The following is a 143,229-nucleotide window of genomic DNA, read 5'->3' as shown; positions in this document are numbered from 1 at the left end:
AAAACAAATACAGTATATCTTTGTAGAAAGAGAGAAAAGGCCAGAGGTTTCTTAACTGTTAAGTAATGGGTTGATGTTTTACTCACCTGTGCTACCTTGCTCATAAGTGCTTTACCAATCCCCTTCCCTGAAAGACAGACACCACGTGTTACTTAAGATTTCCAGCACATACAGTACAGACATGCTTTCTTCACATTGTGGCTGATTTCTTTCCAGGCTATTTTCACAAATTATATTTTGTCCATAGCAACACGTACATTTCTGAGACAGTGTACTGTACCTCTGAACTCAGGCATCACGTACAAGTCCTCCATATAAATGGCTCTGCCCATCCATGAGCTGTAGGAATAGAAGTAAAGTGCATAGCCTATCTTCGTATGGCCTGAAAGCAAAAAGATAAAAGTGTGAGAAATCAGTGCACCAGATGATGTTTGCATTACTTTCTGTGTCGTTGTTTGCACTATATCATGGTATTTGACATGGGATTGGATTTCTCTGGAAGCATGGATACCACATTAAGCCAGAAATTCAGCTTAGCTCCCAGCCATTAGCGCAACAATGCTGTTTAGCTCCCGGCCATTATTCATACTCTTTCATAAAAAAGTCTGAATTCTTGTTGACCCCTACCCACCCCCAGGTCAATGTGTAATTCTCTGTGTATTCGTCATCAGCAGCTACTAATATTACATTACATGTTGTCATTTGACCCATTGTTGATACAAAGATATTGACGTGCAGCTTTAAAAAGGTATTTGGAACATATGCTGTGCTGCAGAAGGAATTCAGTTCATTCTTGTTGTTCGTCTTGCTATAACTTGTTCATTGCTGCTATCAGCTAGATTTCAGGATGGTAACCACAAGCTGGCATCACAGATTCTTCATTTCTTCATCAGTTCTGTGTGGTTATTAGGCTAATTATAGGTGCCACGGTAATCAGTATGCTGTCAGGCAAATATACGTTGGTGGAAAAGCTGTTTGGCTATAAGTGTGCTCGGTTATCAGAGTCATAGGATATCCAGGGCTAGTCATTTAAAACACAAAGACATAGGCAGCCACTCCTCAGTATGGAGTCAGATATCTGAGGCCAGTGGAGAGTGGACAGTGGTGACTGTATGGAAAAAGGGCTGTGTCATGGAAGAAAAAGGCCCAGCTGGGCAGCAGAGCGTATGTTAATGTTCTCATTACTATATTCTAAGGAAAAACAGTGTGTTATCCTTGTTATGTAAGGTAAGGAGAGAGGACACATCAGCAGGATGCCATTACATTAGGTAACAGAGCTAATAAATATGGGCTGATGAACCTGGTGACTGATGACGAAGTGTAAAATGCAGCTGCTCTGAGGGATGTGTTGCATCATTGCCCATAAACCGTTATAATATGGAAACACTGGGAATCAATCAACATTTCTTTAATTTCTTACACCTGTGCTTAGTCTAACTCAGCATCTCAAGAATAGTAGATACGCAAATTAGCTTAAAGATGCTCTAATTAATATATGCATAGTGAGAACTGATCAAATGACTGCATGTACTGTGAAACAGCCCACTCATAGTGACAAACCCACAGAGGCTGACTCTCAACTCTCAGTGCATCTTTCATAAGCCACTGTACACTACCTGTTCTGCACCAAACAGCAAAGAAAAATAGCAACAATTGGTGGAAACAGGGGAACATTTATCTGCTAAAGAACCAGATATTTCCCTCAGTAATTGGTGGAGACCAAAAACAGAGCTAAAAGAGAGTTTACACTGAGAAAACAGGTTTAAATTCAGTATAGTGCAGGCCTAGAAGAAGGACATGAAGAAAGACCCCTTCACATAGATAAATATGTAACAGCAAGAAATTTGTGAGTGTGTGACTTTTTGCCTCACAGTGAAAAACACTTCAAAAGCTGTCCAGTCTAGTCATGTTTTGATGTTTAAGGGAGTGCTGAAACAAGATCTTCCAGCAACCTTTGTATTGCCCTAAGTGCCACTACTGAGCAAATTGCTCCTTTAAGAACTACTAGTACATTACATCTGTCTCTCCTCTTGATTTCATAATAACAAACTAATCTCCAAGTAGTAAGTCCACAATCCACATTTATCCTTGTGAGCTAGGCCTTCTATTAAGCCAGTGTTCGGGTTAGGAACAAGACAAGATATTAGTATTTCCATCTGGAAAACAGTTTGAAAGAATAATTTTAGATCTATGGTTTAACTACATGTGGCACTTTAAGCATTGGCTAAAGGCCTTTTAATTTAAAATGTTATATTTGATTACAGAAACTGAAAGGTTAATCAGCTGAATTGCACAGTAGAGAAAAAATGCTGTTGCACTGCAATTTATTTCCGGGCTGACACGTTGAAGAGATTGTCATACTACTGGTACACAGTCCAAACAGTGAGGTCACAACACGTGTTTTACTTACACACATAGGTAGTAAAACTGCCTGTTGTTACATCACTAACCAGAGAGGCCTGAATGACAACATGCTTGATAAAGTATCACAGGAGCTGATTTCTATCTTCTAATGTGGTTTTAAGACAGAGATTCTTGGTCTTGAGAGGATCTTGGTAGTTTTTATGAAAAATACAAATGCGTACAACTCTATCACTCACACATACACACGACTGCCTGCTAGTTTCACACTTGGAAGTGAAATAAACAGTGTTAATGACGGTTTCTCACCTTCTTTGGTTTTGTGCTGTTCTGGCACCTCAGCGATGATCCCGTGGAAGAACGGGTTCTTGGAGAAGCCGTCCTGCTCCAAATCTGCACATAAAATACAAACACGCTGTTAAGTTACAGTTACTGTTAGGTGGAATGATCCCTTCCAGGTAATTATATTATTGTAATACTATTACTGATGCACATTTTAACCACTTTATATACTGTTGAATGGCTAAATATATTGATGATGTGTTTTTTTTCAAAATTCTAAATACAATATTTCCTTCTGAAATATGGTGGACAACAAGAAGTCCATGAGATTGTGTTATATAATCAAAAGCTCCATTACAGCTACTTAATGGGCCTTGTTATGAGACTGTATACTTCTTCCAAGTCAAGAATAAACCCTCTGTCTCTCTAGGAATATTGCATCATTATATCAGTTGGATTTCATCTTATTTTTCATGAAGGTCAAACACAAAACGTGGTCAAGGCACAGAACTGCACACTTAATAAATGTATTTAATATACTTAATACAGTACCTCTCTGTGTGATTTTCACATGGTCTGCAATTTTCTCATATTCAGCCAATTCCTGTGAACACATTAAAATAACATCAGTTTGCATTAACTGTCCACATCACAACTGCAACATCACAATCCCTTAACCTTAAAATGTCAGTTGTTATCACTCTATTAGCCTGTGACCCCTGTGGCACTGCTGGCAGCTGCGCACACATGTGCGCTCCAATAAAACGGCAGTAAATCCAATAATATCTCCATGATAATAAAAGCAGCATCATGTACATTAAGTGCTGACGTAACCCTGTGAGTCATAGGCTGCTGTGTCTTTCCCAGTTATATACAGCTGCACTTGCACGCGCGCACATGTCGTCTCACCACAATCATGCGCGCGATGTCCTTGCAGTCCTCCACGTTGGCCGCGCGGATCGAGTACTCCATTGTCGTGGTGGGTCTGATGGTGTGATGCTCACAGTGTGGCGGTTCTCCGGTGGGATCTGGACGGATGTAACGTGAAGGAAACAGGACTGGGAGGACTGCAGCTGTACCGGCAGACTCAACCTCACCAAATCAGACTGAGAAATGAGCTGAGAGCGCCCTCCTGCAGGCAGGAGGTGACCATGGGTGGACTACTGTATGTGCATTAAAGGGGACCTATTATGCTAATTTACAGTTCTACATTTTTATTGTGGGACAACCCTAAATTAGCCTTACATGAGCCACAGTCTAAAATAAATCCTTATTTAACTTATAATGGTCGTTTTGCAGCTCGGTGGATCATCTTCTGTCTGAAACAAGCTTTTTTTTAGCTCCTGTCTCTTTAAGGCCCCCCCTTCTCTCAAAGCTTACTTTCTTCTAATTGGCCAACTTCAGGAAACATGCTGAGGGGCAGCACCCAGTGAACACTGCTTCTTCCTCTTGCTGGTGTGCTCTAATGGCATATGACAGCAGTAAGAGGAAAATAGCAATATGAGATGTTGAATTTGATGAATTATCTTTATCAGACCACAGACGAGATAAGAATTAGGTTGTTAAAAACAATGGATGCCGCCAAAGCGTTGTGTTTCTGGTAGGCTCTATATTCAGTCTATGCAAGAGACCTACGCTCTTGTGAGCATTTATATGTGTGCAGGCGTTGCTCTGCCAATAACACCGCCTAAACGCTGGTTGGTGGTGGAGATTTTATGCCACTGTGTGACACCCAGAAGTCAAATCTGGGCTACTGTATAAAACATGTCGGACTCCATAGAGTTTAGATATAAACGTCTCATTCTGAGGTAACAAACACATAGTAATTCTTATTATAATAATATTATATTCTATTTCTGCCGATAGATCCTCCTGAATCTTACACACTGGACCTTAATTGATCTTTAAAGCATTAGTTACTAGAGTAAAATATAACTTATTATATTATATTATTATATAATTAATTAAGTAACTAATTTATTTTTTGGGTTGTTTTAGATATTCTATCATGTTGTGGCTTGTTTTTTTTTTTTCTGTGAAGAGAGCCAGGGATGAATTCATTCATGTGCTCTTTTTCTAGTGGAAAAATCCACTAATTTGAAATTTGGCTGAACCAGATAATCCCTGACACAAGACCTTATGCCTTAGGTACAGTTATGTTTAGGGTTTTTTTTTTAACTATTTGTCCTACAAACTAATGAATACTCTAATGGTCTAAAGATAGTGCCTAGAGGATGACTTTAAATACTGTTGGCCAGAAATGAACTGACGTGTTGGGCCACTTTCCGATCAAAGTTCCCCCTGCTGTTGACCCTTGATCTTTCACCCAGGACTGCCATTTGGGGACATTTTCTTATTTGTATATATCTAATAGACGGATCCCCATGACATTCAGTGAGCACATTTATACTCCCCACTGGATTAACCTTTTCCATTTGAAACACTCCATGTGCTTATTTCCAGTGCCACCCTCAGGCTCAAATGTTTTACTTTGCACACAAAATAAGTAGACTAATAAATTTTTTGAATTAGCTGAGACTACTCACACCAACCCTTTGATTTATTAAACTCCTTTTAATTTTTTTTCCCCTTTTCTTTAGGATAATCTTTTCCCAAATAAGAAGAGCAAAATCATTCTATTTTCTTTCTTCCATCTGCTCCATCCAAGTTTTTTGTGGGCATGTAATAAACATTGCAGCCTCTAGGGGGCCCTAGCAAGGTGCAGTTCAAGTAAAAGCTCTGTGGGATCAGCAGCCAAAATATTGCACATCCTCCACTGCCAAGGCATAAATACTTTGTTCTCATTAGTCCAACTTTTAAGTGGAGCTGCTAAAGATTTAAACAGCTACACCATTTAGCATAATTTCAAACTGCACACAGACATATAATGGACAGTTTTAAACTAAAATGTAGGCAAAAAGTATCTATTTAACACTGAGTTTGAGTTATTACTTCTAAAGACAAGCTGAAGATGAATTTTTATTCATAATGAAGCTAACACACACTGTCCTCTGTGTGGGTTATTGTGTGTGGGTGGAGGCCTGTTTCCTCTTACTCTTCTTCCAAAAATCACCAACACTAAATAAAGCAGAATTTCACAGAAGGTGTCAGACCTGGGGAGGTTATATTTAGTTAAAACTGCCTGTGATGACGCACAGTGTGGACATGTCATCAGACTGTGAACTTCAGCGCCAGAAATAAGAATGATCTCATGAATTTACAGTGTTTCACACAGGGATAACGGCAAGTCACCAGCACCCAGAGCGCTAAGTTTAAGGAACTGAGAATGGCTTTGAGAGAAGTAATGCACCGCAAACGTAATGATCACATGAATGAATGAAGTAATGAAAATTACATTTTTCTAGTTAGAGTTGGTATGACTTTCCTCGTGTTAAATTAATTTCCCCAAATCAACAGGCAAGTTTGTCAGATTGAAAAATGACATTTTCTCATAAAAAGAGGGGCTGTGCAATCAAAATTCCTCATTCATGACCTCATTCTCTGATACCAGCTGCTAAATGGTGAGCTTAAGCAGGCATGTCAGTAAACTTATACCCCACCCACCACCTTAAGGGCAAAGGTAACACTCCCAAGCCCCTCCCAGTGTCATTTTACATACAGTCATTCTCAGTGCCGTTTGTCTGTTTCACCACAACACTGATGGAGAAAGCACGAGTATAAACACCATATGAGGACAATGATGTTTGACATATGATCAATGATCAGTCTTGTGACACTCATAGTTAGGCAGCCAGCCAAACAAATACAGAAAATGAAAAAATAAATAAATAAAATAAATTAAAATAGAACAAAATTAGTACTAGAATAGTACTAATAAGTTGATATGCAACAAAGGTTCCCAGCTGGTATTGAACTGGGGATGTTATTAGATAAAATGCATCTTACACCACAAAGCCAGTGAAACAGCCTAAAAAATATCAGTCTTTTAACTCTTAACTCTTTTAACAGTGTTTTTGAGACCCATATTGTGAAGCTGAGGCAGTGACGCACGTCCTCAAGCCAAACCTTTGTGCTTACGCAAAAACAAAAGCCTTCAGGATTTGCATTTTCCATTCGCAGTGTTTCCATAGAATACAAAGCAAATATATGATCTACAACAGCGTTTATGGACTACTTCATGACGTATTTTCATCGCTGTATCTCTTCACAGAGCCAAGCACCGCAAGTTAATCTTTGAATGAACGTCTGGTTAAAGAATAGTGTAATGATTCTAAGTGAAACCAGATGACACAAAAAAAAGCTGGTTTAGTTATGTGTGAAGTCTGGTTTAAACTAATAACTGATGAAAGATTCAGCAGTCAAATGTCTGGGAGGAGGTTACTGGCAATCCCCACATGAAGTATTTAAAGTGTACTTCTACAAGTTTAGTGTTTAGAATTTTCAACAACATACTTATAACTATGTGTACCTCACTGCCTTTGCTTATTTATATGTTGATTCTATACACACAGTGTAATTAGACCAATGTGGTTGCTCGGAGTTAAAAATACATTTATGAGAGATTTGTCACAGTACATGGCATTCTGCAGACTGGAGGGTGGGGAGGAAATGAGCAGAGAAAGGGGGATTTTAGCCAGCTCTCTCCTGAAAAAAATAACACTGCCTGTGTGTCTATTAATAGCCCCAGCAAGACGGTGTGGCTCTTTAAGGCTGACTAATGGCTCCTTTCATACGACGCAAGCAGAAAAACCAGAGCATTGCCACCGTTTTCATCAGCAGGCGCTGCTGATGACGTGCGTTAGACACCCCTAACGGTTTTCACAGACGCACTTGAGGACTCACAGGCAGCTAGAAGCAGAAACATTGTAGACAATATTAGTCAGTATTGTGAGTAAGACAGAGTGGGGCCACTCACTGGGATATGAATGTCTGACAAATACTACAAAAACCCTGAGAAAATGATGGTTGGTGATTTTGGTGTCCATACGTATTTAGAGATTGGTTTTTGATGCAGAAGTAGTATTTTAACAGAAATGAGATTATCCTGTGGTCTGTGGGGTACTGTTGTTACTGGAAACAGTATGTGAGTCTCCTGAACGAGGGTGCCTGATGGTGAAAGACCGGAAACACCTCATGACCCCAAGTTACATCACTGATGATTTACCCAATTGTATTACATATATCTCAAAATCATAAAAAAAAAAAACATTTTAAGGGGGGGTCTCCTGAAGTCTTGTAGTTGAATGTTCTTGATGAAGACTTTTTAAAAACACATCTTAACTTCTTCAGGATGCAGTCTGAAACGGTATATGATATGGTGACATCATATATCTGACAAATATGTACTGTAGTATGGTATTCCACTCGCCATAATTGGCATCATTTATTTATGTAGATTTGCTGGCTCGAAGGTGCCCTCTCTCAGAAGCAGTGAGATACATGGATAAATGCCACTGGCAGTTCACAAGGTGTGCCCGAGGTGTTTCCAAGTGCAGCGGTGTGTGCAAATATTGTTTATTAATGCCAATTAATGTGCTAAACTGTTCAAATAATGGCATAATGCTGGTATAATGGTAGTGTGCTGTGTGTGAGCTGCCTGTAGCGAGCCAACTGTATTACTGACCGGTACATATTCTGCTCCTGTTCAGATAATAAATGGCAACATAAAAAAGACAAAAGCACCTCCTTTCATCATTCTCCACACAACGCAGAGTCGAACGGTAACTCGGACCAGACAGTTACAGTGAAGTGTAACTGAGTGTGGTTACACTAGCATAGTTCTCAAGTAACCAAAAGTTGTGCCAAGTTATTTATTCTACCCTAACTAATACTGAGAGGTAAGGAATTTTTACATCAAAAAAATTAGCATCATAACACACCATTTTTCCAGAGCTGATAGTCGTGTTTTCCTCTCATCTCTGTTGAGAGTTACACATGCACAGCACTGATTGGGCAAGAGGTGCGGCTTGGGTCCTGACAAGAGGTGCTAATTGTTGGATTTTGTTATCTTCAGCGAGTTTCCCCTTGTTTTCAGTCTCTATGTTATGCTAAGCTAACTGGTTTCTGCCTGTAGATGTCCACACAGACAGGAGAGTGGTATTAATTTTCTTATGTAACGCTTGGAAACGTCTAACTATTCCTCTATTATTGCAGTGGAGGTGACCTAATCTTTTTTTCTTTTTCTTGGTCAAAGTCTTTTCTTAAAATAAACAGAATATGTATAACATAGTGTGTGAAAGAAACATTTTCCCTTTTTACTTCCCCTCTCCCACCCACAAGACCCGGAACAGTTCAGCGAGACAATAAGAAAGGCAGATGAAGTGATACATGACCTATATAAGTCAGTAGTGTTCTTCTGCATAGAAAACTACAGAATGAGATCATATTTGCCATGAAAATCATGCACTGTATATATCTCCAAATTTGGTGATTTTAAATTTTTCAGATAGACTTTTGAGTTGAGGATTAGGTGTTCCTTTGAGAAAGTTATCCAACCTCTTAAACACACACAATTTAAAGACCTATAGGATTTCACAGGACATCAACAACATTGTCATTTGTCACTTCCGGACATGATATTGTTGTTGTGAACAGTATTATGTCTATGATGCAGCGCTAGAGGAGTAAAGCCAAGGTCTTGTCATTTCTTTTCGGCACAAATGAATAGACTACTTATAACATAAGACTGACATTATTCACGCCTCAGAAGTAATATAAAAGATGGCAGTCTGTGTGCCAACTTTAGCAGGCCAATTTACAGACCTTACTTTACAGCCAAGTTCTGTAGCGTCATTAAAACAACCCAAGATGGTGTTGTAACAGAAAGGTACACATTTAAACCTGCATTTTTAAAGGTCATTTAACATTTAGAAGTTTAGTTTTAGTTTAGACACCCACAAATCTAGAAAAACAAGCATGCAATCTGGTGACATTAAAAGAAAATGGTGCTTTTTTTTTATCCTTTAAGTCAAAATAAATCTTATATTATTCAGTTTTTGGACAATTTGACCTGGCTTCATTTGATTTTGGCAAACTATTGTTTCTCTGACTGTTTGAGAAAGTTGTCCCAGTACACTGCTATAGGGATTGAGTAGAATCACATACTGGATAATGTCAGCTCCTTCAGTGCCTGGACAGGAAGCCACCTCCTCTTCCTGTTTAGTCTAGATTCTGATTGGTCCCTGGGCTCGAGAGCATTTCTACAACAAAGCAGTCAACGCCACATTTATCAATTTCTAAAAAAAAGAGCTAAAAGAGGCTTAAAGGACGTCAGTGGAAGGGACTGAAATACAGTCAAAACAAAAGAGGTTTCGGCGCTGACACCTTCCTCCCTCCCTCCTTCAGCTTCCATAAACTCCATTTTTGGACATTATTTTGCTTTCAAAATAAGTGCCCTCCATAATTAGCTACTTCACCTCATTAGTGTGTGTCTGTACATGAATACAAAGCACAGCAAAGCATTGTGATAAGAGCTATTCAAGTGGCTCAATGCCTACTATTCTGCTTATCATGAATAGCTCACTCTGGGAATACAGTGGTCACAAGGGAAAACATTAAAGTCTAATTTTTGATTTATTCTAGGATGTTACATAATAGGTTGGCATAAGGTTTCCTGCTGTAAATGGCTCTAAAATTCTAAAAAGAAAAAATGAAAACATTAAAACTTGAAAATAAGGAATTCCCCCAGACAAACCCTTCCTCCCATCTGGTCTTCTGATGTTATACTTCAACCCAAACAGTTATCTCAGTCAGACAAAGGGGGGGAGGAAATTAGCTCATCAGCAGACTGACACAATCCTCATGTAAAGATAACTAGAGGAGAGAAAAGCAGACGCAGTGTCATTCCCTCTGCTCCACATGGGCCCATTAACATGCCTTATTAGGACATCAGCAGCCGGCTATGTGTAGAGGCAGTCAGGCAGATGTTGCTTTTTGTTTGCGGTGTTTTATTGGTCGGCCTGCCTCTCATAACTTCCCTCAGACGGTCTGAGTCATGTGATTCCCGTGAAGGTCAGGTCACTTGCCCACTTGCTCACCATGGGACTTTGACTTAGTGGGACGCGCAGTAGAAGATTAAACAATAACAGCTGCAGTACGTTTTCGGTAAAGATAAATAGACAACTAGCGTTCCTGTAAGGAAATACCAGAAGTTCCATAATCTGGCACAGCTCAATGTTAGTGTCCAGGCTCCAGGTTCACTTTCAGTAAACTACTGGCAAACATCCCATTTGTGCTTCTAATCTGGGATAAATTACCGCCATTCACTCACAACTCAAACAAAAAAGGTGTTATTAACAGACCTCATATTTCTATTCCACTGATAACCTCTCAATGAACCCTCCAGCTTCCTTTTTTTTTATCCCCAGGTCTGTGCATTGCAATAAGGGACAATTCCCATCCTGTTTTAGCCTTAAGGGCAGGTCAAAGCTGAGGTCAGTCTAGTTTACACACAACACAGATTTACGCGTAAACCTGTTGCTACTGCAAACACGCATTACTTTTAAGTCGTTTTAAAGCGTATGAATACTCCTACGAGCCTTAGGGCTACTGTGAAAATGTTAAGCTGTCTTGCATATTTGCACACAGGTGAGCATGCAGATTGGCCTTTCCTGATATAAACCATGTTAAACTTTGAAACATTAACTAAATACATCCCAGTTTGTTTGTTGTTGCTGATATCAGAAGGTAAAAGGAAGTAAAACTTGAGCCAAACTGTTCCCAAACAATAGAAATAGAAACCAGTCTGCAGCCGTGCTAGCGCCTCTCTGAGGCTGTATTTTAAGCACAGCTGAGCTGAATGCTAACGTTGGCACGGTAACACGCTTATTGCAACAATGTCCTCATGTTCACCATCGTTGTTTAGCGTACTAGCACTAATGCGGTATTCATATGGGATGGATGCTAATAGTGGCAGTCAAACCACAAAAAAGCCACTTCTTGCTACCAAGAAATTAAGATGTGTTTAACACTTTATTTACTGATTTAAAAACTACTAGAAAACACAAACGAACACCGACCTCGCATTGAAAAACTGTGTGGCTTCCCAATTCCTTATTTTCCACCGCTGTCCAACTGTGACTTCCCTATGTGAGGTACGTTACTGAGTATTTACACTCACCACACACATATAGGACACATCAAAATTGGCTACAACAGTATGGCTACAGAGTGAAATTTGGGTTCAGTTTAATAATTACTCAATTGCTGCACAGGCACTTCTGTATTATTAAGTCCTTCGTTGGATATGCAACCTTTATACTGGATGTTGTGATAATGATATAAAGGAAATGTCAGGGAATCATCACAGTCATTGAGATTCATTCTCTGGGGATCAGGAATGTCATCTAAAAACAAAGGAAATAGAACAATTCACTTCAAGTCATTTGCATCTGATTGATTGTAAATGTTGTATGATGATATTTTATTATCTAAGCACAGGTCATAAAAAAAGAACACAGACATTTTTAATCACCTGCGGTTTCTGCGGTGTTTACCTTGTCAACACCCTATGTTCACAGACTGCAAACAGTAAACAAACAAATGGCTATTAGCTCCACATATTCCTGTATTTCCACAAAACCAGTAGCCTGTGACATGCACGTAGCGTATCTAAACTCCAAACACACAGCGGCACATACTGTGGAAACATCCTGAGGAAATCGCCTCCCTCTTAAAGCTTTACTGTAACGATGCATCAAAGCTTGGGCAGTAGCCAAAACATGGGATGCGTGACCTTAAGTAGGTTTTTAAGTACCAATAAAGCCAAGATGTAAAACCTCTCCGACTATGGATTCACAATTTATCATGAGTACTTCCAAATGTAGCAGCCACACAGTTTGATGCTTTCTCCCTCTTTAGTAATTTCCTCAGATTCGATTCCTTTGAAATCAGACGAATAACAGGAAAACCTGACTCTTAGGCCAGCAGACACAATGAACTCCCACCGATCACTTGTCCTTTGAGTAACTGAGCCATTTCCTTCTGTGAAACCAGAGGCCTGTAGTACTTGTTCGGGAAGGTGTAACCAGGGAGTGCAGAAAGAAAGTTGTAGATTTACATGATTGAATTCGGTCGCTTTCACTAGAAGAACAGCTATTGTTACTTGAGTGACTCAAACATATATGCAAATAAACGGTGACATTAATTGTTCGCACTCACTCTCTTACTGTTTCACATGAATATAATCATCTCTCATTGTCTGAATTCTTCATAACACCAGTTATGTCCTATTTCTGAGAATGATAATGAATATAAACGTGTGATCCCAACAATTATGTACAAGTGTGTGAGTTAGGTAACCCATTAACTTACTGGAACATCAGCATTGTCATTGTTTTTTGCCGTACTTTGCCATGAAAAAGCAAAGTCATGCTTCCAATCCAAACATGTAACAGCTCAAGATTGACAGATGGATTTATGCAACACACCTCTGCTGCGTTTACAAAACCTGAAGTGTATGTATGGCACCTTAACACATTTGTCAGACGGGACACTTGTCATACCATACATGAACAAAAAAAAAAGAACCCCTCGTATCATGTTCTTCTATTGTAGTAAATATTTGAGAACAGTGAAGAGCAACCCATAAATCTACAGTTACCATTCCTGTTTTTATATCTCCACGCCTCATCCAACTTCCCTTTACAGGTAGGTGCTCTGCTGGAACATACTGCAATGGGTATGTGTGGTATTCAAGTAAATAATAACAAGAAACTGGTGTGACAAGAAAAGATGAGATTGGCAAATAGACACTGCAGTGAGAATCAGACATGTTGTTAACTCTCTTTAAATTAATATAATAAATAGAATAATGGTTTTTATTATTATATTTATGATCGGGTCAATGTGTTTCACTTATATGTTGCATGGTTGACCATAGAAACTGACCTAAATCTGACTGTAGCTTTATTTCATCATTCATTTTCTCTTTCTCTTGAGTCAAGTATTTTTCCATGTTTTCCATGGACACAAGAACGAATAACACAAGTGTCCTGGCCAAGATAAGCAGCAATAACAATGAGTTACAGACAAACAACTAAGACAAGATATGCCACAAGATCAGAGTTTAACAGAAAACATTTTAATATATATATATATATATATATATATATATATATATATATATAATTAAAAAAATATTGGGACAATTATATAAAAGATTTTATCGAGAAACAACTGACACTTTAAAACAACCCAATAACCATCTAACCATAAAAACTACGCACGACTAATAACTTAATGAGGCTGCCTCTAAAACTGTTGAACAATGATTTATTTCTATTTGCATTTTAATACGTGGGAACATATATAATAAGTCTAATATTAATTTGTTCAGTAGTATTATAACAAGACTAAGGGTCTATGCTCGCAGCTCTGTGAGGGTATACTTAGACACAGTGGTGCTTACTTACGCTAAATGCTAACACATTCATAATGACAATGCAAATATTCTAATGTTTAGCAAGTATGATGTTAATAGTATTTATAATTATATAATGTTCATCTTGGTTTACTTAGCACTAAACATGAACTAGCCTATAATGGGAATGTTTGCTTAGGTATGTTGTTGATAAACCAAAAACAAAATGAATAAAATTGGACGGACATATCAAATGTTTGACCTGATGACAGCGCTAAATAAGAAGTTAAAAGATAATGAAAGTAACTACAATTTGTTTCATTGGGAACGTGATTGTCTTTACTAAATTTATAGCTAAATTAAATAGTAATTTTTCAAGTCAGGTTTCACTAAAAGCTTATTGTGGCGCTAGAGAGAAGGTTAGGGGATCACCAAAGTCTGGGGGTTTCATCCACTGGGGACCAAGCATGGTTTTGTCCCAATCCATCCAATTATTGATGAGATATTTCAATCTGGACCAGTTGGTGGACCGACCAGCCAACAGACCAACGCTGCCACACGCACTTGCAGCGTAGCTAGAGGTGATTGACAGTTCCAGTTATTATCATATGAGGGTAAAGGTTCATGACATTCCTTTTATAGCACTGGCTGAAATGGTGCCAGGGACAGATTGTAATGTGCCTTTTGCTTCAATAAGACTCGGAGATAGCAAACTGGAACGCTGCCTTCATTCTTGACAAGCCTAGCTAGCGTAGATATACATCAGTAAATGCCAGTGACATTTGATTTAGAGCAGTTTAGAAAAAGGGAACTGAGCATAAAACATTTCTACCATGAATGGATGGCAGCTCAAGTAGTCTAATTTTACTTCCTACATTTTCTGTATTTGTATACACTGTATGAAAACCAGAACAGAGGTCACAACCCTGTGAATAAGATGGCAACTGTTCTAAGAAATAACGTGTACCAGATAACTCAATAAACCTACTTCTTGGAAAAGTGGTGTTAGGATTCTCTGGTTTATAAGAAACATAATAACCTCCAGGTTAGTGAGAATGAAAAGCTAATCTCATCCACAAAAGTTTCAGGTACGCTCTGTGATTTTGTCCTCGAAATCCCCAAATTCCCCCCCAGCTCAACTGTGAACTGTGTTGACTTTGACCATTCAAGGAGCTGTTTTGTCAAGAAGTGTTGCAATGTGCTTTCTTGAACCGGCCATTTTCCTTCACACTGACTTGTAATAACCTCCTGAGAGGGTTGTAAACTTGTTGGTTTCACTCACAAGTAACAGTCAAGACATTTAAATTAACGCTTGCCAATTAGTTTCTGAACAACTGGGTGTGTCTGTAATAGCGCCACACCCACTGATGATGATGTCTTGTGGCTAATTGTGGAGTTTAAGAAAAGGCTTTGCTCCATATCTGAGGGACTGATTTAATGATTTACACAGCTGAAAATTCTTTTGTACCAGGAATGCTACTGTTGTTGCTGTGCACCCCTGTCTGTCTGTCTGTCTGTCTGTCTGTCTGTCTGTGTCTCTCTCTCTCTCTCACCCCAACTGGTCGAGGCAGACGACCATCCATCCTAGGTTTCTGCCTCTTAAAAGGCAGTTTTTCCTTGCCCCTGTCGCCAAGTGCTTGCTCATGGTGGTACTGTTGGGTCTCTGGAAATAATGGTAAAAGGAGTTCGGTCTAGACCTGCTCTATTTGAAAAGTGTCCCGAGACTTCTGTTATGAATTGGCGCTATACAAATAAAATTTAATTGAATTGAATATGATCCAGAGTAATAGAGTCTACAGCTATGCTAGCAGTTCTGTGTGGCTGTAGTTTGGTACAGCGTTGCATTGAGCTAAATCAATTTGGTTACATTTAATCTAGATGGGAACATTGTTATCTTTTCCTATTGGCATAATTATAAAGACATTTTACTGAAAAAGCAAAATATCAACCATGTGGTGGAACAATAAGCAAATATAGGATTAAGGATTACCAAAGTCATCAGAATATATTGTCTGGAAAACCACAAATACCTGTACGAGGTTTGGTGCAAATCCATTAAGTAGATTTTGATATTTCACTGAATAATTCGGTAGCTGTCGAGATATTTTAACATCATGGTGATGCTAGAGGAAAAGTCACCAAAGTTATTAGGATTCATCCTCTGGGCACCATGAAGGTCTGTCCAGAAATTCAAGGCAATCCATCCAGTAGTTGGTGACTGACTTTTCCTTCATATTTTAGTATTTTTTGAGCACTAAACAACCAGATAGAGCTGGAAAGACAAGGTAGCCTACATTGCTGATTGATTTTAATAAACTGAATGTTTTAAGTGGGATTAAACATGTAAAGTGTCCAACACTCTTCCCCTCTCTGAACAGTGCTTTGACCGCCCAATCAAGTGGGGCAATTAAAGACCTCATTCTCTGTTTGCTCTCAGTGAATGGTTCTCTCACTGGGCTCACCAAATAGACTATACATCCAGTGAAACATGCCTCAACAAGAACTGCAGCTGCACTCCTGCCTATGCGACGCTTTGGATGCTGACTCTGTTTTTGTTGCCCGTTGTGAGATATGTAGGGAGGGTGGGTGCCTGTCTGAGATGGTCCATTATGTCACCGGTGCCCCAAGAATAGTTCCAGTGTGCCCCGCTAGGCCATGAGGCGAGTGTGACGTTCAGAACTTAACTGTTATTGGGCCAAACCCAGAAGAAACAGGGGCCCTACTGTTTCGCCACGTCAGGCACACCCAGCCACACACACGCACACACACACACACACACACACACACACACACACACACACACACACACACACACACACACACACACACATACAGATGCACAGACGCATACACACATGGAACCGTTTAAAGTTTTCCTTCTGCCACTGTTCAAAATGCCCCCAGAATAAACACTTGAAGCAGATCTGAACCAGTGAAGCCAGTGATCCCCATTAGAGACGGGCTGTGACGCAATGTGATGGTAATGAAAGGTAGTGGGTTTCAGATGTTTCCTCAGCCTGTTATTGTACTTATAGAAAGTAATGTGAAACTTTCAGTCGGTAGAGCATAGTGTCATGGGCTTGAGAAATAATGACCACTAATATATCCTTATAAATTGCTTACATTTTAAACATACATGTAAAAATACATGGGAAAAAAAGAACAATTTTGATAATGTTTTATGTTATTTAGAAATAAAAAAAAGCCAACAAATCAACAAAACCAGACATTTTTAAAATGTCAACTTAACAGCCATTTTTTAATAGTTGAAAAGTTAAAGTTACTTAATAATTGATTGATAATAAAAGTAGTTGTTTGTTGCACCTTTACTCTGAATAAAAACAGTATATTCATTGCCTTACCCAGTTACTATGAATGTTTGTTAGATGAGATTTTACCAGTGTTTATATTTACAGGATAAATTGCTGTTTTGCCACTTTTGGTTTATGAAAGGCGATATTTTATACAAATGTATCCTTTTTTTAAATGTATTTTAAGATGCAAATTTGAACACCCTTACAAGTAGTGGATTACTGGTAGGCCAGACTTAAAAATGTGCTGTCAAACATAGTTCAAACCCTACATGTTACTTCATTTTAAATTCTAGTGAAGTTTCAAAAAAATACCAAATATGTCAGGTCGAATTATTTGTTAAATTACATGAACATCTAGAGTATTTCCATTTTAAGGAACCATAAAAAAACTGTTTTTGAGTTTGAATGTTTCACTCAGTGCAAACATCAGTCTATCATACTGTCACACAGTGTGACATGAGATGACTTTAACTACCCTAAAGCTACTTAAAGAGGCATAAACTGAAAAAAAAACAAAAACTAGGGATAGGGAGTTTAATGTGTATGTAAATATGGACATAAGCAAGGTATATAAAGCCATAAAAGACACCAATACCAGTAAAAGACTAAATATTGGTCAGTTGTTATCCATGCTGCCATGTACTGTAAATCCCTCCTGTATTGTAAATTATAATCTCCCCCCTCCTCACCACCCCCACAGGTCCTCCCTCCGCGCGCACCAACCAGCCTCCTCACCGCTCAGACGCAACCGCTCGTCCACGTGTGACGAGCTCGCGCCTACGCGGTTTTTAAAACGGTCCTTCCCACGGGCTGTCTGATTCACTCACCTCACACACACAGAGAGCAAAGAGAGCATGATTCAGTCTGCGCATAACTAACTAAACTGTCTCCGGCGCTCTTCGGTCGTTCATGTGCGCACGAGGAACTCTGAGCTCACGGGGGAGAGAAGGAAAAAAAAAAAACCTGGAAGAGTTGGTGGACGTCGGTCGGTTCATTTAAAAGATAAATTGACAGTCAAACGGGGTTTTGTAGGAAGGAGCGGGATAGCAGACCTCCACCTGGACAGTGTGTTTAAAAAAAGGATCACGGGACGGTTCACCTGAGGCGCACGAGGACATCGTTTGCATGAAACTGTGGCCAGGTAAGACTTAATTTAGGAAAAGTAGAAATTTAAATAATAAAACCTAACATATAATGACAGTTAATAAAAGACATCATACTTTAAGACTCGTTGCGAACATGCACTTAGAAATATAACTGGGTTTTGACAGTGTGGCCGTTGTTTTCACCCCAAATAGTGGAGGACGCTTCGGGGCTCGCCGAACCACACTCTAAAATCTTACGATTTAATGTAAACTTGCCAATTCCTCAGAGTACATGTGGCTTCGCATATTTAAGAGTTGTTGAAGTAATAACCAGGCTATGTTGGTTTATTCGGCATAAAAAGAAGCAGAACATAAAAAGTGTTAAAATGGTATGCCTTTGCTCCATCAACTGCTTTTTAGGTCAAGCAAACCAAACTCCTTACATGCAAGTTTCATCTAAATAAGTTATGCCTTATGGGGTGAATCCTGATGTAAAAAACTGACCCTTAATGTAACCTCTTAGACATTTTTCGTTACTGTATTTATATTTTTGCTACATAACTAGGATTAAGTGTCTCCATATGATTGGCAGAATAAGTGTTTAAGGTAAATTTATAAGCAGAAATGTTATGTCCACTTCCAAAGGCTCCTTACAACAACAGGATTTGGATGTGACAGCTCTTTGCACATTTAGGAAACATTAAGGATAGTTGTCTATTCAGATCACAAGAAGTTACTTGCACATGAGGTCTTACCTGGATCCATATTTGGATTATTTGTTTGATTATTGTGCGAAGGCTGCGCAGGGACAGGGAAACCCAATATTGTACAGTAGAATCCCAAATGCAAAATAGTGAGCTATTTCTGTGTGTGTTTTTAAGTGAAAGTTGTGTGTCTGCCAGTACTTGTACATGTTTGTAACCCACACGTGTAACCGTATGTGTGCATGTCCTGGGTCGGCCCAGACTCTAGGTTAAACTTGCATCCCTTCTGTGATGTGACACACTCTCAAAAGCATGCCATTGTTTGTTGGAGAAATATTTAGGAGGGGAATGCAAAGCTGTTTCCTGCACATGGGGGTAGACTAACAATGGCCACTACCTTGGAACAGTCGGTGGCAGTCTCTCTGCAACTCACTTCTGAGGACGGAGCTAGGATGTTGAAAGAATGGCCAAGAAAAGAGAAAGGGGAAAAAATAAAGTGTAACACAATGGAGAACAGGCAGTTCTTAGGGTTTGTAGGATGGGAGACAATGGGAGGCCAGATATGGCGGTTACATAAGATTTTAAGCAAGCAAGGTCACAGAAGTCCTCCAGTAACTATGGCGATATGAGTGTTTGTAATAATTGGCATTGGGTTGAATTTAAAGAAGGCTACGTACCTGTGATTACCTTTTTGTGTCACTTGTGTGTGTGTTACAGTAACCGTCCATTTTTTTGGCATGTTTCCAGTTCATAAGGGTGTTTTGTATGTCTCACAAGGGCTCACTGCTGTGAGGACAAAGCCCAAGTCAAACCTGACTGTAAATATTTAATGTCTGTCTGTGGTGAATGATCTTCCTCACTGAATGCGTCACATTTGTAACTGATCCTGTTTGGTGGCCTTTGTTGTTTCACACTGCGGTACAAGTTGTGCTGACTGCATGTTTTTTTTTCCTCATCACTGAGATGGCAGCATGAGATTGCACAAAAAAACAAATCAAGAGTTGCTTCATACCTACACCAGTGTCAGAACAATCATTTACATACATGTACCCTTTCCCTTTACCTTATTTAACTCTGAACTAAGCTTAAGCATCTGTTTTGCTCAATTATTCATGCTTTTAAAATGGATCTGCTAACGACACTGTCTTTATCTCCTCAATTTCAGATAAAAGCAGTGGATGCAACTACGCTCCATTCTTAGAAAAAAGGTGGAAAAGTGGGAGAGGCTCTGAAGAGGACCAGTTGACCACCGGCAGATACACCTCAGCTCAAACATCCTCCAAACCAAGCCCGAAACGCACCATGTCCCTCAGCACTTTTCACCTCATGCAGACCCTTAAGAACTCTCCCGCCGCGCTACGTCGCCGCTTTCGCCGCGACCGCACAGAGTCTTTGTCCCACGGTGACCCCCTCTTCAAGGTCCACTACCTGGGCACGGAGAAAATCTTCTCTCTGGATCGAGAGCAGGCTCAGGACGCCATTAGCCATTTGCTAGAAGGTATCGCCAACGGGAAGAAGCCGAGCAAAGATCACGCCCTGGTGGTGCGACCAAGATACGTCGAGGTCAAGGAACTGAGTACGGGTCGGCAGCTCACTAAGACGTACCTGCAGGACATTGCGTACTGTGCCGCGGATGCCAACCGGCCCAATGTGTTCCTGTACATCTGCAAACATCACGGGCAGCAGCTGCAGTGTCGGGTGTTCTGGTGCAGCCGGGCAGAGCGGGCTCGAGACATGACTGCCTGTCTGGCACATTCTTTCCAGCAAGCGCTGAGCGACTGGCAGCAGGACGGCTCGGCCACGTTGCAGCAAGGAGAGATGAAGGGGAAACGAGTAGAGGAGTCGTCCAACTCTCCCGCCAACACGAAAAGCTCCACGCTGCCTGCCAGTCTGGGAAAAGGTGAGGCGACAATGCTGCTTTATGAAGGCAGAGAGCAGTAACTACAGAAGTCATACGGCTGCAGGGGTGGCAGCTGCTATGCTAAGCTAGGCTAGTTACCGTTTAGCCGCACTAGTTAATCTGGTGTTACTTTTTTCCTCCATCATGGTTAGATTTACTGCCTTATTTATGTGGTACAATTAACCCAGTTGCTAAGACATTGGAGAATTTGTCACGTACAGGAAACACTAAATTATCTTTAGCTGAGGATATCATCCTCGCTAGCCTGAACTTAAAGGAGTGCAGTCACTGCAGTTTGGGTTTCAACGGTTTTCTAGTTCTTGCAAATTTCACATTTAGTTTTGTTCCCCAAAGAGTACACATTTCTCTGTCAAGATAAGTTTACATTTTTAACAGAATGTTGTCTTGGCTCCATTTTGATCAAATGAAGTGCCCTTTAATGGTTAACGATTAATGAGCCATTTCCCTGGTTCATTGTCCTTATCACACTCTCCTCTCTTGCTTTCCAAGCTGTTCAGAAAGATAAGATTTCAGTGAAAGTAATGAAAACCAAGTGCAGATGTAGGTAGTAGTAAATGAATAGCTGCAATAGGACACTTTAGAGTCAAGGTTGACAAACTATTGGGGCTGGTTGGATGTTCATAATTAACATTTAAACACCAGTGTTCACTTTTCATTTGCAGCTGCCAAGCTTACATCACTGACTCACTGTCTTTTTTTTTTCTTTTCAGTTCGCTGGAAGAAGAGGGGCTCAGTGTCTCGCAGCCCCCTCAGGGCCATCAGCAGAAGAGGATCTGCCTCTGACAGCTGGAACTGAACCCCAGCTTTCAACCCTTCAAACATGGGACCACATTAACCTGATGACAACCTCAAGGATGTCAGCACTGATGGGAGGAGGAGGAGGAGGAGGAGGGAGGGAGGGGGAGTGATTACAAGACAGAAGGATGGGACAAAGGGGATAATCCGGGAAGGGGGAAAGTCCATATTTGGACTCTGCTTGTGAGTGGATGCCGTAATCAGTGAGCAAGGGCATGGACTTGAAGGTTTTTGACGCAGCAAAGTTTGTCCGTTAACGTCTGCAAGAGTGGCGTCCAATGTGGCACAAAATGCTGTTAACGGCCGCCTTTGTTCACCTGTCGTCAGCTACGTGAGGACTTGTGACTGGCCGCGAGCCATTTGCAGACCGGACTGGTTCATTTCCATTGCTGTTTTATTTGTTTTAAGTTGTCTACTTGATACTCAACCACCAAAGAGTTTGGACTGCTGGAAAAGAGACTAACAGACAATGACACCAGCCGTTGGCCAAATGATCAACAGACGACAACAAAAACTGGAAAAAGACAACGAGAGCTTTTTTTAAAAAATTTCCTTGAAGACTGACTTTTATTTAACTGACGTATGTGACAGGTCATGATGTTTTAATGTATCTTATTTTAACCCTGTGGCACTAGCAAGCTTATATCTCATCTTTTTTTAAAGTGGATGGCGGAAACAACGCTTTTAACCTACATTGCAAGAGTTTTGAGAGATTACATAGGTGTCAGGTTGTCAAACAAACGTTAAGCAAAATTGATTATAGTCTGTGATGCAGGTCGTATGTTCTGAGCACTTAAAAGGTGTAAAATTTGACACCTGAACGCATCACAATCTAAATTCACATTGTTGTATCATTTCTTACATTTTAAGAGGTTAGTAGCTTTCATGAATCGTAGGACAGGCCCCAGCACCTACATTATAAATGGTGGAGGGGTGGGAGAACCTGCAGGGTCAACAAAATCCTTCACTCTGGCACCACAGCAGCATCCTGCATAAAGAAAACAACAAAAAAGAAAAAAAACCAAAAAACAGATCCTAACTGTCCACTGCAAGTACCTATTTGCATTTACGTGGAAAAACACTCGGCCATGACTTGCAGGGCTTGTTTGTGTCCGATCACTGGGAACGTTGTGTTCCCGTGTCGAGCCTCCGTGTGGAATGCGCGGCCATGCACCTGCATTCCAATAGGCCGAAATTCGAGACAGAGAATCTTCTTAAAAGCCCCCCCCTCCGGAATTCTTCGCCATGCCCGTCCATGACTTTGCATAGTGAGCTGCCTCGTCAGTCGATGCTACAATGTGCGTTTTAACTCTGAGCCCGTGACTTGTTCACATTTACCAAAGCCATAAAAGGTGCCTAACTACTTCAGTTACAGTGACGCTTACAGGCTTTGATATGTGCAGTATTGCATAACACGCTCTCATGATGGTGATTTCTGTCTTAAGGTTTACAAATGAGAGACTTGATGATTAGTGGTACACCTTAAGGCTACCATTCAATTGTCATTTTGTGTTTCCTGACCAAAACTAAGCTAGAAATGATGCCTTTTTTTTTGTTAAACAGGAAAGGTGTTTTTTGACTGATGTGCCACTGGGTTTTTAATTTTAACGTTTTGTACTCGTGGTGTATCTATTTTTTTAAAGCTACAAATGGCGCAGCCCCAATCTCAGGGGTCAAAGTGCCCGCTTTAATGCGTATTTAATCAATGTACTGTTATGTCATTGTACATATTTAATTAAATATGTATTTTATGAAATATTAAAACCTTTTATACAACATTTTTTGTTTGTCTATACATGTTGTTCTCACACTGCTGTAACTTTCAAGAATACAAATATTTAACCAGCTTTAACTCCTACTGCTTTGACCCTGATGAATGATCCCGTTTTCAGGCTTGAACGCTCAACTTTTAAAATGTTATATTTGGCCTGAAGAAAACAGAATTCCTGTCGTTAACTGTGTGTGTGTGTGTGAGAGAGAGAGAGATTGAATGGTTTGGGGGGTGGCAGGGCAAGACATTCGGAGAGGTCCTGGGATGTTTAATCTCAGTCATGTGACTCATTTCCCAGGGTTATTTCTCCACATTTTCAAGAACTCTCATACATGTGACTACCCTCTAACTGTCGTAAAAATGCAAATACAGCTCCAAGGGGACAGCCTTGAAAGAAATGGGTTCGTACAGGTTACATAAACACAAAAATCAGTAAACACAAATTACCTAAATAGTCTTTCTGATGAGATTTTACACATTTGAACCAATTTGCTGTCCTTTTTTTTTTTTTTTTTAATTCAAGAAGTCAGTAAAAGTGCACTGAGAACATCTCAACTTGATGTGGATCACATACAATCACAGTCACTCCTCTCCAGATGAATCCTGCTGACTGCTGGTCACCCCGGAGCTCTCTCTGTGTCGCTGTAACTCCAGTAGGGACTTCACATGAAGACGCCTCAGAGGCTTCACCTCCTCTACCACTGAAAGGAGAGGAGATCGAAAAAAACAATTCACTGACACCTTAAAATTCAAAGTGAGCTAAGAGTGAAGTGGAAGAAAGGCCGCATGTCTGACCCCTTTTTGTAATGTAGCTAAACAGCACCACCTGCTGGCCCTCAATAATAGCTTCAAATCAAATGATGCACTGTCTTTGCAACGTTCCGTGGGACAAAATCTCAAAGTAGCAGTCTGTGACGCTGCTCTCCAAGATGTCCTACCTTTGTCATAGTGCAACTCGTCCCGGTTCCCGTAGACCACATACACCTCCAGGAAGTTGAGGAGGGCCCCTGTGACGAGGAAGCAGTCAGTGAGTGGAAGGCTTTTGATGTAACGCATGTCCAGGGCGAAAGGGTTGGAGGGAGAGGGAACGGTGCACAGGCACACCAGCTCACTCACGATGTCCCATATACGAACACCTGAAAGAAAAACACAAAACTGTGATAAAAGTGTGTAGAAGTCTAGCAGTTATAACCTGGAGCTTTTTCCACAAACCTAATCCACACCATACAGTAGTCTCTAAGAATGTCAGACTCGAGCATCTGCATCTCGTTTAGTTCATGGAAAATTGTGTAATTATTGAATCTGTGCAGTGAAACAATAACTTTCTCCTGTTTGGATTCCTCACATTGTTTCCATACCTCGTGTCTGCCAGTCTGCGATGGACTTGAGCTTCATGGGCGTGTCTTTGACCATCGAATCGGTGCCTCCGATGTTAACCAGGCGCTCGTGATTGGAGCGTATCCAGGCGTAGGGCCGTCCCGTACTTGACGTAGCCAGCCAGTAAAAACAGAGTGCAGTTCACCTCCTGTCGAGGGACAGAGTGGAGGTTGAGGACTGCGAGTTAATGCCTGAAATTCAAAGAGTCTGGCCGAAGCACTTACAGGCACTGCTATCTCTCTTTCGCTGGGGGAGGCTGGGAGAAGGTGCTCCTCGCTGCTGGGCTCCCTGGGGACACAGAAAGAGGTCAATCAATGTGTTTGTGGCTAAAGTCTGCATTTCAAGATCAAGTCTGTCCTCCTGTATGAGTTTATGATACGAGTTTGAAAAAGGCTGTTGGAGGGTTAAACAATTACATCTGCACCTGGGAGCAGTAAAATGCTTTGTTAAGGCCTAATTTGTAGTATTTACTTAAACCTTAATTTAATACCAATGCCTCTATATGACCTACATAAGCACATTGAAGATTGGCTGTTTCTATATAATTATTCTTAATGCCTGCAACCAGGTCAGATTTCCCCTTGAAATCAATGAAACAAGGCGGTGGAAACACTACCGCTTTTGTCCACAGGGGTCGCCAGAATGAACAAAAATAATGAAAATTCCTTATTGCTACTTTAACAAGGAGCGTGTACCAGTGCGTCCCATTGAAACAAATGTAAAGAACCAAGCATTTTCTGCATGACCAAATACTTAAAGAATGACTCGATCATTACAGTAAAAGTTCTGCCGATCACCTCATTAATTTTCCGCACAATAGCGACATCTTCCTTCAAAGGGGAACCATTCTGTACAGTACTAACAGGAAGTGAGGCACCAGTGGATGTCAGTCAAGATGCTACTATATAGGCCTGCTGCCCAATTAAAGATTTTAAAACATCACAATTATGAGCAAATTTTAAAAATGTCACAAACATCAAGAGCTTCCCCCTGAAACAAAACACATATGTTACCATTTGCAGACACACAAAGTAAGTGGCATCAATCACCTGGTGGGCTGTGGCTGCGTCTTGGTGTGTGTGTGCAACTCGGGGTCTCGTGGGCCCGGAGGCTCCCCGGGCAGGGGTGAGCTGCTCCGGCTGTCCACGCTGGGTGAGCTGCTGCTGGGGGACACATTGCTGCTGTTACAGCTGCTGGTGGAGGAGTAGGTGGAGGCCCTGGAGACAACAAAACCTGGGGAACGCCACCCCTGCAGAACAGGCAAACAGGTTCAAGGGAACAGGGTAATTCCTGCAGTCACTGACGATGATGATGATGAGATGATAAATACATGAGGAAATATGCAAGTCAGTCAGTCAAACCGAGCAGCAGTTTGTGCCAAGAATTATAGTCCATAAAGTTAAGGATTATCTCTATTTTTTACCACACTCTTTTTTGGTAAATAAGTAGCTTTTATTTAATTTATCTAGCTTCTTAAATGTAAGCTGTGTGTGTCCTGAGATCTCTACAGAAACTAACCAGATCCTCATTAACAACCGTCAGCAGCAACTCCTCTTTCCCTCTTAGCCAAGGCTGGAAGTATTTAAATCCCTGCAACAGAAACAAGATCATTTGCAAGAAATAGTTTGACCATGTGTTGTTGTTTTTTGGGGGGTTTTTTGCATGTGCATTCACTAACCTGTAGTGATCCGAGTAGAGCCAGGTCACTTAGAAAGTGCTGCAGCTTCCTCCTCTGCTCCCTCTCTCTCTTCTGGTCAAAAGGGAGACAATATTCACGTTAAAGGCAAGACACAAATAAGCATTTAAAAAAAGATTCCTCAAGTCAATCAAATTAAACATCCCCAGGAGCCCCATCAGCCCCCTCCCCAGTCTAGTATCCTAGCAACACGTGCAACGCCTCCTCGCAGCATCCTGCATCTCTAACGACAATAAAGACTTCGTTTACATTAGGCCTAAAGGATGCAAAATGGGGGGACATGAAGATTGTAAATCGTGACAGTGCATGCAAAAAATATGCATCAGGCCGACTCCCCTCTAACATAATCTCCCGATTCCGAGTCAGAATCCAGCAGCTGATATAAAGGAGCACATTATGAAGGAAACAACTCACACTGCTCATCTTGGGACCAAATCGCAGACAGCGTCGTCTCCTTCACGGCCGATCATGACATACTAACACTAAAAGCTTACATTATGCTGTTTCACTCTTTCATTTCTCCTGCAGACAGACGGACCGAGGCTCTGGGGTTTTGTTCTCCTCGGGTGTTGTCTTGTCTTTTGTGCAGCATGAAGTCAGTTTGGTAATGGGAGTGTGTTAGCTCCCTAGCGGTCATGTTGGCAACTACATTTTTAAAGCTCCAAACAACTGCGAAGATAGTACAGTAAAGTTTCACTCTGTTGAGGCAGTGCAGCAAAAATTCCCCTGACCACATAACTTAAATGTGAAAATATTAACATGAGAAAGTTAAATGTTGTATGGCTTACAGCTTTCTGAAATAAGCACCTTTATTTTTGGCCTTTGAGTCAATATATCTAACTAATATAAAATACTTGAGGCAGGGAAATAGTGCTATTCTCAGGACAGAAAACACATTTTATGAATACAATAAGAAAGTTAAGGAACATCTATTCCCAAACAACTACATATACATGTAAGAAATCTGGCCCTAAATATTGACAAACTATATATAGTATCAGTTTTTTTTTTACACCTTTGTACATACTAAAAAAAAAAATAAATTTCTCTAAAATGCTTTTTATATCTCTTTGCCTAAGTTGTAACTTGTGGATGTCAGTCAGTTAGCCTTAACATGCCTGCAGCTTGGCTAATACATAATCTCTGCTGTGATAAACCCCCTTTAAAGGCTACAACTCATACACAAAACAGATTTTAAGATACTTGTAAAGACACTGAAGCGAATGTGTTAAATTCATCCATGGTAGGAGAAGAATATATATATTTTTTTAGCAGCTTTCTCTTGAATGAGCGTTTCTCATCCATAATTTAATACAAATCCCCAACATCAGACAAACTTTACAGCAGTGTCTTCATTTGACAAAAATAATCACTTTATTCAGTGAGAGTCAGGAACTCAAAGTGGGATGTGGGAATCAACAGATTAACATAATGTGCAAAAAGAGCATTCATCAACAGTGCAGTAAAGGATCAGATCTTTAAAAACATTGTCATGTTAGGTCCTAGGATTGGCTGTCTTCACAGAAGACAAAAGACGGTTCAGAACTAGAAGGTCTTGGAGGCGAAGTGAACGAAGAAGGTCCTGATCTCTTTGGGTGAGATGGTCACAGTGAAAGCTTCATTCCCACAACTCCAACACCTTTCCTTGTCTGAGATAAAGAAAGCAAAAAAAACAAAAAACAGGAATGAGGAAACTAGTATTTTCATAAAATGTACATATTAATGCCAGCAACAAGTCTCACTTGTTTCTAAGTTATCTGCAGTCTTCCACTTCCATCTCTGCAGACCGGTGATATCCCATGTTCCTGTGAGAGAACGCTCCTTCAGCGCTTTTACTTCTCCAATGCCCTGCAGAACATCCTGTTCACATAGGAAATCCATTGAAAAAGAAAACATTTTGTAAATTCTATTTTAAAATTATGATAATGCAAGGCTTTCCTCTTACAACACTGTGACATTAATATGTAGGAACCTTCAAGTTTATGGTGACTGGCTTTGAAAGCTCCGGGTCTTCCCCCTCCTCGAAGAGATGCATGATCCTTAACAGGACCCGATCGTAGTCTGGCTCCGAGTGCAAATCCTTACCTAGAAACATTATAGAAAAAACACGCCTAACATTAGTTTTCTGATGGCTTTGCCTAAGAAAAATTCAAATGGGAGTTTTATGCACTCATGTGTCTTACAGCTGACCTGAGTGAACGTGGCTGAGGTGAACATCGTGATCAGAGCTGTAGTTCCATCCAGGGATACTGAGGCTGAGCAGGTGGAGGTTGGGCGGGAGAACGACTGAACGCACAGGAGAACCTCCCCTGGGTTCCTTCTCCTGCCAAGGCCTCTCTTAAAGTACAAGAGATGTGGGAGTTCAGTCAGCCAACAAAATATAATGTCTGAGGGCTTTAAAATGCAACATTAGTGCTGAAAAGCAGTGAAAGAACCAGGGACTCATACTGTTACGCCTGTTTATTCTGTATTTTCCTCCGGTGAGCGAGTATTATATTGTCTCGTCTCACTGCTTTTTTTTGTATGTGATTGATATGACTGAATGTTATGTTACATTTTCTGTAATAGCCTATTTCCGAGCCATGAATTCTACCGTATTTCCAGCCAGAGGGGCATGTCTCTTTCAATTGCCTATCCCAAGGTTTCTATTACTTCTTTTTTCTTTCATTTCAAACTTGACATTTAACTCATAAAAGAGAGTGATGTCCTTGAACAAGTAAATACATTTCTAAAAATCCTCTGTAGTTGACCCCAAGTACTCACCTGTGGGAGAAGAGTTTTTTGCAGAGATTTAAGTATAAGGTATTACATTATTCCCGTGTCGCCCAGGTTTACCCATTACAATTGTAATATGACACCTTTTCAACTTTTTGCAAACCCTTTTTAAAAAAAAAAAAAAAAATTGTAATTGTAAATAAAATAGAGTTTTTGATGTCATGCAGTCCCTCCTCCAATAAATAAGCACTCACGAGGTTGGTCTATGGGCATGACGACAGGTCTGTGCTGCAGCTCTATTGCCTCCCTCTGGTAGAGCTTGGAGGTGGCACTGACGGAGCCCAGCGTCATCCACAGGGTGGGCCTTACCACCGAGCTGTCGTTGAGCGTCAGGTTGTAGCCGAGGTTCCAGGCTAAGTTGTTCCAAAGACGGCGATGGAGCATGACCTGGAGGGAAACACGCGGGATGTTAACATGTTTCTAAATGGGAGGGGTTTCATCTTTATAGGTTTCCTTTGTTGGTTGTACCTCTAGTTGTCCGTTGGCTTGGCTGGACACACCGTGAGCTCTGTCGCTGACCAGCAGCAGTCTGCTGAGGTCATCCTCAATGTAGGCTGTCCGAACCATGGGGAAGTAGTTCTGCAAAATGTATATATAGATTATTCTACATATTCAAATATTTTGTTCTAAATCTCAAGAGCCCAGTTTACTGAAGGCCTTACTCTGGCTAAAGTGTTATTAGTGAACTTCCTGTATGTCCTCTCCATCATCTGATAGCCATTGTCATCTGTGAAAAGGGTCCTGTTGTTCTTCAAGGAGGAGCTGGTTCTGAGGACGACCTCTGTGTTGAGACGAAGGGGGCCCAGCGAATAGGTCTGCTCCAGCCTGTGACACCGCGCTTTGCTCCCAAAGCATTCTGGGACACGTGTGGTGATGGAGTAGGCATAATCCTTATCACTTTCCTCTCTAGAAAGTGTTACAATGAGAGCGAATGTCACTATTAATAAGAATTAGTGGAAAAAAAAACATTGGAACAAAACCATGAGAGATGCAAGGGACAATTTTACCCACCTGTAGAAGTGCTGCCTGACCTCCGTCACAATCTTCCCAGGGATAATCTCCATATCCACAGCCTTGTAGGCCCGGACAGCCGAAGCGTTAGCGCTGAAGATGTAGTTATCAGAGATGGGCCCCGCTTTTACGTCTCCATTTGCGTGGTACTCCCAGAAATCCTGAGTCATCCTCACTCTCCTTTTTTCTGGACTGCGAAAGATGACAGAGAGGTAAAAAGTTAGAGAGTTACGCTAACATAGGAAAAAAGTGGGTGATAGACAACTAGGGCTTTCAACTAATATGTTAGTACAATATCATGTTCTTTAAATTAGTATGGTGTCTAAACAGGAGGAATGAGTGGGAGAACGTGTGCATCGTCAACAGGAATGTAAACAACGCTTAAACTACTCCCTATGTGTAGTACTACTTAAGATTATCTGCGTGGGCTGTGAGAAATCGGAACTCGACTTGTCACAGCCCAATCTGTTTAAGAGGCTGAACATCTTACAGATAAGTGATACTGTGCAGTAGGTTCGTATCCTGGTCAAACATCAGCTTGTAACATTCATTCAGAACAGGCAGAAGCCTCCTCCCGGTTTTCAACGAGTCCCGGACGTTTCGTCTCTCAAACAGAACCCCTTTGGCTACGTAAGTCCAGCCGCACTTAAACCTCCCAGAGCACTGCTTCTCCGAGAACTTAATCCGGTATTTCCTGTGCTGAAGGCCTCCAAGTTCCACCATGATGAAAAGATCATAGGTCGCATTGGACTCTGCAGACCTCTGGATCTGTGACAGACAAAGGAAACTTATTATCATTATTATAATAAATTATATCAGGGTATATTATAGAGATATGTTTCTGGAATGCAAAAACAAAGTAATCTACAGGAGAAGGAACATTTATAAATGCTTATTTGTCACTATAAAACAGATATTAAACTGTTCATTTATTATAAAAGTGACTTTTTGTGTCGCTCTAACTGCATTTTCTTGACAAGAAACACATAGTACTCATACGAATGAAATGTTGCCGTCCGTTTTCATTAAAAAAACAACAATAACAATACTACCTGTGCAGGCACAGGCTTTCCATCATCATCAAAGACGGCTGCGGTGGGGGAGGTTACAGTGACGTTGATGATAGTGGTCGTGTTCCATGCTAACGGGTTGTAAACGATGACATGTTGCTCCAAAGCCTGATGAACACCTAGCATGAGCAGATTAAGGACTCATTTATTTAAATAGTGGCCCAAACGTTTAAGAAAACCCCTTGTTGACTGATATTCAAGTGTTAGCAGTCGGCTCAAATCACAAATGATTCTAAAAGCTCATTTTTAGTTCTTTTGTGCATTAATTACTGTTTAGAGTTGCTGTTTAAAGGAAATACTTGCTTCCTTTCAGAGAACACACTTTTTCTGTGGTAGTGGCTGCCGAGGATGCTGGGCAAGTCGAGGTTGTGGGGCAGCAGGAAGAGTGCGGCCAGGAGCTCCTCCACTCCCATCATGGCCTGCATGAGGTGCTGCAAGTACATATCTGCCACCTTGGGAGACTCTGTGCCAGTGATGCCATCATGATGCTGGACCTAAGAACACCAGTCAATAATACTTTGTGCCTAAATCAAACTAAAATTGAATGCTCTCTAATTCACTTTATCGTGTATTTCACCATCAACATACATTATTAGCTCTATTTGTTGTTAAAGCAGTCATATATATTCTGACAAATTACCTCTGAGACCGCCCAACGAAGCGCCCTCAGTTTGTCTAGAGCCCAGTCTTTAGCTACAGGTCCGTCTGGGAAGCTGATTCGGTACCGGGTGAAAAGAGTCTCCGCTGCATGCAGCTGGGAGCTGGCCCGCCGTGCCACTCCTTTCAGAACATTTCTGGAGGCGTAAAATCCCGTCCATGCCTGGTGCGGTTCTAGGAAAACAAAACAGCCACAGAAGATGACATCAAGGACACTGTACCTCATTTTCTTCCTTTCATGTCAAGCAGGTGATTCTTTATATTGTGTTTTAAGGTGCAGACTCTAACCGGTGGAATATGGTAGAAAATCTTCACTCTCGCGGAGCTCCCAGACAAGATTTGATTGGTAGATGGCTTTAAAGTATTCACCGAGAGTGGCATACTGGACTGTCACTCCAAACTCTTTGCTGTTCTGGTTGATGTACTTCATTAGAGGATCCATGTTGTTGAACTGGACAGATGAGTTGTAGAACTGTTTGTCACAGCCCTGGAACACAAAGGGATTTTTAGTCACATGTTCACAAAGAAGGGAGTATATTGAAGGACAATAATGTTAAAAACTGATGCTTTTCAGCCATCAAACAACAAGGATCACATGTTTCTATTTACTCACCCATGGCCAAAGCACATGGTTCGTCCTAAACCACGCAGCCCTTTGTTTGATGTTGTCCACCATAGTCTTGGCGTAGGCGTGCACTGTCTCCTTAGTGACGGGCAGGCTCATGTTGGGGTAAACGCCGTCTTTAGGGGGATCGGGGAACAAGGCAACTCCATTCCAATAGAAACCGGAGCTGAGACGCAAGAATGAGTTTGCTTTTAATGAAAAATCCTGTCTATTCGATAATACTAATTTAATGAATATGGATATGGAACGGAGGTAAAAATTAAATGTTTAGGTCAAGACTTCAAGGCACTTCCCAATTTTCAGTATGTGCTAATTTGTTACAGAAACAGTGAAAATAAATCAGTAAAGAAACATGGACTACCTGTTGGAGAATGGAAGGTATGATGGGGTGCAATAGCTAAACTGGTCCATAGTGTGAGTGAAGATCTGCTGCTTCTCTTTTAGAGAGGGAGAACCTCTCCATACAAACTGTAGTTTCTGTACCAAAATAACGCACAAACAACATGCAGTGACTTTTTTGTACCTTTTTAAGATTAGATTCAATGATGCTGTATGAGAACAGCTCCAAAAGAAATATGTTCTTTAGGATCGAGGCTTCAACAAACACCTTGTTTTTCTGCATGGTGTCTTTGAGGTCATAGTCAATGCGAGAGATGAGGTGGCCGTTGAACCCAGCCAGGGCAAAGAGGACCGGCGTGGTGGCCGAGGCTCCAAATGGATCCACGTGCCAGGAAAACTGAGGACGCACCCCGAACGTCTCGTAGAGGAAACCGTGTCCCTCTGAAACAGCACAGGAACAAAAGGCTCCCACATATTCTCTCAAACTGATATGTACAGGGGCAGGAAATGTGTAGTACTACCTGTCATTTGTAATATCTCATCGTCTAGATCCGTTACAGCCTCGTCGTGCATCACCTGGCCCCCGATGATGAACTCGAGTCGACCCTCTTTTACAAGCTGTCGCACCTAGAAAGCAAAAAATGTATTAACTGTGTATTTAAAGGGTCACTCCAACAAATTTACATACAAAGATCAGCTTACTTGTAATGAGAAGAACTACTCAGCCTGTAAAAACAGGGACTAAAATCAGGATATCCCGACCTCTACTGCATTGATTCTGACCACACGTTTATCTTGCACGTGATTTATTGCGACTATCTCCTGTCAGTACAGATTATTGACCCATCATGTGTCCTTACCTGTCTCTTATGGGAGTCTGTGGCCACAGTATCCCACCACAGTCGAAAGAACTCCTGCTCCACAGCGATGAACCTGCGGTCTTCGGCCTTTGACAGCTCCTCGGTCACACTGGTGTACACATTGGCTGCATAGGCGTGCATACTCTCCTGTGGAAAATACACACTCATATTCAGTATGTGACATAAAAAATATACAAAATTCATAAACAGCATATGGGTTAACAGTGGTTTAATGAAAGGAAACTGTTAAACAGCAGGCTGCACAATGTATGCTTGTCAAGTTTACCACCTCATTAGGAAGATGGGGACAGAAACCTACCTGAATAGTGTACACCCAGCCAACATCCATGTGACTGTGAGGGATTACAAATGTTTGAATTGGCTCGTTTTCGCCTGTCACTCCATCTGAGCAACAGCGACAAAGAAAAAACACCAAAACTGATAAAAATCTCATCTTTCTTTAGCCCTCTCAAACCTTCCTCCCCTGGACTTCCTTATTATTGTTGTGCTGCAGCATGTGACTCTGACGACTCGCATATGGTCACTACGGAAGCCCAGGGAAAAAAAAAAAACTAGCTTGACTTAGCTAGAAAGTTAAAACCGTGGTTTTGGTTGAATGTAGAGACAGTGGTTAAAGTGGGGGGATGTTTATTTCATTCATAAAAGAGGACTGGATTGGAAAGACGAGTTTAAAAATGAATGCACACTGAGGGAGAATAACACCTGGAGGTGGCAGTAAAGCTGCAGTAAATCCGAAAGACGAAGAAGAAGTTTACACCGGAACCAGTCATTGTGTACATTTGGAGGTGAGGGTGTTACATCCGATGCAACATTAGACACATTTTAAAATGTCCAAAAACAGGAGAATCGTTTTGGTATTTGGAGGTTTTGTAACGGCGGTCGCTGCTGCGTTTTACCCCATATTTGTCTACCCGCTCACACATAAAAGCGAGTACAGTAAGTGTCTCACAGCTTCCTTTAACTGTAAGTTACACAACCAGACAGTTCACAGTGTTTTAGTTTAATGTCATTTATGTTGCTGTGTGTCCATATCTGAGCACTGTGCTGTTTATTTCTTGTTACAAACCTCAATGTACCTTGGCGACGTTAACGAGCCTGAAGCTACTTTTGGCTTGTTATGCTAATGGTTATTAATGTTTATCTTTTAACGTTGTAGCTCATTTTATGGCACTTTCTCAGTCTTGTCTCATTAATGTAACTTTGTGAGAGTTTAATCTTAACTAAAACATTTAACCAAAGCTTTTTATGATAGCAAAAGAGTGGGAAAAAAAATGATTACATAAACTAATACATGTGGCTAACGTTGGATATATGGTGTTATCGCGATAAAACAAAATCGTGATCATCGTAGATCAGGATAATCATCAATATCCTCACATGACTTGACTCTAAAAAGCTGTCTATCTCGCCAGCAGACAGCCCTATATTTGATTTCCTGATTAGGGGGGGTTTCTAACTGCACACCCACAGGTTTCCTTTCCACTTTTCCAAAACCGTAAACAGGTAGTTAAAACCATCTAAGACAAAGATGGAGCGATGCCAGGAAAATTCATTTTGCTAAATAGTTGTAGTACAGCCACTCCACTTATTGGACAGTCCTTTCAGTCTGAGCCGTTTCTGGCCAGCACAGATGGAAAGCTACAGCCGGGACATACAGTAGATAAATAAACTTCTTCCAGTGTTACTGACAGACAAAAGTGTTAAAGTCCTGGTTATGACATTGATTGTGACCATTAACTTCTTCTTCCTAATGCTGTACCTTTCTCTCTTTGCTAGGAGAAGTCCAAAAGATGAACCGGACAGGAATCAACCAGGCAGACGTTCAACCTGTGGGTAAGTTGGTACGATGTATGTACAATGTATGTTCGATGTATTAGCCTATACAAATACCCTGATGAAGGCTGTGTAAACTGAAACACCTCAATCAGTCAGAATGTAATGGACTTTCATTAATGGAATATTAATATAATTTACAAAGGCCCCTCACATATGTTGTTTGGTTTACAGCAGATATAGGGAGTTTACATTATAAGTCAATCAATTTTGAGAGTTGTACCTTTCCAATGTACCTAATAACTTAACAGAATTTAAACTTGTAGGCACCCACGTTGTTATTTTATCGTGAGCCAAACTCATCTAGTACTTCAAGTGTGGTACATGTTATTCAAAACGGGTTTGGTAAGAGCAGGGACTACTCCGTTATGTGTATTTACAGTACCTTAGTGGTGTAATATACATGCTGACAGTTTTTTATTTTTTATTTTTTGTGTAAAGGTGTGAAGATATGGTCTGATCCATTTAAGCCTGCAGGAAAATGATGACCAGTGACAGCTAACCCCTTCACTAATCCCAGACACTGATGCTGATGAAGACTTAAAATAGAGAGTGCTGTGTGTGTGTGTGTGTGTGTGTGTGTGTGTGTGTGTGTGTGTGTGAATGCTTTCCAGAATGAGGTTGTTGAATAAATATGAATAAAATGTAAAGCCCTTATAACTAAAAACATGCTTCTTTTGACTTTCTACCACAGTTTCACTCATTTCCAAATTTCTCTTTTCCCCCCACAAGAGGGCACTCCGTACCTGTCTGCTGATCAAAAAAAAAGCACTGGACTGTCTAATGTTTTGTTTGTGCATCTTAGATATTTTGGAAAAACTTTTGTATTTCCAAAAGCCTTGCTCTGGTATGTGGCCTGTAGGAAATTATAATAAAATACAGTGGTTTGTTTACCCATCTTATTCACAAGAATCTCTTTTGACATTTTATTTTGATTTAGTTGGTATGAGAGTCATAAAAACGGTTCAGCAGATGAGGGACAATGTCCAGTAATGTGCGGTATCATCTTCCAAAATGGAAATAGTAGAGTTATTCCAGGACACATCACTCTGTATTATCATTTCCCTGTCACAGACACAGGGTTTAATTGTTGCTTGGCTGTTTAAATGGCATGTGACTCTAGCTGTGTTTTGCCCATAGGCTGAAAGGACGGGGCAGAGCTCCATGGTCGTCTTGTTCAAAATCCTATTCGATGTGATCCAGACTCCCTTTACGAGTCCATGGGTGCTGTAAAAGCAGGGAATTCCAAAACTACAATTTTTCCCCTGTACTTTTGTGGTTTCCTGACATTGACCAGCATCCCCTTTCATAGTTAGGTCCATCAAAGTCCTTTTGGAGGAAAGATAGATTAAGAAAGAACTAAAGCATGTGTTTATGGTCCTTCAGAGATGGTGCATTTTAAAAGTTGCCCTTAAATCTTTCACAGTCCCTGATGTAGCCTGTACTTTCTGACTTTTAGGACCGTTCGCGAGGCCCGCTGCCAGCAAAACCGACTGCACGGGCCAGCAACGGCCACTCTCCTTCTCAACCCCCCAATCAACAAGCCCCATTGTTTATGAGAGGTTGTTATTGTTGGGCTGCATTCAGAAACAAGAGAAAACTCAAGAGCCCGGCTGTGCGGAGGCATCCAAAGTAAAGAGAGCAAGGGGTGAGGGGGTGGTTGAGGAAAAAACGAAAAGCAGAAATTCCTCTCATTCCCCGCTGGTGTTTTCCAGATTCCTCAAGCGACAGCTTCTCGGCTGTGCGAGTGAAGTAAGCAACCAGAGGGGAAATTGAAGAGAACTGCGAGAGGAAGAGAACCACATTCTTGAGGGGACGCGTCACCTACATACAGAATAGAAAGACACTCAATCTCTGTTACTTTGCCTGGCAAAGCATGTAACAGGTTGTGCAGCATGGTCTTCAGCTTTTTAGTCTTGCCTCTCCATGAATCACTGTTTGAATCACGGTGACACCATGACAGTTAATTTCAGACATTCCTCCTTCTTTTCTGTAGCAGGCCTGAAGTCTGTACCAGGTTTTTATATTCTGTGTTGTCTAGTCCTCTTCATGCGACCCTTGTCCCATTCAGCTGAATACGTAGATAGACACCCATCACTATAAAACATTCAATAGGGTCACTATAAACCAACATGAACTCAACAATGTCGCCTCGGCAGCACTTTTACTACCCCGCTGTTAACCCATCACACAAATCTCCCCCAGCTATTGAGGAGGGGTTTTTTTTCGGAGAGTGGTGGCACATCGTCGATCTCAGCTGCTTGTTAGGCGTGTGTTCAAAAGCAGCAGATAATTGGCCAGGGTTTCTAACTAATTGCCATGGGAACAAGGGTTGACAGACAGGTCACGGGGTTGGAGAAACAGCAGAGAGCATTCGGGGAAGGGGTGGGATGTGAAATACGAACGGAGCAAACGCCTCGCTCATATTATGTCAAGTGTGGTAAACAGAAACAGAAAATAACAAGTGAACAAAAAGAAGAACTTTGGAGAGCGCTGAAGAGCTTCTTGATGACAGAACTGTTGAAGTGTTTCTTGTTCTTCTTGTTTATTTGCTAGTACACAATTAATGAGGCACATGCTCACATGCAAACAATGCGGTTGTTTCATTTTTTTTAGTTTGTAACACATTGCCCTGTTCAAGATAAAAGCCAGTATTCCTGATTGACGTACAGCGTTTATGACATTGGTGATTCAAAGCAATCAAAAGCAACATAAACTTCAAATACAGTCCACAGTAGAAGTCATATGTAGCAGGGGAAAAAAAGGGGATGCAACATCAATAAGTTAAATTATAATAACCAACAAATACAACATAGAAAAAAAAACACATCCAGATGTTTTCCATCAGATTATGCAATACATCTACGAGAGAATACAGATGTGTCAACATAACGGAAGAGCAAAAGTTGAAACTAAATTCTGTTTGTTGGTACACAACATGGTCCAGCTTAAAACATCAGCAACATCAGGAGTGTATGAAAGATTTAGTCCAAAGACAGAAAGACAGGCCGAACAATTAATACATTTTTAAAGGAAATAATAGTTTCAGCTCTATTAAGACAATGTAGACGGCTACAACTAACAACCATCATGTGTAGTCTTGAGTCTAGATTTCCCCCGAAGTCAGTGAATTAACAAAATACAAATAGCTGTATCTTTACGAAATTGTGCTCTGGAATCTCTTTTTACAGAGAGTATTATAAATATAGAAAAGAAATAGCCTAAAGAAAGGGGATGAAGTGACAGTGTACAACGTCTATATTGCTGATCAATGTCATAGGGCAGTAATTAAACCTGTATTCAGTTTATGAAAGCATTTATTGCCCACTAAAGGAGCACTCTACCAATTTAGCATTACCCTTCTATAACACTGCCGGACTCACGATGGACACTCTTTAAAAAAAAGGGTCAAAATCAATAACCCCAGAACCAGAGATATCATCTTTTCATCCCAAACATTCTTCTTCTTTGTCAGAACCTTGGCTCCTACATTACCCACAATGCAACTTGACTGTGTGGATTCAGGCGTTCTTGTAGCGGCTGATGTAGCCCTCGAGCACTGATGAGGAACGGGCTACAGACGTCTGCTGAACTCGCGTCTTTCTAACTCTGCAACCCCCGGATTGTTTGTTCAGACTCGTAGTCTTCATCCGCAACTGACGCTGACTCACATTACATCACTTGAGGCAATGTATCAGAGTTATACAGCATTTTTTCACATATACAGTAGGGGCTGCCCAACACCTGTAAACAGACTTTGGAGTGTAAAATCAGTGGAGGACACAATTGATGCACTTTATTTGTAGTTTCTTTGGACTACACACGGTAAATACAATGGTCTGTATTCTGTGTTTGACTGATGCAGTACAATCACATGCATGCGAATCCCTGAAGCAATGACTACATTCCACCAAAGATGTCGCCAATATCGTGGATAAAAACAAAATTCAGCTCACAAGTGCAAACACTTGGTTAAACAAGAATCTGCATTACACATCTCAAACACGCTGCTTAGCCTTGTAAAACAACGTACCAGAGCTCCGTCCGCATTCTTGGGTCAGCAGGCGCACGGCTGTGGAAACAGATAGTATAAGTCTGAAGCAATGTCTAGGAAAAAAGGCACCGGCCAGGCTCGCAGCAGGCAGGCGAGGCAAACTGCCCCAGTGACAGTGTGGTCTGGAGCGAGCTAGAGTTACATTTAGTGCGCAAGTGTGTGTGTGTGTGTGTGTGTGTGTGTGTGTGTGTGTGTGTGTGTGTGTGCGCGCATGTGTCATTCAGGAAAGAAAGTTCAGCTAAGAGGAACCCAGTATCCCCTGGAGACTAAACTGTGGTTGTGGAACTTACTGGAACTCCAAACATCGTGTGTGTGCTTTTGTATTATGTTCATATTTGCCCAAAGCAGGACCACAAATAGATAATTATGGTTTGTTTTAGGTTGCATCTGTGTTGCCCAGTCGTGAAGGCATTGCAGTTCATTGCTGCGGTGTGTCATTTCTTAGCTGAAGCCGTGTGCATAGAGAGCCAATGGTAAAGGGCAGATGATGCAATGATGGTTTGTCTGCTCTCTCCCTCTTGTTGGCTGATGTAATTTAGACTCTTACCGGAACCTTCAGTTACATATAAACAGGCTGTACAGCTATCTGGCCACCCAGCAATGCACGTGTGAAAACATGTTATGCGGTTTTTCTTTTGCCTTTGAAAGTCTGTTTTTAGCTGAGCTCATTATAAACACTCATCTAGTAATTAAGAGTTGACATTCTTAACATAGTAATTTTCACGATATTTAGAATAGTAATTAGCAACCATTCTTGTTTTGGGATTTAAATGACACGATGGTGCTGAGTAACACGCTTTTTAGCCATGCTAGAAACACAGCAAGACATGGCTCTGAGGATGTCGGCCAAACCCCCTTTGGTCCAGACTGAAATATCTCAGAAACTACTGGATGGATTGCCACAAAATGTATTAAGGCTACAGCTTCCGCCTGCCCCCGGCACACGGCTCCAAAGGTTGGTGATTTGAGTGACATTTCAGTTTATATTAACATTCTTTCCTCCAGCGCCACCATCGGGTTGACCTATGTGGTTTTGTAGTGAAATATCTCTAATTATTGGATGGCATGAGCTGTGGTGATCCCTTAACTTTTCATCTACCACAATCATCACTTTCATCAAAAGTAATGACAATCCCATCAGTCTCAGTACTATACTTAACTTTACGTTTGGTGCTCATTGGCCGTAGACTATTAATCTTGATTTACCACGTTTTGCTGAGATCACTTGTCAATTAGACCATAAATCAAAGAGAACCAATGGAAAACATGAATGTTGGGAGGACTACAATCACTCTTTTTCATCCCTTTTCCAACTTCTTCTTCCTGCAGAATACATGGGCCAGTAGAAAAAGCTTTAATTATATACAGTAAATAATAATAAAAGGATCCTACAGAAAAATACAAAACACAATAAAGGAACACCAAGTGGTCCCTTCTGTATTTATGGCTGCGCTCAATGGGACCTTCTTTCTTCACGGCTCTTCAGGCAGCCAGTGAATGTGATTAAACAACACCTCTGAATGAGGTGAGTAGGAAATTCTCAAATGTGCCTTGCAGAGTGCCAAAAGCCTGTCGCTTGGCTCAGGTCCACATATGGATCTGTAGAGGAAATGTTTAAGCAATTAGTTTAAGGTTGGAAAAAAGTTATTATTTCCTCCATCTTTTTTTTTTTTTTTGTCAATGGGGAGGAAAATCTTTGTTATGGACAAACCTCATCATCCAGACCATCTTTTCCTCTGTTAACGTGTTGTCCCATGTTCCACTGATTCTATGGAACCTAAAAACCACAAGTACATTTAACTCAGGACTGTTTGATTAACCTACAAAACCACACACACGCATGCACGCACACTGATTGAAATATTATCGTCACCCGTTCTAAACACACGCTGCTCTCTGAGGTTCTGCCGTCAATCATATTATATAGCAGGTTTCCGTTTTACAGTCCCATTATAATCTTAAAAATTTCTTATGCACTAAAATAGCAGGGCGACTGTTGATGTAGGCAAGGTTACTGACAAAGAGGGCCAGAGCTGTAAGCAATCATGCTGCTCTTCCAAACCTCTCGGAAAGGCTAAGAAAAGAGGAGAGTCGAAAGTGAGGGAGAGTGATTTATAAGGCACCTTAATACTTGACACGTTCATTCGTGAAAATAAGTATGCGGCCTATCAAAGCCATCGCTTACATTAAAAAACCATGGAAAGCTCTTTTAAACAGCTTTTTTATACTCGGTGGGCCAGTTTTCATTCATATTTCCTGGCACAGCGTTTCACTCCCCCTCTGTATGAGAGACTATATCAAAAATAAACAGTTTAACCCCAAGACAGCATTTAAAAATGATATTGGAGTGAACAATACAGAAGGTATGCAATTTCACAGAGCTGTTTAACAGCAGCTAATGCAATAAAGACTGATAAAAATGTGCAATATTATGATCTAATATGACATACTGAGTCTTGTTTTAGTTGGACTCAATGTACTAGTGGGCTGAATGATTCACAGTGTTGAAAATACTCACAATACCCTGCTATTTTCATGCAGCTAGATGAACTGTATCCTGTTATTAGTGGTTTACACACAGAGAAAATCAATTCAGTAAGTCAAACCTATATCCTATGGAATACCAGCAGCTGTATAGAATGAAATAGTTTCAGTGGATATTAAGCGTCCACAGTGGTGCGTGATGAGTCATATTTGGTGTGTATTTTCATTTTAGTGTAAATGGCGTGTGGGTCAGCAGACATGGTGTGCCTCTGTGTTCCTCGTGGGTTTTCATTAGGGCCTTGTGGATGACAACAGAATATATGACTTGGCTCGGGACGGGAATTCTGGGAAAGTCATGGAATTTTGGACGCCTCGACGGAACACAGGCTGTCCGCTCTTGGCCCGTTCACCAGTGAAGAGGAGGAGGAGGAGGAGGAGGAGGAGGAGGAATCTTGCTGCAGTGTGTGTTTGTGTATGTGTCTTTGTGGTGGTGGTGGGGCTTCAGGACATCCTCAGGGAGCTGACCCAGAACAATGACAGGTTTACAGCACAGCACTAGGCAGGCGGGCGCACATGTGGCTAAAATCAAACAGAGACCAGGATCGCTCTGAGCGCTAGAGCAGATTTGACACAACCGGATCGTCCAAATGATTAGTAAGGCTGGTAATCTATATTTCTGCCTAAGCAGGGAATCTACTGTATCTGTTCAATGCATTTACCTTCCTCACGTCATCAAAAAAATCTTCGGGCTCTTAAGAAGAAAATCTATGAGGAATGACTTAGTCTCTTGTATTTTGGAATAGCTACCTTTTTAATTTTTTTTCCAATGAATAAAGGTGAATAAAGCAGCACAAGGTGAAACAAAATATTAAGACTTGCTACCACTGCATAAGACTTGGACCTGTTTCAAATGACTTGAGACTCGTCTTGAATTAATTAAGATGTGATTGGACTTGATAAGGACCTGGGACTTGACTCGACTTCTCTCAAATGACTTGAGATTTGACTTGAAGTAGTCTCAATTTACTTGTGGTTTGACATAAACTTGGCATAAAAAATGGCATGACTTGTGACTTGGACTTGTTTCGAATGACCTGTGACTTAACATGGACTCCAATGAATTGGACATGTCTTTAAGATTTGAGACTTGACTTGAGAATTGCCCTCACAAGATTTGAGACTTGACTTGAATGACTTGACTTCTCCCAATATGACTTGAGATTTGACATGAACTTGTCCTTAAGGACATAACTTGAGACTTGCTATGGCATGACTTGTGACTTGGACTTGTAGCAAATGACTTATATTTTGACTTACCTTTCGAATGACCTTTGACTTGACATTGACTCAAATTAAATGTGACGTGAACTGGGCCTCTCTTTAGGGACTTGATACCCGAACTGAGGCTCACCATTACAAGCTTTGACACCTGACTTGGACTTGTAGCAAATGACTTATATTTTGACTTAGACTTGTCCTCAAAAGACTTTGATTTCTTGTTAGGTTTTTCAAAATATCCAAGCTGCTGACGACAGTGTCATAAATTTGAAGTAAAGTGGAAGATTGTGGAAATTGTATTATCGTTTCCTTTTGTAGCTTTAAAGCCTTGGAAAGGATTCTCTTTCCACAACTGCTCAAGAACTTCATTATTTCCTACATTTGTTCGCCTCGGCTGTACGTGCAATGGAGGGTCAAAAATAAACCTTGGTCATGTCATGTGCATAACCCTAAACCTAACCACAGGATTAAATAGCGCCCATATGCACTGATGTCAGTAGGAAATTTGCAAAAACGATTGAATTGCATGCATAAACCTCATCCTCATATTCTGTCCAAAGGGTATACTTCTGCTATTTAATGCCATCCACACAAGAAAGCCACCCCGAGATGAAAGCAGAATCATATCCCACCTGAGCTACAAATGATCTCTCCCTTTGGGCTATGAGCTTACTTTGTGGTCTCCCTTTTTTTCCTGCTCACTGCTCTCCTCATCCATCCATTCCTCTGTCACTGCTCCATTCAGAGAGAGAGAGAGAGAGAGAGAGAGAGAGAGAGAGAGAGAGAGAGAGAGGGAGAGAGAGAGAGAACAAACCACATGTTTCAGGGAGGAATCCTGAACGGGCAGCATCCCAGACCAAAGTACCTCCAGCTCTCCTGCCCCCTGGCATCACTTAGCTCTACCCTGTCATTAAGGACAGGGTTGGATGATTTGTGTTGGAACGCAGCCCTTTGTTCGAGTAGGATGGGTGCAGAGGGAGAAAGACAGGGAGCGAGGGGGATTGAGGAATGATGTCATCTCAGGTCGGCGCTGGAAGTGGTCCGGGGCCTGTGGTGGCAGGAATGGTGTTGCCTTTGGGCTTTAGTGCAGGAAAAGGCGGATAGCGATGGCATGATGTGGAATATGGTGAACAAGAGCGTGTGTAATTTGGTATGTGTATATCTGACGTGTATCTGGATGAGTAAATATGTGTCTTTTTTTGTTTTGTTTTGTACTGTGGGTATGCACGCGGATGCACAAAACTTTATGTGTGTGGGTTTGCTAGGCATGTGGTTGGAAAAGTATAGGCTGTTTTATGTTGCGTTCGCTCTTTGTTTCAGTGTTTCTTTAGTGGGTGGATGGTTGAATGAATCATTTGGACAGAGGCTGAGGTATCAGAAAGAGCGGTTTGGCTTAAGGGTGTGGGGGTGTGGGGGGTTTGGGGGGGGGAGAGAGACAAGAAAGAAGGAAAACCAACTTGTACTTGTGGTTTCTGGATTCCTAATGCACACTACTGCATAGTGATGTCTGTCTCCCTCCCGCTACCTACAGTATGTAGTATGGGACATATCACATACACCACAGACAGCAAAGACTGAAAGTAATTATCCAAAGCATTTCTGTTCAAGTATAGTGCTGCTGAGGCTGTTTTGTTTTACTTTATTTTAAAGGATCATTTTGGTTTATAACAAGTTGGGTCTTATTTTCATAGTTTTGGCCATTTTTCCTGTCCATCATAATAACATTTTACTCCCGGAGTTAATTGCTAATATCTGAGAATGCAGCAGCATCGCTATAAAGAAATTAGACAGGGCAAGACACACAATCAGATAAGGCTTTGCAAAAGTTTGTCTAAACATTAAGCTAAAAAGTAAAAGTATTACCCAAACTGTGTGTTGTAAGCTCCCATAACAATTGACAGACTTCCTGGTTTAACTAGTTTATTAAGGATGTTTCAGGTGTGCTCACTTTCTGTTTTGCCTCCAAATAAAGTGGTTTACATCATCTGGCTAACCTGTCTGATCATCTGTGTGGTCAAAATAAAAGTAACGAAAATAAGCCTCAAATTGTAATAAACTGAAATGTCCTTTGGTGTCCTTTTGGTGACACCTGATCTAAGTACAGTCGAAAAAGGTGAATGTATGTGAAACACCTCCTCACATTATTAACATACACTTCATATTAAGTCACAATCACTTGACTTTAGACTTGACAAAACCAAAAAATACCAGCAACTTGACTACACCTGGACTTTCTGACATGAAATGACTTGATATCCTCCCCAAGCCAAAATACTGAAAAATGAAGTTGTGTAAAAAAGACGAGCCCCAACAACTGATGTAGTTTGAACCAGTGTGAAAGCAGACAATGGCAAACTTGTATTGGATTTGACTTAAGACATATCTAACTAAGAACCTGAATTGGTCATAGCCAAGACTGGAGATTTTCAAAACAACGACTTTGTCCACGTCTGCGTCTTGTAGAGCAGCTGTTTCCAACCTGCAGTCACAAGATGACAAATGGGTAAGAATATTATTAAAATGTTACATTATGCAATATATGCAGTATATTATACCAAACCCTCTCACAGTTGCTCATTATTTAGGAGTCAGAAGCATAAAAGTACCACCATATAAACACTGTAACTACCACTAAGAACCACTACATAAAGTACTAGGAGGAGTTATAAGATGAGGATAAACTTGCTATTGTATACATAAATGTATAAAACATCTACTTTCTATTTACAGTTTTAACCTTATATGAATTTCACACTTACATCTTATCTTTCCCCTGCAGAACATTTGCGTGTCTGTGTTTGTTATGCCTGCTGTTACAGTCTGCTTTTACACTGAAAACCCACGTGACTTCTGCAAAAAAGATGATGCATCTTTTGACTCTCTGCCATGTTTTAGTGCAAGCAATCAGATTAACCGTAAATGGGCCGCAGTCAAGTGAACGTGATGGGCAGCTCCACAGATCTTCAGTGGCTTCGAGATGAAACACGTCCGTTCTCTAAAGTACGAGAACACTTAATCGACCGCATACTCCTCATTCTCAGTTACATCAAACCACGACTTATACTACATTTTGAACATCTAACTTTACTTTGATCCAAATATTTGTTAAGCCAGTAGTGATACATATATATGCACACTTCACATATTAACACATTCATTCAAATGCAAAGTGCAAAGGAAATGGACTTGCTGTGCACTCCCAATGTTATTCCACATATTTATTGCACCTTTTATTGTCTCTGCCTCCAATAATATTTAGATGGAAGGGGACTGATAGGAGCAGACTTCCAATAACAGAGATTAAGTGCTCTTGGGGTGATTGTGCAGCGTTTTTTGAGGAGAGAGGCGTCTGCCTAAGTAAACTCAGCCCAACACTGAGGAATTGCGCTCTGGAACGTGGTGGTGTAACCGGAGCGTGGGTTTTGGAATAGCCCAAGGGAACTGGGCTCAGTTTTCCAAAAGCCTCTATCTCCTGCGATATGTAGTGTGATTTGAGGAGAGGCGAGGGTTTTGTGTGTGTGTGTGTGTGTGTGTGTGTGTGTGTGTGTGTGTGTGTGTGTGTGTGTGTGTGTGTGTGTGTGTAACAGGGGAAGTGGATGGAGGGCTTACAGAACGGCTAAGTCAGGAAAACAAGTCTCAGGAAACCCTATACCTCACTCTGGCACAGACACAGACGTTCTTTCTTTCTCTTCCTCTGTCTCACTCTCTCTGTCTGTCTCTCTCTCTGTCTTGCTGTATCTCTCTCTCTCTCTCCCTTCCCTCTCCGCCTGCCTGTTCTGGAGAAAAGAGGAGTGAAAGCAACAGCGGTCAGAGCAACAATCTCATGCTTCCTTTGCTGACTTTTGGTGCTTATTTGAATTCATTTTCAAGAGAAAACAAAATAATGAAGGCACAAGCTGAGACAATTGTGAAGATATAACGTTATAATATGACAATTAAATTACTTGAAAATTGACGGAAAACACAAGTTATAAATTACAACAGCCAAAAGGTCATTCAGTTCCCTAATGAAATAAAAAAAAAGCACTATTAAGTTCCCTTTAAAAACTGAGAGAATCATCCCTCTCAGTTCAATTAAACGATGCTTTGTATGTCCTCAGACCACACATTTATATCACATTAGCTATCTTTTTCTTTCTTTTTCTCACCCCCTCTCTGCATCACGAGCACTCACACACTCCTTTATCTTATCCCTTTTCCACTATCCCTAAAGCCCTTGTCTGTCCCTGTCACCCGCTTTCCGTTTTCAAAAAACACTTTCCACTACCCTTCCACTCTTTTCTCTATCCTTTCTCCCTATTCTTGCCCTGAACTCTCTGTCTCCCCCCCCCATCTCTTTCCACATCTCTGGACCCCTTGCTGCACCTCCCACAACAAACACACCTACTTATAACACACCCCAGCCATCTTTTTTCTTCTACCTTTCCATTTGTATGCTGCCATCTTTTGTCTCGGGTCTCTCACCGACACCTCATTCTCCCTGTCTTTCTCTCTCTGTTTTCCCCCATCTATCATTATCAGCCTCTGTTTCCGTGTCTCCGCCTTATCAGCTTGTCCTCTCTCTGCTCTCCCCCACAGTTCTTCCCTCTGTCTTCCTCTCTTCTCGTCTTGCTCCATCCTTCCCTTTTCCAGCTCTCTCTGTGTCCTCGGTGTGCCTGCGGGGGCAGCGAGTGGTCAGGCCTGCCTGCAGGCATCAACAGCACAGGGCCACTGCCTCGGGCTGTGTGTGTATATGTGTGTGTGTGTGTGTGTGTGTGTGTGTGTGTGTGTGTGTGTGTGTGTGTGTGTGTGTGTGTGCTAGGCGGATTGGCACAGTGCCCAGACCCACCTCCTGTGGTGAAACTCACTCCTTTTCTTCTTAGCAGTCTGGACTGCTGCCCAGACTGACCCTCACAAACACAAACACACACACACACACACACACACACACACACACACACACACACACACACACACAGATAAAGCATGTAAACACATCCACAGATAGCCTGACTGGCACACAGATGTGAGGCATAAATACACACAGTAATACACACACGCAGATAAGTCTCATAAATATCCAGAGCAGAAAACCACGGCTTCTACATCTCATGCAACTGGCCTCTGAACAGTATATACATGCTTTTAGATATGTTATATGTGTAGATAGGCATTGTGCCTACAGTGTGTTTGTGCGTGTGTGTTTGAGAGTTTCCTTGGCAGCCAGTGTATGTATGCATGTCACACACAATGGGCCCAACTTCCACCAACTCTTATTCTACAAATTGATGTGTATATCATTCAATTTAGGATGTTTGCATTAGATTAAATTGTACTCACAAAAAACGGTTCTCCTTTACAATAAAGGAAGTTTCCACCCTCAAATAAATAACATCCGTCAGTGCTGCTGAGTGGTTTCCAGGTGTTACTTTCCGATTAAGTACCTGTTTTGACCTCTTTTTCATTCTTGACCACAGAAGCAACAGTTGAGAAAACAATCTCACCACAAGGGTTATGTATTTTTTTTTCTTTTATTTGAAGGGAGGGTAGTCTGTCTGTGCAGCGGGGATCTTTTTTATTTTGTTCTTCCCTTGTGAGGTTTATTGTAAAATAATATAATAAAGATCAAATGTTGCATCAACAATATTGCATCTCTGTGAAAATTAGGCCATAATACAGTATCGTGCAAGTTCAGCATCACATTTATTTAGCTGCTCTTTATTAAAAAATAGAGTGGCTGCAATACCATTTTGTTATGTTTTTCATAAATGTATTATTTTGGGAGATCACAAGGAAGGAATTGCTGCTTAAGTCAAAGGAAGTGCCTAAAGAATAATATTAATGCTGGAAGGGCTTGCTTTTTTTATAAAATGAAATATTCAGCACCCCCTTACCATAACAATAATTTTCATACAGTCCCTTGTTTTCCTACCAAACTTGGTTGTAACTAAACTAGACATATTGAGACATCTGTGGAAATCAGTAGTTTACACCACCAAACTGCAACAACTGGCCCTTAATGTAAATGTTTTTGACAACTGTCTGAGAGAGAATTTTGCTTTTAAAATCCACATAAAATGTACATGAACTGGTATAGAAATGACTGAACTGGAGGAGCAGTTGGTGTTTTATCAGTCCTTTGGCACATCTTGCACAGCTGTGTCACTCTTTCCATGTCATGGTCAACTAGCGTGTGGCTGCTGGCCTCTTTACTTTCATATCTGCTCCGTGAGCCCTTTGAGCCAGACTCTAAAATGTGAAAAGCTGTGTTATTTATTCTAGCTGTCTGTTGCGGTCTTGGTGTCGCTTTCTTGAGGTCTTTTTTTTTCCTTGTGTCCCCATCTTTTCTCTCTTAATGACTCCCTACTCATTTATACCTCCTTAGAGTAATAGATACAGGAGTAATAGATAGATAGAAAGATAAATAGAAATATTGAGAGCTACCACAATTTGTCCCAGATCCTTTCCCCAGATGTAATGCAAACGAAGGCCAGCGCCAGGCCAATAGCAACCCCGGCCGCTTGTTCCCTGACACTTGGATGCCAGCTCCTCTGTGGTTTCAGCCAATGAGCTCACCCCTATTGAAAATAACAGCAGTGACATCACTGTTTTGGCCCATCACAGCTCCCACCCAGTCAGGAGTCAGAGGTAACCCGCAGTGAAGGCAGGAAGAGGCTAAAAATGAACGGAAAAGAAAAAGAGAAAGGGGGAAAAGACGAGAAGATGTTTTTTATTTAAAGGTAATAAGGTTGGTTTATAGGCAGAAGAAAGGGAAGGAGAGGGTGAGGCCGGATTGAGTACAGACAACGGGGACACATATACACGTATATAAATAGATACACATTTTTCTGTTGGCTTCCATCTTCGTCTACCAACATTTAACCTCTGCTGTAGCGGTTTTGTTTTAGCCCGTTTTTTTCTTATCCTTTTATACTGCCTCTCTTTCTCCCGCTTTTTTTTTTTTTTTTAACCTCGAGGTCATCAGCTGATGTACCAGCTGCTGTTCACGACACTGCCTCACACTGATCTCTCGACCTTTCAACTTTGACCTCTGTAAGAAATACCCCCCACACTCATTTTCAATTGAATGGCCAGTAAGCCGCATTCAAACCTCCTGACACATTTATGAGGACATAAGAACGCGTGCGCATGAGTAAAGATGTCTAACAAGCTTCTGTTTCTGCCCTGTGCACACATGGTAATAAAAGCAACATTTACAAAAACATTAAAACTTCCAAAATTGCAAATAAAAGATGGGGATAGAATTGTGAAAGGATAAAGAGGGACATGAAACCAGTTTTAAATTTGGGACCCTACAGAGTGGGAGACTCATGTTTTTGACAAAATTGTCCGGTTTATAAGCAATCTTAGGAATATAACAGCCGACACATTTACTTTTGTGAAGAGCATGAATTTGTTTATGTAATTGTTGCTGTTGACCAGTATGAACTGAAAACCGTCTGGCCAATGGCTGAGAAGAAGCTACTGTGTACAAAATGATATCATCTGCATAAAAATGAATGAATTAGAAGGTTTTATGGGGGAACATATTTGTAATGTATAGAGAGAACAGCAGAAGCCCTAGAAGAGACCCCTAAGGAATTATTTTTTTCATGTTAATGATCAACAAATATGAGGCTATCCCCCAGGAAGAACTAGAGCATCAGTCATTTCACCAAGTGCTCCAGAATGACATCTGTTTACGTTCAAGTGATAAAGCCCTTCAGCAGTCGTAGTAATTATGACGGTAGCAAAGGAGGAACTCAGGTGACATTATTATAGAGTGACAAAGTTCACATAGGGAGGATGTCAGGCTGGATGGATGGGTCAACAAAAACAGTGGCTTTCCAGCATTTCAAACCAGTAGGCCACATCGTTTTGTTTTGTTTAGTTTTTTTGTTAAAAGACCAGTATGTAGGATTTAGTTGCATCTAGAGGTTTCAGACTGCAACCAAGAAACTAGAGTGGAAAACCCCTACCCAGTGTGTGGTTTTTCCATTCTGGTCTACTGTAGAAACATGACGGTGCAACATGGTTGACTCCGTCGAAGAGGACCTGCTCCCTTTGGAGATAAAAATCGTCTCATTCTCAGGTAACGAATACTTTAGAATATTCCATTTATACCAATAGAACCTCCTATGTTACACGCTGGACCTTTAAAGCATGATCACAATAATTCCCTAACCTTAACCTTAATCTTATTACTGTTACCATCACAACAAAGCTCTTCTTATGTTAGCAAAGTAGTCATTTTAACCCAAACCACAATGCTTCTCGCCTTATGATCATGTCGTGATTCGTAACGGTTGTAATGGCGATAGGGGCATCTTCTGTATGTCATTCTGTAGGGCTTGGACCAAATGCGTTTAGCGGCGTAATTTGGATTTCTTGACAAATCAAGCTTTAGATCTGAGAGTAAAGGTAGTTCCTAAACCAGCAAACCTCAGTGTCATCAAGACGAAATGAGCTAAATATGTGAAGGAAATGTGCATGATTAACTGTGTCAAATGCTTTAAGGCTAGCACGGTATAGTTTCATCAACAGCTGAGATGATACCATTTAGTACTACTGTGGCAGGAGAGATACTAGTAGTGCAACACTCGTAACTTTTATCACAGTGGTTTCTGGGTAATAACTAGAATCGTATTAAATCACATTGTCTCGCCTCGTTGGGAAGACAGGGACAATATTTGGTCTTGGTAAAGCTTGGTAATGAGGATTTTTCCAAGACGTCCACCATCGTAATTTGAATCGCCAGCCCTGCGGTCATAACCTCACTTCATTAACCTTGAGAGGGTTAATGTCACCCTTTCCTCCCAGTGATGTCATGTTCGGTGATGGGGCTCAGAAGGGGGGGGTGCCTCAGGATGTGTGTGTGTGTGTGTGTGTGTGTGTGTGTGTGTGGACGGTAGAAGGGAGGAGGAAGACAAGGGGGATCCTATTTGTTTGTTTTGCCCTCCAGACGTGTCCAAGAGCAGATTAAGGGATTTAGCTCAAGGGGGGAGGTGGGGGCTGGCACAGGAGGGACTTAAAAAACTCCTCACCCATTTACATTTTACATTTACACACTGAGGAGGTCAAAGAAATCAAGAAGCTTTCTTTTGTTTCAGATCAAATCGACGGCAGTGAGAGATAGATGGACGGGTGGATCATTTCGACAAAATGAAACGGAAGAAGAAAGTTATGTTTTGACACCGTGATACCTCTTCCAGCCGTCTGATCTTCTCTTGTTTTAGTGCTAATCCCAACTTTAAGTACCAACAGAATTAGGGACCCCAAATCTTGTAGCTTTGCCAGGTCTTGCACGCAATGGCTTTCTTAGAGAACAGGAGCTTCTCTGTTAGTGAGTAGAAACTGCAGTGCTCTATAGTATACACAAATAGGTTAATTGTTATATTTATTGTGGCATGATTTGAAATTGTAATGCAATTAGGTTCCTTTTTTGAGTCAAAAAAAACATTTTTTTTTTAAATTCTCAAAATGTTTTATATTTAACTTTTAGGTACTTAACAATTCTACTCAACCTCCTCTCAAAGGGCGATAATGTAATTTTTACTCCACTACATTTATCTGACAGCTACAGTTATCTTTTCATGTATAAAATAGGTTGCACTTTAATAGATTAAACCCCCCAATAAAGTATTAATAGCTCCACCTTGACCAGCTTATAATAGAAAATATATACAAATATAACACTCTGAAAGGAACCATTCTGCATAAAGACTACTTCTGTTTTTGATAATTAACGTACATTTTTCCAATATTTATATACTTTAAATTTAAAGTAAAATTTTAATAATTTTTCACCACTCAAAATAGATTATTATATAATTTTTAAAATAACTGATTTCTTGTATGAAATTGAATTTTTTTTTTAGAAAAAATGCCCATTACAATTTCATTACAACTATCGACTAAACTTAACCTTCTGATTAATCAACCAATCGTTTCAGCTCTAAGAGGTAAAGTCGCTTCTCTTTTTTTTTCTTAACCGCATTTGGAAGTGAACACCCACCACAACCACCACCTCCACCTAACACCAGCCTGCCACGCGCGTGTGTGTGTATATGTAATTTTGGTGGGGTTAAGAGGAAAAGAGGTGGGATTGGGGTGGGGTTGAGGTTGGGGTTGGGGGGGGATGAGTTGGGGGGTGTGCAAACTGCAAACAAACGAATGAACGCCAAGCTCAAATCCAACCGCAGGTCGCCGAGGCTGGGCCCGGGGCCTACCGTGGTGTGGCTCTTTTGTAATGTATATCAAGTTCACCAAGGGCCTTTTCATCTGACAGGCTATTGTTAAGGGAGGCTAGCCGGCGTTCTACTCCCCTCTTAACCCCACCCACCCGACACGGGAGCAGGTTGGCTTGCAATTGTTTTATGGAAATGCACGCGGGCCAGGCCGGGTGTCTGCCAGGCGAGGACGGAGGGGAGGGGGGGATTCTGTGTCTGTGTATGTGTGTGTGTGTGTGTGTGTGTGTGTGTGTGTGTGTGTGTGTGTGTAGGTGGGTGGGTTTGCGGGGGCGGTGGGGTGGTGGATGTGACGCCGACCCCTTCGAACGCCCCTGACCCTGAGCAGATGGCGAGGCAGGGTCTCTCCGCTGAGCCAGAATTAATAGCGTGTGCCATGTCACATTGTCTGAGACGGGCCTGCTGAAAACTCCCCACACCTAACCCCTCCCCCCGCTCTCCACTTCTATCCTGATTTTTGCACCCCTCTCCCTCCCCCCTCCCCATCTCTCTCCCTTACCCACCTTTATTCTATCGCTCCTTCACCATTCCTCTCTGCTTCTTCGCTTATTTTCTCGCCCCCCCCTCTCCTCTTCCTCTGGGTCTTTTTTACCTTCCATACATCACATCGCTTGTCTCTTCCTACTCCCCCTTCCTCTGATCCCCCACCACAATCTCCTCCAGCTTCCTCACAGAGTGCTTACTCTTCCAGGCACTCGTTTGCTCATTCATTCACTCATTCACTCCTTCATTTATTCACGTGTGCCTCATTCATCCCTCTTCTTAACAGACACTCATTCACAGGTTTGCCCACTCGCCGAGCCTTTATTGGAGGACAATTAAGGCACCTGCGTTTCTAAAGCTCCCCTGCTGAATGCCTGCCACCCCATTTCCTCACCCGTCTGTTCACACTACTACTACCGTTCACTCGCTCACTTGTTCTCGTATCCGGGCCCTCGCTCACTCGCTCATGTACAGAGTTGCTGGCTCAGCCCAATCATGTCAATGTCACTCAGTCACGCCGCATAAATGCAGATAAATCTGAAAACGGGTCTTTTTTTCATCCGTTTTGGTCTTCCAAGACCACAGAAAGCTTTTCACAAATGCTGCCCAAAGTGGATGAATTTGAAAATCCTAGTCTCACATTGCAGTGTGGACTGGGAGTTTTTGTCAAGTGCTGATTTATGATTGTCATGATGCATTTTTTGAGAGTCTTGACTTTCGGGTGCACATGCTCGCAAAACATTTCTTTAAAATCGATGAAAAGCCACTTGGCGGAAATGGTGCAAAAGTGCAGGTGCAGGCTCAAGTAGCCCGCATGTGGCCAAAAATGGGATTTGCAAATTCAATGTGGACTGCGAACTTTAATAAAAACAAATCATCACTTTTGACAAGTAAACCCAAACAGTAAGTTAAAACTTTGTCTCCATTTATTAGGATATTGCCTAAACACATTTTCTCCTCCCTCCAAATTTTTGCAACATTATTTTTTTACTGGTTGACAAAATATTCTTATCAAAAGGTCCAATTTTGATTGAAGAATTTTCTGAAGCTTTCACTGACATCTTCAGTGTACAGAGTTTGCTCGGTTGTCATGGTTACGGTGGTGCAAACTATTGTTTTCATGGTCAACTTTCGTGCTCAGCATTCTTTGGCTTGGTTTAGTTTAGTTCATAAAACATAGCAGGTATGAAAGATTTGAACCCATTCAGTCATACTGTATAAATAAGTACATAAATAAATAAATCATTTTAGTTGAAAGAGAAGGAAAAGAAAAATGGGTCAAATATGGATGCCAAAGAAAACCTCATCAATAAGCAAAATGGTTTGCCAGTCACCTGAGTGTCTGCAAAACATTTTAAAGAGATGAATAAATAAATAACAGGAGTAAGAGTCTGAATTCTGTGAGGCTGTATTTGAGCTAAATGCTTAACGCCAACAATCACAATGCTAACAAGCTGATGTTTAGCAGGTGTAATTTTTAACCATCTTAGTTTAGCATGTTATTAGCACCATGAGCACAGCAGCCGAGGCTGATGGGAATGTCATTCATTTTGCAGGTTTTGGTCGTAAGCTCATGTATTAGACAGACCAAAGTTATTACAATTCATCCTGGGGGGAACATGAACGTCTGTCCCACATTTCATGCCAATCCATCCAGTTGTTGAGGTATTTCGCGCTGGGCCAAAATGGTGGACCGACTGACGCTGCCATCCATAGAGCCATGAGCGTGGATGTCCACTATCTAATCTGTGGGTGTGGATCCATCACAAATATTTGCTGGGCCTCCCTCTCTCTCCCTCTTTCTCTCCTGGAGCGGCAGGGTGGCTGCCAAGAATGGGACAGAGGGTCAGGGGTATGTTCCCCCCCCCGGTACCTCCCCCCCACCTTCATCCTAATCACCAGTCCTCCTTCCTGCCCACTGCGCCCCCCGCCGACCCCCGCCTCCTTTGCTTCTATCGGCCTCCAGACAGGCAGCCTGGGAGATGAAGAAGGAGGGGAGGAGGGCGTAGAGGGTCACGGCCTCAGCGGTGCAGTCACTTGGCCAGAGAGTGTGTGTGTGTATGCGTCTGTGTGTGCTCAATGTGTGGGCGTGTGTGTGTGTGTACTGTATCACCTCTTCCCCTTTGCGTGTGTCAGAGAGAATTTTTCTTATTTTTGCGGACAAGACAGGCGCTGCAAAATATTTGTTAGTGTGTGTAAATATATTTGTGTGTGTGTGTGTGTGTGTGCGCGCATGAAGAGAAAGAGCGAGTGTGTGGGCGTTAAAGAACCGAAGGTCAAGGTTTTAGAGGTTCACTTGGCTGAGGCTTGTTCCCTCCAAACCCCCACCAGCCAAATATGCTGCGGTTAACAAAGTGAAGCTGTCTATCTAAACACTATCTCCTAAACAATTGCAATAGCAGCCCAGAATTTATTAAAAAAAACAGTATAAATATACAATATATCATGTTTTACAAGTTCATGAGTGCCCGAGGTGCAGGAAAAATGAGACAAAACTTAGAGGAATATCAGTTTAATTGTTGCAGGAGAAATTATTCTTTTTCATTTCACTGAAACAATTGATCGAAGATGTCCTCAAGACACAAAAAATTTATTTCTTTGGGTCTGGCTTGAGCTGACCAAAGTACTTTGTACCCACTAATAACTGTCCATCAATCTTTTTGTCATGATATAATACAGCCCGTCACTCGTTCTTGTTAAAAAAACATTAACATTCTGTATTGTAACATTATCAGGCTGCTTCTGCTATGAGCCTTCACCAAGCTTTGGCTTTAGAGGTCTTAACTGACAGGGGCGGCAGGCCAAGCTAAACGAGTTATGCTCTTAGTTTACTGGATGTGAATATCCCAGGAGGGTTTTCACAAAGTGGAGAGCTTTACTTTTGTTGGAAGGTTCCATTGTTATGACATTTTGACCCTGTTCCTGATTAGTCTCTTAAGGGTTTGAATTTTGGAAAAGTTTTTGCTCTTTTTTTTTCTTGGGACAAGACCTCTCTAAAAAAACACTGGCCCCCGGCCTAGCCAACCGCGATACCGAATCTTTCGGCTCAGGAGATGATGTTTCAACCACATCCTGACAACAAACAAAATATCTTGTGTTGAGGTTAGAAGATTCTTGCAGCCTATACTTCTTATAGCTTCCATAAATCAGGCTTTGGATTCGTGCACGTGCGGAAAGGGGTCGAGAGGAGACTTTGTTTGGGGCTGCATGCATCGAGTCAGATTTTCCGAGGTGGAACGTAGATGTCACTCAGGGTAACACGCGTCCAATGAAGCACTCCAGAAGTGAAAGTGACTGGATGCATCAGAGCTGAGTCATAAAAGAATGCACCCGTGGAGTGAAAAATACAAAGACAAATCAACTCAGATTTCCTCTTTGCGTGTTTTGCGGCTCTTTTGTATGGCTGTCACTTGTCTGATGTTTTTGAGACGATTCTTCGAACCCCCTGCAACAGCTCACTGACATTTAAAATAATGAATCTTCATCATTTGAGCTTTTGCGACTATTTATTAAAATCACTGATTCATCCGGGCTGGGTTCGATGAGTGTATTGTGCATTACAACATCTTGTCGAGAAAAAAAAAAAAAAAGAACAGTCATGTTTTTGAGTTCCCGTGCCTGTCTTCTCTTTACTGAACAGCCACACTTGAGAAACAAGGATTTATGCTCAATACACTTCTTAAGGGAGTCTCAGGGGTAGTTGCTGCAGGACTGGAGAGCATTACCTCACTTATGTTCTCCCATCTGGACGGAGAATTGGAACCAGCAACCTTTCAAGAAGCCTGTTTGGCTGTTATTGTTGGTTCCTAATGCTCATAATTCCTAATAGAGCCAGTGACCAGCCATGTTTTTTCAGGACGAGGTTTTTGAAGGAATAGCTTTCTTATTTGCTTTCTTTATGAGAGTAAGACGAGAAAATCCACATCAATATCATGTTTGTGCATTAATCACAGAGCTGGAGACAGGAAATGGTTAGCCTTGCTTACCATAAAGGCTGGAAACAGGAGGAAACAGTTAGCTAAAAAAAATATGCAAGCACATAAAACCTCTAGAGCTCACAGTTTAATACATTTTATGTCTCGGCTTAATTTACTACACAAATAGTAATTTAAGGATCCAGTGTGTAACAATTGGGAGGATCTATTGGCAGAAATTGAATATTACATTCTGTATGTTTTCATTTATGTATAATTGGCTGAATATAAGAATTGTTGGTCGCCTTCCATGGAGGCCGCCATGTTGAACCGCCATACAGGCGTTTGTCACGGTATTGGATTTCTCCAGAATCACCTACCCCACCTTTAACACAATCTAACACGCACAAGTGTATTATCAATCTTCTCTTCTGACTCTTAGCAAGAAAGCAAGAAAATAAGCATATTTCTCAAAATGTGTAACTGTTCCTTAACGCTCAGACATGACTCACTTCCAGGGAAGAAAGCCAGTCTCCGCAAAAATGTTGAACTATTCCTTAAGATTGGAACAAACGTTGCTTTATAAAGTATCCATTCCATACGAATAAAGTTTTAAGATCTTCTTATGTCTGAGTAACCAGGCTGATGAGAGTATTTGTACATCCATGGAGGTGAGTCAAATAAAACATGTACAAATATCACTGCACTATGATGAGGAATCAAATTCATTTTTCATGTAGAGTAATTACAGTAATGTCTTAATAAATATATACATTTTAAAGCTTAATAAATATGATAGTTATGTTATAAAACAAAAGAGAGCACTGATGAAAGTAGTAGTATAATTTAAAGGATAATGCTAAAGACCTCCTTATGTACCTTCAGTGTTCTACAGATCTTCTCTTCCAGTAAAATGTGATTATACAATGTGTTTCATATAAAGAAAATCAAAATATATGGCTGGATGCCGTCAAATGTGGGATTTAACTTCATTTAAGCCCACTGGCAAAAAATCCCCAATGTCACATGTTTTTCGAGGGACAGATTGCGAGCATAAATAAAGGCAACAAGCTGCTTTTATACTATCCATCATATAATGCATTCGACATATTTTTCGAAGCTCATGATCAACTCTGCTTTTTTAATCAAAGCACAATACCCCGAGGCAAACGCTGATTCAAAAAGATGGCGACAAGAAACAGAGCCAAGTCAGCTCAGACCGGTGCTCATATAACTTTTTATGAAAACACTTCCCTCTGGTGAAAACGAGAATGAAATCTGCGGTGCACAATCCCCAGCAGGATGATCGCAAAAAAGGGGCCATGGCTTCAGAGCTAACGTCTCTCCCGGGGTTAACAAGGAGGAAACATGCTGGTTTTTGGTTTTTGCATCTATCTGTGCTTGTTGTTTCTGCTGATAACCATCTCACTAATGGATTTATGGGTCCTTCTGATCGTGTCATGCATGTGAAAGCGCATAATCTAGCCCTGGAACCACAATATGAAAGGCTGTAAACTATACACACTGTGGGTTGATTGCTCTTGATTATAAATTGGGGGTGTTATCTGTTATCAGGCCAACTGAACAGATCATACAGGTTTTCTTTAAAGCCATAAACGGTCTGATTCTGTTAATAAAGGTAGTCTCTACAAAGCCACTGTGGTATAAGTCAGTCATATCATATTGCTTAGTTTCCGATGTCATATTCAGGCTATGTCAGAGTTGCCACATGGCGTGCCTGTGCAGTTTTCTATATGTTTGGCAGCTTCAACTCACCGTGAACCGCACAGGTCCAGGAAAGGGGAAACGTCTCCTTCCTCATGCCTCTGATTCACCTCTTTTAAAAGAGTAGGCTTGCAAAACAGGCGCTTCAGTTCCCTTGACAGTCTGCAAACTTATCACTCTGTAATTTTTTTCCCCCCTCTGTTCTGCCCTGTGATGTCTTTGGGAACTAATTGTAATGGCAGTCATGTGATAACAGTGGGAGGCTTTGAAAAAGAGGGCGAGAGGGGACCCGTTGTCCTCTCCATTCGTCAAACCGTCTGCCCTCGTCCACCCCTGGGTTTTCCCGTGTGGCTGGGGGAGCAAGACAGATGGACATAACGGGCGGATGGACAGACAGGGACGCCCTTCCCTCTGCTGTGAACTCAGACTCACACGAGCCAGACTTGATTCATTCCTGACTTTTAATCTTGTGATGTTCACTGAGGGAATATGATATTATCAAGTTGCTCTGGCTGCTGTTCGTTTTTGAAACGTTGTTTGCTGCAGGAAACGCATGAAGGAGTTGCATCAGGTGCCAAAATCGGATTTCCTGTCTCTGCCTGGCACCCGGCCGATCCTCCGGGTCCACGTTATGTGGCACGTCTGTCTGCTCACCAGTCTAACATTTGACCCAGTGTCTCTCAACCCACCTTTCTCTGTCTGTCACTGGTTTTCACTTTGACTGTGCTTTGGTGTGTCAGTTCATTTCAGGAAGTTTCACCACCCTCTGGCTGTATCAAATGACTTTGAGTCAAAGAGCTGCTAATCAGGAAACTCAAACTGCACTTCCTTAATTGGCTGGCTTTCTCCCTCGTTCTGTTTTCACTCCTCAAATCTGCAGATAAAAATCATTTCCCCTTCTTTATTTTTGTAATAAGTAGCTAGTAGTGCTTCAGCTGTAGCGGGATTAGCTGGATGTGAAAATTGCCTGACCCCGCAGAACAAAACTTTTTAATTTCACAATTTCAGCTTAGCACTCAAAAGAAAAAGGAATTATGAGACTCGACTGTCAATCTGTGCAACACCACTCGCAAAGTTGCTTCATTCTGTGACCCTTTTAACTTTCTATGAACCAATGCCGGTGTCAGATGACAAATACATTCGACACACATTTGGTAACAGTACGTAGGCCAAATCTATACACAGATAACACATACGGGGTGATTATACTAGTGAGTGGTGTTTCCACATGGGGAAAAGAATCGTTGTATCTCAATCTCTCTCTCCTCCTGAGCCACGAGCTTAAGCAGTCAAGTGAGTGGATTTATAGACCTGAGGCTTATGGCTTAGTCACGATTGCTTGAATTGGCTCCGTCTCAATTAAAATAAATGGTTTTTACTCCTAATGAGAGAATGGGACATTGGGGGAAGATTGAGACGTTTGTGGAAGCTCAAATAAAAACGCTGAAATTTTGCTTTTTGTCTGGTCAATTTTTTTTTTTGCTTTTTAACTGAGAATAATCATGTGTTTCCAGATGCAAGACATGTGGAAATGACAGGGAGAACCTGGAGGAAACCTTAAATCATACGTAGTCTTTAAAGCGTGTTGTGTGTTTTACAACAGCCAACAAAGGTCAAAGTTCAAACACCTCTAAATATAAAGTTAGCATACCCGCAAAAAAAAGGCCTCTTCTCCTTTCCTAATCCTAAAAAACTCTTGCACTTGTGTAGTCACTTTTTTTTTTCTTCTTTTTTTTTTTTTTTTTACTGTGTTCAGCTGTAAAACATTTGAGGAAACTTTATGCTTCCCCATTCAACTCTGAGTGTAACTGGAGGTTCTCCGCCGACTATAAAAAAGAGAGGGAAAGGAAAAATGGTTGAGGGCAGGATGAGGTCCTCGTCTCTGTGTCTTCATAGTGCGGGCCGCGGGCCAGGCACACTCTCATGCAAAACCTCATCCCTACACTCTTTTCTCTCCCCTTTTTTTCCCCTTCCTCTTTCTTTCTGGCAGAACAGTGAAGCTCCATAAAAATGAATTATACAGCTGAAAAATCTGAAATGTGTAGATTTCTACAGTGTACACTGGGGGAGATCGCATCTGCTACTTTATACAGAGAAAGTATCTGCTTTGTTAGTTGCTTAAAGGAGCAGTTTGCTATTTTGTGAAGTACGGTAATGGGCTTCCTCACTGAGAGTTAAAGGACCAGTGTGTAAGATTTTTGTGGCATCTCGAAGTGTAGCTGCAGATTACAGCGCCCTCGCCTCACCCTCCCTTTCCAAGAAAGTGGAAGAAAATAGGGTGGCTGCAAAAATTATATTTGATTTCTGCCAACCAGTTAGCTTAGCTTAGCATAAAGAGTGAAAACAGGTGGAAACAGCTAGCATGGTGCCGTCCAAAGGTAACAAAATCCACCTGCCAGCATTGCTAAAGCTCTAAAAAAAATAAAAAATTTTAAGCATTTGTTAAATCGGCACAAAAAAACAAATCGTAAGAAAAAAGGTCAATTTGCCATTTCTGCTCTCATATAACTCTCAGAAAGAAAGCGAATGAGCGTATTTTCCAAAATGTTACACACTTTAACCAGTCGTGCCCACATATTTAGAAGAAAACAACTAAGCTTGTAGTTTAAAATATTCAATGCATTTAAACATGGTGGTAGCTCTGCCAACTATTCATTTTGTCTTGTTTTTCATTCAGCCAACACAGGCACTTTTTCCATACAAAACAGCCGCAGGCATCTCACACACTATCTAACAAACGAGAGCATTGACTTGCCATGAGTGTGGTCTCAAAAGCCTTCACTTTAATCTTTGAAGTTGGAAAAACTCCCACTAGAAGTCGCTTGTAAGGTGAACAAAGACGCCAAACATATTTAAATGAAGGCTGTAGAGACACAAACACACAGACCTACATGAAGGTTTACGACCTTCTGACCCCTCCCAGATAAACAAGAATGACCTGATCCGTTTGCGGTGGGCATGCTATGCAATCTGGCTGGAGGAGAAACTGAGGCAGTCGCAAAACAGAAAAAAGGCTAATAAATCCCATGCCACATTTCCAAGCATGATCATCCTAAATAATAGCCTCCCTTGTACTTAGACTGAGGTTTGGGCTGTGAGGAGGGTGGTCATGGGGCTCCCCAATGTGATGGCAATGCACTAATCTGCCTTGTATGGCCCATTCACACCATTGTTTCCACATTCTAACCAGGAGCTGCAATGTTACCCAAAGGAATTAAAAATTTGGTCCACAGATAGGTACTCAGCTGATTAATTCCTCCTCTTATTTAAAAGTCAGTGTGTCCTTTCAGCCTCATCGCACCCCCCCCTTTCCCCCTCCCTTTCCCCCTTGTCTACTGTATTAAAAATAAAAAAGATATTTTGTCTGTAATTACATGCAGCTGTTAATGCTGAATACAGCAGAGACGCCATGAGGAGACAGGATGCACACTTCAAAATCTAAGTGAGCCTGGGAAAACCGACGGTTTTCTCACCACTAGCTCCCCCGACCCCCGACCCCCACCCCCAAAACCAATCGGTACTGTAATTTATTACCCGGTAAACACGTGGGAATAGTATTTCAGCGCCACAAGATAAACAACTACTCCACTTCACGCACATCTCGCGAGAGTGGACGCTCCCTCTGTGCTCGCCTATTGTGAGAGTTTTCCAACTCTCGCGTGATCTTCGAAGTTTCCCACGCCTGTTGTTGTGGCGTCTGCCCTTTTCGCTCACTCTCTCTCTCTCTCCCTCTCTCTCTCTCTCTCTCTCTCTCTCTCTGTGTTGCTGCTACCCGCCGCCTCCCCTTTTTCTCTCTGTCTTCCTCACCCACCCCCTTTCTCTCCGTCTCCCTCGTCCCTTCACCTCCAGTCTGCTTCTGGTGTCTCGGCGGATTGTTGGGCTGTGGGAGAGAAAGGATATCGCGAGTATTGGAGTTTTGGTGAGAGTTTGTGGAAGATGGCGCCTGTTGTGACAGGGTGAGTCTGAGATTCGGGGCTGGTGGTGGGTGAGCGGAGTTGGGGAGAATACAAGTTATTACCATGAAACAGCGTAATGTTAATCCATGTGCTTGTAGCCTGGGAACACTGCAGGGTTTCTGCGACTGGTTTAAGAGCTAAAACTCATTTCTTTGTCTCAGTGTGTTTGCGTGCGAGTGTTTTTTTTTTTTGCTCTTCTTTGCCCAGTTACTTGCCTGAGCTGACTGTTGCTGCAGTGTTTTTGCGAGCTAGCCCCACAGCTAAGCGATACTTCACCCTCGGTGGTCTTTTTTTTTTTTTTTTTTTTTTCCCAGACAACGGCGAGCTGTTCGCTAGCAGGCTAGCCAGCGAGCTAAACACAACCAGTGAGGCATGGGTTTTCAAAACAATTTAACGTTGGTGTGCCCGTCTCATTTCCCTCGCCTCCCCCGACTGAAAGCATTTGTATAATCCTCCTTGCTCCTGCGATTTGTTTTCGTAAACGTGCTCCCCATATAGCCGGGACCAGCACGTTTACGACTTGGACTCACGACTTAAACACAACTAGCTGTCCGATAATGGACGCGAGCTAGCGATATCTGACTGAAACACGTTGCGGCTTTGTGAGCAAGGCATCCTTGTTGGCAGTGTTTTTAATTTTTTTTTTTTTTTTATAATGTGGACTGCATTTGTTGACGCCGTGAGAGAGTTTTTCGCTTTTGCTGTGAGAATATTTAAGCGTAGAGCTGCCACATGCAGTGACTAGCGTGTACTTTTGTGACTTCAGACCCCCTTTAAGTAGACGACAGCGCTGGGAAATAGTATTTACTACTTACACAGCGATCTGCATCTAAACTCTGTAAGAGGATTGCTAATGAAATCCCCCCCCTCCCCTCCTCCTCCTCCTCATCCTCCTCATCCTCCTCTTCTTCTTCATCCTAACGCTGGGTATCCATAGATGTGGAGTGCATCTTTTGGGGGGCAACATTTACCAATAAACACCCACAGCCATGTGTCCTTAACCCTATCATCTCTGAAAAATGATCCATATCTTTCAGTGAGCCTGAGCATTTGTTTAGTTCATTATTTGTTTATGATAAAAGTGGCGTTTTCCTCATTATTCTCCCCCCCCATGAGCTCTAACTATTAGATAACCAGCTGCTTAAACACCAATTCTTGGACTACTTTTTCTTAATTTCACATTTAATGTTTTTGTTTAATCTCTTAGGTGGTTAAGTTTTCCAAATTGAAAAGGGTCCATTAGGCTTAGTGTACGTTCAGTAATTGCTACTAGATAATACATCTGTGATTAGTATGTCAGTCAAGGCTTTTTAATGGGGAAATTGTCTTATGTTAACATTTTCAAACTGCCCATTCAATTGATAGTTGGAGAATGTCAGGGATGCATTTCCTCGTAAAGCAGAGCAGCGCTGCCTTGTTTAGTTCAAAGTAATAAACACAACCATATTATTCAACATAAATGGGCTGTAGCTTGTGTTTTAAATGAGCCGATTGCATTTATGGCTTTTGTCACTGTGGAGTAAACCCTGATTAAAATTATTTGCCTGCACATTAGCTAGACACAAACCCATTTTTTTTGCTCTCTTGAGGCTATAATCCCCACAGACAGCTCAGTGGGTGACAGACATTTGCTGGGCTTGTTGGAGGTGTGTGTATGTTGGTAGGAGAAGGGGAGGTGGTGGGTTGGAGGGGGGTGGTTTTGCTGTGCATGTTCATTTGGGGCTTTCCAGCAGACCTGAACTGATTTCAGTTGGGGGGGGTTGTAGGGGGAGTGGGCAGAAGGAAGGAGGGGGCAAGCTAGAGGGCAGGCGGGTCAGGTCTGGGTGGCTGGCCACCTGTCCAGATGATATCTCCAGATTCGCGTGTGTTTGGCTGTGTTTTTCTGCGAGTGGGAGAGGGGGTGGGTGTGTGAGAGGAAGGTGGGGTGGGTATGTGCTTAGGCGAGAGGTTTAACAGAAAATTAAAGTGCCATAAGGGGGTCTCTTTAGCTGACGGCAGGCCATGTTCACAGTAACGGTTGGAGGCATCTCAGAGCCTGACCACAGCCCTGTTGCCCCCCTGTACTGAATGGTTCTGGCTTTACACAGGGAGGGGCTCTACAACCATGGGCTTGTTAATGGTATTATGACTCTCTTGTAATAGTATTACAGAGAGGCTGTGGTTTTATGTTACCGTCTGAATTAAATGTTTGAGCTTATACTGACTTCACTGTCAATAAAGTTGTAAGTTTATGAATTTCTATTTTTTTCGTAATAATAATAGTAATTAAGTTTGCTGCCTGGAATCTTTATTTATTAACAAACAACAGAAGATCATTAAGTGTGTGTTCTGTGTCCGAACAGCGTTCTCACACTCGCGTTTGATACTGGATGTGTATGTTTGCAAATGGCAGTTACTAATTAATCTGACAATTCATAATAAACTTTTATAATGTACTGTGTTTTAGTGCATATAACATTAATTTCAATGTACAACCCCTGTAAAGAGCTAGAGCTTTGTACACACACGTTTCTAGTATCAAACACTCACTTGTGTAGGCTTCAGAGATGGCTGTGAAGAGATTGTAGCTTCCCTCTTCGCAGAGAAGGGGATCTGTGGTTAGATTTAATTCATATTCACTTGCAGTTCATTTCCATGGCAGATCTTGAAGTGGTGTTTGCTTAGGTTTCCTTGCAATGTGTCATGTTCCTTAGATCACACAAGGAATATCTTTTTAACCTAAACATACACTACAGCAATGCACAGTGAGTAGAGCACCGTGCTGTATTACTAGGGCTACAACCAAAAATTATTTTTCATCTGACAGTTTCTCAATTGATGAGTCATATCGACTGTTAAAAAGCTCAAGGTGACGTATTCAGAGAGCTTGTTTTGTGTAACCAAAGCCCAAAATCTAAAGATATTCCATTTACAGTGAGAGAGAATGTAAGAATCTGGTACTACAAAGATGTGTCTGAAACAATTCATCAATTATCAGAATATCACAATTTTCTGACTTTCAACTGACTAATCCTTTCAGCTCTAGATCACAACTGTTGAAATACTCTTGTGTGCGTGTGATGCACACTTGTGAATGAAACCCCAAAATGTTCCAACCCCGCCACAGCCTGGTTTTACTGAAAACATTGTATGTTGCCACAATAACATAAATTGGCAAAAAAAAAAAAACAAACCCTCCAGATCACCCTCCTGCATGTAGGTGAGAGGCAGAAAAAACAAAAACGACAGCGTTGCTTTCGTAAGTTTTCCTCTTCTCTGCCAGAGAAACTGATGAACTGATAGCTGAAAGAGCAGCACTGTTCACCTGCGATGATAAAAGCATGAATCACTTATTTCAACACTGCTCTGCCTTTGCTGTGCCCCTGGGGGACGGGATTCCATTTAGCTCACCCCCCCAATCCCTCTGCCAAAAGAAAAAAAAAAAGAACGATAGAGTCTTTCAGGCCAAAAGCCAAGCGTCTCTGTGCTGGTGTAATGATACCAGTGAGCCTTTCTTTGAGGCGCAAACCTTGTGTTCTTGTATTTATTAGCATGGACGAACGAGCGTGTGGTTTGAGCTGCGACTGTGTTGAAGGTGATCAAAATGTGTGTGTGTTCGGAAGAGAGAGAGAGCGAGTGTACCTAGACATTAAAGTTGATGTGTGTGTGTGTGCGCGTGCGGTCGTGCTCGTGCATCCATTCCCCTGGGTCCTCTCCTCTTCCCTGCTTCCCTTTATGAAAGGAGAGGTTCAGAGAGAGCAGCAGATGTCGAAGCGCTGACCTTTATGGTGGCAAAGGCTCGGGCTAGAGTTAAAAGGCACCCCCCCCACACCCCTCAAAGCAGCAGCCCCATGTCCACCCGCATACACACACACACACACACACACACACACACACACACACACACACACACACACACACACACCCCGCTACCTTAGCTGCAGCACTGATGGATAGGTTAACGACAGAGATGATACAAGCTACCTGATCTGTGCGTCACCTCAGTATCCTGCAGCCTCCAAAGCTTTCCTATATCCACCCAGAGCCGTGAAAATCTTCAAAGTGTGTGTGTGTGTGTGTGTGTGAGAGAGAGAGGTGGGGGGGGATACAAGCCAAGGGGGAGCTGTACAAAAGTCGTAGGCAAAGCACCAAAGCAAGTGTGCCACCGCCAGACATCTTTAGGGGGATTTATTCTCATGCTTACAGTAGCCTATTGTTTTGGAAGTTCATGCATATCCATTACTTCACATGATTGAAATATCCCCCGAAGCCTATAGTTTCATTCAGGGTTCAGATTCAACTTGTTTGGTCGAGCGATGATGGGCCCTCTTAAAGCACCACACGCCCTAGTTGACTCAGTGTCTTCATTCTCTTGTTTCCCTATTCAGCCTGTTTGTGTCTGTCTGTCTCAGGGGAACAACCACAGGAGACACCCAAGGGGATAGAAATGCACATTTTTGCGTAATTTGGCTTGGGTCGGTGCCAGCTTGGCACTCCTCGTTCTTGGTCCGCAGCCATGTGCTAGTGTGCACAAACCAGATATACCATCATAGTATGCCCTTGTACTTTTACTTCCCTCCTGCTTATTTATAGCAAGCGGTTCCCTTTTATTGATGATTAATTTGAGTGACCTTTTTGGGGGCTTGCATTACCTAATTTCCCCAAGCCAAGGGCCCGATAAAGGGGATCGGATTTCTCATACAAAAGCCACTACAAGGGGGCATTTATTTACTTGTGCAAGACTTGGAATGTATTAGTCTGAGCTCATACTTTTTTTTTCTCTGATTCTTCCAAATAATCTTGCTGCCGTTTGCTTCGGCGAGGATGGGACGGAACATTCTGATGTAAATCTGAAGCCAGTGTGGTTTTGAAAACAGCCCTGGCGTCATGTTTGATAGAGGCCCAAGTCCGTCTTGGTGTTGTTGTTGGCGTCGGCTTCACTGCTTAGCTAAGACGGGAGAGACAGAGAGCTAACACGAGGCGAATGCGACAGGCGGTGGAAGCGCGTACCTATCCGCTGACTCGCGTTCGCCGTCCTCTTCCAAGAGAGTTTCCTCAGCCTCAGCATTCGCCCTTTCCCTGCCCCTGTTCCTTTTGCTGTTTGTAGCAATTACAGCTTCACCAAGGGAATGGTGGTTTCTACTGTGTCAGCAGTTTTTGCCCTCGCTGTCCCTCCACATTCAGGATGTTTCATTCAGAAAACATGGACCGATTCCCCCTGTCGGACTCCTGTTTGCTTTCATTCAGCTTCAGTGAGCCAGGTCTTACCTACTTCCTATGTTGGGGCAGCTGAAATTGAGAGGAAAAAATATGAATGCTATTGACATTTGGGTGTTTGTTCCTCTCTTTTGTTTTTCTTCATGTTCATTTTCTCCCTTGGGGTGACATAAGATGGTCTATATTTTGAAGTCTGAGGACTTATGGCAGACCTTTGATATATTGTATAAGACTAGAATATGCTGCACTAAGCTTCCAGGAGAATTCACTAGAGAGCCAGACTTATTTTCTCATTGTGTTGGCCCAGATAGTTGCCTTGTTATTCCCAGCTGTGGTCGTGGGGGCTCAGAAGCATTGTTCAAGGGTCTTGCCACTGTCAGATCGTTCTGTCTGTACTCAGACGACAACACTAGGCCGGTTCTTCATTCCTCCAGAGGAAGGTTACAAATATACACAGGATCTCCCGTGTTGGGAAACCCCCTAACGAAGCCACCTCCCATGGCTGTAAGCAACTGCCACTATTACTGTATTAGATAAGAAGGGAGTGGCAAGCTGTAAGCCAGCCTGTAGTAAACCTCCCTGAAAGAAATGCTGCTGTAGCCTTTAGTCTGTCAGTGGCATCATGTACAGGCCGTTGCCACAGAGCAGTATCTCACTCTCATCCTCTTTAGGTAAATGGATCGTAACTGATGAAAACATTGCTTTGCTGCTGATTGATCCTCACAAGCCTTTGAATTGGCATTTTTACGGAGCTGTTGTATTGACTTTGCTAGGACTAAGCACATCAGTGCAGGTATAGGAATAAGACTTTTAGTGGGACCATGTCAAATAGATTTTATATCAGGCAGATTCTGTGTAATATTTATCTTTTCATGCAAGCAATTTAGCTCATTTTGGAGCAAAGTTGTAACATTATGCTGCAAACCTGGCATGCACAGATATATGCTGATGTATCTGCACATGCAAATGTCAATGATTTCTGCAAGCCAGCCTCCAGACACCACTGCTGGTGTTTGCCCAGGCAAGCGATGGCAGCCCAAGGGAAACGAGCTGCCCTGCATCAACCCCGCTGCAAGTGAGAGGTGTTGAGATTGGGCACGAAGTGCGAAAAAAGGAGTTTTCAAGTGTCAGGGTAGTGTTCAAGGGAAAGAACAAAGAGAGTTGGGTTCTGATTCCAGGAAAGGCACACTGTTATCTCCAAATGTTTCTTTGCATTGTCTGGTTGTTTAACTAAGGCTGCCGGAGAGTTTTACAGAAGAATCCGCCTGGTGGCATTCCTGTGGCCGATGACGTCAGGAGGTTTTGGCCTTTGCTTAGAATCACAATGAAGTAATAGACATGTGTGTCATTTTGTGGAACAGTCTATTGATTGTGGTTGAGGAAACAATGCTTTTTTTTTTTTTCTTTCCTTGAAGAGAGGTTTGTTCATGTTGCGGTTGATCATCTTGCACTTGTGGCTGCAGTTTGATGTTCTGTACCGTTACCATCAGTTTGGAAGCACTGCTGAGGAATGTACGTGAGGTTTCACATGAGCTCATAGGAAACTAACTTGTTGGTTTATCCTGAAAAGTCACCAGCAGAAGTTTCTCTATTTATCACCCTACTGGATTTATCAAAATTGGACCTCAAATATTCTGACCTCAACTCCAACTCGCCAAAGTGTCTGGTAGACAAATGAACCCGGCTGTGCCATAATTGACCAGCATTTAATTCACCTCCCTGCATGAGAATCATATTCTCTAGTTTCTTGACAAATTACCGTTTGTGCACGGATACCGTGTCTTGTCTCACACATTGTTAACGTCAGAGCGGTCTATTTTGGAAAGATAGCATGTTTTGAAGAGGAACAAGGAGCAGGAACAACAGCCCCTTTCCCCATCATGACAACACTGAAACCAGACAAGCCGTCCTGAGTCGTTGCTTAACTGCACATGAACACGCGAATGTGCCGTGGTCTCTACATTTGGTTTGGTTTGCTGAGGATCATCTCACAGCATGTGGGCTAAAGGTCATCTCTCTCTCTCTCTCTCTCTCTCTCTCTCTCTCTCTCTCTCTCTCTCTCTCTCTCTCTCTCTCTCTCTCTCTCTCTGCCAGGAATTCTATTTTTTTTCTCCTTTTGCAGCGCAGTCGATCCTTTGGGCGGTTTTGAGGCAAGGGCAGGGCAAGGCAGTGGTTAGTTGGCCTGAACTGATAGATGTCCAGAAAGGCAGTCCCGTTTCTTTTCATTCAAGGCATGTACAGTCGATAGATGCAGTCACGTTGTTGTAGAGCTGAGTAGCCTTTCGATTCGTCGATTGGCAGCTATTTTGATAACAGATCTCTCATTTCAATTATTTTTCTGGTTGCATCTTCTCCAATTGTGAGGATCTTTTCTTTCTTTTCTTCCCATTATGGGACATTTTATAGACTAATCCATTCATTTGTAGATTGATTCATAAGCAATGAAAATGGTTAGTTGCAGCATTGATGCCTTTTTAGAGTTGATATTCAGTCTATTTATGATACCCAGGCAGGTACATAACATTTTTATCATACAATTTCCTTGGCAAAATGTATTTACATAGTCTGTGTAGTTGCTGTAAACTCTGCGGTGTTACTGGATATGTTCGCTGTGCAGATTGAATCTGTAATGTAGCCACAAGGTCAGCTCACTGGTTATAGTATGAAGTCATTTTCCCACTTTGTAAAACCCAAATACATATTTAGTATTCAACTGGCTGCATGATACGAAGCACCTGGGTGCTCAGGTTGTCACCGGCTTCAGTGAGGAATGCTGTCACTTTAATCAAGACAAAAATACAAGAACTGTTCTGTGCACTGTGATCAATGCCTGGTGGGAAAAAAAATTAGAATGAAATTCAGTAAGGAGGCAACAGGGTGGCATAGTTAGTAGGAACAACAAGGAGAGCTGTGATGACCAACATCTGCCCTGCTGAAACACTGAAAGCCCACCAGCCAACCAGTTTAGCAGACTTTTAACATTTAAGAGCATCAAAGAAATGTCTGTCTTTTTTTTTTCTTTGAATACCAGAGTTAGCTGCATGAGATTCAGGTATCGTATTAGTCTGACACGGACTGCATCTATTTAGGGATGCACAATAATAATAATAATTTATATTATTATGAATTATCCCGATAATTGAATCATAGCTGATAAATTATTGGTCCACTACAATAATACTAATAGAATTCTTATGCAAAAGTATTGATAGGCTTTACGTTGTGTTAAAGGCAAAGTATGTTTGTGTGTATGTTTTTTGACGAACCTTACTAGAAAAAATAAATGAACATTTGAAGAGCCAGAACTGTTGTCTGCTAGGGAATATTGAATCATTCATCTTTGCTGATTACATCTCAGCTGTTGTTACCATCAGGTGTTTTTTATATTACAAAAATATCTTCAATATCGGCCATGAGAAGCAGGTAATTATCTAAAAAAAATCTAATACAGTTCAACAAGGATTCTATTGTTTTGCAAACTAAGAACTCTCACCTTGTGTGTGAACCAGTCTCCGTGTACCCTCCACTGCAAGCAGCAATGCATGTGAAAGTCACTGAGCTTTGCAAGGCAAAGGTGCACCAATGCTTGCCACCAAAAAAATAGAATAAATAAATTAAATCAATGACGGTTGACACTTTGACTTGTGGTTGGCACTGCGTTTCAGCAGCACAAGCTTGCGCACGGGCTAAAGGCCTCAAGTTTGATCCTCGCAGCAGCCATTGTGGTTATCATATCCTTTACCAGAACCACTACCTGCTCCGTCATCGATGGCTGGTCTGCACAAGAGCACGAGCTACAATAGTGCTGCTGCGGTCGATCTCGACGACTCGCAATCCTTCCCCCCCGGGTTCCCTCTTCCAGCAGTGAGTCATCAGCTCAGCAGAGAGTGAGAAGGGGGGAAAGGGGAGCGGGAAAGGACGGTTCATTCAGGGTTCAAGGCTCCCTCGCCCCGTCCCCTCTCTCCTCTCTCCTCTCTCCTGACAGTTTCCCCCAAGCACATGAGCCGTCTCAACCCTAAACCTCAGCCGTTCTATGTGGGTCTTTGGCTACAGTCACACTTGTCACTTCAGTGCAGGTTTTTTTTTTATTATGAATGTCTAATTTTGTGAGATCACATTGCTGCGTGTCTTTGCACTTGGCCTGAAAATTTCTGTTCTGCGTCTCCTGTGGCTGTGTTTACTTAAAACAGCCCACATGACTTTGTCTTGTTCTTCCCATCTTTTTTATATGGCTAATATGAGTGAGCAGACATGCAATCAGTGAGCTGTCGGGGACTTGGTGGTTCAAGATGTTTGTCTTTTCCACCAGGTACTTTTTGTTTGATTTGTCCTAAAACTAAATACTGTTGTAGTTGGATTGTGACCTGATTATATACACTTTTAGTCTAAAACAAACTCATCACTATTTTTTTTTTAGTGTGGACAGACACGTTTTAACTGCACCTTCACAAGATCGGACAGTAAAACTCAAATCGAATGTAAGTGGCTATGTAATGTAAGTTTATAGCCTTTAAAAGAGAGACTGCAAGTGTAGAAGCCATTTTTTAAATTCAAACATCTGTGAAGGGCTTTTGTTTTCTACACAATGGCAGCAATATTTTGACTTTTATTAAATACTACATCAGAACAGGACATTTAAAGAGGTTGGTTACTTGTGGGTAAAGAAAGGCAAATAAACAAAAAATAAATGGAGCATTTCCAGGGCTGACTCAGAGTTTTGTCAGTAAAATCGGATTTGGCTATTCAGTACAAAGATTCAAAGATGCGTTCCCTTTTTATTTAGTTCAGCGTCACACTAAACTTGTGTATTTGCCTATGTTTTTTAACCTACCTCACACTTTAATGCCCCTCTTCGTCATCTGTGAGGTGAAAACAGATTGTCAGAGAAAGTAAAAGTGTGCGTCCTTCTAATACTTCAGTCATAAAATCCCAGCGCACCACAGAGCGTCCCTCCTGCCGGGCTGCTGATTTAGCTGAAGAGTCAGTCGCAGTGTACGGCTGTAGAAGAATTTGTATCGTCTGGTTCAAAAGTGGTTTAGCTAACTGTACTGATGACTGGATCAGAGACCGTTGGAGCTGTTGCTCTGTATACATTGACGCCTCTAAAAAAAAAAAAAAACTGCAAAAGTTTGACTGACAAAATGGAAGTTGACTTTTTTTTAGAGGCTGCCCTAGAATTTTCACTAACACATAAGCCGCACTCGCACATATTTTTGCTATCTGAAGAGGTTCCTTTACTGTCCATATTTCTAACTTGTCTGAGGTGTGATAATGCAGTGCTGCACAGCCCTTTACTCTTGTGTTTCCTCTATCATCTGTCTGCCCGAACAGACAGCAACAAGCCTACTCATGAATTCTAGCCTGAAAATGCACCTCTACCAAACCTCTCCAGCCATATCTGTTTAATTTCTTTATTCACGGCCCAGAGCGCGAGCTCTATCAGACCTGGGTGAATTGATTTAATGTTTTGTTCGGTAATACCATGTTCTCTATTGAATTTTTGAAATTGAGGCGAATCAGTTCTGCAATGACCCTCTTTGTAGATCCACTGCGACTGGTCAGACGTGTCAGACTATCTCGATTTAGGACACATGTTATCTGAGGACTGAATGGAGCCAGGTGGCAGGCAGTATAGAGAAAACAGAGTCAGAGCTGCGGGATTCACAAAGGAGACTTCATTAAAGATAGAACAAGCATCAAGGGAGCCTGTGTGTCTGTGTGTATGTGTGTGTGAGTCCAGGTTGGCTCCACAGCACACACTGGAAATTTCATTACTTTGTGTTCAGGACATATTGTATGTGCACAAGTAATGGAGTATGTACTTGCTCAGTATGTTCCAGCCTCTGCGCCAGATTTACACTCGTTAATGTGTACAGTTGGTGTGCAAGTGAGTGTACTTCTAGATGTCTTATTGATTGTGTGCCAGGCCAAGACGAGTTTTAAAAAGTCTGTCCAGAGAGCTCCATATGGAGCATTGATGTCGGAGAAGTGCGGTCAAGAGGGGGAGAGATGGAGGGAAGGAAAATGAAGGGAGGGAGGGAGAGAGGGAGGGAGAGAGAGGGAGAGAAAGAGACAGAACGAGGAAGCCTTTTCTTTGGCTTTTCTGCCTCTGTCATTAAGCTCTCCATGTCAAAGACAGATGGAGCTGGTGCCTTGTGTGTATGTGTATGTGTATGTGTATGGAAGCACTTGCAAGTGCAGACTGATGTGACCCACCCAACACACACACACACACACACACCTACACACACACACACACACACACACACACTCACCATTGAGCCCTGCCCTTGATTCTGCCTCCAGTGGGGCGTCTCAGGGCAACTAGCAGACCTCTGCCATCTGCAGTCAGTCAGCCTTGAGGGTCGGACAGCTCATCAATAGTCGGTAACTCAGTCAGCTCAAGTTCTCTCGGTTTCTATCTGCTTGTGCAACATTAAACTTTTATTTCTTATGATAGTTAATTTTCTGTTCTTTTTTGTGATTCTGATCAACCCTTTCTTTTGTTTCACACTGTCCCACTCTCATTGCAGGTTTTCATGTTGGAAACCAGTGCAGATTAATGTGGAAGTAGAAAGTCTTATTATACACTTGGAGCCATGTTTGACTCATTTTTGGTCTGTGGTTTGCCACGCCCACCTCAAATGAGGAAATTTGAATGTTACTTCACAATGGGAAGAGGGGCCATGCAAAGTCATGTATGACAATAGTAAAGATGTAGCTTAATTCCAGTTTTGCTATAGATTAGGTTTAAAAGACATACTCCAGTGGAGTCACTGAGGATCTTTGCTTAATGTTGAGCAAAACTCAGAAAAGCATATAATTAGTACTAGGCACAAGAAAGGGAATGGACTCCCCCTAGAATTCAAGGCAAACATGATAAATAAGAATTAGTCATGTAGCCACAATCATGCAGTTTGCTTTAAATTCCCTTTCATGTGGACAGTATTATGCCTACCTACCCACACATTATAGATTAAGAAATTCCACCTCTTTAACTGGTTTTCCTCTGTTTCTTTGCTCAGTTGTGGACGCTCCATAGCAAGTTTGCTAACAGGCAAGATGGTGAGAATATTTGTAGTGACTAGTTTGCCCTCACCACTCCTAGCTGGCTACTGTGACTGTTGGCATGCACAGCGGCACATGCCAGGCAGCGGTGCCAAGCATAGAGCGAGCCTCCAGCTCGAGCCACGTCTGTCTCCGTTGTCTTGGTCACTGTCTAGAAGACATTCTGTCCACTCCTCTTCCCCCTGTGTTAGTCTCTCTCATTGTGAAACTCTTTGAAACACTCGTCCAGGGTTGACTCAGGATACAGGTTTAGTGCCCAAACTTGGCCCCCCTTTCACTGTGACAGTTTTTTCTCAATGATTAAATACGTGCTTGAAGGATACGTGCGTAATACCCTCGCTGCAGGCCACACACAGCATGGCACGGTGCTGCTGAGGAAGCGAGTGTAAAGGAACTAGGAACTGCATAACAGTGTGTGTTGGGGCTGTGACATCAGTATGCAGGTATTTTTTTTTTTCCACTAGGCTGCCAGGGCAAATGTAGCCAGCGGGCTCAAATTTCCAAATTTCTCTCAGTCCCCTCCGCACAAACACATTCACTTGCTTGGTGAGACATGTTATTTCCACCCATTTTTACTCTGTTCGGTCTTGAAAGTTTTGAAAACGCGTCATACACGCAGGTAACCTTGACAAGGAGCACAGTGTCTCAATCGCAGCCTTTTCTTGTCTCTCAAATAGTGTTGATTTTTGGCAGGCCTTGACTAAGTAAAGCTCGCAAGCATAAGTTGGTACTCCTCAGAAATCTTTTATAAGCCAGATAACAGGTTAGCCAGGAAACTCCAGCCCATAATTTTGCTCTACCTATTGTGTCTGTGAACATCAATACGCTTGTTGACAGGTGTCAGTTTATGTACGCTGTACAATAAGTGGTTGTCAGCTTCCTCCTCGCACACATCAGCATAAAGACCTCCTGCACCTGCCTGGATGAATGCACCACTTGCTAGACTGCTATCTTTGTTTATAAAAGAAAAATCCTTGCAGTTGCAGATTTATGCTTTAGAAAAAAAAATAAAAAAGATATTTTAACACCTACTCCTGAGTTCTGGGAGTAAATGTGGCTTGAACACTTGTGTCTGTAGTACGCAGATTGGGCCAACACATGTCGTTTAGGTTGAAGTCCTGTTGTCCTACAGTCAATCATTAGGTAACATTGTAATTACAAAAACATTGTTCAATTGTTTCTATACAGCCAAACTCATCCATGCTCCCCTTGACTTACTGCCCATGTTTTTATTGTCTTTAACCTTTGCTTTAGCTGTATTATTCCAGTGTGACAACCGTAATTTGCCATTGAAATGAAGTTTTTCCTTGTAACTCTGTGTATTTCACCTTTTTTTCAGCTGTGGTTAGGGCAGGCTATATATTTGGTGTCACCGAGACGGCCCATGGCTATGGAGGCCAGTGGAAGCTGTGAGGGAGCATGGTGTTGATAATGAGGTGTACAGCCACTCCGAGGAGTTGTGATATCTGCTATCAGCCCTCAGGCTGGGAAACCAGACACCTTTTTATAGGCCTAATCCCTCTTCCCATCCCTCCTCTTTCCCTCACACGGCTGTTTGTGTGCACTGTCCTGGAGCTGTGTGTGTGTGTGTGTGTCTGTCTGTGTGTGTGTGTGTGTCTGTGTGTCTGTAAGTGTAAGTGTATATGTGTAAATGCAAATCCATATACACGGTCAGATATGTGGTCTCATATTCACACAGGGCCTGTGTCAGAGTGAAGTTGACATACCCTGGTGTCTAAGTGTGACCGACGTGTGAAAATCGATTTAATTGGGTGCAGATTGAACCTTACACTCAGGAAACGTAGCACAGTTTATTCTTGATGTTATTTTACACTTATAGAAATACATTTTAAGCAAAGTATGTACGGCATTTAATCTGAAGCGATGATGAAGATATCTGTCGACAATTTCTTGTAATAACAACCCCTTTTTAATTTAACTGAAAATATGGTTTAACACAAGAATAGTGTGGATTATTGTTGTAATATCTAAATCATAACAAGTGCTTCCTGTTGACAGAATAGGCAGATGGAGCCGTGTGCATCTGCTTAGTAACTCGTACACATTTGAATTACTTCTCCATTAAATAAATCAAGGTTCCACACTGGTTGGAGTGCAGAAATAGGCCCAGTTGTTATTTTCTGTGAGTCACATAAAGTGGAAAAAGACTTTAACATCAGCTCTGTTCAAGGGCGAACCCAGTTTTGTATTAGTAATCTGTTTCAGGCCACAACCACATGCATGAACACACTGCCTGCCAGTTGACCTCAGAGGTCACGCCATAACCCTTGACCTTGAGCATATGAATGATGGCGTCTGGCGTCTGTGGGCTGTGTTTTGGTCCCTCGGGAAGCCCAAGTCTACAAAGGATAGATATGTGTGCGTTTGTCCTATCTGAAATGTAGACAAAACATGAAAGTGCTCAGCCAGATGTGTCATCTATTATCATTTTCACAATGATTAACCAATGCTGCCTACATTTATTTGAAAATGATTTTTTGCAGGGAAAATGTTTTCTGAATATGTCCGGTTAGCTGTTTTGGTATTACTCGACAGGCAAAATGAGAAGTTTTTGATTCTTGACAACTCAGTGACTTGCATAGATTGCCATCTAGCTCTGACAAGCATTTCCTTTAATCTCTCTTATATATTTTGTAATCTAATATGAGGAGCATATATCGTTGCTGCTGAGGCACAGGAGCATTTCGCAAACAGTCTTTACGGTAGAACTAACGCCCAGGGTGTTCAGTGGAAGTCTCACGTTCTTAAGTAACACAGAAAAGCTTGGTCACTGCGCATTAGTTCAGATAAGAGCATTCTGAAGTAAATTTAAATGTGATCTGTGATGCAGATTAATTAGGTTCTACTGTGATCCATCAGTCTCACCTTTTAAGAACAATGATTTGCATCCACCACACACATTCATTACATTCATTAAACGAGTGAACTTGAGTTAAGAACAAGATATCCAGATATGCACCAGCTGATGTTTCAGTCAGAGGAGGAGCTTGTGCGCCTTTTTGTCAACTTTGCTGCTAAAAATGGCAACATGGCCTGTAGTTTCTATGCTTAGGTTGTCAGTGGTGTTGCAGTGTCTCAATTTCCTAATTTCCTGTGTAAAGTCTTCTAGTTCCCTTGAAGAGGATGGTTTTGTATACTGCGTGGTGTATTTTTGGAGAGATGAGTTTAGGGATGTCGCAGCACCAACACATGGTGGCTCCAAAGCTTTGTCACATTCCCAGTTATGGGTGACATCCACCTCCTCAGAAATATAGAAAACATGTCGGGACTGTGGGGCATATGACGACAAAAAAAAGTGTTATCAATCATTGTTTTGTTTGTGGTGCGACACATACAGACAGAGAAAACAGAACCGAATACAGAAATGCTGCAAAGTAGCACAGGCGACAACGGAAACTGTTTCCAAGTGAGAAGAGTGATAAACACAGCAAGGAGCCGCTTGTTGTCCCACCAACTTTACCTGACATGCAGAGTAATTGCTTCTCAAAGCTGATTTGTCTGATAGCATTAATCCGGCCATGTTGTTGCATCCCTACTATACATGTGTTGCCCCAGAAAAGTTGGTTAAGCACAGAACACTTGCTCTAGTTTGATTTATTAGAGAAACATAGGATGCATGCCTGAGCAACAGAGCAAAAAACTGAATGCGTGTTTGTGCACTTTTGCATAAGCGCACGCGTCTTTTCACACATGTCTGCGAACAGTGTCAGGGTGTGTATTTCAGTCTCTTCTGAGCCTTCGGGTGTTGATGTGTGTTGTTTTCCCTCAGCACTGTTTGGACTGTCAGTCACAGCTGTCAAACACATCCCCCTGCATGAACGGCAGGCTGGGTTCACACTCTCTCAATCAACCCCCTGTTGCGTGTGCATGTGTTGACGTGTGTAACGCGCGTTTGTGTGTTAGCATGTGGAGGTGGGTGGTCGATGCTCTATTCATAGCAACTGCCATCCTTCTCTGTCACCAGTGCCTCATATGTCATACTACCTGTCAGAGAACGATGAGAGCACCCCACGAGTTTACCCTCCGTTCTCCATCCAGAGGTTAATTTGATTTTAATACTATTCATTCGATGTATCAATGCATTGTATGTTTAACTAGAAGAGACTTCTGAAAAGGGAAGGTACAATTTTAGAGAGGCAACGACAGGTTAAACGTAAACCGGTTTCAGTTAAACGTAAACCGGTTTCAGTTAAACTTTCATTCATAAGGTATGTATATGTGTATATATACTGAGCATCTTTTGCACTAATCAAGATTAAGAATATATGGGAATTTATTAAGAATACACACACAATTGCATAAATAAATAAGAGCAAGATGTGCCAAGCTGCATTAAAAAGTAGTGGATATTGCAGTGGGAACAGTTTTTGTAAGTCCTCTTTTTGGCCAAAGGTGCTCTGAAGCGACTGCCTGATGGGAGTAGCTGGGAGGAGTGGTGAAGGGTTAGTGATGAGTCTGCCTTTCTTTTTTACAGCATGACTGTGAAGGTTGGAGAGTTGCATGTGATGCTGCTGGTGCTTTTGGTTGCACGCTTGGTGATTCTTTTTTTCTTGCTTTTTCTCTGTGAAGAAGTATCAGGATTAAATGACTCTTCCTCATCACTTTGATGTATTTCTTGGAGAATGTTTTTTTGTAATCCTGAAAAACTGAAGATACAAATCTTCCCCTTGCATTTACTGCAAGAACTCCCTCCTGATTTCTAGATGAGTGGATGACAGCGTCTTACAGTCAGCCGGCCTCTGGTCCAGATTTGAGGAAATGTATTTTTTTTTGCTAAGAGATGCTCACTATGACTTCAGTGTTTGTGGTTGCATGTGTGTTCTATGAAAGAGGCTTGGGGGGAGGTTCGGTATGGGGTTTCACTTTGTGTCTTCAACTCATAGGTGCTGTTGGTTAGAGGTGTTGGGTTTTAATAAGCTACCACAAAGATATGGTCTGTCACCCTCTCCATGCTCTTGTGTTTGGCTTCTGAGAAATTGAAGTGTCAACCTGATGTCAGTCTCTATTTGTGGACATCTCTGTGTGAATCTCTAAAGCAGCCAAAGTGATAGAAAATGTATTTTGGGAATAAAGTAGGCAAAATGAATAATAAACAAAATATTATATTTATTATATAAATAAGTTCCTGTCGTAACATTTTAATGCCCATATACTTCCAATAACATTACAGGCATTTTTATATTTCCCTCAGAATATTGTTGTTGGCAGGACGGAGGAGCTTTTTTATCAATTTTCCCATGGCTCTCAGGCTACAGTTTTGTTCCAAACAGCATCGACAACAATTTGGTTGGCGAAAGCAATCCATCACCGTAAAAGAGAAAGCTGACAATATCGCTTTGCAAAGTTGCATCAGGATGGAAAATCTCAGGCTGTAAACTTTGACGCTATGAAGGATGTTCCCTTCACTGTCTCAGATTAATGTGTGCGTTCAGGCAAACAAACAGGTGACAAGACGGGAGTGAGCGTGTGTGTGTTACTTCCACGTTCTACTTCTCTGATTTTTCTGTGTCTGAAAACTTTCAACCAATAGCTGTGGTTCTGTTAGGACCCCCATTCTGTCAGTCACAAGCCAGTCAAGCCAGCAGACGAAGCAAAGCAAGGTGCTTCTGCCAGCCGTAGTCCATGAAATTAAATGGAAAAGAAATGCAGTTACAGTTAAAATACTTTTTTTTTTTTCCTGCATCTGCCTGGTTACATTTAGTCTGACTTTGTTTTAAAGGAACGGGATATGGTAATACGGCTGTCTTAGTGTGTTTTATATCACTAAGAATTAAGTTGTATTGTAGTTACACATTAAGGAGGGGATAAAAAAAAAATCCAAAGAAGTCAATCTAGTTGCGGCTGTACATCCTCAGAATGCAAACATTTGTCCTGTTTTACCAAACTTCATGTCCTCAAAACAGTTTGTATTATACAGACTTAGGATCCAAGTGCTGGTATTTTGGATTTACAGACACAGGCTCGACACAGCAGCACTCCTCTGTAAGCCACCTCGGTGACATCACTCTCACATCTCAGTGAAAGCCCAGAGTCAGGACATCCTCTTCCCACTGCTCACCCCTACTGTAACTGCAACAACCGCGCGTCCCATCTCACACCAGTTCACTGGCCTTGGCACACGTACCCATCAGTAACCGTGCCAGGGTAAGCTACCAGCAGTTTAACAGGCCTATCAGGTTCCTAACAGGATATTTAAAAGGCCCCGTTTCAGGGTTCATAAACCGACCTGGAAGGGATAAGGAAAGTATGGGAAATTAGTCTGATAGTTTACAAGTCTTGTAAGGGCAGAGGGACACAATAGAGGTTTGGATGAGTGTTTAGTTGTTAATGCCACTCTTGTGTTATTTGGAGGCAGTTATGTTTGTAACAATTTGTTCTATGTCTTTATGTGAGGTTGGGGTTTCTCTCCACCTTTTGAAACTGATGAATGAGACCTTCGGCGAGCTTAATGCACGTGCATCTGTTCATACTTTCCTGCTGGAATAACCCCTTTCGCCTTCTGTGTATTGTAGTCAGTCCTATCCTGTTGCTTGATTTCTCACCACTGCAGTTTGGCCGCAGTGTTTGTCACTCTCCATTGTATCCAGTTGAATCAGTGAGAGTAAGCAGGAGGTGAGGAGGAGGAGGGAAGGGAGAGTAGTGATAACGGATGGAGGAGGGCAAATCAGACGGAACTCTTCTAACAGTTTCCTTTTCCTCCATTGACGTGTGTGTGTGTGTGTGTGTGTGTGTGTGATGTGTGTGTGTGTGTGTGTGTGTGTGTGTGTGTGTGTGTGTGTGTGTGTGTGTGTGTGTGTGTGTGTGTGTGTTTCACAATAGGGATGGAATTAAGAAATATACATTATGGAACAAAAAAAGAATAATTAAAGTGTTGTAACACATTAGAGTAAACCTTATTAGCGGTAAAAATTATTTGAAAGTGTTGCACAGAAATACAAAACATGTTAATCCGGGACAAGTACCGTGTTTGTAAGGGCTCATCTTACCTTCGTGTTCGCCTGCAGGCTCTGACGCATTTTGATACTGTATGATGATGGTCTGAGCTTTTGTGCAACTTATGACATTTTAAATCAATCATCAGAATTCTGGACTTGAACTTTGTTGAACTTTGCCATTGTGCATGCTATTTCAGAGAGTCAAGCCTACCTGAAAGAAACTGCACATGCAGCACCCAGTGCGTCTTTCTTTTGTCTTTGCAACTCTACCTTTTGCGGTTTCCTGTGTTTGGTCTTCTTTGTCTTGTTGGTGTTTGTGCCTCGAGTGAGCGTGTTAAAGTGAGCTCATGGAGGTGATACAGAACGGTGGTTTTTCACAGAACTTGCAAGCCCAACTCTGCATCTGACCGCCTTTTTTTTTTGTCTCTCTTTTTACACATCACTTCTTCCCAGTAAAACCGGCCTCACTGTCCGCAAGCTTTTCATAGAACTCCATTAAAGTACTTGAAGATGTACTGTAGAACATGAAAGCATACACTCTCACAAAACCCACCCCTTATGCATCTTAATGGCTTTTTGCTTTGATTTTTTTTTTGTGATGGATGTTTCGAAATGTTAAAAAACAGCAAGTAAATGCAGCCGTGACTGATTGATGTTTCTTGTGCCCTGCTCCCCAATTTCACCTTCCTCTCCTCTCCTCTCCTCTCCTCTCCTCTCCGTATATCCACCTCTAAGTCCTCGCACATCATCTGTTCGTAGGTCCCATTCTCCCAACACGCCATCCTCTTCTTCTTGCCTCGCCTTTAATCTCACCCCACACTTCTTTCCCCGCAGTATCCTTTCCTCCATCGCTCCCTGTTTGCAGCCGAGGGGGTGAGGTTTAGAAGGGGGGGGGGGGGCAGAGAACAGAGCCGTCTGGAATCCATTAGCCAGTTGAGGCATCAGTGTTTCTCTGTGGGAACCTTATTGATTGCCCTCCTTTATAATTATTCCACCTCCACTCCCTCCTTCTGGCTCTTGCACCAATCATGCTTTCAGTTTCTCTCGCTTTCTCCTGCCTTCTTATACCCTCTTTGCCTCTTTTTTTCCCTTGCTTCTTTTTTCTTTTTTGCGATTTTCATCCCTCTCTTTGCGTTTGCGTGCTCGTTTTTTTCCTTCAGTTTCACACTGTGCCTGCATGCCAACCCCCTAACCAACTGAGTGACACACAATCTGTGTGTTTATTGATGCCATGTAAGATGTATCGACATACTTATCAGCAGCGTGCAAAGCTACCACATCCGACACAAGGAAAAAATCTGACTCACTCACACTCTGTGTCCCTCTTGTAGAGACACACACACACACACACACACACACACACACACACAAGCCACACACAGCCACACACACACACACAGCCACACAAACAGCCACACACACCCCTCTTAACAGTCACCTCCATGTGCTGTGTTCATGTACCTCCTCTTTATGACAGCCATGTGCTTTAAACTCTATGTTGTTGTATTGCCATAATAGACAGATGTTAATTGTTGAAAACCTTAACCATAACCTTCTGAACTACTCCTGGGCGATATACTGGTACAGCGGTTTTTATTTCCCGTACAATATGAATTTTCATATACCACAGTACTGTTTCATAGCTGAAATAACTGCTGTCACTTTGTCTCATGCAGTAGAACTTTTGAGAAATATCTCCTTGAATATTTGGGTATTTTATACAACTATTTTAAGGTATTTTGTTTTTAGAAGAAAGCAATGTTATATCTTTTTTATTATACCACCAGATACACATGTTTGGTCACACCGCTCAGCACTGCTCTGTACAGTACATTGCTGTAAAAATGAATGCACTGAGAACGCTTGCATACATTCATAATCTGAAAGAAAACCAACAGAAATGTAATTATAATTTAAAACGTTACTACAAAGCTATGTGCATTATAGTGATGTTGAAGAACGTGTCGCCTATGAGTGAGTATGGTCACATATCTGCTGTGATGTACTTTCCTACAGTTTATCGTTGCAGCGAGAGGCTGATTGAACGCTGTGGGGACTTTCACCCCAGGGTTTTAACAAGCTCTGGTACTACACATTTAGATAATGCAAATGAGAATGTTTAATGAGGGTAGGAATCTTTGGGAATAACTCGATACAATTAACAGCTGCAACGATTACTCGATTTAGCATTCTTGATCACTTTTTAAGGAATGCCGAACATCTGCTGCTTCTCTCAAATGTGAGGATTTGATGCCTTTCTTTGTCAAACATGATGGCGAATTGACATTTGAAGATGTCACTTTGATCCGTTGGAAATGATAATGGGCATTTTTCATTATTTTCCAGCATTGTATCGACAGAGCTATTAATCAAAAAAATAATCAGCAGATATGCAAATAATTGTATGTTACAGCCCTAGGTCGATTTGATTCTGGTTCTCGGTTCCACGATTCAATTCAGGAATGATTCTCAATTCAGTTGATAGAAAACGGTGCACTATTTTCTGTCACTCTGTGTACCTTTTTTATAAAACAAGTAAGAATACTGGTTTCAGAACCGTTTATTAATCATTTTTGTTCCCTAATACAACATAACTGACAGTGAAGGTGACTGCTCTTGATATAGATGAATAATTTGGAGTCATGTTAAAGTCTTCTGTCTGTATGAGTGAGAGTAATGAAATCAAAGTGCAGTTCACTGAGCGCCAACACTGACTAAATGACTTGTTGGCTCTCATTTTTGTGTGGATGATGCTGGCTGTTGGCTGTAACCGGCCTAAACGTGTCAATAACTGACACACTGCCAGTAATTTCCAGGGAGAACCTTTGAATCTAACCTCTGCACATGCCAAGCCAGACTGTAATTAGACTGTATGAGACTAATAAGACTGTAATTATTTAGTTCATAGTGCATACTGAAACAAGGGGCCTTGTGCTAAATGACAGTTCATGCCAAACTATTAACACCCCCTTGGTGATGTTTATTTTTTCGAGTCTTTTTACTTTTCGTTCTTCTGTACACTCAGGCTCATGCATTAAGGGCTGTTGTCTCCTCTTAGTTTTTAATTAGAGATGTTCCCATAACGTTTTTTTCCTTTTCGATACCTGAACTTTACCAATCCAATGTTCATAAAGAAAAAATGTATTTATATATACAATATAATTCTCTTTTTTTAACAAGCTAAACCCTTCAGTCAGAGCAGGGCGGGTCACGACTTTGCTATCCTTGGGGAAAAAAAAAAAAAAAAGAACCAAGAACTGCAGGAAAGTACCATGTTCCTATTGTGGGGCTAATCATTTCCGTAGCATTGAATTGGTGCACAGACGCGCACTTTAGGCAGATTCCAGACAAATTTACGATACTAGTATTGGTATCTGAACAACTCTATTTTTAATATATATATTTTTTTAAATTTTTTAAGTGGCTATGAAAGAGTTTCAATTTAACATTGATGCCTCTATATGACCAACATAGGCACACGAGACCATCAGCGTGAAGATTGGCTATTTCTGTATAGTTATTCTTAATGCCTGCTACCACATTTAACAAAACGTGTCAATGAATGGTGTTAGAAATGCTTCTCTACAGAGTCCACCAGAATTCACACAAATGAAAGTTTCTTGTTACCGCTTTATAATGTCTAGTTTAGATAGTTTGCATATTAATGAAGCTAAGAAATTGTTTTAACCTTAAACATGTTTTTTTTTAAAAAGGAGAAGAATAAAATAAAGATAAAGCCAGTCTGTACTGCGTGTAACAGGTTACCCACATCACTGCTTGATCAACACAAAAAAAAAGAAGTTGACTAGAAAAATGTTGTCAGCTGTAATATTTTGAAAGTTTACTGGCTTTTTCTCTGCATGTGGTGTTTTCAGTGGTTTTCTTGCTACATGCAATCACAGCTTGCTGATATATCAGGAATCCATCAGGGGGAAGTTTACATTAAGCCAGCTGCCCACTTTTAGGACAAAACCTTTACAGTGAGTGGCGGAATATGATGCTGATGCAATAGTGGAAATGAATGATAAATTAACAGCAGTATCATGAAGATGTGAAGCTAAAAAGGGACCCAATGAAGACATCATGCAAATTTATATATGCTTGAAAAGCGAAGCGAGCTGTTAAGAATGTGTCATCCTCCCAGTTTTGGATTTACAGAGCACCCATTGCCTTTCCTTTAGATTAAAGAGTGTTTTGGGGGTGTGGGGCGGGATTCGTTGCACTGCAAACACTTAAACTGTCAAATATGTTGATTTAAATACTTAGCGGAAAGTTAAACTGCATTTCCTGTGTGTCATGTGGGGTAGTTGTACACCATGGACAGGGAGGGAGTAGACAGAAAACAGAATGACTGACTGGTTTCCGCAATGTGTGTTTGGGCAGGGGCAAAAAACATTTAATACATAAAAAATGGAGTTTGCAACACTGCTGGTGTTTTGTATACCAGGAATTCAGGGTGAACTGATAAGATAGATTTAAATTCTGAAATTAAAACATCTACTACAAAGACTTGCTCGGTTATTTTTGAATGTCACATTTTCATTATTAAGCTAATTTATAACTGCATAGTATAGTATTTTCCCTTCAAATAATAGCTCTTTTTCACAGCAGCTATTTTGACATGAAATAGTAGGGTAAACACGGATGTTACCAATGACACTAATTAAGTTTCCAGTGAGTCAACGTGCATAATAGCTGCACCCTGACGCTGTCTGACCTGAATGGAACAGGGCCTATTAAACAGGGCTTCATTAGTATCATTGGTAACACCTATGTTTACCCTACTATTTCATGTTAAAATGGCTGCTGTGAAAAAGGTTTGTTGTGTCCTGTCAGTATTGTTTTGTAATGTTCTTTTCGGTTGTTGGACAAAGAGGGAATCAGGAGGAAAAAGTTAGGCTTTTTGTTGTGTTCAGTTTAGCATCTTAGCACAATGCCCTCTGCTTTTAATAATTGTTGTCAGATGTATTTCATTTTGAATATTTTGGGAGCACATCACTATGAATTTGCACAAAAGTTACAATTAATCCTCTTTTTTTACTACTTTCCATTTGTAGAGCACTATGATGGCATAAAATGAGTGCAGAACATCATATGTTAGAACGCATTTACCCTACTGTGCCCCAGCGGTGTCTGGTTTTAAAAAACTTTGCATGTCGCCTTTTAGAGCAAATTAAATCAGCTACTATTAGTTCTATACGTAGAACTAGAAGCAGCTTCAGGAAATGATCATGTTCAACTTCTACAATTCAGATCAGCGCACATAAAGCCTGAAAGCTGTTATTGGTTTGTTACATTTTTATAAGTGTTCTACATTTAATGGATTTAGTGCCATATAGTCAAACAATGAGGTCTGTATCACAACTACCACATCTATTAGACGTGTAAGGTTGTAGGTTGTAAAAACCTAGATAACCAAGATAAATATGTCTAGTCATCCTTTGAGCACCGTGTTAAGCCTCAAGCCATCCACGCCTTGTTGTTGGGTTTCATGCGGTGGTGGCCATCTAGGAATTTTAGGTTTGTTTTATTCTGAAATATGATAGTAATAGTAACTATAATGATTAACAAAATCTGAAACAAGAAGGTTTTTTTTTGCTGTTGATACATAACTTGTTTTGACATGTCATAGACAGGAATTAGTTTGAATAAAGTCCAGTATCTGTACACCTGCTTTAACCTGCCTGCTGCCATAAAGACACAAAAAAAATACACCAACACGTCCTTTCATTTGCCTTTGTTTGAGCACAGTGCTGCTACACACTGTCAAGGCCACAGTGACAAGTGTGTGTGTAGGTGCACTATTGTGTAATGCAGTGTTTACTCTGCGTGTGTGTTTGTGGTTGATTGCTAGCCCACTCATTTTTTCTTCTCACTTTGTGTCTTTGCAGGAAGTTCGGGGAGCGCCCTCAGCCACTGCGCCTAACACGGTGAGTGCACATATACACACAAGTAGTGGTATTTGTATGATCACCCGTGTGTACACTGTACACATTCTTGTGAATACAGTAATTCAATAGCAACACGGCTCCCACCTCGAAAGTAAATGAGATTTAGATTTTTGAGAATCCTTCATAAGCAGTTGAGTATAAGGGAGATAAAAAACTACAAACTCCTGCATGCTTTGGAATCTAAAAACCTGTGATTGCCAGTTGCAATCAGCAGAATCTGACAGAGATTAGGATTTTTCTACCTGTATGCAAGGTGCTGTGTAAAGTGGTCACACGTCAAAGATTTCTGCTTAAATTCACGAAACACATGCGAATACCCGCGGTTATCAGAAAACAAACAGATTCATAGAACCGGGCTTTGAAGAGCTGGTGGTGATTTCCCGACATAGTACTTCAGAATAAGTTAGAAATGAATCTGCAATGACCACAGAATAAATGTAGTGCCAATTGACTGCATGTTGTTGCCACAACAACAACAACAACAACAACAGCAGGATGTTAAAATCATAGCATGTGTAGTTTTACTGTGTACTGCTGGCCTGATCGTACATACTTCCACCATTGGACAGCTGTTATCTGTTGACCCCTGCTGTATTACATAATTTTTGTTCTGCTATTGATTGTCTATTAGTTAAATCTCTAGTTTTTTTTCACTCTCAGGTCTTCTGGGACATGTTTCAATATGCCTGTGTCCATGTCTCGCAGTTGTTTGTAGCAAAACAAGCCAGAAGAGCAATAATTCACCTTTTCCAAGCACTTGCAGTTTAAACGTGCACTCTGTATGCACTGCACTGCACCGTGCACTGCATTCAGCATAGCTTTGACTAGCTGCAAGTTTTTGATTATTCTATTCCTCTCATGTTTGTTCCAAGTCATTTGGAGCAACATTTTGGGTGAACACATAATGTTGATGGATGTTGTGGTTTGCTTCTGGAGGTTTATGTGTGTTGCAGTGTAAATGCATGTGCGTGTATACGCACTTGTTTGCTTGTTGGGGTTTCTCTTTGTAACTAGCGCCGGGCCATGGGTTTTCCTCTGTGTTTGTGTGTGCTCGTGCTCGTTTCTTTGCGCGTGGCGCTCAGCGGGGGAAAATGAGGGGTTTGCATATTGGCTGGAACAGCCGAGCATGGTTTTGGAAAAAGGGGGCCCAGCACCTTTTGATGTGTCCCCCCTCTTCATTCATGTGCTGCCAGTCCGCTGGCTTGCACTGGCCCCTCCATTTGTCTGATGGTTTTGATGGCCAGAAATATGACTGACACAAAACACTCTTTACCCAGCAGCCGAAAGGCTTACAACACAACTCCTTTAGTGTGTGTGTGTGTGTGTGTGTGTGTGTGTGTGTGTGTGTGTGTGTGTGTGTGTGTGTGTGTGTGTGTGTGTGTGTGTGTGTGTGTGTGTGTGTGTGTGTGTGTGTGTGTGTGTGTGTGTGTGTGTGTGTGTGTGTGTGTCACGGTGTCGTATTCTTTGTATTTGTCTCTTTGTATCTGTCTTGGTGTCCTCATGTCTGCACGGTCACTTGTCCCCCTCTTCTTCTTCTCAGCAACAACAGTCCCATGATTTTTTTGTCAGGCAGCAGCAGAGACAGCTAAAATAATGCACCATCCTGCAGGGGCTTTTTAGGGCAGCTAAAGCTCTCCGGGTCCTGCAGGGCCGCCCTGTCAGGAAGGCTACTCGACTGGAAATACAATACACGACACACATTGACTGGAAATGAGCGCACACACACACACACACACACACACACACACACACACACACACACACACACACACACACACACACATCTTAGATTCAGACAGATACACACAAACAGACACAACACATGAACATACAGGCTTGGATAAGCTGCCTCCTCTGTTAGGGGAGCCGCCCCTTCAAGGGCTTATTCTCCCAAACAACAGAGAAGGGCCAGCTCTGCAGAATCCATCGCCTCAGATGGAAACGCTCAATAGAAAGCGTTTTTTAGTTATCTACCGGTACTTCTTTCTCAAAAAAGCCTAATTTCGGACTAAAATAAAACTCTGATGACCACTTATTTGGTCCAGGCTACTTTTTGGTGGTGTGCACTGAACTTTAAAATCTTTTTGTACTTCATCATTTTGCATTTTTTGCATCTTATTGAGGCGTGAGTGCTTGATTTACATGTGAATTTCCTGCCTCACCGTTTCAAAATCAGCTTAATCAGCCATTCAGCTTTCACTGTACATAAATTATTACATTTTCCCCCTTATTTGCTATTGACACATTTTTGTCACCGTGACAAAACGCACTGCTCTTTCTTTTCTTGCCGTTTTTAGCTCGTAAAACATCAGAGTTGAGATCTAGTGCAAGTTATTGTAAGATCCTGTTGTTTTAGGCAATTTCCTATTGGTATTTTAGAGGCTCACAAGGGCCTTCTGGAGGTCAGACATCAAACATGGAGCAGTCACTTCGCCTAGATTCACAAATGTAGAATAGATTTTAAAAGGAGGGTGTGAAGCCTGAACTGGCTGATTGTTCATGTCCTAACCCGAGCCTGACACTACGGATGTGTGTAATCTACCTTTTGTGATTCACAAGGGCGCACACTAATTGCAGTCTGATCATCTTAATTGAGCTATTTCACAGTGCATGTGTTTATTAGTGTGCGTGCGCGTGCGTATGTATGTATGTGTGTGTGTGTGTGTGTGTACACAGGGGGTCTTGTGACAGCCCCGCTCTGCTGTAGACGCTGCGACAGATGCCTGTCTGCTCTGCTGCATCTGTAGCCTGGCTTAACCTAGCCCCTCCTCTCTCTCACTCACTCACTCACACACACACACACACACACACACACACACACACACACACGCGCGCCCCGACACCCCGTAGTGCCTGCTGTTGAATATGTGTCTCTTTTTGTAAATCTGTCTGGCACATTTTTGTCTCACTTGTCGCGCATTTCCCTTTTTGTTTCTTCCCTTCCTCATTCCATACATCTGCCACCTCCTCTTCCTCTCTTTTACTCACATTTTGATGAATGCCCCTTAGCACACTTTCTTGACCTAAAAAAAAAAAAAAAAAAACAAAAAATTAAACCTGCCACTTTGATGAACTTCCCCTGTTGGTTTGCTTCTCGTCCACCACTTTGTGTGACACTTGCTCTGTGTGCTTATTTGCTGCTGTGTTGGTTTAGCTCCTCTTCACTTTTATTTACTTGCATATGTAACCCGCATAACTTCGGGTGGGTCTTGTTAGTTCGCATAAGCCGTATGCATCACAAAGCCGGGTTGCAGTAGCTGCTAAACTGCCAGCCTTGCAGATAAAAGTAGGTTTTTGTGTTTCTGGTTAAATGCATGGCTGTATTGTCACTTGTTGTCTTTTGTTGCATGCTACCTTTTTATATTATATTTTTTTGTTTTTTGCTTTTGTGTGTCTTTCAGTTAAGATTGAAATGCCCATTACCCTCACTTCCTGTCTCTGAAATCTGATGAAATAGGGCATTGATTTTGCACTATTTCGTAGATAAATTTGTATTTGTGTGTTAATAAATCCTACCCTTTATGTTTGTTTATGCATGTTTGTGATTCTTAAATGACTTTACTAGAATTACAAACTTTACTCTCTATTTTTTTAATGTCATTTTGTGTGTCTGCACGCCACCCTTGCATAGGAAGTCAAGCTGTGCACTGGTCACTGTCTCTTTCACTTCTGCTTCCTTTCAGCTCTCAGGAAGAGACCTAATCTCTATCTCTTGTGCGTTGTGTGTTTCAGTTTGTGTAAGAGTGATTACTCAGACGTCCCTTTATCCCCTTCAGCGTCAGTGATCCCTACAGTTGTCGTGAGTTTTAGTCTACGTATTTTCCCCTCCTGTACCGGAGGTCACTACAGTGTGTTACATCACAGTCTTGTCTTTACAGATATCCGCAATTAAGTCATCAGTTACAGGCAGCTTCTTGAGTAACAGTCGGCTCATCTTTCTGTTACTGTCACTTCATCTCATAAACTCTTGTGGCCTAAAATGATTCGAAAGATTTTTTGACCTTGTTGCTCATTGCTGGATCCGTTTCCTGTTTCAATTCTGTATTCTATTACTGTCCTTAATGACTTTTTACTAGCCAGTTACAACTCAGCATATGAAGTATAAAGTACTATTAAGTGACGGTGTTGGGTGCCTGTCACATCTATACAAGATACTTATTGGTGAATGGGCAAAAACACATGACGTATTTTTCTATAAGCTGTTGTGTTCTGAAAAGCCTAAGTCATTTTGACAATTTTATTTGACTTTATTTGCACACTCATCTGCATTTTATACATTGGGTGTGTCATTACCATTAATTGCTATTTAAGCGTTTATTATCCCCCTCTTTTGCATATGCTTTTAATCTCTTGAAGTCTTGATATCACACTGAATTTCCCCCATGTCTCAGTTTTTTCCCTGCTTATGACATTGTCATTTTGGTCCTCAGAGCTGACGTGTTAAAAGTAGGAAAAATAGGCAGTGTGAGTGTTTGAGCAACTTTGACAAGACTGCAGCTCTTGTGGGGTGTTCCCAGTCTGCAGTGGTCAGTACCTATCAAAAGTGGTCCAAGGAAGGACGATCGAACAGACGAGCTACTGTAGCTCAAACTGCTGAAAAAGTTAATGCTGGCTCTGATAGAAAGGTGTCAGAAAAAACAGTGCATCGCAGTTTTGTTGGGTGTTTTGTTTGTTGCTTGGTAGCCGGAGACCAGCCGGGGTGCTCAGGTGCCCATAATGTTATGGCTGATTGGTGCATATACATATATGTGTATGGCTGTGCATTTGCAAGAATTTAGCAATACGATCACGACACAGGTGTTGCAATTCAATATATTGTGTTAAATATAGTATACTGTAAGCAAGGAAAACTGTCATGGAACAAACACCACCATATGCAAAAAGTCCTTTTTTATAGAGAATATCCCTGTAACATACATCATCATAGCCCTCAATTTAGGTTTACAACACTTAATTGATACACAGAAATCAATAGTGCTTTTGATATAATCGATACAATATAATACAAAATGTCTTGATACAATATTTTGTGATATTTTCTAATAACCCTACATTTTGTGTACTTTTTTCCAGTGTTTAATTGTGGTTGTACTACTACACCACTGGGTTTATATTATTCATCTGATCCCAGGATATTCAGTTTCAATTGATTGTTGCCACCTGTGAGGGAATCTCTGCTATCTATTCAGGGGTTATTTAGGGGTAGCTGTGAGGTGGATAGCAGTGTTTAAGAGGGCACTGCTAATGACAGTACATTAAGAACGACCGTGAGTGAAAGCTTAATCTCATAGTGAAGCATTTCTGTCTTGACGGGGGGAATGGTCTCTCCCAAACTTTTACCCACAGTGGTCTGGAATGGTTTGGTGAGCTGTGAAACAGTGTTAACCACAAGCCAGGGCTGTCGCACGAAGCCTACCCAACACTGGTGTGCGATTCTGGTGTCATAAAATAACTACGCTGCAATGTTTTTGAATATTCACTCACAGTCTTGGATAAAAGATGACATTTATCATAGAGCCGGAGGTCTGTGGCTGATTCAGCCTTAAGCTTTTTGTGGGGGGAATTGATTAACAAGGTAATAATTGGTGTTTGAAAGGTGGCGTTTAAATGGGAATATTAATATGTCGCTTGTTGTCTGATCCTTATATTTAGGAATCCAGAAGTAAAAATTGACATTCTTACTTAAAAATAACTGCATCAAGGTGCCCTCGTGGATAAGTTATGCAACCACAGTGTCCCTACTTTAATTCTGGCCCAGGACATTTGTTACATGTTGTCCCTCCCCCATGTTTCTTGTCTGTATCTCAACTGTTGATATCTATTAAATGCAAAATGTCATAGTTGCTGATTCATTTCCTGTCAATCAGCTTATCAGTTCTACTGAATATGTATGCATACAGTGTATAAAAAGCGTGCCTGTGTACAGTTTAATCTCTGATGTCATGCTTATATTATCAGGGGTGTCCAGTGCCATGCAGGGCTGACATCAGCAGGTTTGGACCGCGTGTTCTCCATATAATCAATCAGACCTGCTCAGGAGCCTTCCCCCGGGGGTTGTTGTGTCAGTTATATATCGTTGTCCTAAGCTCCAGATGTGGGTTATGTCATTTAATGCAAACATATAAAAAAGAAGCTACTTTAGCACGTCCATGCAGATTAGTCAGAACTGTTTGAATCAAACCACAGCTTTTAAATCAGTTTGGCTCGAATTGTCTGCACCGTTTTTTTTTTCCTGGCTCGATTTAGGAAAAGGAAATAATTTCCTCCATGTGGCGTGTAAATGGTATCAGATTGCATCGGATCAGTTAAACAGCGTCAAATGTTTGGAATTCTAGGATTGTACCTCCATCATTTTCGGTTATACTCGCTGGCGATTAGTAATTTAGAAAATACTGAATAAACAACGGCGCGCAATTTTGTGTTGCTGTGAGACTCAAATTGCAGCCGTGTTCCAGAAAAATAATTGTCTCATCACACAGTGAAGTGAGAAAGTGAAACATTTCCCAGTCCATTATGAAATGGATAAACCCTCTCAGCCTCCTCCTCCTGCTGTACCACCCCCCCCCCACACACACACACACACACACACACACACACACATGAGGGGCCCCTTGCTTTTCATAACAAAGGCCCTGTCTAACCCAAGCGTGTGGTCCAGTGTTGCGTGGCAGAGTGGAAAGCTTGTGTGTGTGCGTGTGTGTGTCTGAGTGGGAAGCCCTCTGAGCAACCCGGCGTGTCAGGTGTCACTGACGTCTGTGCATGTGCGCTGATTGGGTCAGGGTGTGTTAATGTCCGTGCGTGTGTGATGCGTCTTAATTGTGCATCTAAGCCCTCGATCTTCGACCCCTCCTCGCTTTTTCAGTCCGGCGAAAGCGCCACCGCTCTCTTCCAAAATATTAAAGTAATTTTTCAGCTTGTTTGTGTAAAGGAGGTGTGGGGAGGGTTTGGCGCAGTTGACAGAAGTAATTGGAGCACGGACCTTGCAACATTTTGACACGGAATGAGGAATCTTTGCTGGTGAGCTCAGCTCCGTTGTTTTTGTTTTTTCAGCTCTGGTGTTTTCTTTCTTTTTTTCCCCTTTCCTCCCTCCCTCCCTCAACCCCTACTCTTCCCTCTTCCTCATTCCCCCCCCCATCTCCCTTCTCTTCTCCTCCGTATTCCTTTCCCTTGCACCTCACTGTCCCTCTGAGCCGGTCATTAACGGTTCAGCCCACCACCACCTCAAATGGACCCAGCTGGGGGAGAACATAGCTTTTTGGCTAGCTAGGACTGTGCAGGCTCTGAGGCTTCCCAGAGGTCATTGAGAGTGCGCTGTATGCATGTTTCTGTACATTCTTAAGGTTCATTTTATTTATCCGTCTACCCCCCCCATACACACACACACACACACACACACACACACACACACACACACACACGGCGACCCTCGAGGCTCCCTCTGCTTTAGATTTACGTTTCAACACACCCAGTATCACTTCACCTCTTCTCCTGGATCACAAAATGGCCTGTTAATGAAGAAATGTTTCTCTCTTTTTTTCCCTTCTGTCTCCCTCTTTTCATCTTGCAGAGAAGCGATGAGGAATTACCTGAAGGAGCGAGGTGACCAAACTGTCATGATCCTGCACGCAAAAGTTGCACAGAAATCCTATGGCAATGAGAAAAGGTGAGAGAAATAGAAACAGCAGCTTCTTCTCCTAGTATAACTCATCTATCAAGATTTCCTCAGGTCTAATCATTGGAAGTTGTTGGATTTGAGAAAATAAATAACAAAATGCACCCAATTTGTATCAGTATGTCAGATGTCTCTGGATCTATTTCCAGTGTAGGATTAACACTTCAACACCAGTAGAAGTGATTTCTTTGTCAGAGGAATCATTTTTGGAAATTCGTGTATTTGCTTTCTTGCTGAAAGATCGACAGCACTCTCATTTCTGTTTGATAAAGCCAGCTCGCCTAGCTCTCTGAAGGTAACAAAATCTGTTTTCTAACCTCTAAAGGTCACTAATTAACATATATCAGTTTGTTTGGTTTTTGTTAATATTTCATCCTTTGTTTAATCTGAACAAAAACTGAAATGGAAAAATCCCAAGTAGTTTGAAGGGGGCCACACTATTGTTTTTGTCTGGGAGCAGTCTAGCGACTTACCCCAATTTCCAGTCTTTATGCTAAGCTAAGTTAATCGGTGGCTGCTGAAATGTCAGACTATTCCTTTTTTAGGAATTTGTCTGACTGCAATTTTGATTCCTTGATTTAATCTTCTTTCCAAATTAGAAGTAAACAGTGTGGATGTGTCAACCTTTTTTAGGATCAATGTTTAAAAAGCCTTTACACACACTGACCTTTTGTTCAGTACACTGATTGCAAAGGGAGTTAATAGCATAATGTAGAAACACAAACTTGGCCTCGTCTTCTAACCCTTTGAAACGCGGACCCCCTTCCATGCAAGGGTTTACGGACGGGTAACGTATGTCACTCGAGGGGGATCTCAGACTAAAGAGTGAGTGAAAAACGCACATTCCAGCCTTTTCCCCTCTGTGCAGCGTTGGCACATCGACCCTCACGACCTCCTGTATCAAATGAGGTCAGAGGAGGAAATGAGCGGCGACCTCCTGTTTGAGGCCGCGTTCAGGTGAAGGCGGAAGGAAAAGGGAGGGAGGGAGGGAGGGAGGGAGTTAGGAGTGATGGGAATAGGGGAGATAAAAGGCTCCTGGGGGAATGTAGTGGTGAAACCAGGGAGCATTTAGGTTTAAGGGTTCAAGGACGAGAGCATACAGGTCTGAGGTTCACAGGCCAACTAAAGCTGTCTTGCTTTGTTGTAATTTCCAAGTGCAGCGTGATGACTGGCTGTCGCAACCCCTACTCGGTTTTTTTTCTCCCTCTCTTGAACTCTGCAACTTCTTTTCTTCCTCAAACCCTTCCTGTAACTCTGCCTCTTACCTTTCCACCTCTAACTCTCAAACTTTTTATAGCTCCCCCCCAACTCTTCTGCCCTTCTGCTCTTGCTCATTATGCAACTCTCTTCAGCGCTCCATCCTCCGCCTGTTTTCTTGGCCCGAGCTGCCAGCGCTGCTTGCGATCTCATCAGGCGTATATATCTCTTGGTAAATCAGCCCGTCGCAGGCCAACTCCGAGACACCACGGGAGAGTTGGAGGAGAAAAGACGGAGGAGAAGAGGGGTTGAGACTGAGACGAATACCTCAGATAAACTGTAGCTGTCTTGTCCAGTTAAAGTGACACCTAGTGAGGCAGTGAGAGGAAGCATTCAAACACTGACGGTGCCAATGCTGGGCTTAAATGTAGGTGCTCAGTTTAAAACCACACCATCATCCAGCTGGATCACAAGCAAGTGTCTGAATGAGTCTGCTTAAGTAGTGTCAAGGGGATTTCTGCTGTATTACAGTCACAATCACTATATTCACTTCACACATACAAAGTCAGGTTTCTTCCCCTGTGTGCACGTCAGGGTTTCAACATCCTTTCACTTGCAAAACCCCACGGCGTTCATGATGCTGTGTGGCACCTCTGATTGCTCCTGCCCCGTATCATACGTAACAAGGGGAGCCCAAGAAAAGTGGGCGCGTGGAGAATGCAAATGTGCCATCTCCCTCTTTCTAGCTGCCTCTTTCTGTCTGCGCTTTTTATAGGAGGTGAAAGTAGACAAACACCCACTGAGTCAGACACAGTGTTGCGAAATAGGTCGCTTTCCAGTTCCACACTGACTCACATGAATTTATTTGAAGTGTGCTGCTTTAGTGATGACTTGATTTCACATTTTGATAAGGCTAAAGTTAACTTTATTTTTATTTTTTTAAAGGAGTACAGTACATGACATTGAAAAGTATTTCAAGTATGGAATCCTGAAATGGGAGGGAAAAGTGACCTTTTTCTTGAAATTCTGGTTTATATTCATTTCAACAGTCAGTTTCATGCTGGACTGCTCGTGTTAACATCTGCTAGATGAGGCTCAACAGCTTGAGGAAGGAGTGTTTAGTTCAATTGTACATAGCAGTATGTTGATAAGTTTGTCTTGTTGAAGCTTAGTGCAGGTCTGCCCTCTCCTGGTGGAAATTAAGAGATGCACATTGTCCAGTTTATAGATTAAAAAAGGTGTTAACACTTGTTCTTAATTAGTCACTGACAGTCTAAATGTCTGCCTGTGTCCTTGAAATGTGCTTTTCAGAAATATTATTTCTCTGTGGATATATTAGACTTTTTTTTAGTACAAATAATGTAAAAGCTGAACTTAAAGCCACCAAACCTTGTGACCTTTTTTCTCCTACATCCAGGGAAGTGGATTAAAAACATACTTTTACATATTTACAGTAACAGGCTGCAATATTAGTTACAGCAAAAAGGCTCACAAACATATCTTGTGGCTCATACTTTAAGCATCTGATCACGTAAAACAACTTACGTGTATATAATAATAATAATCTTTCGGATAGTTCTGTGGGATTTGAGTCCAAAAATTCCTAAATCTTTGCACACATGTCCAGGTTCTTCTGCCCTCCTCCCTGCGTTTACCTGATGGGCAGCGGTTGGAAGAAAAAGAAGGAACAGATGGAGCGAGACGGCTGCTCCGAGCAGGAGTCGCAACCTTGTGCCTTCATTGGCATCGGCAACAGCGACCAAGAAATGCAACAGCTTAACTTAGAGGGAAAGGTACAACACACACACACACACACACACACACACACACACACACACACACACACACACACACACACAGTGTCACTGGCTACACACCTTCCCTCCTGGCTCCTTGGAGTAATAACACAGTCTTGGGTGCATTTGAAGGTTAATAATTCCATGTGACGAAGATGTAACAGAATGATGTGAAACGATCTAATTTGTCCTGCTTTTTCTCTTCCTATACCCACTCCTTCCTCTGCCCTCCCCACCTAGAATTATTGCACAGCCAAAACCTTGTACATATCCGACTCTGACAAGAGAAAGCACTTCATGTTGTCCGTCAAGATGTTCTACGGCAACAGCGCAGACATCGGTGTCTTCCTCAGTAAGAGGATCAAAGTCATCTCCAAGCCCTCCAAAAAGAAGCAGTCCCTCAAAAACGCTGACTGTAAGTTTGTGTGTGTGTGACTGTTTTTTTTTTTGTCTGTTATTTGTGCCTCGGATACTTTTGCTCCTAAACTCTTTGTTGATAGCTGATGCAATTAAACATTTGGCCCAACTGTTTACTTTCTGGGTACATCAATGTTTAACTGTAAAATACTTTTTTCGGCTGAGATGGATTTGACAAAAAAATCAATGCACAGGAGGTGTAAAGAGAGATAACGTGTCAGTGAGGGACACCATTCATTTAACAGACTAAAACACACCATCATAATTTTCTACTCACTCGTTTAAGCATAAGACTGAAATGGTTATGTTAATGTTAAGCTAATGTTATGGTAAGAATACTGCTTTTCTTTATCAAGGATGGCGTCTGTCTCTTTTTGAGACAGGCCTGGCCTAAATGGCAACACAAGGCTGATACACATACCAACACAGAGACTGTAACCTAAAGGAATAAGAAAAGGGAAAGAACAAAGGATAAAAAGAGGGAAAAATAGAAAAGAAGGCAGTTAAAAGGTATAAAAGCACACTTTTTTAAGTCTTTTAAATGTTCTATAGTTGGGTTTTTTATATTATAATTATAATATAATTGTGTTTTATTGTTATGTATTTTATTTAACTTCTTTACTCTAATTGATTTTACTATACAGTTAATGCACATTTTCTTTTTATTATTTTCCTACATTAAGCACAGCTTTTGTTTTGAAAGGTGCTAAAACATTAATCATATCCTTACTATTTACTATAACCACTAGAGGGCAGCGTAGCTTCATCTAAGAATCCAGCAAGCCAGTTATGTCACATGTAGCACACCTGTGGTGTACACATCACCTCCTCTGCAAAGATCTGTCACTCTGTTAACACAGCTGACCTGTGAGCAGCATGTCGGTGTATGGCTCATTATGTAACCTGCCGCTGTCTGCGCTCCCGTTTGTCCACAGTGTGCATCGCATCAGGGACCAAGGTGGCACTGTTCAACCGGCTGCGCTCCCAAACAGTCAGCACGCGCTATCTACACGTGGAGGGCGGCAACTTTCACGCCAGCTCCCAGCAGTGGGGCGCCTTTTACATCCACCTGTGTAAGCCACCGCTCAGCCTGAGCCGCCGCTGCAACACAACACATATAATGAATTTAGAAAAGGCTTCAAGCTACACAGAAGTTCAGCATGAGTAAAGTGAGGGATGCGGTTTGACAGCTTTCACTTTATCTTCATGTCTCTCTCTCTGTTCGCCGTAAATATAACCCACGCGGTATTATAGTAATGACACAGCTGATTCATCACTGACAATGAAAGTGATTGATTGCTTGAATGTGGGGTTTTGTGTGCATAGAAAAAAATATCGAGGCTTGTGGGCGGTTCGCCCACACTGCTGACTTCTCCTTTTCTTCCTTTCCCTGCGTCGTGTGTTTCCAGTGGACGACGAGGAGTCAGAAGGAGAAGAGTTCACTGTGAGAGACGGTTACATCCACTACGGCCAGACAGTCAAGCTGGTTTGCTCTGTCACCGGCATGGCCCTGCCCAGACTGGTAAAAAGAAATGCATCATCGGAGATTAGAGAGTAATAGAAACTAATGATCCCAGTGGGGGGAAACTTGATTCATTACAGCTGCAGCTGATATTGAAATAAATGATAATAGCACCAGAATCGGAATTATTTAAAGGAATCATTTGGCAACTTTGTCACGGAAAATCAGAATTGGATAGTGTTTATGTTTTCCTTAACTTAAAGGAATACAGTACTATTTCTTGGTGTGGCATGGTAGGTGGATCGTAATGCTTTAGGGCACAGCCAATCTAACTGTTTCCCCCGTTTCCAGGATTTAGGCTTAGCTAAGCATCTCCTATCTCCTAGCTCCTTAATAGACAGATATGTCAGCCTTCCTCTTCTAGGCAGGAAAGCGTTTTTCACACTATTCCTTTAACATCAGGTAACATACAGACCTTGTTTGTCATACGTTTTCCTGACAAAGTGTGTTTTTGTCAAGCTTACCTTTCTAGTCATAGTTATTTGTGATGTCTTTTTGCCTTCCTTCTGTCCGTGCATCTGTCTTTACTGCCTTTCTTCCACCCTCATCTTCCCCGCAGACTCCCTTCCAAATAACGTGACTTTTCTGCTTCCTTTCTTTAATTTATTCCTTGTTTGCTTTTTCCTATCCCTCACATTCTCCCATCTATCTTCTACTTGGCTGATATCTCTCTCTCCCTCTTTTCCCCGTCAGATCATCCGTAAGGTGGACAAGCAGACGGCGCTGCTGGACGCCGACGACCCCGTCTCCCAGCTCCACAAGTGTGCCTTCTACCTGAAGGACACAGAACGCATGTACCTGTGCCTTTCCCAAGAAAGGATCATCCAGTTTCAAGTTAGTGACTCGCCCTTAAACGCTTTCACATCTGTCATTCCCTTCACTTGTTACACATCAATTCAGGCCTGACGTCACTTCACCCTCAGATCCTGTTCTTCTCATCCTGTTCACAGATGATTGAGGATGATTGCTTTAGCATTCTGAAATAAGCAGTGAAAGGTTTCATGGCCGGATGCCATTTTTTTCTTTGAAGAAGAAGCAGTCCACTCACCTCCCAGCATTTTTAAAAAAAACTTATTTAGACAGATGTAAAGCCAAAGATGGACATTTGATTGCTGTCTTGAGTAGAGTAGTCTTGATTGGGTGTAACTGTTGGTGGTTATTTCTGCCTCTCGAGTGCATTAAGGTCATATTCCCCCCTCTTTCTGCTAGGCCACTCCATGCCCAAAGGAACCAAACAAGGAGATGATCAACGACGGTGCCTCCTGGACAATCATCAGCACAGACAAGGCCGAATACACTTTCTACGAGGGCATGGGCCCCGTCCACTCGCCTGTCACCCCCGTGCCTGTGGTAGAGAGCTTACAGGTACACACCGAAGAGACGTTACTTTGGATACACAACCCCCAAACATTTCTGCTTTGTTGTACTTGTAGTCCACATACCTGACCGTCACAGTGTAGGTTTAGTCCTTTTTTTAAATCTGCAAGGTTACTAAAGGATCCTATTTGTCTGCAGCTAAATGGCGGCGGCGACGTCGCCATGCTGGAGCTGACGGGACAGAACTTCACTCCAAATCTGCGGGTCTGGTTCGGAGACGTTGAGGCTGAGACCATGTACAGGTGTGTCTTTGCTTCACTTTCATTTTTCTTAAAGTAAATGAACCCAAATCAGGTTTGACCTTTTTGTTCTTTTGTGGTGCTCTTTTCCCCTTTTTATGTGCGCTGTAATTTACCAGGCTACTCAAAGGGCTCTTTTCATTTCCTCTGAAAGATGAGATCCATTGTCTGCCCCACACTGGCTAGAAGTTCTCCTTTTTTTCCCTTTCATATTAGCATAAAAATTGTCCATGACAAATAATTTAAGAATTTATTAGGTATCATACAGTTGTAGAAAATGATGGGCTTTAGGTTTGATGAATATAATGAGAACATGAATAGCATTGTAATTTGAATTAATAAAAGCTTTCAAAATGTTTCCTGTCAGGCTTAATGCCGCAGTGAATCCTGCCAATGGCACAATGGCACATTGGCCTAATGCAAGGAGTAAATACTCATCTCAGCTTTTAGTGATTCAGCCGTATAATCCATCCATCCTTCTTCTTCAAACCTGTGCAGTGAGTGAGCCAGAAATGTTTTAAGAGCAACCTTGTTCCCTTGTAAAATGCCACTGGTTTAGCTGTTCCCTTTTGTCCTGTTGAGTTTTATAGACTGATGGGATTTTATGTGTTTATCAGTACCACCCACCAAGCATCAACTTGAAAGTCCACGATGACCGCTGTCAGCGAAACAGTGGGACCTCCCTGACTACAGTGCTCCAGACCTCTGAAATGTTTATTTTTGTATTCTAAAGTTTGCTTTTTGGAGCGCTATTTGACAGTGACGGAAGAGATACAGACAGGAAATGCAGGGAGAGAGACAGAGGGGGATGCAGTGTATATAGATTGGAAATACGAGGTGTTTAATTAGAAGTGTTTTATCAGGTTATCGAAAATAACACAGTCTCTTTGGGTGTTTTTGAGCCACAGTTTCTCAATTGATTTTCCTAGACTCAGGTTAATGTTTGCAACCACATCCATTAATGGCCAGTTGTGTGCTGGATTGACATATTGTTATGGTCCTTCTTTGGTGATTTTGAATTTTTCAGATGAGCTAGAAGTTTGTTTCTGAGACCTTTTTCCTACCTCGTAAACTGAATAAACTTAACTTAAAAATCCCTTTGTCTGCGGCTTAGTATCAAGAGCCTAAAAATGACACACATCAATCACTCTTTGTGTTTCTTTTCCACCGAAACCTGCTCCAGGTGTGCGGAGAGCATGCTGTGCGTGGTGCCCGACATCTCTGCCTTCCGCGAGGGCTGGCGCTGGGTGCGGCAGCCCGTCCAGGTGCCCGTCACGCTGGTTAGGAACGACGGCATCATCTACTCCACCACACTGACCTTCACTTACACGCCGGAGCCCGGGCCGCGGCCACACTGCAGCGCCGCCGGGGCCATCCTGCGGGCCGGAAACTCCAGCCTGCTCAGCAACAACAGCCAGGAGGCCGGCCCCGGCGTCTACGGCCCCAACAGCACCTCCAACGCGGGAGTCACATCCTCATCCTCCACCGCCGCGGCCGTGGTCTCCTAACGCACACAGGGCGGCCACTCAATATGATATGCCTTGAGAGAAAACGTACCACAAGGTATACAAAGACTATGGGAAATAATAAACAAAAACTGACTCACTCTAAAGTGCTGCGTGTTAATTTTGGATACAAAGAAGCTGAAAAAAAAGATTGGCGGGAGAAAGGAGCTAACGCAGGGGAAATCTGAAGGAGGAGTGACATCACGACTTTGTCAGCCAATGGGAATAAGCATAAGTGCTCCTTGACGCGCCCCCCACCCCACCCCACCCACCCGAACCTCTCCTGTGGTTACTTTAGGGACCTGCCTATCCAGTTCTGGTGTTTTGGAATGAGTGGAAGTTCCTGCAGGCTCAGAGCACCAGCACCTTTCTACAGCTGTGAGAACGGAAAAAAACCACGACAACAATACATCCACCGTGTACAAAAAAAAAATCTCTTGAAAGGAAAGCATTTTTTTTTTTAGGCGCTTCCCTCCCCTCGAACCCCCCGCCCCTCCCACCACTTGTTTTATAATTATTCCTTTTTTGTTGTTTTGTGTTACTTTGCCTTCATTTGTGGTTTCCTAAAAGGGGGCTGGATGTATTGTTGTTGGAGGGAGCGCAAGGATGCAGAGGGACACACATAAAACGTGACGATAACATAGTTTTTATGGACCAAGGATCTTGTATAAGCTTTAGTAAAGGTACATTTTTCTCCATACCTTTTTTGTATTAAACATATAGTACACTTTTGTTACCAAATAGTTTCTATTCTTCCTCTGAGCTTGGGCTTTGTTTTCCCCCTTTTTTGAGGTCCAAAATCCCAACCTCTATGTTATTACGACCTTACTACAACGCCTGCTTTTTTCAGTCTGTGGACTGAACTTTGTTTTGATACTCTTGCTTCTTCTGTTGGGGAGGAAAAAATCTGAAGTCTGGGTTGTTTATTTACATAAGCGAAGGTTGTTTTTTTTTTTTTTTTTTTTTTTTTTTTTTTATAAATTGGGGAATAACCTCAGAGGGCCTATGTTTTATCATTGGTTTTTATGAAGTCTTTAAAAAGAAAAGCTTTAAGCAACGCCTCTGCCTTGCCTGCAATACTCTATGTGCGCTATGTCTCCTTTTGGAAAGTATACACATCAGTACATCTCACATGGAGCCATAGCAACATTTGCAGAATACATCAAAAAACTAGACTTCCATGGTTATGAAAACAAGTCGGTTTTGTCATTTTTTTCAAACTCATGTAATAAGCGTAGTCATTGACTTAAAAAAGGATAGCCTTAGTACTGTATATTCTTACTGTGTACACAGTCAAACCGGTCACATATCTAATATCCTGTGTCTGTTGCTCTATTGGTCACTGTCAATGTATCAGATAATGTAGTGAAACTTGTCTCTCAAACACCCAGCGAGGTGTCTTCCAACGTGTGCTGTAGTTCTGGTGGCATTTAACTCCAGTGGTTTTTCCAAAAAAAAAAAGAAAAGAAAGACAGACACTTTTCAATTTGATGTGGCCTTACTGATAACTTCAATTACAGAAAAAAGAAACCAGAAAACACTTCACCTTTTTTCTTATCTGCTGTTTACTTCACCTTGGAGGAACCTGTGCATAGCACAAAAACAAAGCTAATGCCTCGCTTCGTATCACGGGAGCTGTCGCTGTTCAGAGCTCGCCGCCGCGGCTCCAGAACCACCTTGTCATGCAAAGCAGCCTTCTGAAGGATCTCTTTAGCCTTCGTGTTCTTTTTTTGGTGTACAAGTACAATAAGCCCGTTTTTTATTCTCATGCGGTGCCCAGCACCTTTTCACTTTTTGGTACAATGTCTCACGAGCGCTGTAAGCTCTTTTCAGCCTTCTTTTTTTAACAAAAAACAAAAAAAAATCTCCTGTGGTTTTATTATCTTTGCAGAAAACAAGCGTGTGTACATTGTAAAACTCACTGTCCGAGTAGTTGCACTCATCCGTGTTCATGGCGACTGCGTCTCCCGTAGGAGCATAAAGGCCTTCTAAATGTGTATTATTGAAGATGTGCATTTTCCAAACATAACAGCAATATTGTACAGGTCATTTCATCGTCTTTGTCCGCCTGAGCACTAGTTCACCAGCCAGCAAACGTGTGCGTGTGTGTGTGTGTGCGTGTGTGTGTGTGTGTGTGTGTGTGTGTGTGTGTGACTGTCATATATAGTTGCTGTAATGGAATACTGAGTCAGACTCGCTCCATTTCAAAGTGTGCTCCAACTGCTCCCAAAAAAAACAAAAAGAAAAACCTTGAGGATTCATGGGGTTTTTCTGTCTTCCACCAGGATCCAAATGTCTGATAATTGTGGATAAACATTCAAAGGCAATACTTTGTGATTTTCTTTTTTTTTTTTAGTATTACAGTACAACTGTATACAATTCTGGGGAATAAGAACAACGATACTGTAACTTGAATGTCTGCTTAATGAAGTATTTCTGATTTTCTTTCTTTCTTACAAACAAACCCTTGAAATAGGAACAAAAAAGGATTCGCTTGCACCCCCTTTCAATGTAAAAAAGATTAAAGTTAAGTTATGCCCCGCCCTCCCCATTTTGCCACTCTTGCCCACCTGTCAGTCATTAATGTTAAATGTTTTATATTGTAATATTGATATTTTTTAAATTATTGGTACAAAGTCTCCCCTTGTCTTATGTCAACAAAAAAGATTAAAAAAAAAAAAAAAAAGAAAGAAAAGTGCATTATTGCCCGTGCTGCCTAGGTTGGCCTGGGAGTGTATTTTTTTAATATTTTTTTTTAAAGAGGCCACTTCCTGTCTGTCCTGGAGCCCGTCGAGGAGTTGGTGCTGCAGCAGTAGTGTAGCAATCCAAACCCCCCCCAAGTTTTTCTTTCCTTCCTTGCTTCTTCACACTGAACTCTCGTGACAAGCTGCAGGTCAACCCGAACCCTTTACTCTGCAGGATGGAGGTCGCTGAAATCTTAACTGTAGATTTTTAACTTGAGTGTTTTTTGTTTTTTTTCTATGTTTACTAGCTCTAAATTCAGCAAATTTTTTTTAACATAGCCTCCGTATTAGCATCACACCCACCCACCCTGGAGCTTGGATATTTTTGGGTTTTTGTTTACACACCGAGTCGCTTCTTTTAGACCTTACCACCTACCCCCTTAACCCCCCCTGGCTCCTCTTCATCGCCGTACGCGAGTCCTCACCGAGCAGCTTTTGTCACATTTGCTCAAACTAATAAAAAAAAAAAGGGGGTGATGCATGCTTTTTAAAAAAAAACAAAAAAACAACAACAATGTGTCGCCTTGACAATCCGAGCTGGTTTACAGTTGTTTTTTTTTTCCTCTGGAGTTTTTTAAGCGATAGGGAGGATACAGAATGACTTGATAACACGCCTCACTTGTAAAGGGGGTTGAACTGTCAAAAAAGCGGTCAAAGGAAATAACAAAATAAAACAAATGTTACATGCCTTCTTAAAGAAAAAAAAAAACGCACGCTGTATTAACCTGGCGACAAAAGCTTTCAGAGAGGAAAAAGAAAAACAAACCCGCCATCTCATTAGCGATGCTTTTTTTTTTTTTTTTTTTTACAACTTAACTGGTTTCTTTTCTCTTTGTGTGTCTGGTCATACTTGTTTTGCTCTTCCAAAAGCAGCTGTTCTTGTGTTTGTTTTTTGTTTTTTTTTTTTTTATAATGAGCTCTGAACAATGTATGTATCCTCTAATATGCCAAATGTCTTTTTATAATGTAGTTTTCATGCACTGCTAAACAAAAACAGGGCAGAGTGAGAGGCAGCTTTAAACGAATAAAAAAAAAAAAGGAGTGTGGAGCCCTTCTCTGTCGCACTCAGCCTTACTTCTCCTTAAGACTCTTTTTGGCTGTTTGCACTACAGAGCGCTAACCTTTCTTTTTCTCTCTCACACATTTCATCCTCCACTCTTTATCGCTCATGCTTATGTATGTACATTTGGAGTCTCCACCCCCCCATCCCTCCCTTTTTTTTTTTTTTAACAAACAGCCTGTTGTGCTTAGCCTTGCTACAGTTGGATCACTTTTTGTTGTCATTTCCCCCCACCACCACCACTTCTTCTTCTTCTTCTTCTTCTTCAACTTCTTCTCCTCCTCCTCCATGCCCTTTCACTATCTTTCACTCTCACTGTATCTGTGTATTATTCTAGTAAATGGTAAGCAGAGGTGTCATTGTGGTAGTATACTCAGTGCTCAAAGGGTTGCTGATGGTAGAAACCTGTGCCGTTTGTAACATTTAGCAATAACGTCAAAACAAAGGGGACGGTTTTTTTTTTTTTTGATAACATACGTTAGTTTGTTTTTGTACATATTGCAGCTCCAGGTCATGCTCAAATCTGTATGTCATTAAAAGAAGAAAAAAACGAGAAAAAAACTTGCAATATTGGCATAAAAATGAGAAATAAAAAAGTGATATAAAATCTCACTTTGTGTTATGTTTTTAATCATCATCAGAAGCATAAGCATTTTTTTCCTTTTTTTTTTTTTTTACAGTTTATCCAGACTTGTGTATCTTTTTTTTTAATGTAAAGAGTAAACATTTTGTTGAGCCACTTTCCTCCAGCGACAGTTAAGCATCTCCCAGTGGCTGCAGTGTGAAGGGAGGATAGAGCCTTGGGCATCTACCAAACCCAAATGGAGCTCTTATCCCTGGGAAGAAGTCCCAGCAGATTCCCCCTTTTTCTTTCCGCCACTTGTCTGGGCCCCTAATGCCCTCTGTCCTTTTAGATCCACTTTCATTAAAGCCGTTAAAAGCTCCGAGTTACTCTGCCCCAAGTCTTAGCTGGGCACTGTTTTGGCCCTGGGCTCTCTAGGTCTTTATATGGTCAACCAGACGTTTGTTATTCGGAGACAGTTTGTGTGTCTGTACATAACCAAAAGAACACAATACCATCTCCCTAAACTGCTCTCGGATGTATACGACAAACCTGTAAAATCACCGGGATTACATTCAATTATGTGTCCACAGCTTTAACAGGACTTCCCGTCAGAAATAGGCACACTGTCACATGGTAAGACAAAATACATCGAAAGCCAAAATCACCGAAAACATAAAAAGAATCTACACAACAACACTGAGGTCATACAACGAACATTGCGACACACTGGTACAGGAAAAGAAAACGGGAATAAGTTGCTACATCGATGCTGCTATATTTAACAGTATGAATCAGTGGAAATCAGGTGGGTAATGCCGGGAATTCACTCTTTGAAGAGGAGAGGATACAGGTGTTCAAAGTCCCACAAAAATGATAAGGCCTCTCTCCAGTTCCCATAGTACACAGAGCACAACCCCGCTGGGCACACACACACACACACATATATATATATATACACACACACGCACACACACAGTGGGTCAAGGGCGAGAGCGGGACTATTTGTGCACTGCAGGACTGTTTTGAAGCTACAGAGTGCAGTTGCATTGCAGCATGACTGGCAGCTATACTGCTGAAGATGACAGATAAAAGCCTGTTTACAACCATGAGTATGTTTCTGACCCACCGGCGTGTAAAGGAAATTAAAGGACCATACCAATGTTTTTTTTTTCTTCATGTTTTAGCCACTTTCCTGCAGATCATGAACAGTTTAAATTACAGCTGACTATTTTTTTTTAATGATTAAATGTAACTTCACGGTTTCTTTATTTATGTACAGAAAGTGAAATGTTTATGACATGAGTGCTGCTTTTTCTGTGCGTTAAGTGTGGAGCTATATCCAGGGAGCGATTAGCTTAGCATACAGAGCATTAGTACGCCAACGGGAAGAGCTTCCCGTTTTTTTGACCACTTCAGTTGGAGTGAAGGATTAAACAAATGCCATGCAAAGTGTTAATTATAGTGATTATAGAGGGGTTTGGGCAGGTGTTGACAGGCCAGCTGTTTCCCGTTGCTCCCAGTCTTACTAATCGTAAACTAACTGCCTCCGAGCTCTAACCCCATCGATCTCGACAAGCAGTTTCTCAAAATGTGAAACTATTTCTTTAAAGCTTCATTAAGAGACCAACGGCTGCCTGGAAAGAAGGAAAATACATACGAAAACTAAAATGTGCGCCCTTAAATGTGGTCAGGGGAAACTATACGTGATTTGGTAGTCTGGTGGTAGTCTGATCTTGACTTGCTGGAAATGTCTATTTAGTAGCTGTTTAAGAGCTTTTGATCATATCACATGACCTTAATCAGCATTAAGAGTTGTTGAGGAAATGTAGATGTTTAAATTCCCCTTTTGTCTGAGCACTTTTAAGGACCACGATGGCTTCGAAGCTAAGTTTCAAAGGTCATCCTTGAACGTGGACGTAGATTGGACTGGACTAGTCGATCTGATGACTCCAGACCAGTAATCAAATTGCTCTTAAGGTGAGATTCTTTTGTCAACCGATCTATAAGAACATCACCTAGGTCGAGTACTTCTTGCAAACTGTCATTGACGCTTTTTCGTCCTTCATTGATGCACCAGGTGGGAGGGGTTTACCGATCGGACCTTGGTGTGAAAGCACTGAAAGTACACCGATTCTGCTCCACAGTCATTAACTATTGTACCCACTCCAAGCTAAAGCGACATAGATGCTCATAAACTAGTCCTATAAGCACTTTCAGGGCTTTACGTCAAAAAACCATAGATTCCCTTTAAGTATTTGCACTCAGGCCGGAGCTCTTACACACACACACACACACACACACACATATGAATCCAGTTTAAGTCAGCTCACTCCAGGCTGATGCACGAATGCCGGTGTAGGTGAATCGTGTATTGGCACCACTTGGCGGGGTATGACCATTTTGCTCAGTGGCCATTGGTCCCGCTCTAGCTCTGCCCGTTTCCCCTTTAGCCGTTCCGATTCCAGCTGACCTCCCTAAGCCGCTGCTCCCTTCGCCGCTCCTCCTCAAGCAGCTGCAGCAGGTGAACGTGGACAGCATGCCCTGGCGGAAGCGCTTGTTCATGAAGCAGTAAATGATGGGGTTGACGCAGGCCGAGGTGTAGGAGAGCAGGTGGATGAAGGAGATGGGGGCGCCGGTCAGGCGGTAGGCTGAGCGCCGGTCGAAAGCCTGCCAAGCATTGACCACAAAGACAGGGGTCCAGCACAGGAAAAACAAGAAGACGATGACCAGGAGCATGCGGATCACGCGCTTCTTGGCCATCAGGTTGGCTGTAGAGCTGCTGCCACACACACGGCTCACCATGGGTTTGCTGCTGGAGTTGGTGGAGTTGCCTGTGATGCTCTTCCTTTTAGACGGCTGCATATAACAGCCGTCACTGTCTCCGGGCTTGATGCTGCCAGTGCTGGATTGTCTGTCTGTCAGGGAAGATAATGTGAAAAGAAAAGTGTGAGAGTCCCATTTTATCAGCGGTAAGAAAATATGCAGGAGCAAAGCAGTCCTGACTCAGAAGATTTGGGTCATGTCTGTAACTTGTGACCTACAAATGGAAGACAGGGCTGCATTTCCAGAAGATTTCATGTCAAGTTAAAGGATCATGGTGATATAAATATCAAAAATAAACAAGGAAGTGATCCTAATAACAAGTATTGTCTGTGTAGTCGTTATAAAGCTCATTCAACTGTGCCATAAACCTCAAATTTTGTCGAAACATAATTAAAAACACAACAATAAGCCACGACATTGCACTGGGTGAGCACCAAAAGTGTATCAATCCACAGCTGAATGTAGTCCAAAAGAAGTCCACCTTTTACTCCATTTTAATGTTTGCTAAAATCTACAGTGCCCACCTATTTTGGAGGTTATTTAGCCTTTTTTAAAAATGTATTTATGTAACTATGTACTACAGTTAAAACCAGTGGACTCGGCTGAATACAACAGACAAATTAGCAAAGTTGTACATTGTACAAAGGCATCGTTGGTTTTAGTCTTTTCATGGAATTTTCTTTGACAATAGGAAAAACATAGAAAAAAGCCTGACTGCTTTCAATCACTTGCTGTGTTTTATTTCCATACCTCTGCTAGATTTCCTATTGGACACCTCAAATTTGATTCCCCGGTAGAGCTCTAGAGAAATGAGTCCATAGGCTGTCATCATGACGATCCCAGGGATAAGGAAGAGCAGCAACAACAGAGACACGTACCTGCAAGGGACACATTTAGGCCAGTAAGTGGATGCCAAAGAGCAATTGTTGTATCTAATTTAAATCAACACCAGATCCAAATTGCTTTGCTAAAATGAGAAACCCCTGCCTCTGAGTTTAGACTAATATCATCATGACAACGTGATTGTTTAAATTTAATTTGGTGTGTTTTATTTTTCATTAAAATAATTGAAATGTACTTTTAATCCAGTCCGGAAAAGCACTTTTGTCAACATGTGTTGGTTTTATGTGAGTGTAAACAACCTGACAAATTTACTTCAACATCCGAATTGATTTAACATTGTGTTTTTTTTTATTTTGAAGGGGTCAGATCTGTGTCATGCCAGACAACTTTTTCCCAAGTGGTCGTCTCTCACCAGCAGCGCCGCAATGAGAAAATCAATAAAGAGGCCATCCGAAATTAGGAATGTGCTGCTCTAGCTGCCACACAACCTGAGTGCATCTGAGTATGAAGACACCCTGGCGGGACGGGAAAGGTACGACGCTCCCTATTGCACTTATTTCCAGCTCACCAGGACTGCTGGATGACGTCATTGGGCCACACCAGGCGGCACATGTTCCCGGTGCTGTTGTTGCGTCGGGTGAAGGGTTTGAGGGTGCTGGAAATCGGGTAGGGCAGCATCAGGATGAAGGACACTACCCAGGTGGCAGTGATGACCTTGGCGGCGTGGGATTTGGTCTGCCACGTCCTGGAGGTCAGTGGGTTGCAAATGGCGCTGTAGCGCTCCAGGGAAATGGCCACCAGGTTGAATGTGGAAACACTCACCGAGACACCTACGCAGATTAGAAAATCAGTTTCAGTGTTGAGCTCTGATTTGTTAAAAACCGACATAACCCGGCCATATCTAGCTACAGAAATCATAAAAAAAAAATGTAAAGGAACAATTCGCCATTTTGGGAAGTTGGCTTTCTTGGCAAGCGTTTGATTGAAGCCATTTCTGCACGGTAAATATGAAGATACAGCCAGAAGCTAACCTAGCTTAGCATAATGACTGGAAAGTAAAATTTGGCTCTGCTCAAAAACTAAAAATGACACATACCAACACTCACTAATTAACACATAAAATATCATGTTTGATAAGTACGAAAACCATATTTAAAAAAAAAAAACAACACTTTTCCGTTTTACACGTGGTGGTTGAGCTAAGCTAAACAGCTGCTAGCTCTAATATCATGAGAGTGACATGAGACAAGTCAAACGTTGAATTGTACATCGCCGCGTCCAGACAAAATACTGAAACCCCATTGGATGAAAAAAAGAAGAATTAGAAGACTATACAGTCAGTGTGCAGCCAATTAGCTTAGCTTAACCACCATGCATAAAACCACAATATTATGTTTTTACACTTTCCCAGATATTTGGACCACACGGCATCTGCAGATAAAAAATGTCTCAAAAACACAACAATTCCTATACTCAGGTGATTATACACTAATGATAACACACCTATGAATATTATATTCCATTTCTGCCAGTAGATCCTCCTAAATGTTACACACTGGACCTTTAAGTGTATCAAAAGAGGACTAATGTGGTAACATTCCCCTTCTCACTGTAGTGTATGTGATGCTATGGCACATTAATGTTTTGTCACATTAAATTTAACTGCTAAGCAGCGACAGAGCACATCCTGCGACCAGATCAGCCATTAACACACTCAGTAACAATAACAAGGACAACTATAAATACATTCAAATTATCGCTGTGTACAATCCGAGAGGAGCGACACATAAACGGATAAACGTGGACAAATGAGGTAATGACCCTGGATGACAGCGCTCTGATCTCACGGAACGGCTAAATGGAGCAACAGGAAGTAAGGACAAACATGAAAATCTGATTTCCTAGCGAACCTGTAATTGGATGAAAATGATTATAATATTAGTAAAGGTGCATCATCTGTAATGACTGCATATTACTGCAAATCTCCCAGCAGAGACTTTACTGAGAGGCAGAGGGAGGAATCTGGGGGATGTATCAAAATCCCAAGCAAATGAATCACTGATGTGATTAACTCATCTCCCAGATGTTCCAGAAATCGTTTGAAAGTATTTTAACTTGGGAATTGAGAATATGTGTGTATGTATATGGCTTTTGTTTCTAAATGTTGTGCTTGTAAACTAAAGCCACAAACACAAACCTAGCTGTCTGATGATGGAGAACATTGTTGGTTTTTGCACACGTTTTCAATTACTTCAGCTTACTGGGTCGAAGTCGAACTACAAGCTAAACTAAAATAATATGTCCTAATTTTGGTCATATTTAACACGATTATGTTTATTTCTTTTCTGTACAAAGGGGAATAAATGAAGGAGGATAGTGGAGGACAGTGAATGCTGTTCCTGAAAGCTTTTTTATTAATTATTTGATTGACATTTAAAGTGTGGTAAATTTCTTTTGGCACTGTCTCGGGGAAGCAGGTCAGGTTGCACTATTTACTTGTACTGAGCAGTCTTATGTTCACCCACTGACTGGATCTTAACTCTAGACATGTACTCTGCTTTGAATGAAAATATGTGTCTGGTATGGTTTTCCCTCAAAAAAGTTGAGTTAACTTATCTATTCCTCCTTCTGAATATAAAAAATCTGCAAATATTATTTCAAATGTTTAACTGCTGGAGCCAAGAGGTCTTATACTTAAAGGCGCGATGATCTATATTTTTATACCAAATGACAATATGAAGAAAGGGGTGGTTTGTACTGATGAATCTACAGACAGTTCTGTTGTGTCTGCAGATCTGAGTCAGATCAGATTTTTAGAAAAACCCCATTGCACACTACCACCTAACTGCAGACAGACACATAATTAGTGACTACCTGGTAAACAAAGTGGAGCATTTAGCTGCTGAAGCACCAGATATATCCCTGAGAGCTGAAAGATTGTGAATATTGGACACAATATTAACTTCAGTGTTGTGTTCACAACCTGTTTCCTCTGCCTCTAAGTGGCCAAAAAAATCGGTTATTGCAGGTTGAATCAAAACAGACTCAAGGTGTCAAGTTTCTACATAACACCTGAGTAAGCCACATGTTGGACCATGTTGGATCGGCTGTTGTGTTGTGAGAAAATCCTGCTTGTGCAGACACGTCGCAAACTCAGGTTTAAAGTAATCAGAGTGGAAAACCTTTCACCTTTCAGCAGATGGCTGAGTCTGCACATCATTCTGCACGGTGAAGCTACAATAAGCAGAACACATTGTGGAGGGGGACTTTAATGTTCCGTCAGTTGGATATTGATTGTATTCCTCATTTCCAACTGGTTTTGTTACCCATGTCATTCTTCGCACCTTCCATTCATTTGCCCTGTCACATTCATGAATAATTGAATGTGACTTTGCAATTGTAGAATAGAGCAGGAAACACAAAAATAATAATGGCAGGAAATGCCGGACTGCAAAAACAGCTTCAGGTAAATCTACACTTTCTGACAACATGTTTGCTTTGACCAGACCTGTTTTTAGCACTAGCTCATTAAACCACCAGGGGCTTTTAAACATGCAGGGAAATGAACCTTGTGCAGGACATGGCCCAAGATGACTTCAGTTATCCTCTCTCTGACAAATAATACAATTACAGTGCAATAGAAAAAAACACAGTAATAATTTCCCATTGACACACAGAGTTGAATCATTGTGCATCGCGCATGACAGAAGTATTAGGGGATGGCAGAAACAGTCAGCACACAACTTTTGACGCATTTAAATCACGCTTGGATGCAACATTTTAACAAACGTTGCAAGTTCTCTTCTTGAAAATGTGGAAAAAAAGTCAACTTTGGGTGATAAATTCAGGTATTAATAATGTTTTTTCATCCTGATTTCAACAATATGGCAACATTTTGTGTATGTCTGTCACACAATATTAAATAATCTGAGTAAGAAAGTGTACATAGAGGTTTAGAAAACGGTACAATTTAACTAAAAAGTAAGAGTTAAGACCAGAAAAACACAACCACTAATTAATCACAATTTAAGAATAACCTTCATCATCATTTCACTCACCCATGAAGTACATGACCAGCTTGCATATGCCGGTGCCGAACACGAAGTCCCTCATGAGGTTGGGGATGAGAGTGAAGGGGATGCAGACCAGGGACACCATCAGGTCGCTGATGGACAGAGACAGGAGGAAGAGGTTGGTGACGGTCCTCATGCGCCTGTTCCTCACCAGGACGGCGATGATGAGGCTGTTGCCCAGGACGCTGAGGAGGAAGATGAGGCTGTAGAGGACGATCCGCACTGTCTGGTTGATGTCTGGGACGGAGAGCAAAGAGAGACACACGCATGAACTCTGGGTATATGTCATTATTAAAACGTGATTTTGACTCACTCCTTCGCACTCACGCTCTTGTGTCTTTATTCTAAGATTAATTTACACCCTAATACTCCTCAAATATTATAGTGTTTTTTTATGTCTTGGAGCATAAGTATAAATGGATTGATTATTTCTCCTTTATTTATTTGGACTTTAACCATACAAATGTGAAATGTTTGTGCCATTTACTCTCTATTCTGCTGCCATAAAGTGTGTACTGGCAATTCTATGCACTTGACATTGGCAGAATTAGTGTACAGTGACCACATATGTGTCACCATTAACACACAACAGACTACATCAGCTTTATGGAGGACCTGAGCCATATGCGTAATGCGCACTGACGCAAAAAAAATGCCCAAAGCAGTTGCTCTTTTGGCATAAATTGGAGATTACAAGTCGCATTTGGAATACAATTAACAGCAAATCTCTGAATAAGATTAATATGAAATTCCTGAATACAATAAGGTACTATTGGACAAGATAGCAGTTGATATTAATACAAAATAGATCAACCCACTGTACCTTGAGGTTCGGGTGAGGGCTCCTGCTCGCTCTCGCACTCCGAAATATTCTTGATTCCAAAATTACATAAAATCTTGTTGAGGTCAGTTGAATTCAGGAGCATGTCGTGTATTGTAAACGTCTCCATTTCGCTTTCTCCCCTGTAGCCTCAAGTAAAATCAGTCATAGGGACAGCATTGGTCATGCTCTTGCGAGAAAAAAAACAAAATGCACCAAAGGACGGGGTGTATCAAAATGGTATCTCTCCTTTCAGTCGATTTTTTAAAAAATGAAAAGAAATAAGAAATAATGATGTTAATAACAGTAGCCTACTCTCTACAAGTTTCCGTGCGCTCCCAGTTTGGTGCGCTCCGCTCCTCCACTCAGCATTTCCAGCTACTGACAACATGTGGATGGGTCGCATTCATGAGTGCTCAGCCCGCCTTTAGAGTCTGTGCAAGTCAGCCCCCCCCCTTAAAAAAAAAAAAAAAAAAAAAAAAGAAAATTAAACACCCAGTCGTAAATCATTGCAGTAATGGAGATTCTGCACGGCCTCAAGCTGGACTATTCTCCTGGATTCTTTATTAATATCTCAATATATCACTTACAAGAGAGGAACTACTGAAGCCAAACATTCAATATGCATATGTATGATTAGATTGATTTAAAATGCCAGCAGTGTTCTGTCATCTACTGTACGCTATCTATAAGTCCATGCTTCCCTGGCCCATTTTCAAAGCGTGATACTGCCTGCTGTGACATCTCATGTGAACATGTCAGCAGCAATACGGAAGCCCATTGAGTCATGCTGTAATTGTTCTGATGGTTGGAGAGATGGGCTGTCATTAGTGCCCAAACAACGCCAACTCCAATATTTTGGAATCAGTCTGGTGTTGAGCTAGAGTGAATGCTGCTTTTACTCCCAAGTATAATGACCATTATGGTTCCATGAACTCCTTAAGAGAGCCTTGGGAATGAAGATGTTCATGTGAGAGAGACAGAGGCTTGGTGATATTTTAAGGCTTGTTGTTAGCTGCTATTAATTATGGTCAATCCAACACAGGAAATGAGTGGCCTGCTGTGACCAAGAAAATAAGTGAATTTCACAATGTAACATAAAAAATAAAATAAACCCTAAACCCAATTTTGCCCCGCTTACATGAATAAACTGAGTCACATCAGTAAGAACACACTTATGACATAACAGACAAACAATTTTCCCAGTAGAAACAAATTGCCATCGCCAGGAAATAAGGAATAAAATACCGGTCCTCTTATTCCCCTAACCCTGATCTTGGATCCCCATTAGCAAAGTGGTGGATATTCTTCCTGGGGTCCACACAAAGACAATAACAATAAAAACAATGAACAATTTAAAATGTCACGGTACCAATAAAACAGGAAAGCTAAATAGTGAATAGTGATAGGATGATGATTTTGCTGTCAGACAACTCTTCATCCAAGCAAGAGCTAAAGGTGAAAATACCATAACCTTTAAGCTTGGCAATAAGGATGCTGTGGTCAATGACCGCAAAAGCTGCAGTGAGATCCAAGAGCACAGCCCCAACTAGTTTCCTGTCATCCATACATGTGACCCATTGATCTAATGCAGTGCCCGTAGAGTGACCTGGTCTGTAAGCATGTTGTGCTTTTGTAAGTAGTCCATCTCTACTAAAAGAATTTAACATTTGGTTAAAAATGATCTTCTCAAGTATCCTACTGAGCACAGGGAGTACACTAATAGGTTTACAATTGGAGCTACTGCTTTTCCATCTTTGGGTAAAGGTATGATTTTAGACTCTTCCCAAAGCTCCAAACAGGTACCACTGAGTAAGCATCTATTAAAAATATTGTATATAGGATTGGAAAACTTTTTGCATCCAGGTTATCTCTGCCAGGAGATGATTCATCTGAAAGACAGAAAAACATCTTCTCAACTGTGTCCTGATCAAATGAAAAACATGTCTAATCACTCATAATACTGATAACAATGTTGGAAGAACACATACTAGATCTTAAACTGTCCACTTTATTGATAAAAAAAAATGAATTCGCTACAACATATGGCTTGGTAATAAACTGACCTGCACATCCCATATACCTTTGAGAATTACCTGACTTATTGCACATTATTTCATTTTCAAGCCTCCACAATATTATTTACAGAGCTGTGAATTTTTTTGTTTAAAAAGATTATTTCACTTTAATATAATTTAATTTAGTAACCTTATTTCTCAAGTTGCAATAAAGGCTTATATCTACAAAAAAACCTGATTTATTGGCAGTTACCTTGGCATTGTCCCTTTGAAGAATTAAAGATCTCAGCTAAATCTTAATAATAATAATATCCTAGACTATTGAGTCTGCATTAAATCTTATATATGAGCTGCGATAAACAATCTTAATTCCAGACCTGGGCCATTTTGTCTTTCTTGCTTAAAGCAATCCGATTATGGTCACTGCATCCCACTGCCACTGACAGTGCCTGTGAACACACCTCATGTACAGTATGTTAGTGAAAATATGATCAACACAGGTTGAGGTTTCAACAGCATCAATGGTTGTGAAAATTCTTGTAGGTTGAGTCACAACCAGCAGCAACCACAACATCAGCCATAGAAATCCAACCTTTTTTGTAATGGACAATTTTTAGAAAACCAGTCGATATTCAAGTTCCCTACAAAAAAAACACTTTCTTTCATCCATCACTATATCTAAATTTTCACATATTCTATCCAAACAATTGACATTATGGTCATAATATATTTCTGTATCACAACTAAAAAGTGTTCCTGAACATAAAATGCAACTCCACCACCATAGTTATCCCTACCAGCTCAGAATAATAAAAAATAGCACCCAGGTGTAATTCTGACAACCCAAAAGCATGAATATTGTCTGAGGAGCAAATGTTGAACCATGAGGTGCTTTAAGCTGATGATGAAGTTTGTCCTCCTCTGGGTATGATGAACAGCTCATACTTCAAGCTGGCTTTGAAAGCTGCCAGAGAAAAGGGTCTCACACTTGGGCAGCAGCTCTTTTCTCCTCAGCTCCAGTCTTCATTTATTCAGATGTTTGTGTCCTTAAATGTCTTGGTAGAGGAATAGTCTGTCTGTCTTTAAGGCGCCAGTTCTCTCCTTTCTCATGTACACTCCAAGTCTGACCAAGATGTACCAGGAGCTGATAAATGTTAGAGATGTTGATATCCAGTCAGGCCTGTTTGTCAGAGGACTAATAGGCCCAGGAGCCCACTAACTTGCACTACAGTCACAAACTCAGTTGTTGATCTAATATTGTCCTCAGTGTTAAGAGAAAATGTGGTTAGACATTAACTTACACAGATTTTTGGGTGGATTTAGACAAGCCAGAATCTCAAAGACAAGGCATGGCAGCCTGTCACATGTGCCATTATGAAAATGTATCAGTGGTGGAAGAAGTATTTACTCTAGAATGTAAAAATACTCTATTACAATTAAAAGTCCTGCATTCAAAATCTCACTTCTAAAAGGACAGAAGTGTTATCAGCAAAATGTACTGAGAGAATGAAAGGTAAAAATATCTATTTGCCATTACACTGACCCCTGTTCTATGACTGTATATTATTCATGTGTAAGCAACCTTTCTCCTATAACATTTCAGTGTTGTAAGCCGAGCTGGTTGAAGAGGAGATATATGAACTAATGCTGTGTAGGTTAATGTGTAACAACGCATTACATTATATATATTTATATAATCAGATCACATGAAAATGATGGAAATGTTACTTAGCAATAAGTACAATATTTCTCTCTTCACATAAGTAAAGCACAAACACCTCAAACCTGAGCTTAAGCTGTGCCTGAATACCACACCACTTTTCTTGCATTCATCATTTAGGCGCCATGTTTAACGTGTGGAAATAAAAGAATAAAGATAACCAGTTTTTCCTAATACTTCTAAATTCATCACCCTTTCATAATCAATATTGGGCTAGTTACTCAAAAAATGTAATTTATCACTCATTACTTATGTTCGTTACTCTTTTCAAAAGTAATGTTATTACTTTACTTATTACTCTCTGCCAACAGTAATTAGTTACACTAATATATTCCTTCTCTGTTTCACCCCACAAAATTGGTTATTTCCTCCACAGTTACAAAAATGAAACCAAGGATTATAACTGGATTGTTGGATTTCATTAAAACTAAAGTTGTAAGTAATTACTTTTAAATAAAGTAAATTACATTACATTAAATTACATTTAAATTAATATATTATTACTAAAATGTATTAGTAATTAGTTACACTAGTAGTTACTGGGTAAAGTAATGTTATTAGTAGTAAAGCCTTACTGCCCATCACTGCTGATAAAGCTCTGATATCCTGTCGGAACAAACATTTTCATCCCGGAACCAAAATCCGCTGTCTCATGTTTCCCCCCAGCACCGCGCGCCGACCCTCCTCAGTTGCTAAGTAACCTCTGCAGGGGGCGGCTGCCGCAGCGGCGGATGCTACCACCGTCCCGCACATCAAAACCGCGCCGTTTCAGACGCAGAGCGAACCGAGCTCCGATGAAGAGGATGGACGACGGCACCGAGTTATCTCTGACCATCGCTCAGATAGTCCAGCGGCTGAAGGGAAGCCATTTACACTCCCAGATAGAGAGACAAGCCAAAGTGAGTAAGGGTTTGTTAGCATGTGGCTAACGATGCGGAGCGGGCTGCTGTCAATCTCAGAGTGTCGTAAACTGTTGAATTTGTAACTTCCTTAGTTCGTCTCAGTGTAAGAATACAGCACAACAGCTACTTCATTTGTACAAAGAAAAACTTTATTTAATTCTTCCCTTAGGAGTGTTTACATCAGCCTGAGATTAAATTAGAGTCCCTTAAAGAGGACGTGCGCAGTTTTCTCAAAACATCAGGTAGGGACACACACACACACACACACACACACACACACACACACACACACACACACACACACACACACACATTTCCACAAACTCACTGCTTACTGTTATAAAAAAAACTATAAATGTATCTTTCTGTGTGGTGATAATAACTTATTTTAATATTTTACAGGCTGGGAACGAAAGCTACAGAATGCAGTGTACAGAGAACTGCATGTGTAAGTTATATTCAGTGTGTGTGAAGCAACAAACACAGCAAACAGACCTGTATACACACACACACACACACACACACACACTGACACCCAATGACCTGTATACACACACACACACACACTGACACCTATTAGGAGTCAATGTCATTTCTGTGGTTTGTAGTTGAACCTCATCACATTTGCAAATACGATGCATGAAATTATCAATGTTTAATTAATGTAGACAGTCAAAATACGCAGTTAGATCTTTGAATAATCTCAGGAATTTCCCCGGCAGATTTCAGGATACCATACCCGCATAGCAAAATTTGGTCTTAGCCCACTTTCAGTTGGCCCAAATACAGCGATGAATTACAGTCCACAGATGGATCTGGTTGTCATTTATGTAGCCATATCTCAGCCAAGTGACTCTCCTCCCTTTTTATGAGCACTGCATATAGTAGAAAAAGAGATAATGAGGGAAATCAGCTGGGCCTGTGCACCGAAAACTTGTAAACCACTTACAAGTGTATGGGCCAGACATATTTTTCTACGTGGGTAAGATTGTCAAGTGTAAATTGTCCCTCATTGGAGTGGCTACTCTGTTAGATATGAAGCAAATAGACTGTTTCACCCATTCTACTGCTGGAGGGTTGAAGTGTCTGTAACACCTTTAAGCACCTCAGAATAGTTTGGGATTTAAGAACACACCCACGTTTTTAGCTTGAATCATACAGTTGCGGACTAATAGAAAAAGAGTGGCGTAAAGATTCATCAGTTCGACACTTAACTGCACATCATTATGTCCCTGCAGCAACGATAAACACTTCTCCTCTCTTGGTCCTTTTATTATTGTTTGGTCTAAAGCAACACACATTTATATACACTCATATTAAGAGTTATCAGGCCCTGTGAGTGATATACAGATTTTTATAAAACATTTTAAAGTTTTGTTTCATATGTTTATTTTTGTTATTTTTACAAAAACAAAACTCCCCACAGAAATTGAGGCTATCGAGTGATTATTACATGGTGGTTAACTTCAAGTGTGGAAAATTACTCCCCAATAATTCAGATTTATGTTTCCTTCTGGTTCTCTTTAATAATCTCTATTAAAATCAAACAGCTCAATGGCTTGAAAACTCTTTAAACTTCAATAAACAGCTTTGAAAAGTGTTTCTCGACTGCACTCTCTTACCTTTGAGGGTAACATACCGTCCCTGCTCTCTCGAGGCTCAGACTGAAACATGGGACACTTAATGCTTTGCTTTTAAAGGATGACATATAACATTGACTAATGCCTCCACGGCCATTAGTCAGCCCTATGTGCTCTTATAGGTGTTTAGATTAGGCTGACCATTGTTTAACGCACTGAGACCTTGAGTCATTCAATATGCCCTGAGCGTGCCTAGTGCCTAGTGGGGAAAAGACATGAGACAATTACTGAATCTGGTTTAGATGCGTTCTGACTCATCTGAGCACCACATGCACGTACAATAATGGTGGCCGACCGCCTGTTTTTATAGAAAAAATCTCAAATTTTTATTAGCCTTTTGTTTGACAGCTTACTTCTCTCGAGAACTTTAACGCAGCCCTTTGTGAGAAATGTGTTGTTTGTGTTCATAGTGGCTTCAGTCCCTCAGAGCTGTCAGCGTTTTGGTTGAAAACACAGCAGCTTTTTCTGATGTATTTACTGTACTCGATCAACCCTTCTTCTTCTTCTTATGTACTGTAACGCTCCTCGCCCATTCCCCCCCGCTCTTGTGTTTGCTTATTCTAGCCAGCTGCCCCCAAGCCATCCCTCGGCTCCTCCAGAGCATCTCAAAGAGCCGCTGGCCTACATGCGCAAGGCACAGGTCAGTCTGTCAGCTCTTATCTCCGTCACTCCTCGCTCGTTCCTCATCTACCTCTCTGGCGCTTTGTCTTTTTTTTTTTGCTAGCCGTAATTCAGAGACCCCTGATTCTTCTCATTATCGCCTAGGTATTTGTAACACGGTGTCTGAAGCCAAATGTTTGTGTGTGTGTGTGTGTGTGCATGTGTGTGTTTGTGTGTGTGTGTGTTTGTGCTCTCTTACACAGGCCAGCTGGGAGAAGCGCGTCCTCAAAAGCCTGAACAGCATGAGTACAGAGCTTGAAGTGCCTCTGGCTCGCATGGTAGCTAAAATATTGTCAATCATAACCAACATAGTAGAATTACAAACGCTCTTAATTCAGGTTCTCTGGCAACATCCGTGTAAAGGCCTTCAAAACATTGCATTTTGGTCATATTGTGGTATTGTTTTAGCATATTTATGCGCATGGTGCATCTTATCATTATTATGGCTAAGTTTGACAATAGCCAAGAGCTAGTGCAGCCCTGTTCAGAGAGTCGTAGCTATGAAGCTGTAGACTGAGAATAAGCAGGCAGTGAATGCCAATCTACGATCAAAGAACCTCATTTCCAATGTGACATTGTCGAGATTTATTCTGTTTTGGCTGTATGGCGTTTGTTTGTTGAAATTCTCTCTTTACACCCACTCCACAGAGGCCCGCAGTGGAGCAGAAGGAGCTCACCAACAAATGGAACGAGATGGGCACGGATGAACCAGGTCTCGAGACATTACCCAGGGGTTTGGCCCCTGAGCAGTCTGCCTTTTATGAAAGATTAGTGTTGATGTATCTGTGTGCTCGTGCATCGGTCATTTTACATCAGCTTAACACATCTCTGAACCAGATCTACCGCTTCCATGTTTGCCTTTTAACTGGTATTTATCCAGGGAAGGTTTTCGTAAGGACCAGGGCTTGACTGGGAAACATCTGAAAAGTATTAAGTGTTGTTTCCAGATGTAGTTCCTGGTTTTCTTTCTTTACAGATAGTTGCTTGGGAATATTAGGTCTGAAAGATCCAAAATACGGCCTTGGACACACCTGACAACTTGAGCTGCCCAGAGCCACATTGCTAATTATTACTCACTTATGAAAACCTCAGTCGTTGGCTCTCAATGAACCAACCCTTTGCACCTCAAGCCAGTACATTTACAAGAACACGTTAACCTGGTGTCCTAACAATGCTATCACAGCTCAGTGGCGTATAATAACATTTAGGATGTGCCGTCCCCCGGCTATAAACACTTTGGACTGGGAATATAGAAGCTGTCCAGACTCCTTGGACGGAGCTGCGATAACGCACAGCACCCCTCCTTCCGTCCCAACCTTAATGTGCCCTCGTTCTGGGGTTGACACAGCACTTGAATTTACTGCCGCGCTACAAAGACAGTGGATGGAAGTCCCACTTAAAGCGGCCCTATGCTGTTCTTTTGACTTCTGTAGAAAGGGGGCAGCTTCCGTCTGTGCGTGTGTCACAGACGGAGTACATTCAAGTTCAGGTTGATTAAATGGACTGTATGGTTGGATTCATTTGTATAGTCTAGGATTTACAGCTGTTAAAGCTGTTCTGAAATTGCATGTGTAAACATTGTGTACATGAAGCAGCTGGAAGTACCACTTACAAAGTGTGCTCTTGTAAGTGGTACTATCAGCTTATGTATTTTAGAGGTCCAGTAATGTCTCTGTGTCTGCAGATTTAAGTCGCTTTAGGCCTGTCTACGCCCCTAAAGACTTTCTGGAGGTAAGCAGATTTCTTGCAGCTTAGAGTATTAAGTTTATTTTATTCCACTTAAAGATGAGCTGGAATTTTAAGTAAGAAAGAAATGATTAGATTATACCATATTACCGCTTTCCACACAGGTGTTAATCGGCTTGCGGAACCCAAATCATGATAGCAGCGAGGACGTCAGCATCAAGAGCCACTGGGGTCTCATCCAGGTCCCCCTCAATGTCAGGGACATCCCACAACTGGTAGGGATCCAATTGGATGGATATTCATTGTGATTACTCGTGTGTGTGTGTGTGTGTGTGTGTGTGTGTGTGTGTGTGTGTGTGTGTGTGTGTGTGTGTGTGTGTGTGTGTGTGGTGTGTGGGTGTGGGTGTGTGTGTGGGTGTGTGGGTGTGTGTAGGTGTTTTGTCCCTCAGTGCCCTAGTAAGTTCAATGCATATAACAGTACAGCCTAGTCAGCTGGCACAGGAACTTTTAAATCTATGTATGTGTTTTTTTTAACTCTCAGAGAAGGGCCTACTCAGAGCTGAACCTGACCAGTGGGCAGTTGGGGATTGATGACCATGCACACATCCATCCAGGTATTTACCAAAAGTTCACATACATCTCATGCACCATAGTAGTTAAAGGAATAGTTGGATATTTTGGGAAATCAGCTACAATAAGCTAGAGCCAGCAACTGGTTAGCTTATCTTAGCTTAGCATAAAGACTGGAATTAAGGGGAAAACAGCAAGCCTGGCTCTGTCCAAAGGTAACAGAATCATCCTAGCAGCACCTCTGAAGCTCACTAATTAACATGTTGTATCTTCTTTGTTTGGACAGACATGATAGGGGTATTGATCTAGAACTCTTGGCAAGAAAAACATTGGCCATCTTTCCTAAAATGTTAAACTAGTCCTTTGTTCAGTGGTTTCTGCATCCTGTCACCATGACACGTAGCATGCAGGGTACTGAGTCATAGCTGAATCATTGCCTGTTGGAATAGTGGTTTTGACATTTGGCAGCTTAAATGACTTTTTACTATTGACTCATCGACTATTAAATATAGAACATATAATATACGATATATATTATAACATAAGCAGCTTTTGAATAGACCTAAACACATTTTTTATTCTAGCCGTAATGAATTGGTAATACTCTGAAATAAATGTGTTTACCTAATGAACACTGGGGTTAAATGGTGTGTATACCACTCCGGCCTCATATCAGCTTGTGTTCCTCTCCTGTGCCACATGGCTGCCTGGGTTTTCTCAAACAATATCTCTGTTAAGTCCAGATATTGACATTGTTACAGTCTGGTGTTTAGGCTTTAAATAGAATCGTATCCACCATCTCTGTGTTTGTAAATCAAAGAGATAACATTAGTTTGAAAAACTGTGCCACTAGCAGACCCTTATTGACGCGTCTCTCTCTCTTTCTGTCTTTTTTTTTTTATCCCTGCACAGATTTGTTTGAAAATGAGTATGTTCAAATCGGGAAAAAAGGTTAGTATTTGTGGTTTTAAGTTGTTTTTATGTGACATTTCTTTCTGTAAATGTTTTTTTTGTCATTCTAATTCTTTAATTGAGGTATTTAAATGCACAATTGTGGGACATTTCTCTACAAATAGATGTAAATCAAGTAAGGTCCAAGCAACTTAGAACAAAAAGCAGCAACCAGAGGCTTGTTGGAGTCTCATTACTCATCATTCATTATTCATTAGTCATCATTATTAATACTGATTGAGTCAGTATTTACTCCCTTGAACTTGATATTAAGTAGAGGAACCTTGTCTGTTTATCTTCTGTTATGTAGTTTAGTGTTTTATATTAACTTAGTATTACTTAATTTAGACCATTAGAGAGGTTTTATTTTAACATTAAACTCTTTTTTTTCTGGAGAATCCAAAACATCTAATTATAACTATCTGTTTTTTAAAAAAGCTGAAAGAGGGGCCAATACTTTAGGTACTGCTATAAAAAGTAAAAAAGATCCCATTGATACATATGTACACGTGTTTTTTTTTTTGTACTCCAGTTTTTGGAGCCAAGTGATCAACAGATTATCTAATATTGTCTTCCAAACATTGTATTGCTGAATGATGATTCTTCTATTAATTTATTAAACCATCAAAAAGGATTTGCTTTGCCGGATTAACCGCCACCAAAAAAAATCCTCATCACAAGACGGGTACTACCACTTACTCTATCCATTAACCAATGTGTTGTCCTCCCTTCATAATGTATTAGTCACTGAATTATCAATTGCATCTGTAAACAATACTAAAGGGGAAATATTAGAGCTGCTGGTGCATCATTTGGTGATATCTTTGATGTAAGATACCACATCTTGATATGTGGAGAGACAGTCATGATATGCCATATTAATGCGTGTGAAAAGATGAACTTCTAATTTTCGTGAAATGGCAAGGAGGGTGGGTTTTCTTTCTTTTCTTTCTTTCTTTACTAAAATATATATGATTTGTTTATTTGTAGGTTTAGACCACCTTGCGGAGGTGGCGTGAAAAAGTAATCCAAAGTTTATATAGTATATGGAGTGTATATATGTGCATGAAGTCAGTGTATTAAGAAATATATTTGACTCACTGACCACCATATATGCACAGAAAATCCCCAAAGTCAGCGCCCGTGAGTCCTCCTCTTTACCCTGTCAGGTGCCTTAACCGGCATGAGAGACACTTCAACTCTTTTCTCATTGCTCTGCTATGAACCCAGTGTAAACGGCGACCTTATTATGGACACCAATCAGACATCAATCGACAAGAAGCTTAAAAACACAAGCTGTATTTTATATACACAGCCACGAGGCCCTGTTCCACTATTTTACCCTCGGTTGGCTGTGTGCTGGCTGCCGAGCTGCGAGCTGTATTCCAGACCAAGTGTTAAGAGCACTCAAATAGGAAATTTAAGAGCCGAGGAGTGTGTTCGTTTATGTTATGACTGGCCAGCACCTTAAGTCAAGGGCAGTGTGTTTTTGGCTACTGTCACAACAGAGATTTAGGATAGAATGGACATGTGTTTCCAGCATGTGCCTGAGTGTTTTTATGAAAGTTATGTAATAACTAATCACCGTTATGGGAATGTCTGTGTTATAATTTTTTTTTATTGTTTATACATTTTCAGAGAGATAGAATGAAATTGTGAACCTGTGTGTACGTTTGAGCGAAGCCACGAAATGACGCTATGCTGCAGCCTGCCCACTCTTTTAGTGTTATGATTTTTAATTGACATATTTGTGGTGGTTTTGTAGTCCCCATTCAAATATATGTTTTTGTTTTTGTCCTAATGTCATGCTTTCCAAGTTTTCTTGGAAAAAACAAACCTCTTAACACACAGAGTTGAACTGCCTGCTTGTTGTCGTGCAGCCATTCAAGACATGCAGGTGTTGATTTTCCCAGCTGATTCAGTTGCCTCTGTAACATTTTGGATGACTTCACTGTTTATAGACATTATGTCATTCTGCGAGCAAATCAGGAGGCTTTCTATTGATTCTTGCTGCTCAGATGTATTCTTGTTTGGCAAGTCAAACTTCAAGAGTCTTCCAGTCTTTCATTTTTAGCTTTAAAATTGAGACCATGTAACTTTTGCTAGACGGTGGCCACAAGTGACAATTATGGTATCGTGCAAAATGTTAAAAATATACTGTAAGAGTAGCACAAGTAGAGAAGAGGTGTAAAGTCAGTTATGCGACAAAATCTAGTTATCTTTTGCCAACATTAGCCGTTGTAAGCAAGACTGTAGTGGCAGAACCCATGAGTGTATTGAATTGAACAATGATGTGTTTTTTTGCTTATCAATTCAGCTTTTGATGCGTTGTCATTTCTTCTTTCAAAAATATTTAATTTCAAAGACTTTGGCTTGTATGCAACATTGAGAAAAGCAGCAAATCATCAGGTGCTGAGTTTTTACCATTTGTGCTTGATAAATGATGACAAGGAATAGTTCAGAATGAGAAGATTGTTACCACTTTCGTGTGTATCAGTTAAATATCAAGTTGCAGCCAAAAGGCGGTTAGCCGAGCGAAACAACTTGCCTGGGTCCGTCCACAGGTAACAAAATCCACCTACCAGCAGCTCTAACAGTCATAACTCAATATGTTATGTCCTGTTTGTTTGCACAAGTGGTGGTTTTACAAGGCAAGGTTTGTGCTGAAGTATTTGTTGGCATTACTTCTTGGAGTCTTTTTGCCATCGCAAGGTTGCCTGGCAACAGAAACTCCACAAAATAACTGCTCCCGGCCAAGAAATAGTGCTAAACTAAGCTAATCCTGGCTCCAACTCCATACTCCTAATTGATCTTTCTGTCTCCTGCACCCGCCTTCAATTGTTCTCTTTTGCATCCAACTTTCTTTTTTTTTTAATATGTCTAGTTGTCGTGGAGCAGGACAGTGCGGCAGCGCAGCAGTACAGCAGGCAGGGCTGTCCCACTGGGCTACGAGCAGACCTGTGGGCCCTCATCCTTAACTCTACGAACCAGCCACAGGTTCTACATTCATACACACACACACACACACACACACACACACACACACACACACACACACACACACACACACACACACACGCAAACACACAGCTGAGTTGCACCCTGGGGCCGACTGTCAGTGTTTGTTATAAAGCAGCCGTGCACACACAGCTGCAGTGATTCCCAGACTGCATGTTTACAATTACTGCAATTTCCAACTGCAGAAATTTCACAATTTATGGTTGGGTCGTCTTTGGGCCTCTTGTTTATTTGTTTCAGCGGAGAATTCTATTGCACTGTTCATTTTTTATCTGGGGATTTACACCCTACGGTAATAAACCAACATACGGGACACCAACTGACCTACAACTTCTACATAATCTGCGTATTATCCCCTGCCCTGTTTATCTTAGCTCACTGTGGCTTGTCCCATGTGTACAAATGCTAAGATAATCAAATGCTGGCGATTTAGCACAGTTAGCCCAAACAGAGCAGCTGCCTGCCTGTGTGGCAAAGTGCTGTGTAAACGCTGGAGTCCAGAGCCTCCTCTTGAGGCCAAGTCGATAAAACAATGCTTGTGATGGGAAGATTGATTTTCTGAGGGAGAGTTACAGGGACCTGACTGAGGTCTGGAGAGTGTTAGCGTGGCTCTGGACAGCACAAGGGCAAACACATTAAACAGTCAATTGGCTCAGGACGGTATGTGCATTGTCTGTTTTTTTTTTATCAAGCTTTACAAACACCAAAAAACCTAACGTGAGGGTTCTTTGTCTGTTCATCCAACACAAGTCTTCTCTGAAGAAATCATGTGAATCTGAGTGAGGGTGGTGTCACATTTGTCTGCCATCATGCCTCATTTTAGGTCGATTTTATTCATTACAGATGCAGCAATAGTCTACCGCAATGACCCTAATTTCCCTAAGATCAATTTTAAGGAGAACTTATTTTAAATCTCTTCCACTGATGCTGTCCATACCACCACAGTGGTTTCAGTGTTCTACCTCAGCTGTCAAAATGACCATCTCTGTTTCTGTTCTCCTCACATCCGCAGCGCTGATCATTGCCAGGGCACTTCACAACTGTCATAGAGGACATTTTTATCGCTCCGTCCACTCTGTTGCCTGTTCTTTTGTTCATTTGTGATAACCCGTCTCAAACCGGAGACACGTTTGAGTTTAACCATGTGGTCGGAAACACGATACCTATTCATTAAGCTTGGTTTAATACTCCTGTCATCGCCGTCAGAATGCATGAAGTCGATTTAGTAGCATCTGTAAAGAGGGGGAACTGGAACTTGCATTATAGGATTAACACCAACTTAAGCAAACATTATGTCAATAACACCACACAGACTGGATTCTGGATATAATTTTTAAGTTATTGAACAGGTAAAACAGGTTGGATCTCTGCCCTTTCAGGACGTGATGCATTATGAACAGCTAATGGCCGGAGTCATACAACATGACCTGCTGGTGGACAACCTTATCTATAAGGTACACTCCACTATACTCACTGTTGACAAATATAAAGCTACATAGCCAAGATGTTACAGTAAATTAATAACAACTATTGCTAACTTTGGTTTTCTGGTATCATCATCAAAACATTTGTCTTGCGTAACATAAACTTTGATATCAATGTTGTTTTATGAGAATATTTTCTGATAGGGTTCACACAATCTCTGTATATACATATAGTAGTTATAGAACTTCTGTTTTCAAAATGTTTTTCTTTTCTTATACGAATAATTATTTAAAAGCTGCAACATTTGCTGTTTTCCTTTTGTTATTTAAGATAAAAAATGTAATTCCAAATGTCTTGCCCACCAGGATGTGAAGCTCACCGCCAGTAATGACGACTACTACTTTGTGTTTGAAGATTTCCTCTATCAGGTAGAGTCTACTCTCTCACAGTTCAGCTCAGACCAGTACTCTTGGTTAAAGCCCCTGAAAACTTGCTTTCCAATATCAGGTTTGTTTCTTATTTTCAGAGGATTAAAAACAAATAAAAACATAGTTATGAATATTATATTCCATTTCTGCCAATAGATCCCCCTGAATGTTACACACTGGGCCTTTCAAACTTGACTTTGGCAGTTTAAGTAAACCTCCCCAAACCTGTCATCACATTTTGATTAAAATATTGCTTAATTCTAATTGATACTTTGAAATATGTTACATCAACTTTTCCCAGGTGAGTTTTTCATAAGGGTAATAGCTTGTTATCACCTCTATTTATGAAGTCAGCATATCAACTTGGTTACATGCACTCCTACAAATACTCAATACAATCCCTGCTGTTCAAAATTAAGAGAATTATTTATTCTGGCTACCCCAAACATTAAAACATGTGTCCGTCCACTGTAAGGACAGTTACTGTATGACAGCATTCCTCTTTATTCATTAGCCTCTGGTAGTCACTGCTCTGTTTGCCCTTGGTTCTCCTCTGATAAACGTGCATATATACTCGGCAACCGGTTTATTCAGCAGCTGTTAACATGTCATTCTCCTTGGTGGCTAACCAATGGGTACACAAGTGTAGCAAGAACAAAGCTCCAGTATCACTGTCAATATTGGCCGATGGTAAACTCACTAGGCAGTGAAAGAATCTACTCATTGCAGGGTGAGCGTGGATTTACACAGGTGTTGTTACAATCTGGAGAAGTTGAGTAAGGGGAAAGTATGGGAAGTTCTTAAGAACATTTAAGACGTGCAATTCCCTAGAAATGTTAGAAGAGAAGTCGCACTGTCACTGTTTACAATGTGTTCATTTATGGTTTATTAAAATGTCCCCATCTGATTAGACTGAGTTTATACTAAATAAAATGCCTTTCTGGTCTTTTAACCTAAATTAAGGAGATAAAACATATACTGAGCATATACATATACAAGCCACTTTCATCATTCATTCAACATTTATTAAACTCCGTCCTAATACCTCCCAGTATACATGAATACCAATCACGAACAGAGCAAAATACGACGGTAGACCACCCTGTTTTTCTGTACCCAGAAATGAAATCATATTTGTACGGCATTCGTTTTCATTTAGGTTTTCCCAGTTAATGAAAAGATCCGCGAAGTCTGCTCATGTGACACTAACACATACTATATTTGGGAAGCAGAGGCACTTGTGAGTGTCAAATATATGGCCTTCCTGGAATTTTAGCCCACGTTGCATTGAAAGATGTTTCAGCATATTGCTAATGTTTCCACCCTTCCTTGAAATGATCATTTTACAGACATTGCAACTAGTACTGAATGAAGTCATGCTTCGGGCTGCACTATGAATGTGTGGGTATGAGCGGCATGAGTTTGATTTCATTGTTTTGTAATGCACAAGGGGCCACCATCAGAAAAGCCTGCTGGCATTGATTAAGTTAATTGATGATCTCGGAGGCATACGATTCTGATGGATTGGACAATTTGGAACCGGTTCTCGACTAGAAATGGTTCTTTATTCCCATCCCTAATCCAGCAGATACACTCCTTTATGCCCCCTGTATGACAAGGTCATTCAGGAGGCAGTCTAGACACAGGCTATTGTCCTCATGCGCTGTCATTTTCTGTAGTCTTGTACGAATGGTTGCCGGTCTCATTTTTGCCCAGACAAATTATTCCCCCCCGATGTAATTCATCTAAAGTGGCTGGGAAATGAAATCGCTTCTCAAAAAGACACAGAAATGGGACTGTAATGGAAAGAGCTCCCACTTATACGGTCATTTTGTGAAACAAGCAGCCACTCGAGGCTCTGTTACTATCTGCTCCAGTACCTAAAACGCTGGCTCCAGGTGTGCGGTGTGCTCGCTTTAATAGAATTTTTACTCAAGAGGAAGCAAGGCCGCTCAAGGTCAAGGTCTCCCTTATCCCCTGTCGTCAGGCAAGGATAATATTAGAATATTACACCATCTGCAAACTAAATCCAATATATGTTACTTATTCTTTAGTTTATTCATAAAAATGTGTGTGTGTGTGAACACGTTAAAAACCAAACCTGTGTTGTTCCCAGGTGTTGCTGTGTTTCTCGCGAGACACCGCCGTCTTGGAACACTTCAAATACAACAGTGCCACTCCTCCCAGATCCTACATCCAGGGTGAGACAATGTGCAATTCACCAAGGACACACACAAACACACACACACACACACACACACACACACACACACACACACGTCCACATGAACTGACATGAGTGCCACTTCACTCAGATGACCTTACACAACGTATCTGCTGAGATACCTGCGCGCGTACGTGACAGGAGTAATTGGGACAGACACACACACACACACACACACATACACACACACACACACACACACACACACACACAGTGCTGTAGGTCTTGGTTACTGATGTCTGTGTTTCTGTCTTACAGGAAAGGGAGGAGATGAGGAGTGTGCTGTTGTTTATCCTCCCAACGGTGAGCCTGCATGTTGACTGAATAAAAATTATACCATATCACATATAGTGAATTGGTTATCTGTGCAAGTTTTGTCTGAAAACTAAAATACATGTTGATTATCTACATTTATAATACAATAAGTGGTTATGTGTATTAACTGCACTGACTGAGAAATCTCCTTTGGACAGGTGTAATCCCTTTTCACGGGTTTTCAATGTATGGTGAGTATATTTTGCACTTCTCAAGGTTCAGTTCTCACACTAAGCTTGCAGGAGGAACACCCAAGAGCTAGATATAACTGTGTGTGTGTGTGTGTGTGTGTGTGTGTGTGTGTGTGTGTGTGTGTGTGTGTGTGTGTGTGTGTGTGTGTGTGTGTGTGTGTGTGTGTGTGTGTGTGTGTGTGTGTGTGTGTGTGTGTGTGTGTGTGTGTGTGTGTGTGTGGATTTGTGTGTTTTATCCCACAGTGGCACCTTTGTGTTTCTTGTACAACGAGCCATCCAAGCTGTACAGTGTATTCAGGGAAATGTACATCCGCTACTTCTTCAGATTACACTCCATCTCCTCCTCTCCCTCGGTAAGCTCACTGACGTACGCACGTACGTCAAGATACGAAAAAATACTGTTTGTGTGTTTACATCTGCACATCTACCTTCATGCATTCGCGCCTCCCGCAGGGTATAGTGTCTTTGTGCCTGCAGTTTGAGCGGCTGCTGCAGACCCACCTGCCTCAGCTCTTCTACCACTTACGACAGATTGGGGCACAGCCGTGAGTACACACTGCTTCATCCTACCTGTCTTTGTCATCCTGTTATTGTTCCCCAGTAAGGTGTGGCACCAACACTATTGAATGACAGGCTCAAAATGGCCATTCATCCACAGACATTAAATATGTAACTACTTAATTTAACAACAATATAAGGGACTGAGAACCAACAGAGAAAGAAATTACAATGTGACGGTGAATAGTGGATGTGTTGCTGTTGTATTCATTCATGTATCATCATTTCTGAAAGTCCTTTAACTGAACTTTTAAAACATGCCGTTACACACAAACCTGTACAGGGAAGTTTTACTACAAAAAAACAGATTGATTCAGTCCACAGAGTATCAGTGAAACTAAACAATGTCCTCATGTGTTGGGAAATGTTTCTGTGAACAATTTTCCTTTCCATGGATCCTGCTATCCTGAATGACTTGTTCTTCCTGCACATCTGCCTGTCTCTCGTGATAAATCTAAGAGACTTCCTTCATGAGGACAGTTCAGTATGCCTGTATTTGTTACAGCATTTCGACCCTGTCAGGTCCATGGAAATCATATATTCATCTTGGTCCTCCCTGTTGGCAAAGCTTTTGAGTCTGTTTCTATCAATATTTTTCAAACTAAATTGTAATGACCTACTGCCATCTTGTGGTGAATTACCGGAATCACAATTTCCTAGTCACAAAAACTAAACTTATTCATGGGGGCTAAAAAAGCCCTTTTGATCACTGTAGCACCATATGCAGTTGCTCTTACATACAAATACGCCACCTGTATATTATATTTAAAAAATGAGAATGGGGACAAAATAAAGAAGTGTGTGTTTAATCTGAATTCCCCTGATTAGTTCTCAGGAGAATCCGTTTTTGCTTCCTGCAGATGTCTAGCTCTGGTTGCCCTCTTTTATGTTTCGACTACCCAAACAGATGTTTTTATCTCCAGGTTGCGTATCGCCTTTAAGTGGATGGTGCGGGGCTTTTCTGGCTATCTGTCTACTGACCAGCTGCTTCTCCTCTGGGACCGAATACTGGGATATGACTCACTGGAGGTGGTTGCAGGTAAGAGTCGCTGCAGACTGCAAACTTCTGCAGCAACAGCCTTGATATTTGTACGGACACTATTATCATATTCTCATTCTGTTATCTCTCTCTATCTTAACCTCCTCCCCTTTGGTTTTCCCCTCTTCTTTCCCCACATGCCACCCTCTACTTCTCTCCTGTTACTTCTCCATGTCTGTTGCTCCTCCTCTTCCTCCAGTCTTAGCAGCAGCTGTGTTTGCCTTCCGCGCCGAGAACCTGATGGAAGTGACGTCACTGGCCTCAGCTGAGGTGGGTGCATGACTTGTGCATGTGTGTGTGTGTCTGAAGCCATGATTCCAGTCCCCCCCCCCCCGCACATACTCCTGGAAGGCTGTAAATAGCCGTTGGTGACCAGCCAGTACCAGTAACCCAGTCTTCTGCATGCACATGTCTGAAAAAATGGCTGGCTGGACACTTAAGAACCTTCACCCTTTACCACGCCCTGTGTATCAGCCCGCCAACACTCACAGGAACAAACTTGCATTTTCACAAAGCCTATGGACTGTTGGACAAGACATAACAGATGCCATCTTTCTGCAACACACAACTGACAGCTAAATGAGCGTGTTCGCTACGAGCTTCTGCATCATAAGATAAGATAAGATGGACCTTTATTGACACAGCAGCATACGGCAATGTAGTGCAAAAAGTAGAGTACAGAAGTGGAGGTACAACATCGTCACTCTTGTTGCACTATTACAGCAATATAATTCTTGTGCATGCCTAGTGCGGGTATAACCCATATACCCATACTGTGATACCACTATCACATGACTGAAACCAAGTATAAAGCATGCAATGACTCGCCTCACTTCCCCTAAGGGTGAGGGGGTTAAACTACAATATGACGCATAGGGGCGACAAGCTGATCTCCTGCGCTAAGATGCTAGCCGGCACTATTTACTTGCTCATTTACCACCTGCCTCTGCAAAGAGAGGAGATATCATAACATACTGCTCCTTATCTTATATTTAGAACCTCAGGCCCAGCGTTGAAATATTATACCCTCTCTCTGAACACGATAGGGGCCCTAAATTTAATCTCCCACCCATCCCAAAAGGACAGAGTGGGGAGTGGGTGTACTCTTAAGCGAGGATTGTCACTTCCCAAGGATCCTGCATCATCATTATGCCCATCGTTCTGTGTGGTTCTTTTTTTAAATCTTGAAATATGTCCCTTGAGAAGGGGGGAGGGTGCGTGCTTTATAGCCCTTCTCGTGGGCTGGGTGGGCTATGGCAAGACTGCTTTGGTCAGGAGGGGTGAGGATTTAGATGACAAAATCTTATGTGTGTTTTGTTTGACACACACACTTGCAGGCCGTCCTCGCTGACCTTTCCACTCTGAAGGTCATACCGCTCATCCAGATCTTTCTGTTCGCCACCGCCATCTGAGAAGCACGGATAACTACAGATACGTACGCACCGCTTGGAGGATAACTACAGAAATGCCACTTTGCAATGCCATTACCACAACCAACGCTATTAATCATCGATCTAGAAACACGTGTGACATATTAGGAAATAATGAAGGAAAACTTACACAGGCACACTTCATCTTGCACTGGTTCAAGCAAAAAAAAAAAAAAAGCCAAACTCTTTAGCATGGATGCACCATAAATAGTGAATACCCTGTATCATATTATTAGATATTATACAGTATGTAAGTATAGCCTACAGACCAGTAAGGTTAAACTAACCTCCCTTAAGCCATATGCTCTGCAGGAAAGATGATACGCGCAGCTCAGATCAGCTGAGAAGCTGGTTAGGTGATGAGTTGCATGAAGCAGTAATTGTATTGCGATAACAGCGTGAGAGAGAGAACAACAGAAACATCTCCAAGCTTGGCTAATGAAGTGTTAATTAGCCACTGCAATTTACCCTGCTCCGTAGCTCCTGCTTGTTATAACACTATTAATGCTGTTGGTGATGAATGAGGAGATGCGAGGCATTAGCCAGCGTGTTGAAAGAAACAGTCAAAAGACACAAACTGGATTAATATGTAACTTATATGATTAGAAGCTGCTGTGTGTGCACATAATGTATGGTATTTATGAAGACATTGCATATTAGTGCACACTTATAGGACATTTAGCACCTCCAGTGCCAGTATTTATTTAATTTCATCATGAACATTTTATGCTTGTTTTTCATTTTTAAATTATGCATTTAATTCCTGAATGTATACGCCTGTTTTTTTTTTTTTACTGCTTAGAAAATCGTGTATGTCACCTTTTGATTTAAATGCAGTCATTTTTTATTATGTATTTTATTGTATAACAGTATTCTTTGTCAGTCAATGCCAATGTCTTTCATCCAACACAATTTTATGTTTATTGCGACCTCAAATAACATTTTCTTTTTTTTTTTTTTAAATAAAAAGAAGTTTTGTTGAATTGCTTCCTCTGAGTTATTATATAACACCTTGAAATGTTTGCCAGCTTCTCAGTCAACTCTCACCTCAGTACATCGCAGCCTGATCGTTCCTGCTCCTTGGTTGAATATTTCTCTTTGTTTGTGTGACAGGGTAAATATTTGGAGAGGGTGTGCTGTAATTTGGAAGCTCACCATAGGCATTTCGAGAGAAGGCAGGATTTAGTGACAGGTAGCAGCATTGAAGGACCTCACCATCTTGCGCCCCCCCCTCTCCACTGCCCTAATCCTACATGTAGCATCTGCTGTAGTCCTCCCTCGTTGTTGGCTGCCTTCCTCTTTGCTGCCCCCTCTGCGGGCTCGTATCGAATTATGCTGTTCTTCCCTTTCCTCTCTCCCTCTCTCTCTCTCTCTCTCTCTCCTGATTCCTGCTACATCTGCCACCTGTCTACTAGGACTCCCATGGCTTTTATCATACACCTCCTATCCCCCCCTTCCCTTCAATTGTCTCAGGAGGGGGGGCTCTGTTCCTCCTGAGACAACTTTTACCTGCTGTGTAGTTCACACAGAGGTCCCTCCTGGTGGCTGATGTGTTGCATTGCAGGGAGATGTGCTTTCTGTCCATCAACGCTCTGAGGTTGGCCACCGCTGACAGATTTCTCACTGAGAGCCGTATCGAGTACAGTGAACTTAATAAGTGTTTGGACAGCAGTCAGCAGTAGTCTTGTTCTTACAACTGATGATATTAAATGAAACTATGAGGCTAGATTTTCAAATTGAACAGTACATAGAGACGGCTATGTAATATCCAAGATTATAATAACATAAATTTTTCTTCCTGTTTGGCATTTAAATACATATGAAATACATGTAATCGGGTTATAAGCAAAACATGTCTTAAAGATGCACCTGACCAAAATAAAAACCTTGGATTTCTCATCAGAATCAAGTAGTTCAGTTGGCAACAACATAAAAGACAAGCCAAATATGCATAGGACAGTATGAGCTTCACACACCACAGACCGCCAACCCTCAATGGATGCAAAATAAAAGTATTGTGGGAAAACTAAGAAAGTTGGGCAGGTCAACTGCAATAAAAGCCATATGCAATGGCCACCTAAAGCTGGAGTGTGTATTAAGGTCTACTCTGTACTATAGCACTGATTTCTTCCTGGTCCAACTCTTGGAACAGATGGAACAGATGTGCTGTTTTAATCAGTGCTGTCTACACAGTGTGGTCACAGGGATTTTTCTAGGGAACATTTTATGAAGAAGATGTTTGCTACTCTTCTGTCTCTGATTTTACATTTGTGCACTTATTTGTTATTGCTTTATATTTATATATAATTTATTGTTTTTTTTTTTAATTTTATTTTACAGATGTGCCATGCACTTTAATTTGTACATCACTTTGGTCCACTCTGGTTGTTTTAAATGTGCTATATAAATAAACCCGATTTGATTTGATTTGAACAGATGTACCTAAATTAAAGGTCCTTTGACAAATTCTTAGCAATTCTGTGGTTTATATTTGTTTTTGTCCTTGACATGGAAATATCAAGTGCTGTTTTTAACAGAAGCAAGCAAATTAATATTGAAATGAGCCTCTACACAATTTACATGGGATGGTTGTGGCAGTCCCTGGGCACCCACTATTGGAAGCCTCGGCTTTATGGAAAATCCTGGTTGTGGATGAGTAGGGAAGTTCATTCTTGACTTTGGAAAGAGTAGTTTGACAAAAATCATCTCAACTCCATGGTCCACTTAGTAACTTTCTTACTTTTTCTCTGGAAAAATATGTTGAGTGTGAGTGAGTCAAGCTACTGGTTCCAATCCTTTTTTTGGACAACAATCACACATGTTTACAGCTACATCTCAGTTAATTACCCTGTAATAAATACCTCATGTTGGGTCTGATTACATTATTTACATTTACACAGCTTTTTTTTTAAATTAATATTCTTCAAAATACACTAAAATGTCAGTCCTGTCTCAATTAATTAGCTGCTGTCTCAGACATCAAAGACACCAATGCAAAAGATGGATGGATGTGACTGCTGCCTTAATATTTAATACTAAATACTACTTATAGGAAATAAATGTTATTACTATTAGTAGTGTGAGGTGTGGGTATTATTGTTATTATTAGTGGTGGTGGTGTTGGTAGTTGTAGTAGTAGTAGTAGTAATGGTAGTATAGGGTGGGGTAGGGGTACATTTTGATGGGACCCAGAACTACCAGTTAGGCCCCAGGTAACTGGCCTAAAATAAAAAGGCGGCAGATGGTTATAAAGTAAAAATAAAAAATAAAAAACATGACTTAATCAAGAGCACTGCTATAAAAAAAACCACAGCTGTATCGTCCTTTAACGTCACTTTTTCCCGCGGTGAACATCTTCAAAACAGACACACAAAAAAAGAGTGCCGCCTGAACCAGCCAATCAGGCTCTGCCATGTTGGGACACTCCAGCCAATGAGAGCGCTCAGCCGGGAGGACAAGTTGCGTGGCCCTCCGGAGTGGCGACTTGAAGAACAATGAAAAGCTCGGTTATCATCCTCCGCGTCACCATGACTGGAGAAAAAACGCTAAGTTTCTGAAGAGGGACTCCCTCCGTTTTGGAGGCGGTTCAAGAGTCCCTTTAACCCCCCCACAGCTGGGCCAACAACACCCGGCAGCAGTGAGTCGCGTTGCCCATTAACCACCGCATGAAACCCGGCGTTGCATGGTAGCGAAGCCCCCCTATCTCCTCTCCTCTCTCCAGCTGAATTTCAGAAACAACAAAAACAATTCCCGCCGGTGGTGCCCTGCACGCGGCGGAGCGAAATTAAAGTCCTGTCTCTCTCCCCCCCCTCCTCCTCCTCCTCCACCACCACCTTCACCTCCTCCTCCTCCTCTACCTCCTCCTCCTGATGTCAAACCATTTTGCATACTGACTTCCGCCCCGCTTGGCTCTTCCCTCCCTCGGTCCGCATCAGCCGGCGAGCAGCTAATATGACAGGAGGGTACAGTATCACACCCGAAGCCCACGAGAAGCTTGACTTGAAAACTTCATTTAGTAAGTAGGCGGATGTCGTGCGCGGTCGATATAGGTCGGAGAAGGATTAGGGGAAACGGGGGAAGAAGCGAATGTATCTTTTGATGCAATGGGATTTGCTACTTTCGTGTGAAGAGGCGGACCTATGAGACGCTGCGAGTTCAATATGCTGAAGCTGTCCCCGGTGTTTGTATACTGTACGTGGAAGTACAGAGACTATTTTCTTCCAACTCACCGGCCTACGTGAGGATTCAATACAGCACTTGGTATTATTATTATTATTTGTGGCTCACGGATATCCGCGGTAGAAAAAAAAGCGACTATATTTCTTTCTGGTTTTTTTTATTTTTTGTTTTGTTTTGGACAGGGAATTTCTTCAGACAGGGGTTGCATGTGCTTTGCTCCTTAGCTGCCTGTATATGCGCTACATTTTGTTAGTTTAATTTTTTTTTTGTTGTTGCTATTATTCGATATGGGGGTCTGGCTTGTAGCTCACCTTACTGAAACAGCCAGTGATGCCATTAGAGGCTATTAGAGTTTTTTTTTTTTTTTTAAGAGGAGGGGGGGGGGGGGTCTTCTTTCAAAGTAGTTTGGCTTGACGTTGACCCACTATGAACTGTTATTTTGTTGGTATTTTTCCCGCTCCTGTAAGGTTTTGTGTGTGTGTGTGTGTGACAGCAATGGTTGCTCTTGTTTCAG

The 143,229-nt window shown here is 41.5% G+C and overlaps 8 protein-coding genes across 9 annotated transcripts in view; 4 read left to right on the top strand and 4 right to left on the bottom strand.

The window, feature by feature from the left end:
- The window catches only part of sat2a.1 (spermidine/spermine N1-acetyltransferase family member 2a, tandem duplicate 1), a 4,674-nt gene extending 908 nt beyond the window's left edge, over window positions 1-3,766 (bottom strand). Inside the window, exons 1-5 of the mRNA XM_051429537.1 lie at window positions 3,553-3,766; window positions 3,196-3,247; window positions 2,671-2,754; window positions 281-382; window positions 87-127 (exon numbers count right to left, since the gene is read on the bottom strand). Coding sequence (XP_051285497.1) covers window positions 87-127; window positions 281-382; window positions 2,671-2,754; window positions 3,196-3,247; window positions 3,553-3,615 — 342 coding nt within the window. The 5' untranslated portion in view covers window positions 3,616-3,766. The remainder of the gene's footprint in view (window positions 1-86; window positions 128-280; window positions 383-2,670; window positions 2,755-3,195; window positions 3,248-3,552) is intronic.
- A 14,315-nt stretch (window positions 3,767-18,081) lies between these two features.
- On the top strand, window positions 18,082-23,560 carry si:dkey-19b23.8 (low density lipoprotein receptor adapter protein 1). The gene is made up of 3 exons (XM_051429088.1): window positions 18,082-18,418; window positions 20,232-20,966; window positions 21,698-23,560. The coding sequence occupies exons 1-3, from the start codon at window positions 18,403-18,405 to the stop codon at window positions 21,781-21,783; spliced, it is 837 nt and encodes a 278-aa protein (XP_051285048.1). The 5' UTR covers window positions 18,082-18,402; the 3' UTR covers window positions 21,784-23,560.
- On the bottom strand, window positions 22,331-27,242 carry si:dkey-19b23.7 (uncharacterized). Of its 2 annotated transcripts, none has more exons than XM_051429089.1 (8): window positions 27,041-27,242; window positions 26,609-26,680; window positions 26,449-26,520; window positions 25,980-26,179; window positions 25,155-25,218; window positions 24,912-25,078; window positions 24,492-24,689; window positions 22,331-24,254 (listed from the first exon to the last, which is right to left on the bottom strand). In XM_051429089.1, the coding sequence occupies exons 1-6, from the start codon at window positions 27,047-27,049 to the stop codon at window positions 24,986-24,988; spliced, it is 510 nt and encodes a 169-aa protein (XP_051285049.1). In that variant the 5' UTR covers window positions 27,050-27,242; the 3' UTR covers window positions 22,331-24,254; window positions 24,492-24,689; window positions 24,912-24,985. The 2 variants fall into 2 exon arrangements, with proteins under 2 accessions (XP_051285049.1, XP_051285050.1); XM_051429090.1 differs by having other exon boundaries at window positions 26,609-26,677.
- A 735-nt stretch (window positions 27,243-27,977) lies between these two features.
- man2b2 (mannosidase, alpha, class 2B, member 2) lies at window positions 27,978-34,485 on the bottom strand. Its single transcript, XM_051429223.1, has 19 exons — window positions 34,283-34,485; window positions 33,964-34,110; window positions 33,625-33,730; window positions 33,372-33,544; window positions 33,126-33,241; window positions 32,753-32,930; window positions 32,428-32,626; window positions 32,123-32,313; window positions 31,805-31,976; window positions 31,465-31,601; window positions 30,903-31,180; window positions 30,413-30,604; window positions 30,064-30,307; window positions 29,870-29,980; window positions 29,596-29,788; window positions 28,817-28,963; window positions 28,599-28,711; window positions 28,369-28,486; window positions 27,978-28,275 (listed from the first exon to the last, which is right to left on the bottom strand). The coding sequence occupies exons 1-19, from the start codon at window positions 34,415-34,417 to the stop codon at window positions 28,172-28,174; spliced, it is 3,054 nt and encodes a 1,017-aa protein (XP_051285183.1). The 5' UTR covers window positions 34,418-34,485; the 3' UTR covers window positions 27,978-28,171.
- Window positions 34,486-34,738: 253 nt separating this feature from the next.
- smim20 (small integral membrane protein 20) lies at window positions 34,739-36,484 on the top strand. Its single transcript, XM_051429224.1, has 3 exons — window positions 34,739-34,920; window positions 35,761-35,817; window positions 36,259-36,484. Exons 1-3 carry the CDS (start codon window positions 34,812-34,814, stop codon window positions 36,300-36,302), a joined length of 210 nt encoding a protein of 69 aa, XP_051285184.1. The 5' UTR covers window positions 34,739-34,811; the 3' UTR covers window positions 36,303-36,484.
- A 27,263-nt stretch (window positions 36,485-63,747) lies between these two features.
- rbpjb (recombination signal binding protein for immunoglobulin kappa J region b) lies at window positions 63,748-109,249 on the top strand. The gene is made up of 11 exons (XM_051428801.1): window positions 63,748-63,937; window positions 89,049-89,087; window positions 96,676-96,771; window positions 99,605-99,770; window positions 100,014-100,188; window positions 101,126-101,263; window positions 101,600-101,712; window positions 102,406-102,546; window positions 102,922-103,077; window positions 103,228-103,331; window positions 104,512-109,249. Exons 1-11 carry the CDS (start codon window positions 63,918-63,920, stop codon window positions 104,834-104,836), a joined length of 1,473 nt encoding a protein of 490 aa, XP_051284761.1. The 5' UTR covers window positions 63,748-63,917; the 3' UTR covers window positions 104,837-109,249.
- On the bottom strand, window positions 109,247-118,156 carry cckar (cholecystokinin A receptor). Its single transcript, XM_051428802.1, has 5 exons — window positions 117,765-118,156; window positions 116,927-117,178; window positions 113,437-113,698; window positions 112,776-112,903; window positions 109,247-112,117 (listed from the first exon to the last, which is right to left on the bottom strand). The coding sequence occupies exons 1-5, from the start codon at window positions 117,889-117,891 to the stop codon at window positions 111,519-111,521; spliced, it is 1,368 nt and encodes a 455-aa protein (XP_051284762.1). The 5' UTR covers window positions 117,892-118,156; the 3' UTR covers window positions 109,247-111,518.
- A 4,029-nt stretch (window positions 118,157-122,185) lies between these two features.
- On the top strand, window positions 122,186-139,522 carry tbc1d19 (TBC1 domain family, member 19). Its single transcript, XM_051375442.1, has 21 exons — window positions 122,186-122,398; window positions 122,571-122,643; window positions 122,804-122,849; window positions 124,606-124,681; window positions 124,905-124,979; window positions 125,350-125,413; window positions 126,386-126,432; window positions 126,552-126,662; window positions 126,929-127,001; window positions 127,870-127,908; window positions 130,793-130,905; window positions 132,306-132,380; window positions 132,717-132,779; window positions 134,896-134,980; window positions 135,262-135,306; window positions 135,477-135,509; window positions 135,753-135,862; window positions 135,963-136,054; window positions 136,991-137,106; window positions 137,306-137,376; window positions 138,444-139,522. Exons 1-21 carry the CDS (start codon window positions 122,231-122,233, stop codon window positions 138,516-138,518), a joined length of 1,650 nt encoding a protein of 549 aa, XP_051231402.1. The 5' UTR covers window positions 122,186-122,230; the 3' UTR covers window positions 138,519-139,522.
- Window positions 139,523-143,229: the final 3,707 nt, after the last annotated feature.

The sequence above is a fragment of the Dicentrarchus labrax genome, unplaced genomic scaffold (assembly GCF_905237075.1).
Source record: "Dicentrarchus labrax unplaced genomic scaffold, dlabrax2021, whole genome shotgun sequence".
NCBI classification, from domain to species: domain Eukaryota; kingdom Metazoa; phylum Chordata; class Actinopteri; family Moronidae; genus Dicentrarchus; species Dicentrarchus labrax.
This window is presented reverse-complemented; position numbering and strand designations above follow the sequence as displayed.

Excerpts from the sequence above, each read along its gene's own strand:
- si:dkey-19b23.8 (XM_051429088.1), top strand. Across the intron at positions 20,967-21,697 it reads GCCTGCCAGTCTGGGAAAAG|TTCGCTGGAAGAAGAGGGGC; the intron begins GTGAGGCGACAA and ends TTTTCTTTTCAG.
- si:dkey-19b23.7 (XM_051429089.1), bottom strand. Across the intron at positions 26,180-26,448 it reads CGGTTGTTAATGAGGATCTG|GGGTGGCGTTCCCCAGGTTT; the intron begins GTTAGTTTCTGT and ends CCTGTTCTGCAG. Across the intron at positions 25,219-25,979 it reads ACGCAGCCACAGCCCACCAG|GGAGCCCAGCAGCGAGGAGC; the intron begins GTGATTGATGCC and ends CTGTGTCCCCAG.
- man2b2 (XM_051429223.1), bottom strand. The coding sequence starts at position 34,417 with ATGAGATTTTTATCAGTTTTGGTGTTTTTTCTTTGTCGCTGTTGCTCA. Across the intron at positions 30,605-30,902 it reads CTGCACAGTATCACTTATCT|TCCAGAAAAAAGGAGAGTGA; the intron begins GTAAGATGTTCA and ends CATCTTTCGCAG. Across the intron at positions 28,487-28,598 it reads CAGTCACCATAAACTTGAAG|GATGTTCTGCAGGGCATTGG; the intron begins GTTCCTACATAT and ends CTATGTGAACAG.
- smim20 (XM_051429224.1), top strand. The coding sequence starts at position 34,812 with ATGTCCAAAAACAGGAGAATCGTTTTGGTATTTGGAGGTTTTGTAACG. Across the intron at positions 34,921-35,760 it reads CACACATAAAAGCGAGTACA|GAGAAGTCCAAAAGATGAAC; the intron begins GTAAGTGTCTCA and ends TCTCTTTGCTAG. Across the intron at positions 35,818-36,258 it reads GGCAGACGTTCAACCTGTGG|GTGTGAAGATATGGTCTGAT; the intron begins GTAAGTTGGTAC and ends TTTTGTGTAAAG.
- rbpjb (XM_051428801.1), top strand. The coding sequence starts at position 63,918 with ATGGCGCCTGTTGTGACAGG. Across the intron at positions 96,772-99,604 it reads TCCTATGGCAATGAGAAAAG|GTTCTTCTGCCCTCCTCCCT; the intron begins GTGAGAGAAATA and ends ACACATGTCCAG. Across the intron at positions 103,332-104,511 it reads GAGGCTGAGACCATGTACAG|GTGTGCGGAGAGCATGCTGT; the intron begins GTGTGTCTTTGC and ends AACCTGCTCCAG.
- cckar (XM_051428802.1), bottom strand. The coding sequence starts at position 117,891 with ATGGAGACGTTTACAATACACGACATGCTCCTGAATTCAACTGACCTC. Across the intron at positions 117,179-117,764 it reads GCCCTCACCCGAACCTCAAG|ACATCAACCAGACAGTGCGG; the intron begins GTACAGTGGGTT and ends TCTCCGTCCCAG. Across the intron at positions 112,118-112,775 it reads CAATAGGAAATCTAGCAGAG|ACAGACAATCCAGCACTGGC; the intron begins GTATGGAAATAA and ends CTTCCCTGACAG.
- tbc1d19 (XM_051375442.1), top strand. The coding sequence starts at position 122,231 with ATGCTACCACCGTCCCGCACATCAAAACCGCGCCGTTTCAGACGCAGA. Across the intron at positions 124,980-125,349 it reads AAGTGCCTCTGGCTCGCATG|AGGCCCGCAGTGGAGCAGAA; the intron begins GTAGCTAAAATA and ends CCCACTCCACAG. Across the intron at positions 125,414-126,385 it reads GATGGGCACGGATGAACCAG|ATTTAAGTCGCTTTAGGCCT; the intron begins GTCTCGAGACAT and ends CTGTGTCTGCAG.